The sequence below is a fragment of the Carcharodon carcharias genome, chromosome 9, assembly GCF_017639515.1.
Source record: "Carcharodon carcharias isolate sCarCar2 chromosome 9, sCarCar2.pri, whole genome shotgun sequence".
NCBI lineage: Eukaryota > Metazoa > Chordata > Chondrichthyes > Lamniformes > Lamnidae > Carcharodon > Carcharodon carcharias.
Genome location: NC_054475.1, coordinates 146599804 through 146743982, shown reverse-complemented (window position 1 = coordinate 146743982; position 144179 = coordinate 146599804). Strand labels below are relative to the sequence as shown.

The window sequence follows — 144179 nt, the reverse complement described above, 5'->3', positions numbered from 1 at the left end:
ATCTATCCTATTTGTTACCCCTAATATCCTGAAAACCTTGATCAAATTGCCCTTAAGCTTCTAAATACAACTCTAGTTTGTATAATCTCTGCCCATGATTAAACCTTTGAAAACGTGAATAATTCTAACAAATCTATGCTACACTCTCTCCAAGGTCAGAACATCCTTTCTAAGGTGTCATGCCCAGAACTGCTCACAATACTCCAGATGTGGTCTATCCAGGGCTTTGTTTAGCTGAAACATAACTTGTACCCCCTTATTTCCTAGCCCGCTTGATACATAGGCAAGCATTCCATTAGCCCTGTTGATTATTTTCTCTCTTCATGACATTTTAATGATCTATGTATCTGAATCCCCAAGTCTCTTTGGACCTCCACTGTTTCTAGCTTTTCACCATTTAGTACTATCTTTCTTAGGCCCAAAGTGGATGGCCTCATGTTGGAATCCATTTGCCACAGTTTTGCCCATTCACCTAACCTATCAATATCTCAGTGGTTCCCAAACTGGGGGTCACGATACTAATTGGGGTCACAGAAACAGCGGATGGGGTTGTGATCACTGGTCAGATTTGATAGAGATGTTCAAAATCATGAGGGGGCTGGACAGAGTAGATAGGGACAAGCTGTTCCCACTCACAAAAGGATCAAGAATGAGAGGGCACAGATTTAAAGTGATTTGCAAAAGAGGCATGTGTGATGTGAGAAAATCTTTCTCACACAATGAGTAGTTCAGATCTGGAATGCACTGCTTGGAAGTATGGTGGAGGCAGGTTCAATTGAGGCATTCAATAGGATATTAGATGATTATTTGAATAGGAACAATGTGCAAGGGTATGGGGAAAAGGCAGGGCAATGGCATTCGGTCATAATGCTCATTTGGAAAGACAGCGCAGACACAATGGGCAGAATAGCCTCCTTCTGTGCAGTGAAGATTCTGTCAGAAGAGAACACTAGCAGTGGAAGATTTCAGCCAGGAGACATGGAAGCAATCCCTGGCATCTGCAAAGCTCCAGGTCGTAATTGGGAGGCTGGGTAGGGTCAATAAGGCGAATCTGGGGCAGGCTGCTGGATTTTTTGAGGGGCTGGGAAGAGCACTCCTGATCCTCCTCCTGGCCCACAAGGAGTGCTAAAAGAGCCACTTACCTTGGAGAGCCAGCAGTTGCATTTCTGCAGTTCAGGTCTTCCTCTCACTCACTGTGAACTTGAAGTCACTGCACTGATGATGTCATCAGGCTATAACTCTGGCATAGAGATAAAAACAAAAAACTGCAAATGCTGGAAATCCAAAACAAAAACAGAATTACCTGGAAAAACTCAGCAGGTCTGGCAGCATCGGCAGAGAAGGGTCATGAGGACCCAAAAAGTCAACTTTTTCTTCTCCGCCGTGCTGCCTGACCTGCTGAGTTTTTCCAAGTAATTCTGTTTTTGTTTTATAACTTTGGCATGTTAATTAAATCCTGTCTACCTTTCGGTGGAGTGATTTCTGCATTTTAAAATTTTAAAGGGGGCAGAAATGTGGGTGGGTTGCCTGATCCTCATATTTTACAACCCCCCACCCCCCCAGTCACTCTGACTTTCTCCCGCCTGTCAATTGGGGTTTAAAATCGAGTTCCCAATCTCTACTGCTTTCATGAGTTACCAGAGGGATGGTTGCATCTGTGAAAGTTTTTGTCGAAAAGAATCAGTATCTTCAGAAGAGCAAGAATGAGGAAAGGCCAGAAATAAAGCTGGATGAAAATAAGAAACACAACCAAGAGCAGCCATTGAATTTAAGGTTAGAGTTCAGTTGTTGTTGCTGATGTCTGGGGTCACATTAATTTTCAAGTGTTAAAATGGGGTCAGTTTTGGGAAGGGCTGCTTTATCATGTTACACTTCCATTTACACTGCTTACAATATTTCCTAACTTTGTGTCATTGACAAATTTGAATAGATATCATCTAAGTAATTAATAAATACGGTGAATAGTTGAGGCCCAAACACAGATCACTTCTGGGCATCATTAGTCACATTCCGCCTATTAGAGTGCCTGGCCATTAATCCCTACTCTCTGCCCCCTGCTGCTCAGCCAACTTCCTAACCAATTCAATAATTTGTCTTCAGTTCCATGAGGTTCAAATTTAGCTAACAATCTCTTATGAGGGACTTTATAAAGTACCTTCTTGAAGTCAATATAAATAACATCAAGAGACATTTCCCAGTCCAATACTTTCAGATGCGTGTGTGTGTTTCTTAATTGATTCTTGCATGTGACATGCCCATCCCTAATTGCCTTGCCACACCATTTCAAAGGAGTCAATCACATTGCTGTGAATCTGGAGTCACATGCAGGCCAGATGAGTTAAAGGTGGCAGATTTCCTTTCCGAAAGGACATTGGTGAACTAGATGGGTTTCATGGTCAGCATTACTGATTATTTATTGAATGTAAATTCCACCATTTACCATGGTGGGATTTGAACTCGTGCCCCCAAAACATTAGCCTGGGCCTCTGAATTATTAGTCCGGTGATATTACCTGTACACCACCGTGTATTTCATTTGTGTGAAAGTGCCTTCATGTTTGTGTGTGCGTGTGTGCTTGTATGTACATGTTTTTGTTTTTGCATGTATGTGTGTTTGCCAGGATCATGTCATCCTTCACATCATCCAGTTTATCCTGAATTCTGGTCTGTTAGTGCCATCCATGAATGCAGCTTCCCAGGAAGAACACTGGCTTTTCATTCTGCTTCATTTAAAATGAAAATAATCCTGAAAATAAGGGGAGACTAATGTTATTCAAAGTTGACCATTGTTTTGGTGGCAGAATTTCAGATTAGTGCACCACCCTCACAGAGAAAAGCAAATGACGAATTACACACCATCAATATTTCACTTTAAGTTACACCCTCTCCTTGACTTTTCCACTATCTTTTACAACCCAGCAGCAACCAAGAGCAGTATCTTACCATCTTAGCCTCTGGCGAAAGATGAGACCACTTTCAGGTCCCAAATCTGACATCCTGATTGGCAGGCTTTTCAATTGCTTTTTGTCAAAACAAACCAATGAGAGCCTGCCTCTGGTCTCCTGGACCAATTAGGGTTGGTTGGGTGACACGGCCATTTTGTCAGAGCAAGGATTTATGTTTAAAAGGGTCACAGAATGTTTCAGAAAATTTCATCAGCACTTGGATTTTTGAGGGTGCAGCAAGCTGGGGAATGGGGACAGGGGAAGACCTGGGAAGGCTGCCTCTCAGGGCATTTCACTCTTACCGGGGGTCCTACTGTGGGGTTGTGAGTGAGGTGGCAGTGAGCAGAAGGAGGAGGACAACTTCTCCAACCAAGCAGGCATGGATGGAAGTAGCCAAGGAAGTGAGCAGCAAGAAAGGTTCCCTTCAACCTGTGACGGTACACCAGGACCTCAGAATTGCAGAAAAGATGAGTGAAATAACACTTTCAGGCACAAAGCTCCATACTCTGCCCAGTATTCACCTGAAAAGCACTCATCAGAACAACAGCTTTACAGCTCAACTTGTATTCCTCTCTGCAAAAACCCCATCTGAACAGCCAAAATTAACACTCATCCTATTGCTCTTTTCAACCTCTGCATCTCAGTCACCCTTCACAAATGTTGTCCTTCTCTTCTTTCCACACAAGTCATATTTTTATTTTGTATCTTCCCCTTTGGGGAATAGTGGGGAAGTGTTGGAAGGATTAGCAGGCTGATTATCAACCTGTTGAACCGCCTTGTGAACACTCCTTCCATGGCCAACAAATTCTGGAAAGAGGCATGAAACTGGAGCCTCTGGTTCAGAGGCATAGGCACTGCCTGCTGAGCCACAAGTGCTCCTATATAAGTCATTTTTACCACTCACACCTCCCTGCAGAAGAGAGCACACAACTTTGTAAAAGGCAGAGATTGGGGGGTTGTGGTGGGCGGGGTGGGGGGAGGCAAGGAGAGTGGGCCTCCAGTGACAGACACTTTGGCCACGGGCAATGAGTGGCCACAGTTCTACTGGGAAGGAGGTCTTGTTCTATGCTGTCAGCAACAACCTGAAAGCATAAGAGCTTGATTTTCCTGAGGCACTGATGCTCACACATGTTGGGAGAGCTGATCTTCTACCTCTAGATTCTTTGTTGGGGGAGTCTTACCTCTTTCCAGTTGGATCTTGGCGTCCATCCCCTCTACTCTGTGGAGGTTCATGTGGTTGAAGGGAAGGCAGCTGGTGCTGCTGCTGCTGCTGCTGCTGGTATAGCTCTGACCGCAGCTGGAGCAGTTAGCAGTGCAATCTCCTGTGGTGGGCAGTGGAGATGCGTAAGCTGCTCCCATGTCATGCAGAAGGCTGGCAGCCGGTATGTGAATCTGAAGGTGGGTAAGGGTCTGGTCAGGTGAAGTGCCTTCCAAGCTGTTGTCAATCACCTGTCAGCAGTGGGAGCACTAACTAACAGATGAAGTGCTTTGAACAACAGCCTCTCACCTGACCATAGGTGGAGCTCTTCAGTGTAACTGATTAAAGTCTTTCCAGCTTGTCAGTTTCACTGAGTTCTTTCCACTGTATATTTGCCATCTCCAACCTGTCAGTTTGGAGACACAGGTATGGGGCTGCTCTGCAATTGGAAAAGAGAGAAATCCCTCCTCATTACCTTCTTCACTGGCTTCCCCTCAGTTGCGGAGGTTTCCAACTTGTCTACCAGTCCACGCCTCGGAAAGATGGAAAGAAGTAGGAACAAGTTGGGATACTGGCCCAATGGCATTTTTTGCAATTTTCACGAATCTGCCTCCCCAGGCCTAGAAAAATTCCACCCCATATTTCAGGAAGTAAGAGCCATCTATTGGGTTTGTATAGAATTACAGGCATTTCAAAGTGGTACAGTGTAAATATAATTGCCTTTACTAGTAGAGTAAAAGTATTTGAGAGTTATATAGCCTTCTGCCAGTTATACTCTAAACCAAGCTGATTTTGAGGTGGCCTCATTGTCCCTAATGGCTGACTGTGGGTGGAGATTTGGATTGGTTTTGTGAGTAATATGGTGGTGACCAAACAAAATACAGCTTGATGACTTGATGAAATTAAGGTGAGCCAAATTATCTCTCAAGTTAGTTAACACATCATATTATAAAACTAGAGAATGCTAATATTGGAGAAGAATGTTTTCCAAAGAATTTAACATTGTCTTAAGGAATTATTTGACATAATAGTTCCTTGTATCAATCTACATCAACAACCCCCTTCCCTGTCTTAAACCTGCTTCCTTCTGTGCCTGCCCCGGGGAAAAACTCTCCTGCAATCCACTTACAACTGTACGTTCAAAATCCCAGCTAAATTTTGGCCCTCTGTTCAGTACAACATTCCTGCAGCTACTGAGCTGCTCAAGCACTCACTAGATAACACCTTTGCCATAGTCATCACTAAAACTATTACTCTATCTCATCCTGGCAGCTTCCCCTGGTATGACCCTCATCTTTGCTCACTTATAAATAAAAGGGACACAGACTGGAATGTATATGGTGGACAGGTAGCTTTGCCATTCACTGCCAGGTCTGGCTGGGCCACATAAAGTACTATCAGGTCCTTCAGTTGTCTGCCAAAACTGCTGACTATCCAGGATCATCCTGAAATGCAAAGATAAACTATGTCTCCTTTCTCCCCTTCCAGCCTCACCTCCAACAACAAAAGGAGAGGCTCATAGACTTTTTTGTCACTGAGATCAATAGCATCCAATTGGCTGCCTCTTCCACTTGGTACAACCCCTGTGGGGGAACTATTAACCAAAAATAACCAAATTTACAAAACAACCTCCAAATGAAGAAAGTAGCAGCAGGATTTCACTTTTTGTAACTTTTACTTTAACATAATCAGAACCAACACATATCAAACATGAATTAACAAGCAAATGATACTTCAGATAAAAAGGTAAATTTCACTTTAAATAATTAATAAAACACAACCACAAGCATTCATGTCATTCCCCACACAAATGTGGCACTATAGCAATACAGTTCCACAATATGCGATTCTTTATTCACACAAAGTAGGTCAGGAGTCAGATCTAACAACAGCTTTCACCTTTGATGTTTATGGGTACAATTATCATCAGTAAGGCACACTCCTACGAACCCTCTCTCCCTTGGGTCACAACAGTTCAGAGTTCCTTTTCAATCGACTAACTAATAATACTTCGGTTCATGGTTTGGCCAGTTCTAATAAATAACAAGGTCTTTAGCATAACCAAGCTATTCAAACAGCTTTCCAAGTTTTAGACCTTTACAGCCAGCTTGCCAAGTGCCTTCAGGAGCTCCTGTCTCCTTTATTTCCAAACAAAAAAACTGACCTCTTCCTGAGAACGATTTTCTTCTTCCCCTCACAAGAATTCTCTGTGTGCCTCTTTCAGTCTCTGTTTGCTTTCTTTTTGTGTCTGCATCTGTATATTGATCGCCTTCACCCTCCAGCTGCTCTGCTTGTATCTCTCCTTTGTGCCTGCCACTCTCCTTTGGGCCTGCCAGCCACATGGTTTCTTTCTTAATTTCTTTCCTGTTGGTACTGCTTCTAGGTCAAGGGTCAGCAAGTGACATGGGCCAGTATTTCTTATTATCCAATAAAACTACAATGGATCCTTTTATAATTGATGCAAATCCTTAAACGTCCTTTTCAATCATTCTTAAAAACAATTACAGATTCCACAGACCTTTTAAAGAAATTACAGATTTTCCTTACTGAACTGCTTCTGGGTCAAATGTTGTCACACACTTCTCTCCTTTCCCCCAGCCCTCTGTATCAAACGTCCTCTAAAAATCCCCCCCTACCCCAGCTCTGAACTCGCTTCACTCTCTAGTGTATCCGACACCCCACACCCATAAACTCTCTGTGCTCATTTTGTCTATGAGACATACCTTCTGGTCCATTGTCCCTATCCCCACTAAACTTCCCTTCCTGTCTCCTATGTTAGCTGGTATTGTTAATGGTTTTTCTTATCTGTAGGCACTGTTCCTTTCTTTCAAATCTGTCATCATTAACCCCTCCTCAAAACAAACCTTTAGCCACACCATCTTTGCAAACTACCATCTCACCTTCAACCTCCCTTTCCTCAAAGCCCTTAAGCATATTGTCAAAGTCTTAAATAACATCCTATGTGATTGTGACAAAGGTAAACTATCTTTCCTCATCCTTCTTGACCTGTCTGTGGTCTTTGACATGGTTGATCACAGACAGGTCCATTCTACAATCAATTCCCTAGCTGCTGATTCTATCCTTTACCTTGGCTACAATCTAAGGTGGAAGCAGATTTACAACTTTGGTGTCATGTTTAACCCTGAGATGAGATTTTGACCACATATCCACTCCAGCAGACAGACTGTCTATTTCCAACTCTATAATATTGCCCAACTCCATCCCAGTCTCATCTGATGTTGAAACCCTCATCCATGTCTATGTTACCACTGAACCTGATTATTACAGTGTGCCGAAAACAAAAAATGCTGGAAAAACTCAGCAGGTCTGACAGCATCAGTGAAAAGAGAGACAGAGATAACATTTCGAGTCTGTATGACCATTCTTCAGATCTAAAGGGAAGTAGAGATGTAGTGAAATATGTATTGATTAAGGGGGACTGAAACCGGTGATGCTGGATAGTAGGCCAGCAGCCAGACTGGCTGAGCTTTTCCAGCATTTTTTGTTTTTGTTTCAGCTTTCTAGCACCACAGTATTTTGCCTTTATTACAATGTACTCTTCGCCGGCTTCTACCTTGGCACACTCTGCTGCCTGTGTCCTTACTGCCACTAAGTCCAATTCTTCCAATGTCCTTGTGATTGCTGGCCTACATTGGTTCCTGGCTAGGCAATGCCTTGATTTTTAAATCCTCATCTTCATTTTCAAATCCCTCCTAACCTGGCCCCTCCCTATCTCATCTCCTCCAGACCCACAACCCTCTGAGATATCTGACCTCATCTAATTCTGGCCTCTTGAGCACCCCTGATTTTAATCACTCTACCATATGGGGGCATGCCTTCAGCTATCTAGGCCATAACCTCTGGAATTTCCTCCCCACACCTCTCCTCCTCTATATCTCTCTTTCCTTCTTTAAGACACTCCTTAAAACCTACTTCTAAAGATTTTGATCATCTGCCCTAATATTTCCTTACATGGCTTGGTGTCAGATCTTGCTTTATAAAGCTCCTGAGAAGTGCCTAGGGACAATATTAAAGGCATTATATGAATGCCAGTTGTTGCTATAACACATCCATTAATTCATTAATTTTAAAGTATATAAATTGGATTAGACCCTAATCACTGGGGCACATTGTAAGTTGGCAAGTAAATAGAATGTAAAATGATTAATCACCACAATGGTGGAAAGGAAATAACACTTGGGGGATGTATGGGGGATGTGCGTGAGGAAGTAAGGGTTGAAATATTAGAAGGGATGTGGAACCTCAGAAGACTCTTAGGGAACATCAGAAACCAAAGGACTAATGTGACGGGGAATCTGAGACAGAGAGGGAATTTCCAATCTTATGCCAAAAAGTATCAGGGAAAAGTTTAGGGTTAGAAGTGTAAAATTGTGTTGTATCTTCTTGGATGGGCTATCACAATCTTCCTCCCTTGGGTTTGATTAAGACTACATTCAAAAATATTCTAGCATCAAAATGCACATAGCAGCTTAGTGTTGCCTTTCCATGGTTCATAATTAAAGTTTAGTTTCCTACTATTTAATAAATTTGTTAATTATTTGCATTAACATGATTAGAGAACACAAAAATCAGTATTTAAACAATAGATTCCCTTGCGGATAGTCCAGGGCCATGTGTAAGTTTGCTAATTGTTCAGGGATTGTCTCTCCAGGAATTAAGGATAAATGTCCCAGAAAATGTTGGGAGAAACCTAAGATTGAAATCAAAGGGGCAATACAAAATGTGTGTGTTTTTTTTTTACATTTCCTTTGAACACTTACATTTGCCGGTTATAAAAATATTGAAGATGGAAGAAATGTTGTATGACTATTGGGGTGGTTAGAAGCGAGAGATCATGTGATTAAAACCTCCAGCAAGGTTTCACCCAGTGTTGACACCCTTTATGTATCATGGATTACAAAACCAATGAATTTTTTTTTGTACTTTAAATATAAATCAATCATCAGTAGTGACAGCATTCTTCCCAGATAAGAGTTGTAAAGAAGACTTTCTCTACTTCTAACAACAACTTACATTTATATTGCGTCTTTAACATTAACAGAGGAAATAGAACAAGAGGGGCATAGAGCTGTAGGGAGGGATTTCCAGAGTTTAAGTCCTAGGCAACTGAAGCTGAGGCCACCAATAGTGGAGTGCTTAAAATGAGGGATGCTCAAGAGGCCAATGTTAGAGAATTAAGTTACATTTAAATTAACAGAATTAAAGGGAAAGAGATGCCTTTATTCTCATGAATAAAATAACTTTTGTGTTAATGTGCATTTTCCACATGATGTTCCAAAGTTCTTTACAGTCAATGAAGGACTTTTGAGGTATAATCACTAATGCAATGTTAGAAGCACAGCAACCAACGTGCACATAGCAATCTCCCACTGTCACAACTGTGTAAAAGGCATTTCCTTAAAGTGATCCACAAGCTAAGAATTTGTGTGTGTGGATGTTTAATTTATGAGGGGTTCAATTTAAAAATAAATTAAAAATTAAAAAGCAGACAAGCTTTAGTCTTAAACAAGCTAAAGGTTAGTTTATTACTAAAAAGTACAGCTGAAAGTTATTTAAGTAAAAGTAATAAGGTTATTATCCAAAATACAGATACAAAGATTAAAATGGATAAAGGAAAAAGATTACAGATAAGATTTCAAATCAGTCCCTGTGAAATATCATTACAGGTCCATTGCTTGAGTTCCTTCTTTCTGAAGTGAAGCAGTTGAAACTTGAGGTTCAGATTCTGCAGTTGACTAGTTAGTGTTTGCCTTTTTCAGGTTGGCACAGCAGGCCAGTGGGTGTTTTGGGGAGAAGGTTTTCTATTGCTCACTAATTCTGTGGTTATGGCACTTATTGATTGCCCTTTGGCAGAACATCAGTTGATTTCTTAATACCTTCTTCCTTGTCCTCCCTTGGACAAGATGAAACCCCACTTTGAGTCACTGACACACTGGTGGGAAGCGATCAAGGGAAACATCAAGACGTTTTTCATCCTCAAAGGCACCTAGAAAGCTAGAAAGGAACAGAGGGAAATGTCCTGACTCCAGAAAAACATGCAGAATCTGCTCCAGCTGCAGTCGATGGGGGTCGATGTCAAGGAGGAATTCCAAGAGGTGAAGAGCCAGCAAGCCTCGCTCTTTGCCTCGGAGGCCTCCAAGATCCACTTCTGTTCCAGAGTCTGCTCCATGGAGCAGGACGAGACATGCTCACGTTTCTTCTTCCAAAAGGTACACAGAGAGAGCTCTGTGATCAGCAGCCTGAAGGAAGAAACAAAAACAAAACAAAAACAGAATTACCTGGAAAAACTCAGCAGGTCTGGCAGCATCGGCGGAGAAGAAAAGAGTTGACGTTTCGAGTCCTCATGACCCTTCGACAGAACTTGAGTTCGAGTCCAAGAAAGAGTTGAAATATAAGCTGGTTTAAGGTGTGTGTGTGGGGGGCGGAGAGAGAGAGAGACAGAGAGGTGGAGGGGGGGGGGGTGTGGTTGTAGGGACAAACAAGCAGTGATAGAAGCAGATCATCAAAAGATGTCAACGACAATAGTACAATAGAACACATAGGTGTTAAAGTTAAAGTTGGTGATATTATCTAAACGAATGTGCTAATTAAGAATGGATGGTAGGGCACTTAAGGTATAGCTCTAGTGGGGGTTTTTTTTTATATAATGGAAATAGGTGGGAAAAGGAAAATCTTTATAATTTATTGAAAAAAAAAGAAGTTTTTAAAGAAGTTAATTATGTTGACGTCCTTTGAAGTCTCTTCCTGTCTTCTGTTGACTCAGATGTAAAAAGGAGTTTTTCACACCTTATAGAATTCAATGGACATCCCTGGAGGGGTCATTGCATTTTTAATGACTCTTTGTAGCCAGCTCTAGAGGTATGAGTTTGACAAGGTTTGAATAAACACCAGGAGGAGCCCTGTGGTCTGTCCGTACTTGCATTTTGAAAAGAAGGCTTAAAAGCTTAAATTTAATGTAAATTCAATGTAAAAGTTTGAAAACAGAAATGTGCCTTTAAACAGTTACCCTTAAAGTTGTAATATCATTATTACATGCCTGCGTCACCCTCAAACAGCAATGTGATGATTGTCAGATGAAGTTGAGTAAATAGTATCCAGTGTTCCCCTGGAGAACATTGGAATAGCAACATTGGATCTTATACATCCATTTGAGAGAGCAAACCCCCAACATTCTAACTTAGAGGCATGAGTGCTACAATTTGAGCTGGAGATTTTAGAGCAAATAGATTTTTTTTGGTTAGGATAAAATGTACCACATGTAAGCATCAGGTACAGAGTTGTGCAGTAGTTTTTAAACTTTACTGGGGGATATGTGGGACTTTGTGGAAATATCAATAACTCCCCAAATTCCCTGCAAATACTGTCCAGGGCCCCCCTCCCCCCCGCCCTTGACGCAACTTGTAATGGGACTGTCAACTAGCCAATGCTTTCATAAAGTATTTTACATAGTAAAAAGCAAATGGGAATAATATGCAAGTACGCCAAAAAACAGATATAGATACAGAAATCGAATTATATGTTCAAGAAACTGATGACCTCATGTACTCCCTAGACATCAGGCACCTAGGTTTTAAAACAATGTTGCTTTGTAAATTGGCTCTTCCTATTCATTTCAAATCAAGAGCTGCTCCAAATGGCTTCCTTCTGTGCTGTGTCATGTTATGATTTTGTGGTTCTTTGGTTGGCCATGACAGTCAAAACCATATCATTGAAGTTAATTTGGTGCCTCAAGACATTCAAGTGTTTAAACCAGCTTAATGTTCCAGACAGTGAGCTGATTTGTATCAACTGGTTAAATAAGTTATGAATGGTTAAAAATTAATACTAACTTGCCCAAATGGTTAATTGTTAATAACATTTAGATTTCCTGTACCAGGTTATGTGCAAAATTATTCACCTCCACATGTATTCTTTTGGAGAACACGGGCGACAGAACTAAAATTAAATGCCATGGTAGGGTAACAAAAATATTGGCAACCTTTCGAAAATAGGTATCTCAATCCTGCAGCAGCCTTTGCCATGGCTGGGGTTAAAGGGCTGGTGATTAAAAGTGAAGGATAAGGAAACCCCATAGGCAGACATAACTCCAAGGGCAGAATTTTGTCCTTGGTGTGTGGGATCGACGGGGATGGTCAGGAAGCTGACTGCTGACTTTCCGCAATTTTACGCGGGCGGGCCAATTAAGGCCCGCCCAACATGATACATGAACGATAGGACTGAGCGCTGCCTGTGCGGGCGGACGGGGTTGGGGGTTAGTGTGAGCAGGCCTAGTGTGAACTTTGTGCATGCGCACAAGAGAACACAGAATGGTCTCCATGAGGCAGCTCTGTGCCTCAGGAAAACGAAGAATATATTGAACAAATTATTGAACATCAGAAAAATTTGATAAAACACGTTCCCCCATGTGACTCTGTCACATGAGCAGCGACATGTTTTTAATTAAAAAATAAAGACTTTATTTTATTTGTATTTGCTTTTGCAAACCTTATCCCGCCCGTGGATGAGGTTTCCAAAAAAATGCAAAGGCCGCTTGGCCTCTTCGCCTGCCCGTCAACCGTTAGGTTGAACGGCCAGTGAAAAATTAAACTCAGTGGATAGCTTAATGGCCTTAATGAGCCTTTTAAGTGTCGGCGGGTGTGCTGCCGACTCTGGTGCGCACCCACCAACCGAGCTCTCGCGCGACTTCACATTGCCGGCTTGGCCAATGTCATCGCACATCATTTCATGCTTGGTGGGGGGGGGGTGTCGGGCACACACTCACCTGCCAAGCTAAAAATTCTGGCCCATGGGTACAGGCAAGTGTTTGAGAATCCGCACCCCCCCTCCACACCCTCCTCCCCCACCCACCCCCCAACCCCTGAAGTGGGAGTGGTGTGGATGACATGGTTGTGAAGCTCATAATATCATAAGGAATAGGAGCAGGAGTAGGCCATTCAGCCCATCGAGCCTGCTCCACCTTTCAATAACATCATGGCTGATCTGACTGAGCCTTAACTCCAATTTCCTGCCTGGCATCTCCCCCACCACCACTCCTCCTCCAATCTCTCTAACTCAGCCTTGAATTTAATTAGTGACTCAGGAATCAGCCTACTTAACCTTTCTGTGAACTTTTTTTTTGAAAAATATACTTTATTCATAAAATATCTGGAAGAATGTTCCAAAACATTTCAAAATCATCATCACATAAGTACAATCAGATTCAACTTTTACACATGTATCACAAGGTGCATCAATACAATCAATGAATATTACAATCATTTCAACATGGTCAATGCAGACAATCAGACAATGGGATTGGAGTTATCAGCGGACATCATGTTGCACTCTGAAGTGCTTCAATACAATTATAATACAATTAGTATTCAATGCATACATTTATTTTGAGCTGTACAGCCCGAGGGGCTCTCAACAGTTCCCAGCCTCTCGGTGCACTGTGGCAGAAAGGTCTTAGACAGTGACCTTTCCCAACTGCGCCTCTGCGGCGGCTGCCCCAAGCTTTAGTGCGTCCCTCAGCACGTCATCCTGGACTTTGGAATGTGCCAGTCTGCAACACTCAGTCGGGGACAACTCTTTGCGCTGGAAGACCAACAAGTTTCGGGGAGACCAAAGAGCGTCTTTCACCGAGTTAATGATCCTCCAGCTGCAGTTGATGTTTGTCTCGGTGTGTGTCCCTGGAAACAGCCCATAGAGCACAGAGTCTTGTGTCACAGAACTGCTCGGGATGAACCTCGACAGAAACCACTGCATCTCTCTCCAGACCTTCTTTGCAAAGGTACAATCCACGAGAAGGTGAATAACGGTCTAGTCCCCTTTCTGTGAACTGCTCCCAATGCAAGGATATCCATCTTTAGGTAAGGAGACCAAAACCACACACACTGCTCTAGGTGTGTTCTCACCAATGCTCTGTACAGTTGTAATTAGACTTCCCTATTTTTATACTCCATTTCCCTTGCAATAAAGGCTAATACTACAATTGTCTTCCTAATTACTTGCAGGTCATCCATGCTAACATTTTGTGATTTATGTGCAAAGGTAGCCAGATCCCTCTGAATTGCAACTGTAGCATCTCCCCATTTGAATAATATGCTTTCTATTCCAAAATGGACAACCTCTCATTACAGTCCATCTGCCAATGGTTTGCCCACTCACTTAACCTATCTATATTCTTTGCAGATTCTTTGTATCCTTTTCATAACTTGCTTTCTTACCTCTTTGTATCAACAGTAAATTTGATTACAATAGTCGGTCCCTTCATCCAAATCGTTAATATAGATTGTAAATAATTGAAGCCCGAGTGCTGATCCCTGTAGCATTCCATTAGTTAGGGTTTGCCAACATGAAAATGATCCATTTATCCCAACTCTGTTTCTTGTTAGTTATCCAACCCTCTATCCATGCTAATATCACTGCCAACACCATGGGCTGAATTTTCTGGCGGGGAGGGGGGGGGGAGGCAGAGTGGGTGCGAGCGCAAGTGGGCGCAGAAACAATCACTGCTCGCGAATCAGGCCTGCACTGCCATTTTATATAGGTGGGCCAATTAAGGCCTGCCCAGCGTGAATCACAGCTCCTGAGGACAGCGGGAGTGGGCGGGCCTGGTCAGGACTGCGATGACCCCCGGGTCCAATGGCGACCCGGCGGCCTGTTTCAAAAAGCTGCTGCAGCCTTTCAAAGGCTGTGAATCACGGCCAGTGGAAGGGCTGCCCAGAGCTGCTGGTGAGCAGGCCAGGCAGGAGGGTGGGCAGGGGGGCCACTGTGCCCCTCGTTTTTGCAATGATTGCTTTGTGCCCTCCTCGAGGAGGTAACAGCGCGGCGGGAGGTCCTCGTACCCCAGGACGGGGGGAGGAGGCCCCCTCCACATAACCAAACGTACCTGGGAGGAGGTGGTGAGCTCCCGTGACATGCTGCAAAGTACCTGAATCCAGTGTTGCAAGCGCTTCGACGACCTGTTGCACTCAGGAAGGGTGAGGCCAATGTTGGCATTGGTCACTTAGCTCAGCAGGTTGGCTTTCCCCCTGGTGCCCACCCCCCCAAAGTTTGAGTGCAATGACAGCATTGAATCATTGATGACATGTGTCCTTCACTGGGTGGGCCAGCAGATATTGCCCGTACCATGGTCAGCCTGAGAGGGTGGTGAAGAGATGGGTTCTGCCCCCGCAGCATGTGGTACACTGAGACCCATATTACTGTTTTGGGGGCAAACTGGAGGAGCTGCACCTAGGCGCAGTGGTGAAACTCCAGGACATGTCAAGGTCAGGGTGATGACATGCTGGGAGGGGAGCTTCAAGGTGGCGTTGACACCGATTGATCTGCTGTCCTCTGCGCTTCATATGCTTGCGCCTCCTTATTATGGAAGGTTAGGCCTTGTGGTGCCTAATGTGATGTAGGCAGCATTTGGCCAAGGGGGTAATGGGGGGTGGGGGGCCTTATCATCTTTGTGTGAGTATTTGGCAGCAGCAGGGTAAGGAGGCACTGGAGCCCTGCAATGTCCCACTCTGATTGGGTTGGGCTGTCCACGAAAAGAGTCCAGGTATAATTAGCACTAATCAATGCTCTTCTCTCCTTTTCAGGAGAAGGATGCACATAATGCCGCCGAGCGGCCCAGCATAGTCAGCAATTCTCAGCCGCTTCGAGCAGGAGGCCCTAGATTTGGAGAGGCACCAAGCTCCCAGGTCCACTGGTGTTGGTGAGGCTGGGGTGCCACGGGCAGGTATATGCCCAGCAGTGAGGTCAGCATTGTTCACCTAGCAGCCATGGCAGTGCTGAATATTCAGTGATTTAATTTTGCAACGTGGCTTGACCATTGCTTATGAAAGGATGAGCCGGGGGACAGGGATGCACTTTGACGTTGTCTCCACATTAACTGGTCCAACGTCCTTGTTATTTCTTTCAGCCTCAGTGGAGCAGGGCCGGGAGAAGGGGAAGCAGATGCCCCCCTCACACCTGAGGGCCCTGAAGTCTCTCCAAAGTCACACCATCTCTGCCGGGCAGGCACCAGCGCAGATACTAGGACCTCGGTGGGAATTAGAACATTGGCTAGTGTCCCAAGGCATAACGGGGAGGGTACTTCACAGTTTCTGGAGGAGCTGGCAGAGACGGAGAGTGCCCATGGCACCAGCAGTTGGAGGACTTCAGGGGACCAGGCACATGCTCAGTCGGTGCCTGATGACGTGCCTCTGGAATTGTCAGGGCTTCCTGGGGATGTGGTCTGAGCAGCAAGCCCTCACATCGGCATTGACCTCAGCTGGTCAGTGCCAGTGTAGGGGATGGTCTGTTTCCCAGCTCACTGCCCATCCATCCACGGTGAGCAGGAAGGTCCAAAGCGACCTCATGTCAGCGCAGCAGCTGCCTGTTGTATCTGCCGGCTCCTCTCAGGGGTCTCTGGAGAGGGCAGAAGCTCCTCTGCCCCTCTGCCAGTGACCGTTGCTTCTGGTGAGGGTGCAACTACTGGGGAGATGCCAGCTGTGGAATGGGCAGATCCCACCCAGACAGGGCCAGCACAGGCTCCATGGGCCAGAGGACATCCGCCAAGGTCATCAAGGCCAACAGGACAGCAGAATCAGCAGCTGTCTCAGATGTCACTCCCAGCGATGGGGCAACACCAAAACATAGCACCCGGAAATGCAAACATAAGGCACATTGGGCACACCACGGGTTTATCACTGGTGCTTTGGTGTTGGCTCGAGATGAGGTCTTTACAAGTTGGTGTGATTTTTAACACCTTTTTCATTTTGTTTCATTAAGTTTCTTTGGTTGCAAAAATAAATTCAGACACATCACCATGGCTGAGGTTGCCCGTTTTTTTCTGTAGGTGGATGGTTTTAAATAATGTAATGAGTGCTTTGTGGGACATTCAGCTTTATTAACAAGGACCTTAAATAATGTTCCCAACCAGGCAGATATTGCACTTAGGTATCGAGTATGGAGCCGACAACCCAGGCTTGTCCTGGAGGTCCACCTGTGGTGAGCTAGCTGAAGGTTCATTGGATTAAAACCTCCCGGGTGTCTCTGCCTCCCTGCAGTATGCCCAGGTCAGCGTCTAGCCCCTCAGCATTTCCCTGTTCATGCTCATCCTCGGACTCACTGCTGGGCTCTTCGTGTGCAGCTGCAGCCACTGCGCGACGTCTTCATCGTCCACAGTGTCCCCCCTTTCCAGCGCAAGATTGTGGAGAGCGCAGCATGCAACCACTATCACTGAGACACAATCTGGGGGCTACTGGATTGTGCCCCCTGAGCAGTCCAGGCAACGGAAGCGCATCTTGAGAAGTCCAATGGTTCTCTCCACCACAGTCCTTGTGGAGGCGTAGTTCCTATTGTACTGCTGCTCAGCTTCTGTTCTTGTATGGTAGAGAGGTGTCATGAGCCACTTTCTGAGGGGATAGCCCTTGTCACCCAGCAGCCAACCATCCAGCCAAGCCAGAGTACCGAAGAGACCTGGCACCTGGGAGTGTCTGAGGATGTAGGCATCGTGGGAGCTGCCTGTGTACCTTGCACAGCCTTGTAGAATCAGCATCCTGTGATCACACACTATCTGCACGTTCATGGAGTGGAAGCCCTTCCTGTTGACAAAGGCACCGGGCTCACCTGCTGGTGCCTTGCTGGCCACATGTTTGCAGTCTATAGCACTCTGGACGCGGGGGAAGCCAGCAATGGCCGCGAAGCCTCTGGCTCTCTCAGCCTGGCTTGCCTGGTCCTGACGGTAGAGGATGAAGGTCAATGCACACCTGAACTGAGTGTCTGAAAGAAACCTGCTTGACACAAGTGTGGACAGCTGATTGGGAGACCCACAAAGATCACCCACCGAGCCCTGGAAAGAGCCAGAGGCATAGAAGTGGAGGGCAGCTGTGACCTTCAGAGCTGCTGGCATGGGGTGTCCACCCACACAGTAGCAGAGATCTCAAGCCCTATCACCTGATAGATATAGTTGACTGTCTCCCTTGAGAGATGGACCTTCCTTCAGCCCTGCACCTCAGACATAATGAAGTAGTTGCTTCACCGCCTGTATACCCTGGCAGCAGGAAAGTGGCGTCTTCTGCAGCCCCTTCCACCTTGGACTACCTCTTGGCCCTGTGCCCCTTGTGCCCCTTGTGTCCTCCCAAAGGTGGCTCCTCTGGAGGCTGAATGTGCACTCCTGGCCTCCTCCCCCTTCTAGCCCTCCCTTCCTTCTCAGAGGAGGTGCCTCCAGTGGAAAGTTCAGCTCCCATTCCCAGGCAATGGGAAGGCTTCCTGACATCTGCAGGCCCAAAAAAGATTCCTCACTGCAGAGTGCTGACCTGAAGTTCCTGAGTCCAGATCAAGCAGCTGGTTGTGCGTTTTGAAGTATCGCAGATCACACAGGCAAGTATCAGTAACTTTGAAACATCAATACTTGAGAGAGCACACTCGCAACCCCACTGAGCCCTCTCACCCCACTCTGCTTGCCCGTTGTGCCTGAAGATTGCACGGGCACCGAAAAATTGCGGTCAATTGGAGTGTCAGGGGCCTTAAGTGGCCCGTTAATTAATGGCGGGCACGCATCAGAGAGCATCGCGCACCCGCTTACCGAAATATCGCAATGGCACAAGGTGACGTCAGGACGCTTGCCTGATGTCACCAAGCGTCATTTTACACGGGCGCATGTGGGGCCCGCCCCCTTACGCCAACGGGAAAATTCTGCCCCATGTGTCTTGTGCAGTAACGTTTTATGTGGTATTTGATCGAATTCCTTTTGGAAATCTAAATACTCTACATCTACTGGGTACCCCTTAATCCAGCCTGCTTGTTATATCCGCAAAGAAATCTAATACATTTGTCAAACACAATTTCCTTTGCACAATACACTGTTGATTCTGCCTGATTGTATTATGATTTTCTAAATGTCCTGCTACTACCTACTTAATAATGGGTTCTAGCATTTTCACAATGACAGATATTAGGCTAACTGGCCCATAGTTTCCTGCTTTCTGTCTCCCTTTTTTCTTGAATAGAGGTGTTATGTTTGCAGTTTTCCAGTCCGCTGTGACCTTTACAGAATCTCGGGAATTTTGGAAGATTACATCCACTATCTCTGCAGACGCTTCTTTTAAGACCTTAGGAAATTGGCCATCAGGTCCAAGTGATCCTTGCTGTTTCACAAGCCACCCCCACAGTTCTGCACCTGTCTTTCCATTGGTCTGGTCCTGTGGAGGGTAATGATACGACTGAAGACCCATTGTCAAAATTGGTAGAGACAGTACTATGGGTAGAAGAATACAAATAGACAATTTAATGTTATTCTATGATCCCTCTTTTGAATCATTTAGTTATATGTGGGCACTTAGAATTACTTGCTACACAACAATCCAAGTTTCCACACTGTACATTTGACAGCCAGGATTTTCTTCAGTGCTCTTAATGTACCCAGGCAACACATATCATGACATTGCATATCCCCAGACTTAACAATTAATTTTAGTAGTCAGACAATAACAGGGTGTGTGGCTGCACAATTTCCCCATATGTGTTCACTGTTTGCACCAAGAAACCTAACGTGGAAGATCCCAACCTACAGTTCTAAAAAAAATGAATGAATAATCATTTAGTAGATTCATTTTGACTAGGACAAAAACATAAATAAATAGAACTTAACTAGTACCAGCAAATACCCTACTTCCAGCTTCAGTTCCTTGTTGGGCAGGTCAGGAAAGGTTTCTCCTTTCCCCCACACTGTGGTGAGCCCACAATATTAAAATACATTAACCTTGTGCAATTTTTACACTTCATGTGAGTCATGGTGCTGGAAATTTATCATAAATGTCATGTTTTTACTTGGAGGGGATGGCTTTAATGCAGCCACATTTCTTTCTTAAGCTTTGTATACATTTTCTATCCCAACCAGATTCTGGGACCTTCCTCTAACTTTCCCTCTCTTTTTGTGACAAAATGTCTGGTCTGCTCTTAACATTGTCACATGACTGGAAACTCCCCAAGATGGGAATCATGTAGAGTGGAGTCTACATCCTGAGATTATATCCCATTATATATTGAAGTGCAGTACTCTGAAGCATTGTACTGCTTGTCCTTCAGGCTCTAATTTCTGATTCCAGTTGTTTCTAAGGGAACTACTGAATGTTTCCAGAGAGATATGAAAGTCACTCCTTCGTATTTGACTCTGGTGATAGCGACATGATGTTTAAAGGAATACTGAGGTCTGGATGATCGCTTTGTATTCAAACCCCATACTCTATTTATCAATATAGAGTTCAGGAGGCCCCCCTCAGTTCTCCAACACAACAGCCCAGCTATCAACATCATTTAAAGGCCCCCTAAGCGCCACCCCCATGCCAGCCCTGCCACCTCACATTAACCCATGCTACCCCACAGCCCCTCACATTCCCCATGCCACTCATGGTCCTCCACATTCCCCATGCCAGCCCAAGCCCCTTTTATCCACTGAATGCCATACCCTCTCACGTTCCCCTATGCCACTCCATGGCTCTTCACATTCCCCATGTTATCTCTATGTCCCAATTGTCATACCATGCCATCTCAAGTTCCCCATGCCACCTCCATGCCCCATGTATCCTCTGTGGCCACTCATCAGGTATGCGCTATGTACAGTTTTCAGGAGCCATGTAGTAGGAATGGGAACTTTTTAAGGTCATTGAATAAACATTAAACCTCTAACAATCTAAGAAAAAATAGAATTCAAACTCACTATCATTGATACTGGATCAAAAAGCCCAAGAGAAAAAAAGTTGTAATCTTTTAAGTGCCTATTAAGTTCGCAAACAAATTAGAAACCACATCAAAGACACAATCTGTTATTAAAGGCTTGTAAAAGTTTCAATAATCCTTGGATCAATAAGACCACCTGCTGGGTTGAAGCTTTTGAAACACAACCAAACATTCATAATGGAAAAGTTGTCATAACAAAAACTTCTAGCTCCGCTGATAGAACAGATATCAATTTTCATTTCAAAGCAGAGTGCCTGTCAATCAATGGATGGGGCAGGTTCAGACTATGTTTTCTATCTTCAGAAGCAGGGTTTTTTTTAAACAGCCAGATCTGCCAGGCCAATTAAATCAGAGCACAAAAACATCATAGCAGAGGACTTTTAAAAAATATTTTTAATACATTATGGCAATTTTCCCATTGAAAAAGTACTGTAATGCATGTGAACAATGATACTGTGTTGGTCAATGTAAGGGTCAACTTACATTTGCAGAGAGATCCCTATAGACTTTAGCAATTTCCCAGCAACAGATGTTTTTCTCTAGTCTTTATTAACTAGCAGTGTGACATGTGTATTTTTCCAATCTAAAGGAATATTTCCTGAATCAAATGGAGTTTGGAAGATTAGTTAGTGCACTTGCAATATTCTCACCGACTACCTTTAAAACTAGAATGGGAATGATCTGGTCCTTGGAATCTGGCAATCTTTAGTTTCATTATTTTCTTTATTACTGATTTTTGATTCGATTAACTTTGGTGACGCCCTTTGGTTCTTGATTCAATAGTAATTTCCTTAAAATGTTTGGCATGCTGACCTTTTCCCATTGTTTTAAATAATGACACAAAACTATGATTCAGCAGGTCTGCTAGTTCCTCATTTTCATTAACAATATTACTGTTTTCAAGAGGCCAACATCCTCCTAACCACCTTCTTTTTCCCTAATTTAATTGCAAAAAAATGATTTCAATATCCCTTACACGCTTCTTCTCATTCTTCCTCTTTGTAGCTCTTATTGCCTGTTTTGTCACCCTTTGCTGCTCATCAGAGGAAAAAGGAGGCCCACATCTAGTTGGTATGAAAAATATATAACCTACAACTTAAAAGAAAGCCTATAGAAAGGATGTCACTAATCCATTAATGTTTAATCCTTGCTTTTTTTCCAGTGTGGTGTGTGGGTGTGGGGGAAAGATGGAAATTTGTAAATGAGAATAATCCCGGTTAAGTGGTTATTGGGTCCAAGTTTATGAAGTGTACACACAGCGGGTGGAATCAGCAGGAGGAAGTTTGGTGGGCAGCGGAACTTAATTTGGCCAGAGGCCAAAAATCGGTTTCCTGCGGGATGAAGTTTAGCAATTATGTTTTCGGGACTTTAAAGATGGGTCGAGCCTCCCGATGAACAATGTCGGGGTACCCCTTTGCATGCATTAGCATGTCATGCATGCTCATTAAAAGGCAACCTCGCCGGAATTAAGTTCCCCTTCAAATTAAGCTCTCCACCAGCAAGAATGTTCGCTTTGATAGCTACACGTAATTGGCGTGCACCTGGTGAGGAAGACTTTTTCGATGATTAACGGTGAGTTGCCGCTGCATTGTCCTCTTTGGGGAGCGTCTGTAAATGCCAGTCTAAGCTTGAGACCAGGTGGTGGCAGTGCAAGTTGCATGGAGGACGGCCAAGGGAGGGAGGGAGGGTTAGAGGGGAAGGGTGGACCAGTGACCAGCAAGATTGGAAGGGATAGTGCACGCTGTCCGGTTGCCCTTTCAATACATCGCCTGGACCTTCGACTCCCATGGCATAATGGCGGGGAAGGCAACTTACAACTTGCCTCCACTGTAAGAATCAGCAATCTCCTCGCAAATGCATATTTACTGAACTACCTGACTTCATTTACTAGCGCCATTGTTATGCTAGACTGTTAGAAGAGACAAGAAAACAAAAGGAAATAGTAATAGAGAGAAAGAGAGTTCACAGTCAGATTATTATCTTCTCAGAGTGATGTACTTTTCTAAGCAGCTCTAGGAACATACCTTTCACCATCTATTCTCAGCAAATGGGCCAAGAGTTAACTAAGATTTTTGAAACTAACAAGTTTCAAAGAATTAGATCTAAATTTTTGCTTACTTTTCCTGAACCAAGACGTTTAATCGAAATTTAATGGCACCCTTTCACTTTATTTGTATTATATATCTTGAAATGACTCCACTGTAAGGGTATATTCTTCAATCGTGCACTCCCAACAGAGCGCCATTGATGAAGAGAGCACAGATCTGTCCATTTGAATAGGGTTGTTTCATGGGGACACAGAATCAGTGAATTTACCCCATCGTCTTAATACTGCCTGACATGCATGTTATCCTTATCCCCGCCACTGGGTGGAGACTTTGTTCAAGCAAGTGAAGGAAAAATAAATTGTATTTTCCTCTTCATCAATTTGTGTAAGACGTATTGGACTTCATGTAGAAAATTTTAACTGTCTAACTGCCTGTGATTAGCACTGCTCTGAGGATTCCTGCCCTTAAAAATGGATTAATAAGCCTTTGAAAAAAGTTGCTTTTTCCCCCCAAAAAATATTCATATAACGTCTTGAACATAATAAAACGTCCCAAGGTGCTTCACAGGGACATTATAAAACAAAATATGACACTGAGTCACCAAAGGGGATATTGGGTCAGATGACTGAATGCTTGGTCAAAGAGGTAGGTTTTAAGGAGTGTCTTAAAGGAAGAAAGTCAGGTGGAGAGGTATAAGGAGGAGATTCCATGGAGGGAGCTGAGGCAACTGAAGGGGTGGAGCATTTAAAATTGCGGCTTCACAAGAGGCCAGAATTAAAGGAGTGCAGATATCTTGGAGGGTGGAGGAGATTACAGAGATAGAGAGAGATGAGACCATGGGAGGGATTTGAAAATAAGGATGAGAATTTTAAAATCAGGACATTGTTTGACTCGGAGACAATATGGGCCAGATTTTTTTTGCCACTGAGACAGGTAGCCAGAATCAGGAGATTTCGAGTTGGAAGACACACCTTGGCTTAAAGGGTCCCATTAGGGTCCCGCTCTGGGGGGTGATGGGGACAGTATTGAGTCAGGCCCGCTGACCTGGAAGCAGACCCTAGGTGGCCCTGGGGATAGGCGAGTGCCAAGGTGGGCTGCTTATGAGCCCTGTCTTGGTTCTCTGGGACTTTGTCCCACTTGCTTTAGATGTACTGAGGCCCTTGAGCCCTCGCCCCTCCCCACTCACCTCCATGGCCCCTGATACCCCCATGCCACCTCCATTCCAACTCATGCCCCTCCCACCCACTCCCACCTCAAATCCCCATGTCACCTCCATAACCACTCACAGTATCCACCGTGGTCAGACATAAGGAGCCATGTGGAGATGGAAAAAACTAGATACTTCTTACTCTCTAATACAGCTCTCACTCAAATACGCTTGATAGTTAAAAAGCTCCCATTCAAAAAACCCATCTAAAGCTTTTACATCTCCTCTGGTAGTTAATCCTTTAAACAAACAAACACATTTCTGTTCAGATCCTACAACAAAGGCAGCTAATTTTTTAATAACCTCTTTATACTGTCAATCAAACTGTGAACACAGAACACTTGCTGAGGAAGCCATAACTTTTGAAACTCAACCAGACATTCATAACAACATAATAATGGTCCATGGAGCCATGTCAAAAAAGAGCCCTCTTGAAACTGCATGGTTTGATGGCAATGTTTTTCCTATCCTACATCAGATGACCTGTTAATCAAAGCAGTCCTGCAGAAGTTTTTTTTTAAACTCTTAATGATAGCTTAAGCCTTTTTTTCTATACTTAAAGAGTGGCAAATTTAAAAAGCTTCAGATTCTGACAACTAAATAGACCTTATCTGCCCTTCAAGGGTTTTTGTGTCTAATCTATCAATTTGTGACTCCCACACTGTGGGCCCTTGCAAAAGCCAAAATTGGTTCTGTTTGAATTCAGCACTAAGTTCAAATGGCCATGCTGAATTTCAGTTTCAGTGTGAATCATGCCTCACCCTCTTCACTCACTGGCAAAAAATTGGACCTATTGGAAATGGGGGTGGGAAGTCCTCCCAATTCCACAAAAATTCAGCCCTCTGGGTCAGCAAGCACAGAAGTGATTGGGGAACTGGACTTTGTCTGAGTTAAAACACAAGCAGCAGAGTTTTGAATAGCATCAAGTTTAAGGTAGGCAGAATGTGACAGACCAACCAGCAATATGTTGGAACATTGTCAAGGTCTATAATGAACTGTTTGTGTGGAATCCTGTAGCCGTACATTTTTTAATGTCAGGTCAAATGAGTGGTTAGTGAAGATAGTGAAGGGAGTGACAGAAGTAAATAGTACAAACCCACACAGTCATGAGGTTTGGTTATCACAAACCTCCTTAAATTGGAAATTTGAGGTCTCAAAGCTATTCAATGTTGATATTCAGTTTAAGACTGACCTGCTGCAATATTGTGTGTTAGTGTATGTCATATTACTCAATTCAGGTTAGAAACCTGATTTACAATTTTATTTCCGTTTGTCTCTTGTGCCCTGTTCATCTTCATTGCTTTCCATTTCCTTCCTGGTGTTTGACAAGGCATTTACCAAAACTCGTTTTCACAGCCATATTTCCTTCCTCAGTGACTGTCTCCATCTCTGACTTACCCCATGTTGATTCCAATTGAAGTTCCATCCTTCATGTTTTGAATCCACCCAGGATTACAGGTATCTCCGAGACATACAACATTCCTTGGACTGCTGTTCTCGCTGCATCCTGAGACCCACACTCAGTGCCAAGCGCCGCCATATGAAAACACTCGACCTCTCCCTCCAGCAGCACCGATTCACCCTATCTCAAACTGTCCTTGCCCCCAGTTTCATTTTATTCTTTGTCTCATCCGACGCCTCAACAAGAGACTTTGTCTTTTCCTTTCAGGTGCTTAGGAACGCAAGCTCAACAACTTATTGATATCAACACTCATCCAGGAGCTTCCATCCCTTCCCATCACTCTGACTCCACCCCATCTTCTAATCTCGGCCCTTGCTGTGTATTCACCATACCCTCTGACCTTCCCCTCTCTGATGCTGAACATTCAGTGCTCAGCAAGGGACTCAGTTTCATACCCTTATGCCCTCACCTCAATGAATTCCGGTCTCGGCACGATGCTGAACTCTTCTTCTGCCGCCTTCATCTCTGTGCTCACTTCTTTGGGCAGGAGTCCTCCCTCCACCATGGATCCTTCCTCCCGCCTCCAGTGTTCTCTCTCCACCTGGACCTCTCCCTCTGGATTCTTACCTGCACTTGATCTTTTAATTGAGAACTGTCGGCATGACATCGGCCATCTCAATTTCCCTGCTCCTCTCACCCACTCTAACCATAGAAAAGTTACAGCACAGAAGGAGGCCATTCAGCCCATCTTGTCCATGTCAGCCCGAGGACACCCAAGTGCCCTTTCAAATCCCACCTGCCTGCACTCGGCCCATAGCCCTGCAGCTTACTGCACTTAAGGTGCAGATCCAGGTACTTTTTAAAAGAGTTTTGAGTTTCTGCCTCCATCACCAACTTGGGCAGTGAATTCCAGACACCCACTGCCCTCTGCATAAAAAAGTTCTTCCTCATGTCCCCCCTACACCTTCTGTCACTTATCTTGAATCTATGTCCCTTGGTTCTAGAATTCTCCACCAAGGGAAACAATTTTATCCTGTCCACTCTATCTATTCCCCTCATAATTTTGTACACCTCAATCAAGTCACCTGTCTCCTTCTGAACTTGCCGCATTCCATTTTCTCAGGTCCAACCCTGAATTTGTTATCAAACCTGCCGACAAGGGTGGTGCTTTTGTTGACTGGCGCACTGACCTCTACCTCACAGAGGCTGAGCGTCAACTCTCAGATACTTTCCTCCTACCTCCCCCTGGGTCATGACCCTACCACCGATCATCAAGCCATTGTTTCCAGGACTGTCACTCACCTCAAGTCCTCTGGAGATCTTCCCTCCACAGCTTCCAACCTCAGTCCCCAAACCCTGGACAGCCCGCTTCTACCTCCTTCCCAAAATCCACAAATAGGACTGTCCTGGTGGAACAATCCTGTCGGCCTGTTCCTGCCCCATGGAACTCATTTCTCCCTATCTTGACTCCATTCTCTCTCCCTTTGCCCAGTCTCTTCCCACCTACATCTGCAATTTCTCTCACGCCCTACATCATATCAACAATTTCCAGTTCCCTGGTCCTAACCGCCTCCTCTTCACCAAGGACGCCCAATCCCTCTACACCTCCATCCCCCACCAGGATGGTCTGAGGGCTCTTAGCTTCTTCCTCGAACAGAGGCCTGAACAATCCACATCCACCACCACTCTCCTCCGTCTGGCTGAACTTGTTCTCACACTGAACAATTTCTCCTTTAACTCCTCTCACTTCCTCCAAATAAAAGGTGTGGCTATGGGTACCCACATGGGCCCCAGTTATGCATGTCTCTTTATGGGGTATGTGGAACATTCCTACTCAGACCCCCCTGCACAACTCTTTCTCCGGTACATCAATGACTGTTTCGGTGCCGCTTCATGCTCTCGTCTGGACCTGGATAAATTTATCAATTTTGCTTCCAATTTCCACCCCTCCATCACCTTCACACGGTCCATCTCCAACACTTCCCTTCTCTTCCTTGACCTCTCTGTCTCAATTTCTGGTGATAGACTGTGCACCAATATTCATTACAAGCCCACTGACTCCCACAGCTACCTTGATTACAGCTCCTCACACCCTGCTTCCTCCCATCCCATTCTCTCAATTCCTTCGCCTCTGTCGCATCTGTTCTGATGATGCCACTTTCCAAAATGGCACTTCCTTCCCGCCCACTGTGGTTGACAGGGCCCTCAACTGTGTCCGTCCCATCTCCCGCACCTCTGCCCCCACACCTTCCTCTCCATTCCAGAACCGTGATAGGGTCCCCCTAGTCCTCACTTTTCACCTCACCAGCCTCCGCATTCAAAGGATCATCTTCCACCATTTCCGCCAACGTCAGCATGATGCCACCACCAAACACATCTGCCCTTCACCACTCCTGTTGGCATTCCATAGGGAGCGTTCCCTCCGGGACATATGGTCCACTCTTCCATCACCCCTAACACTTCATTCCCCTCCTACAGCACCTACCCATGCAAGCACAGAAGGTGCAACACCTGCCCCTTTGCCTCTTCCCTTCTCACCGTCCAAGGGCCCAAAGATTCCTTTCAGGTGAACCAATGCTTCACTTGCACCTCCTTCAATTTAGTCTACTGTATTCGCTGCTCCCAATGCGGTCTCCTCTATATTGGAGAGACCAAACGCAGACTGGGTGACCACTTTGCGGAACGCCCTTCGGTCTGTTTGCAAGCGTGACCCAGACCTTCCTGTCGCTTGCCATTTCAACACCCCATCCTGCTCTCATGTCCACATGTCCGTCTTTGGCCTGCTGCAATGTTCCAGTGAAGCCCAATGCAAACTGAAGGAACAGCACCTCATCTTCTGATTGGCACTTTACAACCTTCCGGACTTAACAGTGAGTTCAGCAACTTCAGACCATAAACTCTCTCCTTGATCCTCACCCCTTTTTTCAATATTCATTTTTATTTTTATCCACTTATTTTTATTTTCATTTTTATTCATTGTTTTATCCCCGTAATTTATCCTATTTTCAATCTTTTTTCCCACCACCATCCCCTGCCCCACCCCACCCCCACTAGGGCCATCTGTCACTTGTTCATGTTGCTCTTTCCAGAGTGCTTAGCCTTGTCCTGCTATTACCACATTCTGCTTTCTGACCTTAATGCCACCATCAGCACCTCCTTTAGCCAGTACCACTACCACTAACAGTCCCTTAGTCCTTTTGTTCATGACAGCTTTGTCAATCTCCCCTTTGCCTCCACCTATTGCTGGCCTTCTTTCCAGCTTCACTTGCTCCACCCCCCTTAAACAGTATAAATTTAATCACTTTTTTACTTCTCTTTATCTCTGAAGAAGAGTCATACATACTTGAAACATTCTCTGTCTTTCTCTCAACAGATGCTGTTAGACCTGTTGAGTTTTTCCAGCATTTTCCGTTTTTGTTTCAGAGTTCCAGCATCCACACTATTTTACTTTTACAATTTTGTAAATCGCCTAAGTCAATGAGACAGCAGACCTTAACAAATCCAAACCTGAAGATTGCAAATCTGTCATTTTACAAAGGGTTCAATCATAATTTTGGTTAGCTTCGAGCATATCATTCATTATTTAATGCATCTGCAAGACATATGATTAACATACTATTGAAGAATTCTGGGCTCTTTTGATATGGGCCCTTTGGATCTTGGATATAAACCTTAAGGAAGGTTAAGTGAGGTCTATCGAGCAAAAACATCAGTGACACTTACCTGGTAACCATGAGATGGAATGGACTTGAAACTCCAGATTAACAACATGGTAAAACAGTTAAATGTGTTAAAGCAAAGGAAGCCAAGGAGGGAATAGCTCACATACAATGCAATTGGAACAAAATTACAGGGAGGCAAGTTGGGAAGCAATGTCCTACTGACAGCATTAAGTAACCTCCAAGATCTGCTGGCAAAATTACAAACTATTCATGTGTATTTTTCATTTAATTTGTAATTTTCCTTTCAGCCTCAAAAGCTGCTACAACCACACCAGCCGAATGACAATTTGAGTTTTCAATTGTAGCTGCTGTGTCAAGTAAAGAGGTAGTCCAATCCTGACCTGTCCACCCAAGTGCTGGAGTCACTTGAAGGAACAGTGTGCACATTCAAGAAGAGCCGCAGTGGACAACAATGCTGCTCTACTGAGAGCATGAATCCAGAAATTCCAATGGAGGAAATTCAAACCATCTTCACACTGATACTGAAGCATAAACATGGGCAATGAAGATACCACGTCCAAACATGGATGCATGCGCATCTCTGCATTTAATGGTGAAACATTTAATTTTCATTTTGTATTATGAATCAACTACATATTCTTTTATCTGAATATACATCAATACAGGTACTTAATACATTAACAGGGTTCACAAAGAGGTTATTGGAACACTCAGGGCTTCACAAGGAACTGTGTATGTGTCCTGGAGGCCATCATTTATTTAAATGTTAGTGCTTTGGCTGAGACACTGATGTTCATGTATAATGACACTCTGTAGATTAGGAGAGGAGGCTCAGGTAAGCTGCCATGCTTTGTGAACTTTCAGACTTCTTCTGCTAACCGAGGATGCAGAGGTGTGTGCACATAAGAAAAGCTGTTTGATGATAGAGGATGGAGTTGCTGTGCTGAGGCAGGTTCAAACTGATGGCTCAGGCAATGCTATCAACACCTACAGTAAAACTACCTATAAATTTTTAAAACTCAGAAGGCAGAAAAACTATTTTATTTCTTTGTGGTAGAGAAAATCAAATACGATAAATTATATAAACTATTTAAAAGAAACATTTGTACATGAATTGTGTTATATTAAAGTTACTGATATGAGGCAATTCTTTGAAGTGTATTTCTCACACAAATGCTATAAAAAGCAGGTAGAAAACAGTTCATGTCAAGCTCAGATTGGCTTCAAGCTTCATTGCACTTTTTTCTAAAGAAGTTGTGATGAAATATTGTGAAATTAATAATGGCCATCAAGGCAATATCATTTACACATTAATTTAAAATACTTCCTCATGCAGACTGTTACTGTCCTTTGATAATTGGGTATATAGTATAAGTGGAAATAACAAAGGTGAGCATTCAGAAAGGGAAGGGAAATTGGTTTGGTCCTAAACTATTAACTGATAGCTTTAAAACTGTTATGTATAATTACCTGTACTAGATCATGTGTAATCTCAAATGAAGTTAGGTTAGAGCCCAGACCCTCACTGCTGAAATTCATTTTCTATTTTAAGTATATATATCTGTCCATATATCATGCACTGATTTGATATTATTTACAGTTAAATAGAAAACCTTAGGACAATTTGCAGAGTATAGGAGCTTCTCTGTCGAGGAGCTGGAAGATGCAAAGTAAAGCTGCTGCAGCACAATCACTGGCAGAGGGGGTAATGACAGAATAGTTTGTCAGGTTTGTAAACAGGATGCACAATGGGTTGGGTGACTTGGTGTTATCAATCAGCTTTGTGGGAACAATCAACACACACTGAAGTAAGGTTCCTTGGCTAGCCCTCTGGTATCTTACCTGAGTGTCTATTCAATCTATGTGAACCCAACCATGTTGATCACCATGTTACTTAGGTGGTTTCCATTATAAATGTCAACATTGAGATTTATAATGGAAATAAAGAACATCTAGACAGAATATTTTTCAATATATTATATAGAATGAATATTTCATATCTATATAAGGAACATTTATTCTATATATATATATATATATACACACATGCATATAGACATAGTTTAAAGTCATCAATAGACTGCGAAATACATGAAGACTTCACATTTTATTTACTTACTGTTGGTTTTTGATGTCAGTAACACAGTAACATAACTGAAAAATTGTCATCTAGGCTGAGTAGCATGATACAGAACACCAGTTGTAATTTATGAGGATGCAATGCACAATGTGGCAATAAACTGGTCAGCAGTAGGAGGGACAGGTTTGAAGGGCTAAATTGCCACTTCCTGGAGAAATAATGGTCTGCAAAGCAAGTATCTGGCCATATTTCCTGTCATAAATCTAGTGGGAGAACAATGAAACCCATAAACTGGTAGAACAATTGGTTGTTATCATCTGGAATAGGCAGTCTGAAAAGATGGTGGGAACAGATTCAATGTAATATTCAAAAGAGAATTAGACAAGTTCTTGAAGGGAAAACATCATAGGGTTATAGGGAAAGAGCAGAGGTATGAGACTAACTGAATATCTCTACCAAATTGCAGGCATAAACAATGGGCTGAATGGCCTTCTTATGAGTTGCATCATTCTACGATTCTAACCCAGCAGAAGTTCAGGGTTATATATTTATGGTTGACTTGGATTCCCTGTCCTCATTGTTACAGGATATATTGTTGCTGTATTACTAAGCATTCAGGCAGATTCAGTTCCTGGTTCATTGTAGTAGAGTTTACTTTGAAACCCATCTCATTGTATTGGGTGTGATAAGAGTGTTTAGACGCTACATTGCACACTGTTGCAGTCTTGGTTTTATAAATGTAATGTTTGTATGTGTGTGTGTGAATTGCCCTGTATTATTGAATAGCCTGCCTTCTTACACTCCCTATCTAGACTTTCATGTGAATATTGGCCACCTGAATGAGGTACCTGAAAATTAGAAAGCACATCAGCATGGTTGGGTTCACATAGAGTGAATAGACACTCAGGTAAGATACCAAAGGGCTAGTCAAGAAACCTTACTGCAGTACGTGTCGGTTGTTCCCACAAAGCTGATTGATAACAACAAGTCACCCAACCCATTGTGCATCCTGTTTACAAACCTGACAAACTATTCTGCCACCTCACGATGGCCCTTTGATGAAATTGCTAAGAAATACTTTTCCCTTTAGCAATGTATGATTAAATGTTGTCATTTTGATTTCCTAAACCTTAACACGGTAGAAAACTATTAAATGAGTAATGTTTTAACAGATGGGAGCACCTGGGTACATTAAAAAAACATGTACATAAAAGGATGGCAGATGGCTAGTGGAGAGGTAGAAGGATTAATCTAACAAAGTGATTCTGATGTCATTATAGACTGTGAGTGAAACACAACAGAATTTTATTAGAGCAATCAAGATCTTAAAATGGATATGTGCGTGTATTATTTACATTATCAGATCTGACTAAAGCAAAACTGAGCCACACAGGTCTACAAAGATTGGGGATCAATGCCCGGTATGTGATGATTTGACAGATCTTAACTGGAACTAGCAGGGTAATATACATAACCAGAAATTTAAACAGAAAATGCTGGAAACTTCAGCAGAGCAAGCAACACCTGGAGAATGAGAAACTGAGTCAATGTCACAGCTCGATGACTTTGTCAAAACTGGAAACTGTTAAAGGTGTAACACGATTTAAGCAAGAGACAGGGAAATGATGGGGGAGGGGCTGTGGGGTGAAACAAAAGGGAATGTGTGTGATAGGGTGCAAGGCAGGAGAGATTGAAAATGACAAAAGGGATGATGGTGAAAGTTGGTTTTAGTATATTTGTGTTAAGGAGGTGGGATTAGAAATAAAACATTATTCAGGGCTCTAGTTCCTAATGGCTATAAAATTACCCTATTGGATAGTACTGGTTGGCAAAGGGGAGGATCAGAGAAGCTGTGATGACCTGAGAATCCAATGGCCTGCTGACAGTCATTGCGAGGCTGGCATGTGAGCAAGGTAGTGGAGAGTGGAAGTCACCCAGTGACCTATATCCCAGTGAGTCAGTAACTTGAAAGCATGGGCAGAGTGGAAGGGTGAAAGGTTTGTGGAGAATGGAACTAATGCTTATAATTGATGTTTTTTTTAAAGGAACTATTATGTACCTTACAGATGAAACATAGTAGAGGTAACAGTGGGTATAATACCTGAAGAAGTGCAATGCCACAGGTGGTGGTGTAGTGATAATGCCACTGGACTAGTAATCCAGGGGCCCAGGTTAATGCTCAGGGAAAATGGGTGCAAATCCCACCATGGAAGCTGGTGGAATTTATATTCAATTAATAAACCTGGAATATAAAGTTAGTCCCAGTAATGATGACCATGACAATTATTATAAAAACCCATCTGGTTCACTAATATACTTTTAGGGAAGGATATTTACCATCCTTACCCAGTCTGGCCTATATGTGACTCCTGATCCACAGCAATGTTCTCTGAAATGGCCTAGCAAGCTGCTTAGTTCAAGGACATCAATTAGATACGGGCCACAAATGCTGGCCTTGTTAGCGAGGCCCATATCCCATGAAAGAATAAAGAAAAAAATCCCACAAAATACCACATACATTTAACATCTACACTGTAATGCAACATTTTTCTGGCTGTAGATGCCAGGGCAATATAAGTCATGGCATTTTAATTTTAAGTCGCATCATGTAACCTGAATCGTTACAGAAAGTTCTCTTCAATATATACTGGAGGAAGATTTCCCTTCTGTTTGCTATTCATAGTGGAATGGTATAGATGAGTATGAATAGGATGCTACCAATAGCAATTAAAGAAAACCTTCCTTCCATAGTTATAAAATGAGAACATAAGCATATCTGACAATCTTTCATTATATTTGTGTAGTTTTGTATATATTTAGGGGTTGATGCACTAATATAGTTTAGGATGTTTTTTTTTTCAGAGGTAAATGCCACTTCTAATGAAGTACAGTGCAACGGCCTTGAGAAAAGCAACATTTTATTTTAGTTGGTGTTTGAACAACTTCCTAACAGATAAAGCTTGACCCCATGTGTTGAAAGTAGTCTTAGGTCTTCTGAAGTCTTGAGAACCAAGCTCAAATGTCTCTGCCATATGTTTGCTATTTTCTCATTTTTTTCATGGGGTAAGATCAAAAGCCCTTTACTCCAGCAATATTCAGCAACTAAGGGCAGAATTTTCTGCCTGTCGGGCAGGCGGGCTCGATCCAATCTCCGGCAGGCGGGGAACCGATCCCTACTGGAGAAGCAGGGTCTGCCACCATTTTATGTGGGTGGGCCAATTAAGGCCCGCCCAGCGTGACATCCGGCGGGAAGCGCTGTGCGCTCCCCGTGCGGGTGGAGGGCGGGGGGTGGGGTGGGGATGAGATTCACAAAAGAGCACACATCTCCCTGAGGCTAAGTGCTGCCTCAGGGAGATCGCTGCTACTTTAAAAAATATTAAAAATAGAAAAAAAAAATTCTTAACGTGTCCCCCTCACACATGAGATAGGATATGTTCATAATTTACATAATAAGTTTATTAAACTTTTTAAATCCCCGCATGAAACCTCATCCCGCCGGTGGATGAGGTTTCTCTATTGCCCGCCGGGGCTCCTGGCCTGCCCGCCAACCTTAAGGTTGGACGGGCAGGTCCTTTAATTGTATAATTGATCCTGTCAATGGCCTCAATTGGCCATTGACAGGTCGACGGGCCCGCAGCTGATTTTGCTGCGCCCCCACCTTCCTGAAAATTTAAGCATTGACGAGCGGACCACGCCCCCCTGCTTGCCGACGGCAAAATTCTGTCCTAAGTTTCTAAATGTCACTGATATGGTGGATGAGCATCAACTTGAGTTATAAATTTTCCTCCAAGATTACTTTTAATAATCTACCTCTGGTTTATCTGCTGCAATGGTCCTAATGCCACTAAGAATAACCTTTTGCAATGTCCTTGTTAATCAGATGATAGCCTCTTAATCAGTGGATGAGGATTAAGGTTGCCATCTGTGATGCTATCATTGTCTCCCTTGCTGTGGGAGCTGTGCTGCCACATGATTGTCTTCCCCATGAATGGATCTTTGTCCTTTGGGTTGTCAATGCTGCAAGTAAAAGTAAAAACATGGGTTAACAGTGAAATTTACAGTCTACTACTATTCCTTCAACCAATGTTCTGTTCTAACTGGTTCTATTTGCCTTCTAAAGTTTGGCATCTGACTTTTCCCAAGAATGCTGAGAGCCTTGCAGTTTGTTCTGCGTGCTTAATGTATACCGAAACAATAGTAAGAAGGAACTCGCATCCTTTTGCAACCTCAGGATGTTCCAGTTGCTTTACAATCAGCGAAGCACTTTTTCAGTGTTGTGGTGTAGAAAGTATGCAAGCCAATTTATGCACAGCAAGATCCCCCAAAAAAAGAAATGACATAAAACATAAAATCTGTTTTAGGTTTTGGCTGAGGAAAAAGCTTTGGCCAGAACATGGGAGAACTCTCTTCTCTTCGAAGAGTGGCATGGGAACTTCTACATTCGCCTGATAGGACAAATGGGGTATCTATTCATCATCTCATCTGAACGATAACACCTCAACTGTGCAGTACTCCCTCAGCACTGCACTGAAGTGTCACTTGGGACTATGTGTTCAAATTTCTAGATTGGGACTTGAATCCTATATCTTCTTATTCAGGTGCAAGGGCCACAGTGTATGGGAGCATTGCATAAAAATGCTATGAGGTAGAAACTGGACCTCACAATAAGTGTTTTATGAGCGTAAACCAGGCACAATGCAGGTTCAATTTGGGGAGCAACATCCTGTGCCCAATTTACAATGATACTATTCACAAAGTTTATTTCAGGTGGGCAACTGGTCAGTGGGTGATAAAACAAACAGTCTGGACTACAAATTGTAAAATAGATTGGGACACAAATTGATAAAACAAATTGGGAGACAAATTGATAAAATAGTCTGGGCCACAAATTAAATACAAAGGGGCTTGAGTTCTTCCTGCCCCTGCAGCCCACCCCATCTACCTAAAACTCACAGCGGAATTTTCCCTGAATTGCACTAAGTGCGGAGGCGGGCATGAAAAAAGATATTTTTCTCATTGGCTATAATGGTGGGTTTTTGTGCTGTATCATCTGCTTCCTGGCGTGTCCTAGCTCATTAATAATGCATGCACGGGAAACACACCAGATCGTTGGCAGGCAGGCTCGGATTTGCCCGCCATGCCACGACCTCAGCACTTCCTCGCTCCGGGCACCATATTTGAAGCGCACCAGTGCGCAGCCGACTTCGTCTCTTCAGACCAGAGGATTTCTCCAGGCGACAGATGGCCCCGAAAGCAAAGAAGACAGCAGCTCCTAAATTTAATGACGACTCTCTGGGGCGCCTGTTGGATGGAATCTTCCAGCCCCACTTTGGATGAAGATCAGCTACCAAACTGACTAACCCAGCATGAGAGGAGGTGGCGGCAGTGGTGAGCACCAATGGCCTCCAAAGAGGACAGCCACCCAGTGCCACAAGAGGATGAATGATCTCCTCCATTCTGCTAGGGTAAGTCAATCTTCTCAACACACTCAACTCTCACACACACACACACACACACACACACACACACACACACACACACACACACACACACACACACACACACACACACACTCATCCACAGTGTTTGCACTCACTGCCAGCACAAGGGACATCATCACTCACTCTCTCACAAACATCCCCATCTCCCCTGCCCATCATGTCCTCATGCCATCCATGGCATCATTCACACTCCACACATGCTAGGCATCCTTCTCATCTGGCCTGACAGGTACCTTGCTTACCCTCGCTCCATCTGTCTCCATGCAGGATAAGCTAGCCCACAAAAACAGGGAGACGTCCCAGACTGGGGGAGGCATGCCCAAGCCGAAGGTCCTCCCAGCCTTTGAAAGTAGAGCCATCCAGCTGGCTGGTGAGGATCTGGACCGTTCCTAGTGCAGACAGTGAGATCAGTGGCACTCAACCAAGTGAGGATCCTGCACTGCAACATCCGTCAGACAACCAGACTGTGAGTGATGTCCCCTGTTTCACCGTCCCCTGCCGTGCACTAATTGTCTCTCTTTTTTCTCACAGGCACATCCAGGAAGCAGCCAAGGGCAGCCCCAAGTCAGGTCATCGACTCCAGCCCCGAGGACACCTCGGAAGAGGAATCTGTAGACAGACCAATGGAAGACCCATCACAGCGCTCACCACACCCTCCACCCCAGCGCAGAAACACACACATTGGAAAGACCTAATCCTAGATTAGCCTCGGGGTCACAATCTGGTGTGCACACTGCACTGTCTGATCCACAGCAGACAGAAGCAAGGAAATCCAAGGATGCTGGCAGTCGGAGGACAGTTGGAGGCCAGGAATCTGCTGAGTCTGAGTCAGATGACAAGAATCTGGACTCGGCTCTACCTCAGTTGCTTGAGCTGCAAAGCCAAGCTCTGGGAGGAGTCAGCAAGGGGCCCTCCAGCACCCATAGGGAGGAGGGTAAACAGGTGCACACCCCGGGGCCATCCACCTAGGTGACTCCAGGAGTGTCCATCCGATCTGATTCTCCTCTTCCTGTGACCCCCGTATTTCCAGCTCCGCAGCCCAAGGAGTGTGCCACTGCCACACCGCAGTAGCCCAAAAGCTGAACAGGGCCCTCCAGGTCTCGCTCCTGCAGAGGACACGCGCCAAGGTCATCACAGGGTGTAGCAGTTAACAGGCTGCCTCCACCTCTGTTGTGGATGTGGGGAGAGCACCAAGACGTAGCAGCAGGGTTAGGAAGGTTCAGAAGATGTAGTTGTACAGCCTGGGCATGGGTGTTAATCACTTGTACATAATGTTCACTGTTGTAAACAAACTCCCAAAGATGTCTCCCTGCCTATGGCTCCTTGTTCTGATGAGCAGTGTTCGTGTCACTCAGATGCGAAACCATGGTTCCTGCACAAGCTAAAGGCAGGTGTCTCAGTCCAGGGCCTCTTCCCTGTGCTGTGTGTAAGAGTAAGTGATTGTCCGGCTTCAGAGTCACTCGACATTTCAGTGAAGCCTGCACCTCGACAGTGCTGGTCAATGCTGCCAGGATGTTTTGGGCAGGCAGCACAGAGTTCTGTGATTTTCTGTGTGCTGTCAGCACTTTTGAGGTGTGGCTGGCCCCCTATCTCTTCAGCATCTGTGTCTGGTGACAGTGTGGTCCTGAAGGGGTCAGGTGATAAAGGCTGTCAAAGGATCAGGTGGTGTTAAAGTATCACGGCTGCGTCTCCACGATATGACCCTGATCACAGAGTGCAGTGAGCTGCCCTCGGCCAGACAGGAGTCAGACATTCAGATGCAATATGAGATCTATGGATTGTCCGCACTGCATGTCGCCATCATCCTCTTGGAATCTTGTGACTATTAGGGCCCCCGCTGCGTCTCCATGACATGAGCCTGGTCACAGAGGGTATGTGTGCTGCCATCAGCCAGACAGGTATCAGACATTCACAGATACAATGTGAGGGGGTCAGGAGTGTCCTCACTGTATGTTGTCATTATCCTCCACGAATCTTGTGGCTATCAGGGCCTCATGAGCATGCCTACTTCAACTGGCCACTGCGATGGCCTCAAAGCCAGCATCCTTGCCATCCAAGGCCTCATCTGTTTAGATGGCCTCCTCATCGAAGGAGATGTGTAGCTGTTCCATCTCCTCCTCAGCCAGGCCTTCCTGCCGTTGCAGCACCAGGTTGTGTTGCGCACTCTGGGGACTGTACTGCAGGGCTCCACCAAACCTGCCGAGGCACCGGAACCTCATTTTTAAGATGCCAATCGTGTGCTCCACCAAAGTCCGAGTTGTGGCATGAGCATCGTTGTACCGTCGCTCAACTGCAGTTTGAAGCCGCCACACGGGCACCTTCAGCCACGTCCTCTGTGGGTAGCATTTGTACCCAAGAAGCCAACCCTGCAGCCTATGTGGGCCCTGGAAGATTTCAGGGATCTGAGACCTGCTGAGATGTCGGAATCATCGATGCTCCCTGAGAATCTTGTGCAAAACTGTAGGATGTTTGTGGTTGTCGCACAGTAGCTGAACATTCAATGAGTGGAAGCCCTTGTGGTTCACATACTAGACTACTTGTTGCCACAGAGACCTAAGATCCACATGCGTGCAGTTGATGGCACCCTGCACCTGTGGAAAACCAAAGATTGCCGGAAATCCTTGCTTCCTGGCTTCCCAGTCAAAACGCACCGAATTCTGTGCCTTCGCAAAGATGACGTCCGTGACCTCCTGGATGCACTTGTGGGTGGAGGCTTGAGAGATCCCACAGGTTACCTGTGGAGTACTGGAAGGAGCCACTGGCGTAAAAATTGAGCGTCGCAGTCACTTTCACTGCCACTGGCAGTGGATGCCCACCAAGTCCCCATGGCACCAAATCCTGCAGAAGGTGGCATATATGAGTTACCAGTTCCCTAGACATGTGCAGTCTTCAGTGACACCGGTTCTTACTCATCTGTAGAAATGACAGGCGCTGTCTATCGACCCTGGGTCTAGCAAGGTGCCTACGAGCAATGGTTCTCTGTGGATCTGCAGCTATGTCCGGAGGAGGCCCTGCCACCCCTTCATCTTGCTCCTACCTTTGTTGATCCAGGCACCTATGTTACAATCTTCTTCTCTACTCCCTGTGAGCCATGAGGCATACCGCTAGATCACCAGTCTCCATGATCCTGATGTTCTCCTCTTGCAGTATCAGACAGACACGAGGGTTAGCATATGTATCCTAAGGCCTTCTCTTGGTTAAGTCTCTGGCTCTGGCTGCATCAAAACCCCTTCGTGCATGCTGGAGAGTGCTGGCCACCACATGGATGGCTGGAGATTAGTGCGCTGCATGGCTCCTTGAAACCCTATCCACCTCTGCCCCACTCCACCTGGCCGATTGGTGGCAGCTTCACTCATTGGACTCCATGCCGTGCTCTCAGCTCAGGCACAGGCATTCTCCTAACCCACTCTGCAAGGCTGTGCTGTTAGCTTGGACCATGGGGGACACTGGTCCAAACCTGAATAAATACATTGCAAGTGGGTTTGAGCATCTCCATCAGTGACTGTTCCATGCCCACCTTTCGCAAGGAGACCCTACAACTTGCCCAGTTATCCAATTGTTCCACAGCCCCCTAAAATTCACATTAATTTGCAGTCTGCACCCAAGGGGTGAAAAGTTCTGGAACATTTGCTGGCACATTCATGCTTTTGTATTGCTTGAGTGGGCAGAAAAGCTTCAGAGGCCCAACCCCAGGCATGTCAATGGAGTTGAACGGTCTCAACTACGGAAGAATGCTCACTTTTGACAAGATTTTCCAAGTGCGTGGCCGCTTCCCTCACCCTCTCCCCACTCTCCCCCACCCTAGCATGTGCTTGTGTACTTCCATCAGCCTGTGCTGCCTCGCACCCCCGCCTGCACTGGAGCCCTTGCCCAGGCACCGCACTGAAAGCTAGCCGGGATAATGCGACTTGCTAAATGCGAAGCCCCTCTTCCCTGACGTCCTACGGGCGATCATCGTGAGCACTGCACAAGGTTGTGTGCACTCACCTCCGAGTTCCCCTTGAGGTTCAGCTCGCCAGGTGCACACCTTTTAAAGACAGTTGTGAATCATGCCATTCTGAAGTCGCACTGAATTAAAATTTAACGTGGGAGGGGATGATTCCGGTGTGCGGGCACAATAATGAGATGTAAATGCAGTAAAATTAAGTTCCCGACGTTGGACAGCGGGAACGTGGCCCGTCACTGATGGGTGGTGGGGGTGGGGGTGGGGTAGGTGGAGGGGACCTGGAGTTACATCGCCGGGAGAAGCGACTCGGGCCATCTTGCGATATTTTCTGCTCACGCCCGCCGCAAACAGGAACGGAAAATTTCAGCTAAGTCTCAACTAAAATGGACCTTCCCTCTGCCCTCACCCACCACCCCCTCCAACCCCATCCCAAATTACAACCAACAGAAAGTGCTTTTGGTGAATGAATAAAAACCATAATAGGAAATTCTTTGTTTTTTTTAAGGTAATCATATTCAAAAATGTTTAAGTAAACAGGAAAGCACAAAGAAATAGAACATTATACATATGGATGCACAGCATTACCTGGACACTTATTTTTGCAGTTTTTGTGCTTTCATTTTTTTGTATCTTGCCATTTCTTCCATTTGCAAACCATGGGTACTTTGTCTGTGGGAGAAAACACAGTGAATGAGAACATTTTTGGATGAGGTGAGGTAGTGTCAGCCACAATTGACAACAATACTTTGTAAAGGTTTGATTACTTTGCTTACCCTGGCTTCAATTCTGGAGGTTTTGGTAATGGCTTGGTAAAACCTTCTTTTCCTACCAGCCAATAGGTCTGCTCAAAGCCTTGGCCCTTTTAAAATAAGGAGGATAACACCATAGCAATTTTATTTTCAGTAGCACTGAATACAAAACTGGGGAAATTCTAACTAATGAGACTACAGCAGGAGAAGTGAACAAGCGCATACCATCAGTTCAGTCCTTTCTCTGGGCTCCACCTTATAACCTTCATTCAGACTTAGAAGAATTTTAACAGTGGTGTGGTTGACATGAATGCGATAAGCTGCAAACAGATTTAAAAAAAAATCAAAATCATGTGACGCTGATTTGCTACATTACAATCAGCTGTGGTACCCTATCACCTACTCTATGCCATCTCACTGGCCAGAACTGCATTCAGCAGACCCATCACATAACATCACACAGGCACCACTGTAAGCCATGTAGGTGGAAGCATGAAATTATAAAATGGGGTTAATAGATTAAGTGACTGGGCAAAACCAGCAAATGGATTTCAATGTAGGCAAATGTGAGGTCAACCTGTTTGGACATATAAAAGAATAGAATAGGGAACTTTCCAAAGCATGAAAAACCAGAAAGGGTGGAGGACCAAAGGGATTTGGGGGTTTAGGTACACTGATCATTAAAGTGTCATGAACAGGTACAAAAAATAATTTTAAAAAAGCTCACGGAACGCTTGCTTTTAGATCTAGAGGGCTAGAGTACAAGGGCTAGGAGTCAAGCTACAGCAAAGCCCTGGTTAGACTACATCTGGAGTATGGTGAGCAGTTAGGCTCAGCACATCTTTAGGAAGGATACGTTGGTCTTGAAGGGAGTGCGGTGCAGATTGACTATACCTGCACTCCAAGGATTAAATAGTGAGGAGAATGTACTCAAGCTGGGCTGTACTTCCTGCAGTTTAGAAAGTTAATGATCCCAGTTTTCAAGATATTAAGAGGAACATATGTAGGTTAGATAGAAAGAGAAACAATTTTCACTGGTTGGGGAGTCTAGGACTAGAGAACATAATCTAAAAATTAGAGCCAAGATTGAATTTAGGAAACATTTCTACATTCAAAGGGTGATAATTAATGGAGGCGACTGGATCACACTGCAGGCTGGGGAGCAGGCAGGAGCCCTGCGTCACCACTTGTAGAGAAGGCCCACTGCACTAAGTACCAATAGAGGTGGGCCTTGCCTTGGATCAAGGGCCCTGGTGGCCACAGGGTGGAGTGGGAAGGTGGGGGGGGGCAATGCGGAAAAAGCACCTGCTATCTATTGCTCAGCTACGCCACCAGGGGCACTGCTGCTGGTACTATACCCACTCGACTCCCAGGATCATCATGGACCCAGGCATAGGTGAATGATGGTGGGAGGGGGTGTCTTAGATTAGGGGTTGCAGGGAAATGAAGAGGGCATAGGCAGAAAAGACAAGGGTGGCTCTCAGCAGCCCCGCACCCAAATGCTGGGTCCCTTGATTGGGCACAGAATGAGAATCTTCCAATCCCCACCCCCACCACCCCCCACCCCTCTCCCAAGTTGCCTGCAAGCAAACATGTGAGGGTTTGCTTTTTGGGTTTCCTGCATAGGGAGTTCCCCAGCCACTGGTGAATACTAGCAGTGACAGGATGAAGCCTGCCCGCCTAAGGGCCTCGATTAGCAGTCAGCCGGGAGACCATCTATGGGTCTTTCTGCCACAGATTTTATCAGGGCAGTGATGGGAAGTTGGAGGGGATCCCACCTGCCGTCCTCCCATCTGATTAAATGCCTCTGCCACCAAACTCTCCATGAAAGGGGGGGGGGGGCGGTGGTTGCGGGGGGGAGGCATTACATTCTGCCCACAGGGTAATAAATGTTTGACACTTTCATCCACAAACAACAATTGATGCTGGATCCATTGTTAATTTTAAATCTGAGACTGATAATTAACCAAAAGTATTAAGGGATGTGGGGTAAAGGTGGGTAAAAGAGTTATGTCACAGACCAGCCATGATCTCACTGAACTAACTCACTAACCTTAGGAGGTTAAATGGGGCTAAATGGAACTCCTGTTTTTACGATCCATTAGTAAACAAGGAAACTTGAAAAGGAATTGTTATTTTGTCCCTTTTTTCTCTCTCTCATGAATGCCGTAACTCATCATGAGGTGCAGCTTCTTGGTTCGATAGCCCTGTAGTGTCTCATCCAATTGGTCTTTGCACTTGTGTGAGTCAGTTAGTGTTGTGAGGCTATTCAACCAACTAAAGCACCACAACCAAGCCCAATTTCTATCCTTATCCAACATCCATTTTCCAGCAGAGGTCACTGGATGATAATCAGGCGCTGGAAATACACAATGATTCTTCCAATTTCTGGCCAAGAGACGGAGACAACATTCGATGCTACCAAGCTGAGATCGATTAACTCAGCAAGTGAAATTTAATGCTCCCCCACCCCCAGAATTGGACTGGGAGGCACCAGAGCTGGACTGGAAGGCAGGGGATGCCCATATAATCAGATGGAAAGGAGGTGGGTGAAGGAAGGGTCAAAGTGGCATTCCCGCCTAGAAACCAGTTGAGGGTCTTGTGGCCTTTTAAGGGCCTTAATCAGCTGCTGCTGGTATTCAATTAGCAGCGGGTGGGGAACATGCCATGTGGGCAAACTGCCAGGTGAACCCTGGCAGGAATGCCAGCAGCCTGGTGTGGTTGGGGGTCATCTCTCCTACTTGGGCAGCCTATGCCCAAAGAAGAGACCTGCCAGAGATGAGGACTGCCTTTAAAATTTACCTCTGACCCTGGGGCCTCCCAGGCTGGCCCCAGTGGTCCTACCTTACCTACCTTCACTCCAGCATCCAGTGATGATCATCAGCCAGGGCCAACTGAAGTATCAGCAGTGGGCACCACTTCTGATGGCGGGCTCTCACAGGCGGGCTACCTACCTTGGCCACAAGGTAAGTGTCAAGCAGGTAAGTGCCCAATTGATGTTAAATTGAGTTGGGGCTCAGAATGGCCACAGTGGCTTTCTAGCCAGTAGATGGGCCCATCACCATGAGCATTAAATTCTCCCAACCTCTGCTGGGGTTTGAGCCTGGGAACTTCTTGTTGCTCACTCACACACCAGGCAGTGTGGTTACACAGTTCAATAATTCAAATGATTTTATATCAGTGAACATATATGCACCCCAGGCAGCCATTTGGCACTTCAGAGCATGAAAGATCATACCTAAAAGGGCAATCTATCTTTAATGAACTCTGCCCACTCTTTGTGTCTGCATCTTCCCGAGGAAGACAACATTGCTTCTTCTCCTTCCCATTGTTTCAGGGGAGAGCAAAAGAAAGCAGTAGAATAAGGAGGAGACAGGCATCGAGCATGGAACAATTCAGATTATAGGGAAAGCAAGACAGATGATTTGAATTACCAGGACAATCACATCTCAGTCCACAAAAGTGTCTAAGATTAACTTCGAGACAGCAGATTCCACCTAGATGAGGGAGCCGCCAGGACATGTTCCACAGTAACATTTGGGATTAAGGTTGTCGGGGAATATTGATAAGATATTACTATTTTATAGGTTATCATATAATCCGGTATGTATCTTGTGTCTAACAAAAGTTTTTAAACAAACTGTGGGGGTGATTGACACTCTGGGGCATGATGACTGTCTTTTCAACCAGCATTAAAACCAGAGATTTGATTTTTGCACAACAGCAACCAACACGCCGGCTTTCACAGTATATAATATCTCTCACACAGAGGCATGAAACTGAAGTCTAATCACATTTATTGGATGTACCTAGAGGCAGTGTGCAATATACAGCACTGCATTTGAACCTACTGTAACAATCTCAAACTTCCCCTTTTATTTGCATCTTACCTGTCCTAACTATGAAATGTCACTGCACAGTAGGGGGTCAAACAGGTGGTTTCTGTACATCCAATATTGCCTGAATTACACTGAATCATTTCTAGTCAATGATCTGAAGTTGGCTACTCACGTTGCCCTGTGGATTCCATGCGTGAGGCTGTAGTGACAGTATCTCCAAATAGACAATACCGTGGCATGGTCAGACCCACAACTCCCGCAACAGATGGTCCTACAAAAGTTAACATATCTTATCTTCTGTAGAAGTGATGAAAGTGAAATATACGATTTGAAGTTGTGATATCAATGAATGGCCATGGAAGTAGACAAGGTCTTGAGAACATATGCCAGTTATCCCCCTCCTTAACAGTAAGCTCTGATTCATCTTCTGGGATCATGCCAGGATATCATCAGCCCTTTGCTACCCCAGCCAGGTTAACTATCTTCATGCACTTAATGGCGAATATTGGCAAACCATTCAATCATGGAGAGTATCACAAGGAATCCAAATGTAATATCTATATGTAATATCCAAATACACACACACGCGTGCGCGCGCACACACACACACACACACATGCATTTTCCAGCAGGGGCTCCTGGATACCAATCAGGAGTGGGAGCTGTGGCTGATTCCCCTCTGCCTCCCTTCCCTCCAGACTAGGAGTAGTGTAGCTAATATTGCTCTCGCAACTACTGCCTTAGTTAAGATGAGTTATCTCAGCCTATAGACCAAGGATCAAAAATTGACCAAGTTCCCCACTTCTAGTTCAATGACAGATGAAGCCTCAGTTCAATGTCTCATTCAAAAGATGGAGGTTTTTCTTATTCATTCAGGGGATGTGGGCATCACTGGTTAGGCCAGCATTTATTGACCATCCCTAATTGCCCTTGAGATGGTAATGGTAAGCTTCCTACTTGAACAGCTGCAGTCCATATGGTGTAGGTACACCCACGGTGCTGTTAGGGAGGGAGTTCCAGGGTTTTGACCAAGCAACAGTGAAGGAATGGTGATATATTTCCAAGTCAGGATGGTGAGTGGCTTGGAGGGAACTTGGAGGAGTCTTTGTAATGTCACTGGAGCTTAGAAAGTACCAACAGGTCTGGCCTCTTCTGCAGGCCAATTCCACACAATCCGCAAGTACAGATCAACTGGAATCTACTAATATAAACCCATACCTAACTTATCCCACATTCTGAAAAAACCTGTCTTCTCGACTGAGGCTCCTGCCAGGAATGACTATAGCTCTTTCAGTGTATAGTATTAGCAAACTAAAAAATCCTCAGTGTATTATGTAGTTTGCGGGAGGCAATGGTGTAGTGGTATTGTCGCTAGACTAGTCATCCAAAGACCCAGGGTAATGCTCTGGGGACCCAGGTTCGAATCCTGCCACAGCAGATGGTGGAATTTGAATTCAATAAAAATCTAGAATTAAAAGTCTAATTGTCGATTGTTGTAAAAATCTATCTGGTTCACTAATGTCCTTTAGGGAAGGAAATCTGCTGTCCTTATCTGACTCCAGACCAACAGCAATGTGGTTGACTCTTAAATGCCCTCTGAACAAGGGCAATTAGGGATGGGCAATAAATGCTACTCTAGCCAGCGATGCCCACATCCCATGAATTAATAAAAAAAGCTATACCATGTAATCATGTATTATGGGACGTATCACAACCACAGGAAATTTACAAAGTTAAATGAAATCCAAAGAATTGCAGCAAGAAATCATTTCTAAAAACAGCATTTGCCACACATTTATTTTGGCCATACACAAAAATACCATGTCACTTATGCTTGACATCGTGTTGAGGAAAATGACAGGGATATGCACTGTCATTCTCCTTTCCAGGTAAAAACACTGTTCCTCCTTCTAAAACGTCAGCTTAACTCAATTACTCCAAATAATAAGGTCAGCATCAGCTGATGTAAATGACCTTCTGCATTGCCATAAAGAGTCAGACTGGATGTCACTATTTTTACGCTTTCATAGAACCACTTGGATTAGAAGGGAGTAAATGTCCTGTGACATAACTGATTTCTTCCTTTACTTTCCTGGAAGTGCTGATACGTACAAGGTTCTTGTTCCACATCAGCTGGCTTCATGTAGTATCTCACTTCACTAGAAGTAAGCAGGACTTAGAAAATTGGGGCATGATTTTGTGGGTCTATCCCCATAATTACGTTTAGTGAGACTCCATCATAAAATTGTCCTCAACATTTCAATTCAAATTGTTAGTGCTTCCTCTTTGCTAATCAGCCTTTCTGTACTTTCAATATTGCTTGCTAATGACTTAGTTATATAAACTGATTACTGCATCTTGCAACACAGGACATGTGAAATACACAAAGCTATCTTACAGTTTTTACTTTAAGTCTTTACCAGACACAACATGATTCAACAGTGAAGGCCTTACCTGAGTGCAGACCTATCCTTATTCTAACCGGCACATCTGGCATATGTCTCATTTTAAAGGTGCCTACTGCACTCAGGATATCGAGAGACATACTTGCAATCTCAGCTGCATGCCTGTTACCATTTCTTGCCGGGAGGCCAGAGACAACCATGTAAGCATCTCCGATTGTCTCCACCTGTGTGCCAAGCGGACACAAACACATTAATATTTTTCAGATTTATCTCTCACACATCCTCCAGTTGTGGTCTTCACAGTGAAATGTTTGCAGGTAAGTGACAAAGTTGAAAGAAAAAAAGACTTGCATTTATATAGCGTTTCTCATGACCTCTGGATGTCTTGAAGCACTTTACAGGCAATTAAATACTTTCTGAAGCAAAGACACTTTTGTAATGTACAAAACACAGCAGCTAATTTGCACTCAGCAAACTCCCACAAACAGCAATGTGATAATGACCAGATTATCTGTTTAATGTGATGTTGATTGAGGGATAAATGTTGGCCAGGTGGGGATAACTTGCCTGTTCTTCGAAATAGTGCCATGAGATCTTTTACATCCACCAGAACAGGTAGCTGGGGCATCGGTTCAATGTCTCATTCGAAAGTCGAACAGACATTTCACTCAACCATTAATAATGCAATTCAATTTCACCTAATTTTCCCAAGTTGATAGGGGACATGTTTGTGCTCCCAAATGTTGCTAAAACTGCTCTGAAAATAGCAACCAGTAAATGGGGTGATTTTTTTTTACCTTTGCAACATTTTGGCTGATGACCTGACTGAGAACAGGTACTAACTGTATTTTACACTCAAAAAAACTCTCCCAACTCCTATCTCTTTCTAAAAGGCTTTCTCCTTGATGATAATGATGTCTGTCTCCGCAGTAGAATTTTTCAAAAGTTTGCTCAGTTTCTTTGCAAGCCACCATTTCTAGCTGAGATCAGCAGTTCTATTATACAAATGAGCCAGCTAAGAAATGGATAAAAAACCATAAAGCCTCTCAATGGGGAGAGGGAGTTTACACATAAGTTAAGGGCCGTCTTCAGGATCTCTACACATGAGAGCATAAGAAAGAACATAAAAGATAGGAGCTGCAGTAGGCCATTTAGCCCTTTGAGCCTCCATTTTTAATTAGAAGCATCCATTGTTGAACTCAAGTTCCTGCACTATTCTTTAACTTCTACACATTATTCCAGGTGGTCTTTCAAGTCAAACAGCTTCCGTGAACTGAAAAAGATAGATTTGAGGAAAATAGCAATTGTTGTTTTTGGTTTTATATGGTTTTGAAATAGCCGAGTTTAAAATAGAAAATGTCCACTCTTTATCAGATATAAAATGGGAGCCAAACACACACGAAAAGAATTCACTTTGCTGGCAAGGGCGACAGGTTTAAGATTGTGAATGTATATTGGAGGCACAATTACTGGAATGCTTCCGTGACTATGATTTGGATTTCGGAAACAGATGGCATTTTGTTGTAGGGTTGCTAAACAAATGGCGATCAATTGGTTGTTATGCTTTAGGATTGATGTCATTGTCACAAGCTAAGAAACCATTATTGCTTTGATGCTATGGATGTCAAGAGCATGGGGACCATGCAACAGAGATTCACTAAGATGGTACTGGGTATAAGAGGCTTTGGATGCAAAAATTGGCTCCACAGTGCCTGTTTCCTCAGCACTACAACCTGATGTGGTCTGCTGCATATTGCACAACCTCACTGTTAATGAGGGCAGAGCCTTTCCCACCAGGTATACAGTGAGTAAATGACGAGGAGGAGGGAGAAAAGGACAAGGAGGAAAAGGAGCAGGATTAAAGGGAGGAGGAGGAGGAAGAGGAAGGGAGGATGCAACCAACACAGCCCTTTTCCAGCTGGACTGTCCATGATCAGGGTCATCTGACTGCACCACCAGTGAACTCAACCCCAATTCCGCATTTAGCTTCAGTTCCTCACTTCTTTTGATTACTGACCCTCACAGAGTCCTCTTGGCCACAATGTTAAAATAAAAGCCACCACAAAACAAACACTCCAAGCCAAAATTAGAAAGCAAACACTACGATATTGGATACAAAAAATCAACCAATTACTCTTGTGCATTCCTTGAGTGGCGTTTTCCAACGTACCTTAGCCTCTAGTGCTCCAAAACAGCGCTATCCCAATGGCTGCAGCATAGCTGATGGAAGGCTGCTAACTAACAATGACAGAAACTGCAGATGGCCTCGCAAGATGCCCTCAATCAACTCAGGCCTTAGAAGGACCAGTTTCAGATGTAATGAAGTAGGCCACTGCTTCTTTGCTAGAAAAATGAATTCCAAGCTCTGCATAAAGCCATGTGCCAAGTTGATGCCAGACACCTACATGTTCCTTGACTATGGCAGCAGACTTTCAGGCAAACCTGCCAATGCATCAAGCATTTATGTGCAAACCCATCAGTCTTTTCCTATTTTCTACAGTTGTAAAGGGCATTGGTGAGACCACACCTAGATAACTGTGTACGGTTTTGGTCTCCTTATTTAACAAAGGATATAAATGCATTAGAAGCAGTTCAGAGAAGGTTCACTCGACTGACACCTGGGATGGGGTTGTCATCTTACAAAGTGGGACAGACTGGGCATGTATCCATTGGAATTTAGAAGTTTGGGAGGTGATCTTATTGAAACATATAGGGGAGAATTTTCTCCCCATTGGGGGTCCTGAGCAGGAGTGGGCATGGGCGGGCGTGCAACCAATCACCACCCGCAATCGGCTCTGTGCCACCATTTTACGTGGACGGGCCAATTAAGGCCTGCCCAGCGTGATGCACACCTGGAAGCGCTGAGCGCTCCCTGTGCGGGCGGGGGGAGTAGGCTGAGTCGGGGCCTGGGCTCTTTCACACATGCGCATGAAAGAGCGCAGAAATCTCCCTGAGGCACAGAGCTGCCTCAGGGAGTTTAATTACATTCTCGATAATTTAAATGAAGAGAAAAAGAAATTTCAGACATGTCACATGAGCTGGGGCATGTCAATGAATTTTAAAAAAGAAACTTATTTGAATTATAAATCCTTCATGAAACTTCATCCTGCCCATGGATGAGGTTTCGTGATAAATGCAAAGGCCGCCTGGGCTCTTCGTCTGCCCGCCAACCTTAAGGTTGGACGGGCAGCTCCATTAGTTATTTTAATTAGTGTTTAAATGGCCTCAATAGGCCTTTGACAGTTCGGCGGGTGCGCAGCCAACTCTGGTGCGCACCTGCCGAACTGAAGATCTGAATGACGCGCAGTGACATCGGGACGCACGCCCGACTTCACCGCGTGTCATTTTACACGTCGGCGAGCGGGACCCGCCCCCGCATGCCGACCCGAAGATTCGGGCCATAAGATCCTGAGGGGACTTGACAGTGTGGATGCTGTAAGGAGGTCTCCCCTTGTAGAAGAGTCTAGAACTAGGGGACACAATTTAAAAATAAGGGGCCTCCCATTTAAGATGGAGAAGGGAAGAAATATTTTCTTTCAGCGGGTCATAAATCTTTAGAACCCTCTTCCCCAAGAGCACTGGGAGAAGGATAAATGCATATTTTTAAGGCAGAGGTATATAGATTCTTGACTAACAAGGGAGTCATAGGTCATCAGGGGTAGGCAGAATGTTGAGTTGAGGCCACAATCAGATCAGCCATGATCTTATTGAATAATGGAGCAGGCTTAAGGGGCCAAATGGCCTACTCCTGCTTCTAATTCATACGTTCAGATGTTCTTATGTTCATGTGTTCTATACATCACCCCATCGAAGTTCTCATCTGAGTTCCATGAAGTAAAACTCGTCTGCAACCTCACCCTCCGGGGAGCTGGCACCTGCATTACCCATTGCTCCTAACCTCGCTGCGGCCCACTCCTGCCTCGTAACACTCTGTGCTACCTACTAAAGTAAGCACAGTGCTCATATCTGAATTGGTGACTATGAATACGAGATTAAGTGACAGTGTTTCATTATCATCTGTCTCTTCTTTCTCTTTCACTTCACGTTCCTGCACTCCTGCCTGGTCAGGTTGCAGTTCTTGTGCATCTGGAAGGAGAAAGGCACAAGGGTGGGGTTACAGTGAAGGGAGGTGGGTAAAGTAAGAGCAGCAGACTTACACTAAGGTCAACTTGGAATCAGAAGTGATTGTGGGATAACGGATAAGTGGTATGTGAGTCAGAACATAAGGTCAACTTAGATGGTTTCAGCCCCATCACTGGCCACAGCCTCAGTCATGGCCATTCCAACGATGGAGAGCACCATCTCATCTATTGGGGCCAAGACATGCAGTCATGCCTGTTCCCCATCATTAGATGCTGCCGTGTCACCTTATCCTGCAAGAGACAGGGAAGTGCGACACTAAGTTTTATGCACTGTGTTTGGATGATGGGCTTGTCACTGTCAAATAGCTGGCAGATTGTGCAAGCTGTGAGATGAGGGCATGAGACTTGTAGCACTGCTTGTGTGAGGTCATAAAACCACTTTGGTCACTTCTTCCAGGTGTTTGGCATTGATCTGTACGGCTAATTGCTTCCATTAATGTCTCTGAGCCTGTCTGGAGAGCATCCTGGCTTCCTGTGGATATAGGACATCTCCTGCAACGAGACCTCCAGTACTTTGTCAGAGACCCCTGGAACCCACTCCCATACACCTTGTGCTGATTATGTCTTTTCCAGAACAAAGCCACTTTTGCAATGAATTCCTAGCTGCTCCAGTCCCCTTTAAGATCCGCTATTTTGTTTGAAAAAGTTAGCCTCTCACAATTTTGTACCCTCTGCACAGACATCCAGCCATCCAGTAGTACACTTTGCACTGGCTGCACATTGCAGCCATGTAAACGAGAAGGAAGCACAAAGTATGCTCACTTTTGGGTCTTATCCAATATTTTGCCCTTTAGTTATAGAGAGAGAGAATAAAGAGGCTAGGAATCCTGCAGCGAGTAACTCACCTCCTGACTCCCCAAAGCCTGTCCACCAAATACAAGGCACAAGTCAGGAGTGTGATGGAATACTCCCCACTTGCCTGGATGAGTGCAGCTCCATCAACACTTAAGAAGCTTGACACCATCCGGGACAAATGAGCTCACTTGATCGGCACCCCTTCCACAAACATTCACTCCCTCCACCACCAATGAACAGTGGTAGCAGTGTGTACCATCTACAAGATGCATTGCAGAAACTCACCAAGGCTCCTTAGGCAGCACCTTCCAAACCCATGACCACTACCATCTAGAAGGACAAGGGCAGCAGGTACATGGGAACACCACTGCCTGAGAGTTGCCTTCCAAGCCCCTCACCATGCTGACTTGGAAATATATCGCCGCTCCTTCACTGTCGCTGGGTCAAAATCCTGGAACGTCCTCCCTAACAGCACTGTGGGTGTACCTACACCACATGGACTGCAGTGGTTCAAGAAGGCAGCTCATCACCACCTTCTCAAGGGCAATTAGGGGTGGGCAATAAATGCTGGCCTAGCTAGCAAAGCACGTATCCCATGAATGAATAAAAAACAAACTGGGATTACTTTCATTAGAATTTCTAAGTTTAAGTGGAGACCTGATAGAGGTGTTCAAAATTATGTGGGGTACTGATAACATTAATTATACAAAAACAATTTCCACTGGTTGATGAATACTAACTAGATGACATTAATTTAAAATCATCACCAAAGGAATGATGGGAGAGGTTAGGAGAGAAAAAGGGCAGAAAGTTGATTTTTGTCACAGTCCGTCTTGTTTGTAAGGTTATCGTTGAATTATTAAAATTCAGAAACAAATTGAACAGTGATGTAGAATTAGTCAATAAATTGGTCAACATGTGTAAATGAAATAGTGTAATGAGTAGTTCATATTTACTAACTGGTCTTAATGTCTTTTTATAAATAAGGGTAATGTGAGTGATTGTGCTATCTCTGGAAAATTTCATTATTTTTCATTAAACTATTTCTTCCTGTCCATTGGTTCATCTACACCCTAATATAGATCTACTGTATTGTAAACTCCCCACTTATGCCACATGATGCATAGGAAATATGTGAAATTTAGGAACAGCATCAGGCCTGTCAACCCATCGAACCTGTTGCACCATTCAATTAGATCAAGGCTGAGTTGTCCCTTAACTCCCTTTACTTTGCTCCTTGTCCTTTGATACCCACACCAAACAATAATCCATTAATCTCAATCTTAAACAGCCTTTTGGAATAAAGAGTTTTAAAATTTGCAGGCTTGCATGATAAATGTTTACCAGCTGTACTATCAGTGAGGAGAGAAAGCCAGGCAGATGGTCCAATCATGGTGAACTTTATCATACAATAGTTTAATGTTATGGAGCTGGGACAGACAAAGGTTGAATCCTGCATCCTTTCAATTCCTGGTCCAATTTTCAATGAACAGTGAAGTGCCGAGTAGAGAATAAGGCACGTTCCAGTGCGAAAGGGGAAATCCGAGGAGACAGTCACACCTTCCAGACAAACTGCTGGCAATGGCTCCATTACATTGTTGTGGCTTATGAAGTCATATAGGCTTCATATGTGTGTTATATATTTGTGTATCACAGTCCCAATAACTTGTTAATTTGTCTCACTGGTTGGTGTCTAACACATGTGCACTTGTCTGATATCCTTACCAAATGCCAGATTTGTGCAACAGATTTGAGGATTTGGGTAAATTCAGTTTTAAGGTTTGGTCCACAGCTTGGAATGTTAAGGTGCTGGCTTGTTCTGGAGGTTTCCTACACAATTGCCGCTCTTAAGGAAGGTGGAAGCCATGAGTCAAGTCTCTTAGAGTAAGGCAGAGAAAATTAAAGATGAATAAACCTGAGCAACTTTCCTGCATTTGCTAGTGGCTGAATGAGAACCAACATTAGCTGGGGTGTGGAAACAGGGAATCCGCCAGCTCTTCTAGTGAGGAAACAGGATGCAGGAGATGGTGGTTCTTGTTGGAGATGGGACAGGTACCTTATCTTTCAGTCAACTCATACTGTCAATCTTGAACCCCTTACTTCTTCTCACATGGTGCAAAACTACATTTGTTAATGGCCTACTCCTGCTCCTAGTTTCTATGGGCAGAATTTTCTGGACCTGACCCAATCTCCAGCGGGCGCAGAACTGATCCCCACCAGTGAAACGGCCGCACCGGCATTTTACGTGGGTAGGCCAATTAAGGCCCGCCCAGCATGACGTCCGGCGGGAAGCGCTATGCACTTGGGGGGGGGGGGGTATTCCCTAAAAGCGAGGGTCCGCTCTTTCACGCATGCGCACGAAAGAGCGCACATCTCCCTGAGGCTAAGTGCTGCCTCAGGAAGATCGCTTACATTTTTAAAAAGATTAAAAATAGAAAAAAAATTTCCCTAACAAGTCCCCCTCATGTGACAATGTCACACGAGATGGGACATGTTCATAAATTACAGTAAAACATGATTAAACTTTTTAAAACAGTGCATGAAATCTCATTCCGCCGGTGGAGGAGGTTTCATGTTTTCTCTAGTTGCCGCCGGGGCTCCTGGCCTGCCCACCAACCTTAAGGTTGGGCGGGCAGGTCCTTTAATTGTTTAAATTATCCTGTCAATGGCTTCAATTTTGCTGTGCCCCCACCTTCCTGAAAATTTGAATGGGGTGAGATGACATCAGGGGTTCTGCCCGACAACATCCCGTGTCATTTTACGTGTCGGCGAGCGGGCCCCGCCCCTGCTCGCCGACGGCAAAGTTCTGCCCTATGTTTCTATAGCGGGAGTAGGCTACTGAGTTGGATGATCAGCCATGATCATAATGAATGGCGGAGCAGGCTCAAAGGGCCAAATGGCCTACTCCTGCTCTTAGTTTCTACACAGATTGTATATTGGTGGTAGAAAGGGAAAATTGGGCAGTAGTAATGGAATCATTGCAGGTTTGCGAATCCGTAACTAAAACTAGTAACATGAAACGACAATTGCTACTGTTATTTAGTTACCTTGTAGACATCATGATTTTCTAACACAGCATCAAAAAGAGTGTAGAGATCATTCAGGAGGTCGACCACTTCGATGGGTTCACTCATTGCTGATATTGTTGTAAAACCAACGATGTCACTGAAGTACAGGGTCACCTGGTCAAAGTACTCAGGCTCAACGGTACAGCCTGTTTTCAGGGACTCTGAAACTGATCTAAAATTCAAGCATTATCATCCTACAAAATTTTCCATTTGCAAGCTGTCAACAATTTTTGTTCACTGTAAGTAATCAGCATGTTGTTGGGCTTTAAGTCTGGGCTTAACTAGGCTTTATCACACTACAGAACTCTGAAGGGTTTATAAAGAAGAAATAACATAATAATTTAGGTTTATATATTTCACAATAATTGATAGTTTCCTGTGGCGCTGTTTGTGTCAGCATGTTGTAAGCAATTGCAAGCAAACCTAGGGTTTCAGAGGGAAATAAATGCCTTTCTGTCATTTTCTGAGCATAAAAGTTAACTCAAAAACAATAAAAACACAAAAACAGTATGTTATTCAGATCGCATATACTGCTTTTGTATTTTTCCTGCTTGGGTGAAATTTTAAGCTCATCATTGCAACATTATCCCATTTCAGGCTCCCAGTATTAGCATCAACCTCTCCCTTGTAAGAAACAGTAATATTTTAATCGAAAACTTGTCAGGCTATCCAACCTCAAGGATGATTGATAGTTTAAATGAAATACAGAATGCTGTTTGATGTAGACAGTTGTATGGAAATTGATTGCATCTACCAGTATACATTGCGAAGGCAAATAAAATTACTGCTAAAAACTGCAGAGCTGCTTTATCACAGATATACAAGGTCACTGGACTGTGATGAAAAACTGCACTTTCAGTCCATGATGTATGTGGCTGAGAGGCTCAGGGGTCATAAAATCGGGTTGAAACCAACAAACAGTCATAATTCAAAGCTGTGTGTTACTTTGATACAATTAGAAGTTTAGTGAACCTTCGTGTTTCGGTACGTTTGATAACAAAGAACATAGAGGCACAATGTCTGTTCTGGGGTTTATGAAACCCAAACACAGAGATCCAGCTAATTCAAGTGGCATGAACTTTGTTTGGAGATGTAATGAGTGGAGGTCCACAGGGAACAGGACTGGGGTCTGAGCCTATTTACAATCTAGTTCAGTGACTTGGATGAAGAAACTGAATGTATGGTCGTTAAATTTGCTGATGACACAAAGATAGGTAGGAGAGTAAATTGTGAAGAGGACATAAGGAGTCTGCAAAGTGTGGGAATGTAAGTTGTGAGGAGGATGCAAGGAGTCTTCAAGAGGGCTTGGGCAGGCTAAGTGAATGGCTAGAACATGGCAGATGGAATATAATGTTAATTAATGTGTAGTTATTCACTTTGGTAGAAAAAACAGAAAGACAGGATAGTTCTTAAATGGTGAGAGATTAGGAAGTATGGGTATCCAAAGGGACTTGGGTGTCCTTGATCATGAGTCACTAAAAGTTAGCATGCAGGTGTAGCAAACAATTAGAAAAGCAAATGGTATGTCGATCTTCATCGAAAGGAGATTTGAGTACAGGAGTAAAACTGTCTTGATGCAATTATATAGAGTCTTGGTGAGACCTAACCTGGAGTATTGTGTACAGTTTTGGTACCCTTATCCAAGGAGGGATATACTTGCTATAGAGGGAGTGCAATGGAGGTTCACCAGATTAATCCCTGGGATGGCAGGATTGTCTTATGAGGAGAGATTGAGGAGGCTGGGTCTGTTTTACCCAGAGTTTCGAAGTATGAGGGGTGATCTCAATACAAAATTCTTACATGGCTGGATGTAGATAAAATGTTTCCCCTTGCTGGTGAATCTAAAACCAAGTGACATAATCTCAGAATAAGGGATAGGCTATTTAAGACTGAGATGGGGAGGAAATTCTTCACTCAGAGGATGGTGAATTTTTGGAATTCTCTTTCCCAGTGGGCTGTGAAAGCTCAATCATTGAGCACTTTCAAGACTGAAATTGATAGATTTCTGGAGACTAATGATATCAAGGATATGGAGATAGTGCAGGAAAGCGGCATTGAAGTAAATGTGGGAAAGTGGCATTGAGGTAGATGATCAGTCTGATTCAATTGAAGAGCGGAGCAACGCAATGGGCTGAATGGACTACTCCTGTTCCTATGTTCCTATATAGATAGGTTAGGTGAATGGGCAAAAATGTGGCAGATGGAGTATAATGTGGGAAAAGTGAACTTGTCCACTTTTGCAGGAAGAATAGAAAATGGAGAGAGATTGCAGAACACGAGGTACAGAGGGATCTGGGTGTCCTGGAATATGAATCACAAAATGTTAGTGTGCAGGTACAGCGAGTGATTAAGAAGATAAATGAAATGTTGTCATAAAAACAAAAAAACTGCGGATGCTGGAAATCCAAAACAAAAACAGAATTACCTGGAAAAACTCAGCAGGTCTGGCAGCATCGGCGGAGAAGAAAAGAGTTGACGTTTCGAGTCCTCATGACCCTTCGACAGAACTTGAGTTCGAGTCCAGGAAAGAGCTGAAATATAAGCTGGTTTAAGGTGTGTGTGTGGGGGGCGGAGAGATAGAGAGACAACCCCCTCCACCTCTCTGTCTCTCTATCTCTCCGCCCCCCACACACACACCTTAAACCAGCTTATATTTCAGCTCTTTCCTGGACTCGAACTCAAGTTCTGTCGAAGGGTCATGAGGACTCGAAACGTCAACTCTTTTCTTCTCCGCCGATGCTGCCAGACCTGCTGAGTTTTTCCAATGAAATGTTGTCATTTATCGCAAGGGGAATTGAATATAAAAGTAGGGAAGTTTTCTACTCCATAGTTGGGAAGTTTGCTGCAGGGCATCGGTGGGACCACATCTAAAGTACTGTGTATAGTTTTGGTTTCCCTATTTAACAAAGGATATATTAATACATTGGAAGCAGTGCAGAGAAAGCTTACTCAACTGATTCCTGGGATGAAGGGGTTGTCTTATGAAGAAAAATCAGACAGATTGGAGTTTAGAAATTGAGAGGTCATATTGGAACATATAAAATCCTGAGGGGATTTGACAGGTGGATGCTGAAAGGATGTTTTACCATGTGGGAGAGACTAGGGTGCATAGTTTAAAAATAAGGGATGTCCCATTTAAGACAGTGGAATTCTCTTCCTCAGAGAGCAGTGGGAGTATGGTCATTGAATATTTTTAAGGTTGGTTTTGATAGATTCTTCACCAACAAGGGACCCAAAGGGTATAGAAGGTAAGCAGGAAAGTAGGGGCCACAATCAGATCAGCCATGATTTTACCAAATGGCAGAGCAGGCTCGATGGGCCAAATGGCCTACTCTTGCTCCTAATTTGTATATTCATATGGTATCTGTGAGAATGTGACACCAGATGACATTAATTGATGATGTCAGAGTTTGTCTTCATTTGAAATGTGGAGCTGCTAATTCCATAAGCAAGCTTCACTGAAAAAAAAACATGGGGCTGAATTTTCCGTTTGTCAGGTGGGAGGAGCTGACCCAATCGCGGGCGGGGGCGGACCTGATCGCCACTGGCGATTGGGGCCGCACCGCCATTTTACGTGGACGGGCCAATTAAGGCCTGCCTGGCGTGACATCCACAAGGAAGCGCTTTGCACTCCCTGTGCGGGCGGGGTGGGGGAAGCCCTAAAATCAAGAGTGCGCTCTTTCGCACCAGCACACCAAAGAGCACACTCATCTCCCTGAGGCTAAGTGCAGCCTCAGGGAGATCGCCTTGACTTTTAAAAATATTAAAAATAGAGAAAAAAAATCCTTTACATGTCCCCTCATGTGACAAAGTCACATGAGTTGGGACATGTTCATAATTTCCATAACAACTTTATTACAATTTTTAGAACCCTACATGAAATCTCATCCCGCCACTGGATGAGGTTTCATGTTTTTTCTAGTTGCCGCCAGGGCTCCTGGTCGACCCGCCAACCTTAAGGCTGGATGGGCAGGTCCTTTCATTGCTTAATTGATCCTGTCAATGGCCTCAAGTGGCCATTGACAGGTCGGCGGGCTGGCAGCTGATTTTGCTGCGCCCCCACCTTGCTGAAAATTTAAATGGGGCAGGGTGACATCGGGGGTTCTGCCCAATGTCATCCCGTGTCATTTTACGCGTCGGCGAGCGGGCCCCTGCCCCTGCTCGCCAACGGTAAAATCCTGCCCATGGAATCTGTCAAGGCATGATTTAACCTCATAGTTTAAACAAAGAGCCCAACATTTCCTTTGGATGTTGTAGCTTAAGATGGATCTTATTGTACGGGATGACTTTGTCAACAGAACGTCCATGTCCACCTTGGAAAGAAAGGTATAAAGATCATTGTAAGGAATTATTTGGTAGTACAGTTGAGTAACTTGGTCAATTGCTGAGGAGTACAGTCAATGGGAGGTGACTGCTCACTGGGTGATCGTGGGCTGGATTTAAGGTGTCTGAGCTAAAATGTCGGTGGGGTGGGAGGGGGAACTCACCCACGATCTTGACAGCTGTCCTGCCACAATTTAATGTTGGGAGCAGTGTTGATTGCTTTCAGTTAAGACTTTGCCTCTTTCTCAGGAGGAAATTGTGCCTTACAAAGCCGCTGGCCAATCAGATGTCTGGCAGTTCTGTAGTCACAGCAGCGCCGAGGAGTCCAGGTAAGTCCGGGGTTGGGGATCTCAGAGAGAGAGGCCAGGTTCAAGAGGCCATGGAGAGGGTTAAACGAGGAGATGACCTGGGGGGGTTGCTTCCGATGGGTCGATGGGACCCGCAAAAAAGATCCCCCTTGCCCAACTTCAGGCCGAGCAGCTAAAGCTGTGGCCTTCCCGCATGGCATAGGCCTCCCCACCCTATCAAGCCATTCATGTGTTTAAGTGTAATTGTGTTTTATTTGTTTTTCTTTATTCTTTTAATAAATGTTTACTTTACTATAAGTTTATCACAAGTAGTCAGAGACATCATTTCCTGATTTTCAGAATTGCTCTTCATACTACACAAATTGCAAAAACCATTTTGGCAGCTGTTTCAAGTTTCCCTCTGGGATTTCAGCAGCTCGGCATTTACCATCAGTCGTGCCATAACACCCCGCACTGTGGGTAAAATATTGACGGGGTGGGATGAGGCCTTTAAGTAGCATTAATTGACTACTTAAGGGCCTCAATGGACCCAAGGGCAGGTGGGCCTCCAGACAGTTGGGGGTGGGTGGGTAGGCTCAACAAGGCCACCCGCTGGATTTTACATGCCCCCATGCATTCAAACCACCAGCAGGGAAATGTATATGTAACGTATTTGTGACTACTGGCTGTACTTATGACTAACAGATGTATTTATTGATAGCTACTACAGGTCCCAGGCCCCTTATCCAGCGTCTCAAATTCCAAAGGACCCAAAAATTGGGTCCTGCCCTGGGAACTATAGTCCCCATCAGGCATTGCTCTCCATCATATCCAGGTTGTGGCACACTGATCCCCTGCTCTTTGGGCCTGGGTTTAATGGCAGAAGCTGGCCTAGTCCACCCTTCATCCCTTCCTTTCCCCATCCCAGCTAGCTCCAGCTTGGCGGAGAAATCAGCCTGGCTTTAAGTTATCCTATTCTTCCCACCCTCCAGCCCAGGACCCAAAATCTAGAAAATCCCCATATTCGGTACACACCCAGTCCCGAGCTTCCCAGATATGGGGTCTGGTACCTAGTATCCCTACCAAAACCTAATAAAGACGTTAGTGCTTAATTTGAGCTTTGAGTGTTGTCTCCTTATTTCTTATAATTCTCACATTCAAACCTTAGAGTAACCTGTCAAGGGTAGAAGGTTATGGTTTACACTCTAGTCAGGTACAGTGTAGCGCCAACAATGTTTCTTAGCTGTACACTCAGAAAAGTGTTATGTGGTTACCCAGTGTGTATCTTTCTATTTGCCACACCTTGCTGATGTACCTGCAGTCCTTTACTACCTTACCCAAATGGCCATTAATTTATGAATGAACCAAGGCAGTGAAGGCTGGCAGGCTAATTAAGCATGAGGATTTATGACAGCTATTCCCAATCTTCTGTTTACCCATACGTGTGTGCCCACTAGCAGGATTCCATGAATCATCAACAGATGTAAGAACCTTGGCTCATTTCTCTCCTCCTTAACTCAGGTATACTAAAGCCAATTGAGCTGCTCTAGTTTATATGGGATGAGTTAACTTAATACCAGGGATAAAAACTAGGATCACCTGTACCACATCATATTGTGAACTTATTTCTTGAGCAATTTATAGAAAGTCTAAAGGAAAAATGACCAGGATGAAATTAGTATAGAAATCTCCAACAAGATTTGGGGCAAATACATTGTAATTTGAAAACACACACAATCAAAGAATATACTCACGGAGGTAACATCTGTGTCAGAAGTTTCTCTGTTTTCTGTTTTTCTATTTCTAACTCTTCAGTTCGCTCCCTTATCAGATCTTCTAAGTTACTGGAATATTGTTCAAGCATTCTCAGCATAGAGTCGATAATATTGGTCTTTCTACCTTTGTTAATATTTCTGAACTGTAGAAGCAGAAAGAGATGTATGTATGTATGTACCTAATATAAACCGAGCATATCAAATGTGATTAGCATCCAAAGAAAGGTGGAAGGTGAGGATATGTAGCTGGATTGTTATGGTTGCAATAAAGCTAGCTAAATGCACAGAACATATGACTAGGTCAATTGATAAAATCTCACGTTATCGAAGACTTCATCAAAGGATGGTCTTCTTTCAGGTATTTCATTCCAGCATTGCTTCATTAACTGGATACACTCCATTGGGGCATGATCTGAGGTTACAATGGGCCTGAGCAAAGGAGAAGGCTTTTTTATATTCTGGATAATGTCTGGAAAAGATCAGTATATACAATTAGTATAATTTCAAAATCTTTTACTAACTTTTTTTTGGTTTAAATATGTTCACCCGCATTGTTTTTCCCCTCTTCTATACTGAAGACATTGACTCATCCTGTGTACAGTTTCACAGGATACAAAGGGAAAGAAAACAAATTTACAAATGCTGGAATCGTGACGCACAAAAGAAATCCCTGATAACACATAAAGTATACAGCAGATCATTCAGTGTCTATAAAAAGAAAAGAAAAGCTAATTGTTCAAGCGTAACTTTGGTCAGAATGGAAAAGCGAAAAATAATTGCAGGGTTTAGTAGGGTTGAAAATAGAGAAAGATTCTTCCTGTTCTAAAGCACACATTTTAGATTTGCCCTTTTAAGGAGAAAGGAAGACTTGCTTTTGTCTAGTGCTTTCCAAAGCACTCTGTAGCCAATTGAAGTGTAGGAAAAGTGGCAGCAAGGCCCAACACACAGCAATATGATAATGAGCTTTTTTTGGGAGATGGTTGAGGAATAAATATTAACTAGGACAACTCTCCTGCTCTTCTTCGAAATAATGTCACGGAATCTTTTATACCCACTTGAGAGGGCGCACATTGGTGGAATGGCTTAATCGGGAGACAGCATCTCTGACAGTGCAGCATTCATACAGCACTGCACTGGAATGTCAGCCTAGATTTTGTGCCCAAATCTCCAGAGTGGGGCTGAAACCCATAACCTTCTTAGAATTTCGAAGTGAAAGTGCAATGCACCCTACCATGGCTGACTAAGCTGCATTGTATTTCCAGTGTTTTCTGTTTTTGTTGCAGTTTCACAGTGCTGCTTGCCCTCCTCTCCTTCAGTCAAGTACATGTGTCATTCTAAAGAGAGAGTGTTGGCAGACTGGTTAACCATGAGTGAACATTAAAGCTGATTCTGATCCTATCTTCACCAGAGGTCACATACATGTCACTGGAAAGGAGCGAGGAGTGAAAACCTTGGCTGATTTTAACCTTCCCTTTCCTGGAGGAGTTATGGCATATTGTAGCATATTACTGCTGCCTGATTGAGAAGAGCCTAGGGATTAAGCCAGTTCCTTGATATCTCATTTCTATTCCAGGCAATGCATTACCAAATAAGGTACTGGGGGGAACCTGCACTTTAATTTCACACAGGAGCTGCTTACCTTCTGCAGACAGATCAAACATGCAATACGGTGGGCCTCGTATAACCACCTCTTGCGTTATGATTGAGAAACTATAAACATCACCTTTGAAGGTACCATTCATTAAAGGATTAGGCTTTCGTAGTATCTCAGGAGCTGTCCAAAAGGATTCTGAAATAAAATAAACATTTGTTACTTTGAAAATGCAACATCAAAGTAACAAATACACAATATATCTACAAATCAAAACAGGCTATATTAGCATCATGTGCAGCTCTAATCACCTAATCACAGCAAGGATAGTTTACCACTAAAAAGGCATAGCACCTAGTGACAAGATTTTTCCAACTATTCAGAATTTAAGTTATTAGGGTGGTTCTCTTTGGAACAAAGGACACTTTGAGTTGCCTTCATTGAAGTTTTAAAGTTTACCAGGGGAATTGATGAAGTTCGTTCAGATAATTTGATTATTAGGATGAAGAGTTCAAATAGAGTGTCCTCTTAATTTAAGTTACGTGAGCATTTATTTTTATCACCAAGTTCAGATTTTCTGAAAAGCTTACATTGTTTACTTCAAATTCCTTGATAAAATATTCCGCTGCAAACAACACCTTTGACTGAGCCATGCAGCACAAGTTAAAAATTAGGAGGTTATTGGTGCAAGAAGTAAGGAAGAGCTTTTTTTTATGCAAAGTGTCATAAACAGAAGACAGGATGGCTGGACTGATAAAATGGCTACAGCTTACCACATGATGGTAGTTCTGGAAGTTTCTGAGCAATTTAAAAATAGATAAAGGTTAATTCATCAAACTCCTGGAATATAACATTCCTTGCATTGTATAAACATTCCAGTCAAGCCAACACGAAGGACTAATAGACGAGGCATCTGCACCAGCCAGCGCTGGACAAAGGCAGAGCTATTGAGACGCCTCATCTCCAATGTTGTGCGAACGGTTCTACAATTACCTGCTCAAAACACAATGTGCTTACAAGACTGATTCATCCCCATGTGCTTTCTTCCGTTGTGGAAGTTATCACTCCTGGAAAAGCGGATCACCCTGCAACAGCTTCAAGCTGCTAACCTCTGAAGGAATACACCATTGGGCTTTTTGATTCTGGACTCACGTGGAACCATAACTCTTATTTTTTGGTCTGTGGTCTTTGCCCTGAACCCCTTACTTTCCCTTATCCTTCTTTTATTGTATGAATGCAAAGTGTGGGGGGGAACATTGCAAACCCTTCTTCCCATGTTTTTAATGTGTGTAAAATAAACTAATCCCTCTGATTTTACCCCATCTCGAGTTTGCTGTGGGGGTTATTAACAGAGGATTGAATCACTCCAAAACTGAAGTGTTAGGGAAAATATGCCACCACTTATAAAGATGGAAATCAAAAATCAAAAAACACCTTTCTGTTTACGGATGGGTAGTGAATGGAGAAATCAGAGCTGTTCTAAATTAAACTCCCTCCTGTCCATAACAAAAGCATATTAAACATGTGGAATACATTACTCGGGATGGCCATTAAAGCATACAGTATAAATAGGATCCAAGGTGAAATCAGTTGACCTTTGGAATGAGATGTGATTGAAGAGAAATGGCGAGAAGGTGATAGATAGACTTTTGGACAGTGAAAGGGACAGGCTTGTTGTTAACAGCCTCCTTCTATTCTTTGAAATTTTCTTGCTCTTATATCTATCTTTGCCTAATATTTCAGTAGTCACACAGTCTTATTCCCTTTTCCATTATTGCCTCTCTTTCTAATTTTGTTTTTTCCATTATTTTGCTGCATCTTGTTTCTTTGCACTTTGAGAGGCTAAGCTTGTTAAGAGACTGCAAGAGAAGCAGGGAGGCCAAAATACCTCTTTAACAATTGTAAAATCAAACCCAGAAAGTGCAGGAATTAAAGGACCAAAGGAAAATGCACATATCTGTATATAGGACGATTTCTTCACCACACTTCCACACAGACTGTATTTGTCAGATCCTAATGGAGAGTGCGAGAGGAGGACTCTGGGCCAGGCAGTCAGCAGCACCTAGAGGAGTCGGGAGTTGAAAAGGAGTACGAGAGGAGCTGGGAGATGAAAAAGAGCGCAAGAGGTGTCAGGGGTTGAAGAGACGTGCGAGAGGAGTCGGGAGTTGAAGAGGAGCATGATAGGAGTCAGGAACTGAAGAAAAGCTGGGAGAGCAGGGGTGACTGAGGGAGTTCAATGATGAGGGAACGAGGTGATCCTTTGAGTATCATGGTAAGCAATTACTACTTTTATTGCTTATAGTTTTTAAGGTCTTATTTTGTGGTTCATCGTTTGTAAGGGCTATATTCTGTAACAGCAAGAAGCAGGGAAGAAGGGCCCAAGAGTAATTGATATTAAGTATCTTCCAAAAGGTTTAATTTAAATTAAAGGGGTAAGTCATGACAGGAGAGCTCAAAGCCATGGTGTGCTCCTCCTGCTCTATGTGGCACATTTCCAGTGCCCAGCGCCAGCATGTGTGCGGGAAGTGTCTCCAGCTGCAGCTCCTGGAAGCCCAGGTTTTGGAGCTGGAGCAGCAGCTGGGGACACTGTGGACCATCTGCGAGGCAGAGAGTATCGTGGATAGCACGTATAGAGAGGTGGTCACACCACAGGCTAAGAGTCCACAGGCAGGAAGGGAATGGGTGACCACCAGGCAAAGCAAGAGAACTAGGTAGGCAGTGCAGGAATCTCCTGTGCATATTGCCCTGCAAAACAGATATACCGCTTGGGGGGGAATGGCGTCTCAGGAGAAAGCAGCAACAGCCAAATACATTGCACCACGGTTGGCTCTGCTGCACAGGGGAAGAGTAAAAGTGTGGGAATGCAATAGCTTTAGGGGATTCAATTGCAAGGGGAATAGATAGGCATTTCTGTTTCTGCAAATGAGACTCCAGGATGGTACGTTGCCTCCCTGGTGCTAGGATCAAGGATGTCTCAGACCGGCTAGAGGACACTCTGAAGGGGTAGGGTGAACAGCCAGTGATCGTGGCACACATTGGTACAAACAACAGAGGTAAAAAAGGGATGAGGTCCTAAAAGCAGAATATAGGGATTTAGGAAATAAGTTGAAAAGTAGGACCTCAAAGGCAGTGATCTCAGGATTACTACCAGTGCCACATGTCAGAGTAGAAATAGCAGGATATATCGGATGTATACATGGCTGACGAGTTGGTGTGATGGGGAGGGTTTCAGATTCTTGGGGCATTGGGACTGGTTCTGGGGGAGGTGGGACCAGTACAAACTGGACGGGTTACACCTGGGCAGGATCAGGACTGATGTCCTAGGGGGAATATTTGCTAGAGTGGTTGGGGAGGGCTTGAACTAAAATGGCAGGGGGATGGGAACCTATGCAAGGAGTCAGAGGAAGGGGAATCAAAGACAAGAACAAAAGACAGAAAGCGGAATAAGAAAAGTGATAGAGAAATCAAGGGCAAGAATCAAACAGGGCCTCAGTGAAAAATAGTGGGAATGGGACAAGTAATGTTAAAAAGACAAGCCTTAAGGCTTTGTGCCTTAACATGAGGAGCATTCGCAATAAAGTGGATGAATTAACCACGCAAATAGATGTAAACAGGTATGATATAGTCGGGATTACGGAGACATGGCTGCAGGGTGACCAGGGATGAGAACTGAACATCCAGGGGTATTCAGTATTTAGGAAGGACAGACAGAAAGGAAAAGGTGTGAAGTTGCATGGCTGGTTAAACAGCACATTAATGCAATAGTGAGGAAAGATATTAGTTCCGACGATGTGGAACCTTTATGGATAGAGCTGAGAAACACTAAGAGGCAAAAAACATTAGTGGGGGTTGTATATAGACCTCCAAACTGTAGTGATGATGTTGAGAAAGGCATTAAACAGGGAATTAGAGATGCATGTAATAACGGAACATCTGTAATTAGGGGTGACTTTAATATGCATATAGATTGGGCAAATCAAATTAGTAACAATACTGTAGAGGAGGAATTCCTGGAGTGTATACGGGATGGTTTTCTGGACCAATACGTTGAGGAACCAATGAGAGAACAGGCCATCCTCAACTGGGTATTGTGTAATGAGAAAGGAATAATTGGCAATCTAGTTGTGCAAGGCCCCTTGGGATGAGCAACCATAATATGATAGAATTCTGCATCAAGATGGAGAGTGATGTAGTTGATTCTGAGACTTGGGTCCTGAATCTTAATAAAGGAAACTACGATGGTATGAGGCGCGAGTTGGCTATGATGGATCGGGAAACGTTACTTAAAGGGATGACGGTGGATAGGCAATGGCAAATAGTCAAAGAGCACATGGGTGAACTGCAACAATTGTTTATTCCTGTAAAACAGGAAAGGTGGCCAAACCATGGCTTACAAGGGAAATTAGAGATAGTATTAGAAGCAAGGAAGAGGCATACAAATTGGCCAGAAAAAACAACAGACCTGAGGATTGGGAGCAGTTTAGAATTCAGCAAAGGAGGACCAAGGGATTGATTAAGACCGGGAAAATAGAGTACGACAGTAAGCTTGCGGGGAACATAAAAGCTGACTGTAAAAGTTTCTATAGGTATGTGAAGATAAAAAGATTGGTGAAGACAAATGTAGGTGCCTTACAGTCAGAAATAGGGGAATTTATAATGGGGAACAAAGAATGGCTGACCAACTAAATACATACTTTGGTTCTGTCTTCACAAAGGAGGACACTAATAACATACCAGAAATGTTGGGGAACACAGGGTTTCGTGAAAGGGAGGAACTGAAAGAAATCAGTATTAGAAGGGAAATTGATGAGGTTGAAGGCCGATAAATCCCCGGGGCCTGATAATCTACATCCCAGAGTACTTAAGGAAGTGGCCCTAAAAATAATGGATGCATTGTTGGTCATCTTCCGAGATTCTATAGACTCTGGAACAGTTCCTATAGATTGGAGGGTAGCGAATGTAACCCCACTATTTAAAAAGGGAGGCAGAGAGAAAACAGGGAGTTATAGACCAGTCAGCCTGACGTCAGTAGTGTGGAAAATTCTAGAGTCCATTATAAAAGATTTAATAGCTGAGCACGTGGAAAACAGTGGCAGAATCGGACAGAGTCAGCATGGATTTATGAAAGGGAATTTTTCGAGGATGTAACTAGTAGAGTTGATGAGGGGGAGCCAGTGGATGTGGTTTATTTGGACTTTCAGAAGGCTTTTGACAAAGTCCCACATAAGAGATAGGCGTGTAAAATTAAAGCACATGGGATTTGGGGTAGTGTATTGAGATGGATAGAAAACTAGTTGGCAGACAGGAAACAAAGAGTAGGAATAAACGGGTCTTTTTCCGAATGGCAGGCAGTGACTAGTGAGGTACTGCAGGGATAGGTGCTGGGACCCCAGTTATTCACAATATATATTAATGATTTAGATGAAGGAATTAAATGTACTATCTCCAAATTTGCAGATGACACAAAGCTGGGTGGGAGGGTGAGCTGTGAGGAGGATGCAGAGATGCTTCAGTGTGATCTGGACAAGCTGAGTGAGTGGGCAAATGCATGGCAGATGCAGTATAATGTGGATAAATGTGAGGTTATCCATTTTGCTAGCAAAAACAGGAAGGCAGATTATTATCTGAATGGCTATAAATTGAGAGAGGGGAATGTGCTACGAGACCTGGGTGTCCTTGTACACCAGCCGCTGAAGGTAAGCATGCAGGTGCAGCAGGCGGTAAAGAAGGCAGATGGTATGTTGGCCTTCGTAGCCAGAGGATTTGAGTACAGGAACAGGGATGTCTTGCTGCAATTGTACAGGGCTTTGGTGAGACCACACCTGGAATATTGTGTGCAGTTTTGGTCTCCTTTTCTGAGGAAGGATGTACTTGCGATAGAGGAGTGCAGCAAAGGTTTACCCTACTGATTCCTGGGATGGTGGGACTGACATATGAGGAGAGATTGAGTCGATTAGGATTATATTCGCTGGAGTTCAGAAGAATGAGGGGGGACCTCATAGAAACCTGTAAAATTCCAACAGGACTAGACAGAGTAGATGCAGGAAGGATGTTCCCGATGGTGGGGGAGTCTAGAACCAGGGGTCACAGTCTGAGGATTATGGGGTAGACTATTTAGGACTGAGATGAGGAGAAATTTCTTCACCCAGAGAGTGGTGAGCCTGTGGAATTCGTTAACACAGAAAGTAGTTGAGACCAAAACATTGTATGTTTTCAAAAAGGAGTTAGATGTAGCTCTTGGGGCGAAAGGGATGAAAGGGTATGGGGAGAAAGCGGGAGCAGGCTACTGAGTTGGATGATCATAATGAATGGCGGAGCAGGCTCGAAGGGCCGAATGGCCTACTCCTGCTCCTAGTTTCTATGTTTCTAGGTAGCAGTGTATGTGAACTATACATGAATACTTCATACAATTCTGTCGTTAGTAGGAATGAGTATTCAAATATCTAGAGACATTACCGCATAGCCGTTATGGTAAAATGCTGTAAAGGAAGATAACAACTCAGTGCAAATGTTGCCAAAACAAATTATTACATTCACCCGTCACGTACATTGGTTCTTATCTGTTTTAGGTGCATGATTAATAAATAAATAATGCATTCATATGTTGGATGCAATCATTTGTTTTGACAACATTAAAGCCTCATTATTTTCCGTTACAGCGTTTTACTGTGATGACTAATGTTTTTGCATAACAAAATATGGCCTCAATGGAAATAACCTTTACAAAGAAAACTATAATTAATTTTATTGAAGTTGGTTATTTATTAGTTTGTAGCCATGTTTCATAGTGTCTGTGTGTCTTGAAGTTTGTGAATATTTGTTCCTCCTAACGATAGATGTTTGTGAACACAGACTTTTCCACCTTCATTATATCGTGGCATTAATTTAAGTGTGCATTGTAACCTTGTTTGTGTGGTATATTGTAAAAGAGCTGCATAATGTACGGGGGCTTCTTAACGGCTTCTTGAAGAAAGCATTTGGTAAGTATTTTCCATTTGTGTAGTAACACATTAAACAATGGCCTGGCATAAATGATCCTAAATGAAATGTATTGTATCACATGTTCATTGTGTCATATTGATGAGAATAACATATGGTTCCTCTGGCTTCCTGTTATCCTCACCAGAAATTACTTGATAAGCACCACAACTTTGGCATTTTAAAATGATAGCATTGCTCAGGAAGAAAGAAGCAACATCTAACATCTCAGGGTAATCCAAGTTATTTTACATCTGGTTAACTATCTTTGATGGGCAGTTCACTGTTTTGATGAAGCAGTTTTTCAGCAGTTTTATAAGTTTTTATATAATTAAAATATAGATGACTGCGTTATGATGCTTTGTGATGTGAGTTCTGACTCCAAATGCTTGCTTTTGCAATATAAAGAAAGAGTGAAAAAAAGGATGAAGAAAACAACAGATTTGTCAGCAACAGCTTGTATTTTTGAAAAAAAGCATGAGAGCCAATAATGTGCATGTGGATATCGGGTGAGAACCAGGACTGGCTTGACTTTTATGGCAACCCAAAGTCTAAATATTCGACCAGCGTTGGTTAGATAGAATCTTTTACAAATAGTAGCTGTTTGGAGGAAGCACCAGATTGCTGCTAGGACCAACACAGCCTTTCTTCACTATGGCCTGAATCATCGGGTCGGCATGCAGGGGCAGGCCCTGCTCACTGACGCGTAAAATGACATGTGGTGATATCGGGCGTGCGCCCCAAGATCACCGCGCGTCATTCCGATCTTCAGCTCAGCGGACGCGCACTGGAGTTGGCTGCGCACCCACCGAACTGTCAAAGGCCTATTAAGGCCATTTAAAAACTAATTGAAATAATTAACAGTGCTGCCGTCCAACCGTCCAAGGTTGGTGAAGAGCCCAGGCGGCCTTCACGTTTTAAATTTTCGCGGTTTATAAATGTAATAAAAAATTTGCACGAAATTCATTGACATGTCCCAGCTCATATGACGCTGTCACATGTGGGGACATGTCCGAATAATTTTTAAAAATCCTTCTTCCAGTTTTTCACAATGAAATTAAACTCCCTGAGGCAGCTCTGTGCCTCAGGGAGATTTCTGCGCTCTTTCGCACGCATACGTGACATGCACCTGGACGCGCTCAGCGCTACCTGTGCGGGCGGGGGTAGGAGGGAGAGTCACGTGCGCGAAAGAGCGCAGGCTCTGACTCTCCCTCCTCCCGCACAGGTAACGCTGAACGCTTCCGGGTGCGCCTTAATTGGCCCACCCTCGTAAAATGGCGGCACGCAGCCGATCGCGGGCAATGATCAGCTGCGCGCCCACCCGCACCCGCTCCTGCTCAGCCGGCATGTTGGGGAGAAAATTCTCCCCTATAATTTGCTGCCCCTAATTATGGTATAAACTCTACATAGTCATTTCTGAAATCAAATTGTAGAAGCAATTCATCTGAAGTTTCCAAAATGTATTTTTGCAACCCAAATATCTGTAAGACAGAAAGGCTTTAAAATAGCATTCTATGAGGATTAGGATATGGACACTTAATGATTTTGTGCAATGTTATTTAACAGAGGCATGAACCTATTTATGATGGATAATCTTATGCCACTGTTGAAAAAGTGAAAGAGGGAATATGTTAAGTAGTCTTCACATGGTGTAATTTCAAGGCTCCAAATATTTAAATACACTATAGACACTACAGCTAAAAAAAAAACAATTGCAGATTGTCCAGCTCCCAGCTCAATAGGAAAAGTTGACATGGGCCAGGATTTTCCATACCTGCCGGTGTCGGGTGTGTTTGGTGGCGTGAGTGGACAATATGGCGAGAAGGCCAAAAATCGGTTCCACGGTGTCTTCAAACCAGTTTGCAATCATCTGCTCCACCTGCCAATGGCAGGCCGCGTTTCCCACCATTGGATGTCAGGAACCTCATTGTAATATATCAGCATACCATTATAAAGCCAGCCCGCTGGACTCATCCCCCACCTCACGGGATCATCCGTCCACGTGGGCGGGAAAACACTCCAAGGTGTTTCACAACAGCATATATAAATATATAAAGAGTGCACTTGGCGGGCTGCACTTCACTCGGGACTTCAAGGTTTGTTTGCCTACCTTGCTTCGGGCAGCACTCGCAGTCATCAGCGCCAAGCAGCTCACGGGAGGTCTTTACCTACAAGATCAGCCATATGTGGGTGGCTTTTCAATGGCTGCAGTACGAGGGTTTGCTTGGGGAAGAGGCAGAAGTGGCCCCAGGCAAGGGAAGAGGCTGCAGGACGAGAGCTATGCTGGGGAAGGAGGGTATCCCAGGGTGTGTGTGGGGGCACATGTTGATCTGTGCAAGTGGCCTCAAGGTGGTGAGGGCTGAGGAGGAGGTCTCCAGGGGAGATGAGACCAGATGGATATGGGAGGGTATGTGTGTGAGAATGGGTGGTGATGTCCCTTGAGCTGGCAGTGAGTGAGATGCCAATGAATGTGTGATGGTCTTGAGTGTGAGGGTTTAGAGTGATGAGATTATTGCCATACCCTGGTTGCACGGATGAGATAATTCATCCTCTATCTGCATTGGATGGCCAATCTCTTCTGTGCAACATTAGCACTGATCGCCACTGGCACTGCCTACCAAGCCGGCGTGGCAATGTAGCTGCCCCTCCTGCGGTCAGAGTGTGGATAGAGGATATCACAGCGGGCCTCCACAGCGTCCAAAAGGCACTCAAGGGCTGTAGTTTTCTTGCTTTTTGGGGCCATTTCTTCTTTGCTGCAGTCCTGGGCTGGAAGCACTGAGCGTGGCTGTACCTTAAATGTGGTGCCTGGCGTGAGGAAGCAGCGAGGTGAGGCATGGCAGGCGAATCAGAGCCACCCACCATCGAAACAGCGTGTATGCCAGGAATGCATAATTAATGCAGTGGGTTTGAAATGATACAGCATGAATAGCCACCATCACAGCCAGTGGGTGAAACGTCATTTTACCCACCCACTACTGCACTTAGTGTAAATCTGGGACGATTCTGCCCATGGATTGCATATGGAAGGCTTATTACAATAAAAGTACATCAAGGTGTGAAGTAAACACATTGAAATCAATCTGCTCTGCCTGTTTTACCTTCTGCTGGATGTTCCATCAACGGAATGTTCTGGGCTTTGGCCACATCGATATATCCATAATCTGTTACTTTAAGGACAAAGCGTCCATCTACCACACAGTTTCGTGATTTCAGGTTTCCATGTATAAATTCGCGATGGTGTAAATACCTCATGCCCTGTGGGAGTAGATGAATGGAAAATTGTCCTGCTGCTTGTGTAGAATTTTGCTTACCATTTTCAGACAGAATAACACTAAAAGCATTCTTACTTGTTCCAAGATATAGTCCTCAAAGCTCCACATTCTACATAATACCACACTAAACGGCAATGATGGGTGCTTTATTATGGTTAGGTGACAACTGGATGTCAGCTAGAGCTTTGTGTGAACATGATGGCATATCACCCTTCACATCCAACTAAATAATAAAATACATTATTTCAATACTAACTTATATTCTGTAGTTTCTCCCGTATAAGCTATATTTTACAGAGCAAAGATAATAATGGGTTTAGATTATTTTTTAACAATTATCTCCCTTTGAGCACTAAAAATATTGATTCTTTCATGTCGTAATTCCTTAAATAATTATCACTTATTACTAGCAGCCTATTTGCCCATTCGGGCACTACAGCCAATCCTGATCCACTCTTTGCAAAATGGCCACACACGTAAGTGCTTTACAGCAGGATCGGGGGTAAGAAACTCTGGCTGCTTTCCCTCCTCCCTACTCAGAGAGCAGCAAAGTGATTTGCAACATCTGTACATTTTCTGGGGTCGAAATCACCCACCTCGGTACACACCTGGGCATAAAAGCATAGTAAAGTATTTTGGAACCCATTGCTATTTGTGGCAGCTTGCCCTGTTTCCTATAATATGACAGTGACTACAGTTTAATTGGCTGTAAAGCACTTTGTGACAGCCTGTGGTTGTGACAGGTGCTATAGATAGAAATGCTCGTCTTTCTTTTTTGACTCTTTTGTATTTGTTTGTTAAAAAACTCAGACACTATTAAGCAATTTGCACCACAATGCATCAATGTGCCAGGCAGTCTTTGTATACAGCATTGATTCCCTTCCATGTAAAATCTCTTGGTGAATAATGCAATAAAGATTGGCCCAGGTTCCCCCGTTGCAATGTAAAATTCACCATCCCCCCCCCATCCCTGGACAGTAAGATTATATTGCACGGTTTAACAGTAACAATCTCCGCAATGTTGACAGAAGCAGGAAGTCATGCCAATAATATCAGGAATATAATCAACCTTGATCAGATCCAGCAGAAGTGATGACTTGAACATCCAGTCTAATTTCACATCTTCATTTCTCATCAGATCGAGCAGACTTCCACGGGTGCAGAACTCTGTCACAATAGCAAGCATTCCACAGTCAAAGAAGAATCCAAGGAAAACGTTTATGTTTTCATGCCGAAAGTCCTTCATCTAAAGCAATGAAAATCAATCAAAAGGTGTGACCATAGGGAAGGCAGATTTAGATAAATAAAAGGTAATATGAAATAATCTTTCTGATGTGTGTTTATGAATATCAGCTCACCAAAGAGAAAACTAGGGGCGAAATTGTCCCAGATTTGCACTAAGTGAAGTAGCAGGCGGGTAAACGACATTTTACCTGCTGGCCACGATGTTGGGTTTTCACGCAGTGTCGTCCCAAACCTGCTACATTATTCATGCATCCCCAGGAAACACACCGTTTCCATGGTGGGCAGGCTCTCATTCAAATGCCCCGCCATCACCTCACCACTCCAACACACCAGGCACCACATTTAAAATACAGCCACGCTCAGGGCTTGCAGCCCAGGACTGCAACATTGAAGACATGGCCCCGAAGGGCTGGAAGATTGCAGACCTTGAGCGCCTTTTGGACACCATGGAGGCTGGCTATGATGTCCTCTACCCCCGCTCTGGCAGCAGGAGGGGCAGCTACATTACCACTCTGGCTTGGTAGGTGATGACAGTGGCAATCAGTGCCAATGTTGCACAGAACAGGTTGGCCATCCAATGCAGATAGAGGATGAATGATCTCATCTGTGCACCCAGGGTATGGCAACCATATCATCACTCTATACTCACACACTCAAGCCCATCACATATTCATTGGCATCTCACTCATTGCCAACTCAAGGGACATCACTACCCAGTCTCACACACATACCCTCACATGTCCATCTGGTCTCATCTCCTCTGGAGACTGCCTCCTCAGCCCTCACCATCTTAAGGCCACTTACACAGATCAACATGTGCCCCACACACACCCGGGGTTGCCCTCCTTCCCCAGTACAGCCCTTGTCCTGCAGCCTCTTCCCTTGCCTGAGGCCATTTCTCTCCCTTCCCCAAGCAAGACCTAGCCCCACAGCCATTGAAAAGCCACCCGCATATGGCTGATCCGGTGGTTAGAGACCTACCCGTGAGACCCCTTAAAAGTGATGTGGTGCTTCTGTGAAGCCTGGCGCTAGTGACTGCAACTGCTGACCGAAGTAAAGTAGGCAAACAAACCTTGAAGGCCCGAGCAAAGTGCAGCCCGCCAAGAGCACACCTTATATGCTTTGTCAAACATGTTGGCGTGTTTTCCTGCCAATGTGGGTGGATGGTCTGGCGGGGGATGGGGGGGGTGTGAGTCCGGTGGACTGGCCTTATAATGATCTGCTGATGTATTACAATGAGGTTCCCGTTGTCCGATGACGGGGAACGCGGTCCACCATCAGCGGGTGGAGTGGACGATCGCAAACTGGTTTCCCGATGTCGTCATACCAATTTTTGGCCTTCTTGCCATATTGTTTGAACAGGCCTGACACCAGTGTGCACAGAAAATCCATGCCTACGTGTCTAGATCATTGCCCTTTCATGGCCCTTCAACAAAAACATTCATCCACCACAACAGAAAAATATGTATACTTCCCACTCCATTTTTGTTCTCTATGATTATTGAGTAGTCATATCCTGGGCTGCCCAACATGTTCCAATGGAGTTAACTCTTAACCAGCTACAATGACTCACCACCCTGTAAAAAATTCCAGCAGATGTGCATTGACTGCACAAGCTGACTTGCCTTTAGTTTTCTCCTTTTTCTTTATGAGGAAGCAGTCCATTTGCATTTGGAAGAACTGGACCAAGATTGGAAAATCTCATTGATAGAAACAGCAAGCATGGGGCTATGTAATCCTGCTCTTTTGCCAAGTGCATGACATGTTATGCTGAGCAGCTGCTCCATCAGGCAATAGAGTTTCAATTTCTCATTTCATCTTAAAATGCTCATTTAGCCTTTTCAGTTGTATTAGTTTAATTCAGATATCATGGCGAGTTCTGAAAAGTGTTTGGAAAGCCTATTGTCTGGAAACATATGACCAATCCCAAGTCATTTGCACAGGATTCCATCCTGTACCCATATAAAAATAAATTTTGCCAAACATTTTTCAGTGAAAACAGTGACCCCTAACCAGATTGACAGCTAGTGGGTAGAATGGCAATGTCCTGCCTTGTACTATTTTACTGTATCTCTCTCATGGTGTACACATGCCTGCAGAGGAGATTTGATAGATGTATTCAAAATCATGAGGAGTCTGGACACAGTAGATAGGGAGAAACTGTTCCCATTAGTGGAAGGGTCAAGAACCAGGGGGCGATTTAAGGTTATTGGCAAAAGAAGCAATGATGACATGAGGAAAAACTTTTTCAGGCAGTGAGTGGTTAGGATCTGGAATGCACTGTCTGAGATTGTGTTGGAGGCAGGGTCAGTTGAGGATTTCAAAGGGGAATTGGATGATTATCTGAAAATGAAGAATTTGCAGGCTACAGGGAAATGGTGGGGAATGGCAGTAGGTGAATTGTTCCATCAGAGGGTCAGCACAGACATGACGGACTGAATGGCCTCCTCCTGTGCTGTAACCATTCTTTGATTCCATGATTCGATTTTAATATCCAATATGTGGCATCTTGCATTTGGCTGTGTTGAAATTCATTATGCCCCCTAGGAATTCACAAGAAGATTTCAAGGGGTCTGCCAAATTTTTAGAGTTTCTAAAATGATTCCATGTTGAATTCCTATTGCTTTATATTCAATGATGCCTGACAAAAACATAGTTCCCTGGAACTGATTATCTTTCTGTGGACAGATATGGGGTTTAAAAGAATTGACAACTTCCCCTGTCAAGAATAGAGACATCAGACAGATTTTAGTGTGTGTATATAGAAGAGACAAAGAGGTCTGTTTGTGCAGAGGCAGCCTGCTCCCGGGTGGGTGAAGGATGAGCCACACCTTTGTCTTTCAGCAGCCCATGAAGCTGTGACACAAACAATGGGGAGCAGTGAATGTCTCTTGCAATGTGTCAGAACGATGCAAATGTAATCACTGAGTATCTTACTCTGGACCATGCTGCAATGATTCTTTTGTGTGTGTTTTTGGATTGTTTTTCATTTTAATTCTGCTCACTTGTCTAATACCCATGATATGATTTGCTAGTCAGCCAACAGGCTGCTTGGCTTTACAGTAGGATAGTTTGACAGACATTGAAGGACAATCTGTTTGATCTCAGGATAATTATCCAATGAAAGTCATCTGAAAGAATAGCATCACATTTCTTGATGAATATTTTATTGAATGTTTTTTTATATTCATTCTTGGGATGTGGGCATCGCTGGCTAGGCCAGCATTTATTGCCCTTGTTTAGATGGCATTTAAGAGTCAAGTACATTGCTGTTGAACTGGAGTCACATGTAGGCCAGATTTCCTTCCCTAAAGGACATTAGTGAACCAGATGGGTTTTTATGACAATTGGCAATGGTTTCATGGTCATCATTAGACTTTTAATTCCACCATCTGCCATTTTGGGATTCGGACCCAGGGGAAGAATTTCCCCCCTGTTGGGGGGGGGGCGGGGGGATGTTCAGGATTGGGCGCGCCTCTGATCGGGGGCGCGCCGCCATTTTACGTGGGCGGGCCAATTAAGGTCCACCCAGCGTGACATCCGCCAGGAAGCGCTATGCGCTCCCTGTGTGGGCGGGGGGGGGGGTGGATTCCGTCAGCCAAGAGTGCACTCTTTCACACACACGCGCAAAAGAGCACACTCATCTCCCTGAGGTTACTTGTTGCCTCAGGGAGATCGGCACCAAATTTAAAAACGGTGCAGGTGGAAAAATAAAATTTCCCTGACATGTCCCCTTATGTGACACTGTCACATAAGTTGGGACATGTCCATCACTTTTAAATAAACTTTTATTAAATTTTTTAAACCCTCATGAAACCTACGCCACCAATTAAGTGACAGGTTGAAAACGTTAAACTATCATATTCTGCTTTAAAGCTGTAAACTACCTCCATGAATGGTCAGTCCAACTGTTAAGTGGAATTCCAATTTATTGTTTTGAAACTACTGCAAATCATGGCGTTTTAAATATCCAGTTAATTGAGAAAGAAGATTTGATAGTCATATGGTAGCTCTCAAACATTTTAATTTTGCAGATTACTGACACACAAAGTGTGCCTGTTTTATCTTAATAATAGTGATGCAGCTGAGTTAAAAAGCTGAGTGAATTTATTAAACACATTAGTTTCTTGCCATTTTATCAGTAAGTAAACACAACCATTAAGAATCCTGCCAATCATTTTAACACAACATTGTTTCTTACACAAACTGCAAGTAAAACTTTTGCAATTTAAGAATTTGAAACCATACATATTTGAAACCATACATAAGTATCATTAAATGACCAATCAATTAATCCTCCTGAATGTGTACATCCTGAGTTTAACATGCCAGAATTCATCAAATCGTTGCATAAATTATATATTATGTGGAAATCAACTCTAAAAAATAAAGTCAGTTGTTTAGATCTAATGTTACCAGAGATGTTGGCTGGTATTATCACTAAATAATGCTTATATACTGGTTGAGTTTCTGGGTCACATGTTCCTCTTTTAGTGAGCTATCTGGTGGGCTGGAGTGGGGTTTCTGTGCCCAGTTGTACCCAAATCATATCCTGCCCTTTGTAAATGGATTCAAGATACTGTTACATGAAGAACTGAGGGAGTCTTTCTTCCAAGTGAGCTCCGTGACGGATGATACCTTTTGTACTCAGATCAATGGATCATCTTTCATAGAGCACAGAAGGAGGCCAATCGGCCCATCATGTGTGTGCCAGCGCTTGGTTTAATTGTGTAACTTATTTCTATGCGAGGAAAATAATTATTACAGGGGTCCACAGATCTTTTATAACATAGGATGGGATGTGTCAGAAGTAAAATGAAAACCCTGGACTGTGAGACCATAAGGTAGAAATTACTATTGATGGTGTTATCATAATGGTAATGGTAATGGTAGTGAAAGAAATTTGGTACAAGCATGTTAAGCATTCACATAATTTAGCTGACAGTAAGCTCACCCCTGTGACTTGAATTGCAGTGTTGGCTGACATTTCCATGCAGGCTTTCTCTCTATTGCTGACCCTGAATGGATCACCAGATGCACTGTTGACTAAAGGTACCTGTCCAAAGGGAAATCAGAAGAATTCTCCATCCCTGTTCTTCTGCTCCTTTAGTACCCACTACCGACTGGTCAAAAGTGCCATTGGCAGGACCTGAACCCCATAATCATCAACTTATGTGGCTAAACCTTACAATGTTTTTTTCTTCTTCTTTTAAACCTACCATTTCAAACACAGCACTTGTACCTGGCTTAATATTTCCACATTCTTCACAAGGAAACTTTTTCAACCAAACCCAGTCACCCTGTAAAGAGGAAATTATTTCATTTAGAACGTGTGATATCCTATTGATGAATCGTCTTATTGGGGCCACAGTTACAAAATCTCATGGCATCCAGAAGCATGTTAAAGGGACGCTGCTTTTAAACAAAAATATTGGCAAGCACTTTGCATTTGTTTGTGAAATACCCGTAACGAAATAAAAGGCAAAAATATGTTGCTAACATGTGACATTCATGAGATAATGGTGAGTTTGGCAATTTTCTGCTTTTGCCATCTGATAATTTTCACCAGCTCCTTCTCTTGCGTTTTTAAATCTGGTTATAAGTTTTCAGTTATTTACCTCATGATTTACACATAGAAGTTTTACCAACTGAAACAGATCCTCTTCAGAGAGACCCCCACAGTGCTTATTAAGGCGGCATGGGTAACCCTACTGAACAGATGATGTAATGTATAGCTAGCCCTGCTGGATTCAGTCGGTAGTAGCACAAAACAGGGCTGTTGCATGGTAGCAGGGGCAGAAGGTGGGTTGAGGGGTGGTAGGGGGAAGGTTGGACCTGGTAATTGGAAGGGAGGGAAAGATCGCGGGGCTGAATGCAGTAAGGGGAGGGAGGTGTGGGTGAGGGTGGTGGTGGAGAAAGGGAGAGGCTGCAGTCGGCAGGGGTTTGGTTGAGGGGGTCATGTTAGGGAGCAATCCTGCTCCTTCTGGCCCATAAGAATTGCTTTACCTCATGAAGCCAGCAGGTCCCATCTCCAGTTAGCTGTCTGGTTTCTCGAACCCTTAAATCAAGCTCCTAACTGCACTGTGGAAGCCTGATTTAATAACTATAATGACGTTTCCCGCCTCTCCAGGATGGGAGACAGACACGCTAGGGCATCCCTCCACTGTAAAAATGGAGGCAGGTGCAAATGCAATTTTTAATTTTTATCCTTGTTCCCCTGATCCTTTCTCACCCAGCACAGGAGATTTAATTGTGATCAGGCTGATGTCAATTTTTTTTTACTGTTAAAAATTAGAATTGTAAATGCTACAACTAAAAGGTTGTGTATGTATATATGATACAAAAATTACCTCATAAACTGCCACATTTGAGTTTTCATGGGTGGCAGGAGTAAGACTTCTCATTGAGTGTGACCACAAGGGAGATTTCCTATCTCTGGTCTCAGAAATGCTTTGTACCCCTTCACTAAGTTGACTATCTTCACCACTGAGTTTCTTAAAACCAAACATGCAAAAGTTAGAGTCAAACACAATAATAACATGCATAATTATGAAGAGTACTGATTTTACTCACTATTTTTTAAGATTCAGATTAAAAGTTAAGATTTAATATAAATTAATATAATTAGTAATATAATTAATATTCAGCTAATTTACCAACCTTTTTACTGAGTTGTGGGTTTATAAAAGTTACGTCATTGAGTGTCAGTAAAATCTTATCTGGACCCTTCAGTAATTTTATTTGAATTATTCTCCGCCTGAAAATGAGAAATTAGAAATCAGACCATGGGAAAATTAGAAGTAAGAGAAAGAAAATCAGCATCAAATGAATCACAATACTTAATGCTTTGTTAGTGACATTCCATTTCACTGTTAGTTGTCCTCAATGTGTCAATCTTGGTGCAGTGGTAAAAGTCAGTAGGCTAAGCATTCATACTCCACTCCAAAGATTTGAGCACATAATCCAGTGACACTGCAATGCATTACTGAGAAAATGCTGCACTGTTGGAGGTGCTGTCCTTTGGATGGGATGGTAAAACAAGGCCCACTCAGGTGAATGTAAGAATTCCCATGGTACTTTTCAAAGAGGAGTTGGGAATTTCTCCCAGTACTCTGATCAATATTTATCACTCAACATCATTAGCAAAATGAATAGTCACTTGGTAGAACAGAACTTGAGTATTGCTCAAAAAAGAGACATGCTGTCAAAGCTTTTTGTCTTGCACTCATCAGGACAGTTCACAAGAATCCCAATAGTAAAGGCAGTTAACTATTCCCTGGTGCATTCTCCATGGCAACATCTCTACCAATCAAAGTTCATTTGCCAACCAATCAGCACTCTCCTGTGAACAAATTGATGTTCCATTTTTATTGGTATTCTTGCAAACTATCCTGATATGTGCAAGATGAAAAGCTTTGACAGATGTCTCTTTTTTCAGCAATTAGCAAAACAAATTACCTGGTCATTTATCTCATTGCTCTTTGTGGGATCTTACTGTGTGCAAATTAGCTGTCATATTTCCCTATATTACAACAGTGAAAACATTTCGGGAGTACTTAATTGGCTATAAAGCATTTTGGGATGTCCTAAGGTTATGAAAAATGCTGCATTAATGCAACTCCTTTCCTTTCCTTTTTATTTTGCACTCTGTTAGCTTCTTGTTCAATTAGGAGCATTCTGTTTTAGAACTAGTATCACTCAATTTCTGTGTCAGATTTATTCTGTCTCACTCTTAGTATCACTCTGATTCATTAGTTACTCCGCACTATTCCATGGTTATTTGAATATGGGTGGGTTAAAAAGATATGGGTCGATTTTCTAGTTCCACCCAGAAAGGGGTTTGCAGTTGGTGAAGCAAACTTACCACCTGCCCAAAGCCAGCGTCAGGCAGTCTGAATTGCTCCTGGGTTTGCACCACATTTGAGTGTCATCAGACAGCTGAAGGCACCAAGCAGGCAGCAACCTGTTATGGGAAATGATCCGGCTCCCATGCTGAGCCAGGGGGCCAATTGGGCCATGTTTATTTTCACGCACACTTTTTTCCCCTTTGGAGAATAGTGGGGAAGTGTTGGAAGGATTAGCAGGCTGATTATCAGCCTGATGAATGTTCCTTCCATGGCCAACAAATCCTGGGGTAAGACTCGAACCCGGAGTTCCTGCCTCAGAGAGAGGGGCACTACCTATTGAGTCACAAGTCCATTTAATTGGGCCTTATGTCGGGTTGTGAAACTAATCCCAGCATTAAAGTTTTGGCAGCTTACTAGCTCAAGTCCTGGATGAAACTGTATTGAAGCCCCAGTCACCTGATAATACCAAGTTGTGTATAAATTTATGAGGGTCCTGCCTGCTCATCTGCCAGAGAACCCGTGCACATTAATAACAGGATCTGAGCGGGAAGTAACCTGCTTTACCAGCCCAGTTTCTGCTATTGATTCACAATTAGGTGAGGCCAAAAATGTGCATATGATAGAAGAATAGATTTCGACTTAACCCTTAGACCTGAAACTTTTTACTATTAAGGGTAATTTTCTAAAGCTGTACCTTATACAATAGACAAGACCCATGCTGAAAAACACAGCAAAGATGATCATCAGTGGCACTGTTACAGCAAAGAAAGGTTCAATTCCTAAAATAAGAAGTAAATAGAACAACATGACAATAGAACAAAGTTAAAGAGAAAAGAAAGTGCCAGAAAATTCTGGCAGTTTATATTATCACTCCACATTCAACTTCCATAGTCCTACACATAGGTGCCCAATATAGCTTCAACACAGGATCACAGGCAGATGGCAGGGTTTTCCTCCCTGCCACTCAAAAAGTCAGTGGGGAACACATCCCTGCTATTTAATGCCCTGGCTGGAGATGGGACTTTTGCCCCTCACTCGGGTGGAAGTCCCACCTCAGCTGGCTGTCAGCCAATGAGATTGACCGGCAGCGGTGTAGTCCCAGCAGCGCCAGTGACACTAGTGGCCAGGGCTGGGACTACAAGCAGTCCCCAGATTCTAAGCCCCAAAGTCGAGGACAAAGGAAGGTGGCAGGAATTTTACAGCACCCTACCCCCACCTCACCAGTGGGGGACTGTGAAATTCTCCCTGTACTTCAAAACAGGGATTGAACAAAGGAACCCTGGCATCTCATTAAATTTTTTGTGAGGTTATGTTTCAAAGTTAAGGTGGGCGCATTGTCCTCTCATCTGTGGGACCAGTGTTTGAGTCTAGGCCCAGCCTGAGTAAGGGAAATATTCCTCATTGCCAGTTGCAAAGGTGTGATACAACTCAATCCAATTCCTGTTATGTTGAGGCTCACAGAACAAAACTGGCAGCAATTTAGCACCAATTTACAATAAATTGTTCCCCTCATTCAAGAGTTATAAAGGCAGCCAGTGTTCAAAACAAAAAAGCTTCACACTCATCATCTCTTTAGCGCACTCACACTGGCAATCAATGTGCTCACTTACACTGCACACTCACACTGGCAGTCAATGTGCTCACTTACACTGCACACTCACACTGGCAATCAATGTGCTCACTTACACTGCACACTCACACTGGCAGTCAATGCACACTTGCACTGCCACTGCACACTCACACTGGCAGTCAATGTGCACGTTTGCACTGCACACTCACACTGGCAGTCAAAATGCACACTTACACTGCCACTGCACACTCACACTGGCAGTCAATGTGCACAATTACACTGACGCTCACACTGGCAACCAATGTGCACACTTACACTGAATACTTACACTGGCAGTCAACGTGCACACTTACATTGGCAATCAATGTGCACACTTACACTGGCATTCAATGTGCACAGTTACACTGCACACTCACACTGGCAGTCAATGTGCACACTTACACTGCACACTTACACTGGCAGTCAATATGCACACTTACACTGCCACTGCACACTCACATTGGCAATGTGTACATTTACACTGACGCTCACACTGGCACTCCATGTGCACACTTACACTGCACACTTACACTGGCAATCAATGTGCACACTTACACTGGCAATCAATTTGCACAATTACACTGACAATCAATGTGTACACTTACACTGCACATTCACACTGGCAGTCAATGTGCACACTTACACTGCACATTCACACTGGCAGTCAATGTGCACACTTACATTGCATACTCACACTGGTAGTCAATATGCACACTTACACTACACACTTACACTGGCAATCAAAATGCGCACTTACACTGCACACTCACACTGGCAGTCAATGTGCACACTTACACTGGCAGTCAATATGCACACTTACACTGCCACTGCACACTCACATTGGCAATGTGCACATTTACATTGACGCTCACACTGGCACTCCAGGTGCACACTTACACTGCACACTCACACTGGCAGTCAACGTGCACACTTACACTGGCAATCAATTTGCACAATTACACTGACAATCAATGTGTACACTTACACTGCACATTCACACTGGCAGTCAATGTGCACACTTACACTGCACACTTACACTGGCAGTCAATATGCATACTTCCACTGCCACTGCACACTCTCACTGGCAATCAGTGTGCATACTTACACTGCACACTCACACTAGCAGTTAATGTGCACACTTACACTGGCAATCAATGTGCACACTTACACTGGCAATCAATGTGCACACTTACACTGCACACTCACAATGGCAGTCAGTGTGCACACTCATGCTGCACACTCACACTGGCAGTCAAAATGCACACTTCGTTGCACACTTACACTGGCAGTCAATGTGCACACTTACACTGACGCTCATACTGGCACTCAATGTGCACACTTACACTGTCACTGCACACTGGCAATCAATGTGCACACTTACACTGCACACTCATACTGGCAGTCAAAATGCACACTTACACTGCCACTGCACACTCACACTGGCAGTCAATGTGCACAATTACACTGACGCTCACACTGGCAACAAATGTGCACACTTACACTGCATACTTACACTGGCAGTCAATGTGCACACTTACATTGGCAATCAATGTGCACACTTACACTGGCATTCAATGTGCACACTTACACTGCACATTCACACTGGCATTCAATGTGCACTCTTACATTGCATACTCACACTGGTAGTCAATATGCACACTTACACTATACACTTACACTGGCAATCAAAATACGCACTTACACTGCACACTCACACTGGCAGTCAATGTGCACACTTACACTGCACACTTACACTGGCAGTCAATATGCATACTTACACTGCCACTGCACACTCACATTGGCAATGTGCACATTTACATTGACGCTCACACTGGCACTCCATGTGCACACTTACACTGCACACTTACACTGGCAATCAATGTGCACACTTACACTGGCAATCAATTTGCACAATTACACTGACAATCAATGTGTACACTTACACTGCACATTCACACTGGCAGTCAATGTGCACACTTACACTGCACACTTACACTGGAAGTCAATATGCATACTTCCACTGCCACTGCACACTCTCACTGGCAATCATTGTGCATACTTACACTGCACACTCACACTAGCAGTTAATGTGCACACTTACACTGGCAATCAATGTGCACACTTACACTGCACATTCACAATGGCAGTCAGTGTGCACACTCATGCTGCACACTCACACTGGCAGTCAAAATGCACACTTCGTTGCACACTTACACTGCACACTTACACTGGCAGTCAATGTGCACACTTACACTGACGCTCATACTGGCACTCAATGTGCACACTTACACTGTCACTGCACACTCACACTGGCAGTCAATGTGCACACTTACACTGACGCTCACACTAGCAATGTGCACACTTACACTGCACACTCACACTGGCAATCAATGTGCACACTTACACTGCACACTCACACTGGCAATCAATGTGCACACTTACACTGCATACTCAAACTGGCAGTCAATGTACACTTATACTGCCACTGCACACTCACACTGGCAATCATTGTACACACTTACACTTTCAATGGCAATCAATGTGCACACTTACACTGGCAATCAATGTGCACACTTACACTGCACAGTCACACTGGCAGTCAATGTGCACTTACACTGCCACTGCACACTCACACTGGCAATCATTGTACACACTTACACTTTCATTGGCAATCAATGTGCACACTTACACTGCACACTTACACTGGCAATCAATGTGCACACTTACACTGCACAATCACACTGGCAGTCAATGTGCAGACTTACACTGGCAATCAATGTGCACACTTACACTGGTAGTCAATGTGAGCATTTACCCTGCAGCCAATATTAAATTTGATTGAGAGAAAAAGGGAGAGAAAGAAAAATAAAAAAAAATTAAAATTGCCATTTTCTTCAACAGTTATTAAAACCTGAAGGAATGAGACTCCGTATTTTCTGTTATGAGTGCAAGGTTTTATAAGATGATTATGTCTTGGGACCGTCTCTTTCATTCCAGGTAAAATGGAGTAGCAAAGAGAGTCATGTGATCTACTTCGTATACTGTCTAACAACAAGCCTAAGCAGTTTGTTTACTACTTCTGATGAAGAGTCATATAGACCCGAAATGTTAACTGTATTCCTTGCTGCAGATGCTGTCAGACCTGCTGAGTTTTTCCAGCTATTTTTGTTTTTGTTTCAGATTTCCAGCATCTGCTGTATTTTGCTTTTATCTTAGTTGTTTACTACATTGATAGGTTGAGGCTTAACTGGGAGAAAAGTGTAAAATGTTCACACCTGAAAACAAAGGCAAAAGCGGCTGGGCTAACTGTGCATAGACTCAATCTCCAAGCCTCTGGACAGAAAAAGGAGAGAGAGACAAAGGGGAAGCTGGTGTGAAACAGAGAACTGTATTATGGCGTAGATAGTGTATTATTGGGGTCAATTGTCTTGTTAACAAGCTCAATTGACCCTTGATTATTTATTTAAATATGGTGGGCAGGCTGCCTATTTTGGTGCCCGCCCACCTACCGCCTTATGGAGGTGAGCTCAGGAGTGGGAGGGAGGGTGGTGGGGTTCCCTCCCTATTTTACATGCCCTTCACGCCTCCCCGCCCCACTCATCGAAAACATGCCCGATGGGAACACATAAAATCCAACCCATGATCTTTGACATCTATGAAATATTAAATATCACATTTTTGCCCAAAGAACAAACTCCCAACTGGAACTAAAGAATTCTAAAAAAAAGTGTAAGATTTTCCAAATGTCACTTTACCTGCTGTGCAAATTTTCCCACGTGTAAACCAACAGGCAGATTCTGTTTTCGGTAAGATTCCATTGGGAAAATGAATTGTTTTCCCTGTCAATCGTATTAGATCTTCTTCCATGTCTACGGAATAAGTGCGATACAGTTCCGTGCCTTTGCCATCAGTGTCCAGGATTACATAATCGGTGAAGCTATCCCCATTTTTATTTGTCCAGATCTTCTGATTAAAGCCATCAAATTTTATGTTCTTGGAAAATTTTGCTATGTTGCTACCAGAGACCCAGGCTTGGTGTTTTCTATTGTTATTCATAGCTTTGGCAAGAAAATAGATTGAGTTATAGATTGTTCCAAACAGCGGTGACACCTGGCGACCAAAAAGAAACTGATTCACGACCTACCCTGGTAGCGCCATTGCTGGCAGAAGGATTTAATTACATTGTTTACATAAGCAGTTTTAAATAGTCATTTGGTAGTACAGAACTTGAGTATTGCTGAAAAAAGAGACATATCAAAGTTTTTCATCTTGCATTCATCAGGATACTTCACAACAATACCAATATAAGGGGAAAACAACAATTTATACTGTATGCGGAGAGATTGCTGATTGGTTAGCAAGTGGACTCTGATTGGTAGAGGCATTGCTGTGTAGAAGGTACCAGTGATGGTGACTGACAGTTAACTGCCAAGCATTGTTTGAAATTTAAAGTAGCTGCTCGACCCTAATTGGTCAAGGCATTGCCCTAAGGAACAAGTCAGCAAATGGCTATTACTTATTTTGTTTAGCTGAAATAGGCACAATATATGTACATGTTCTTTCTGTCAGCAAAGAACAGGGCCAAGTGAATTTTTACAACCAGTTTTGACCAAGTTTTCCACATACATGGTGAAGGACTCCTTCACATTTGCAAAGGCCATACAGGATTTGCATATTGATAGCAACTCTGTGTCCATGTGCTCAGTTGACCTTGGTAGCCTATTCACCAATGTTCCACTTCAGGAAGCCAGAGATAGAAGCCGGCGAAGAGCAGTGGGAAACTAGGGGATTGGGAAGCCTACAAAGACCAACAGAGGACAACTTAAAAAAAAGGAGGGAGAAGATTAAATATGAGGGTAAACTAGCCAGTAATATAAAAGAAGATTGCAAGAGTTTTTTTAGATATATAAAGGGTAAGAGAGAGGCAAAATTGGACATTGGGCTGCTGGAAAATGACGCTGGAGAAGTACTGGTGGGGAACAAAGAAATGGCGGAGGAACTGAATAGGTACTTTGCGTCAGTCTTCACGGTGGAAGACACGAGTAACATCCCCAAGTTCAAGAGAGTCGGGGGCAGAGGTGAGTATGGTGGCCATTACCAAGGAGAAGGTGCTAGGAAAACTGAAAGGTCTGAAGGTGGATAAATCACCTGGACCAGAAGGATTACACCCCAGAGTTCTGAAGGAGATAGCTGAAGAGATAGTGGAGGCATTAGTGGTGATCTTTCAGGAATCACTGGAGTCAGGGAAGGTCCCAGAGGACTGGAAAATCGCTAATGTAACCCCCCTGTTTAAGGAGGGAGTGAGGCAAAAGATGGGAAATTACAGGCCAATTATCTGACTTCGGTCGTTGATAAGATTTTAGAGTCCATTATTAAGGATGAGATTTCAGAATACTTGGAAGTGCATGGTAAAATCGGGCAAAGTCAGCATGGTTTCATCAAGGGGAGGTCATGCCTGACAAATCTGTTAGATTTCTTTGAGGAGGTAACGAGTAGGTTAGACAAAGGAGAGCCAATGGATGTTATCTACCTGGACTTCCAAAAGGCCTTTGACGAGGTGCCGCACAGGAGGCTACTCAGTAAGATAACAGCCCACGGTGTTAGAGGCAAGGTATTAGCATGGATAGAAGATTAGCTGTCTGGCAGGAGGCAGAAAGTAAGGATAAGGGTATCCTTCTCAGGATGGCAGCCAGTGACTAGTGGAGTTCCACAGGGGTCAGTGTTGGGACCACAACTTTTCACTTTATACATTAATAATCTAGATGAAGGAACTGAAGGTATCCTGGCTAAGTTTGCAGATGATACAAAGATAGGTGGAGGATAGGTAGTATTGAGGAGGCGGGGAGGCTGCAGAAGGATTTGGACAGGTTAGGAGAATGGGCAAAGAAGTGGCAGATGGAATACAACGTGGGGAAGTGTGACGTAATGCACTTTGGTAGGAAGAATAGAGGCATGGATTATTTTCTAAATGGGGAGAGAATTCAGAAATCGAGTGCAAAGGGACTTGGGAGTCCTAGTCCAGGATTCTCTTAAGGTTAACTTGCAGGTTGAGTCAGTAGTTAGGAAGGCAAATGCAATGTCGGCATTTACTTCGAGAGGACTAGAATATAAAAGCAGAGATGTGCTGCTGAGGCTTTATAAGGCTCTGGCCAGACCAGATTTAGAATATTGTGAGCAATTTTGGGCCCCGTATCTCAGGAAGGATGTGCTGGCCCTGGAGAGGGTCCAGAGGAGGTTCACGAGAATGATCGCAGGAATGAAAAGCTTTACATATGAGGAACTTTTGAGGACTCTGGGTCTATACTCGATGAAGTTTAGAAGGATGAGGGGGGATCTGATTGAAACTTACAGAATACTGAAAGGCCTGGATAGAGTGGACGTGGGGAAGATGTTTCCATTAGTAGGAGAGACTAGGATCTGAGGGCACAGCCTTAGAGTAAAGGGAAGACCTTTTAGAACAGAGATGAGGAGAAACTTCTTTAGCCAGAGAGTGGTGAATCTATGGAATTCATTGCCACAGAAGGCTGTGGAGGCCAGGTCATTGAGTGTATTTAAGACCGAGATAGATAGGTTCTTGATTGGTAAGGAGAACAAAGGTTACGGGGAGAAGGCGGGAGAATGGGGTTGAGAAACTTATCAGCCATGACTGAATGGCAGAGCAGACTCGATGGGCCGATTGGCCTAATTTCTGCTCCTAGGTCTTATGGTCTTATATTGCGCTGGTGATGTGGATCTGTCACCATTGCGTGAATCAGCAGTCATTGAGCTTATGAACTCAGCAACGCATGCAGTTGAGTTCAGTTTTAATCATACCATGCATGCCTAAATAGATATTGTTGCCATGGGATCCGTTCCAGGCCCAGCTCTCACAAACATCTTTGTTGGGTTCCATGAGAAATGTGTCTTTGATGGAATGACAGCTAACCTCCTACCCTTCACATATTTCCTATATGTGGATGATAATTTTGCTATATTTCTTACATGTCTTAATGGGCTCCATCCTGTGCTCAAATTCACCTTTGAATGTATCAGCCAAGTGAACTCCCTTTCCTTGATGTACTAGTTGAGAAATCTGCCAGGGGTTCTCTACCACTGTCTACCGCAAGCCTAACTTCACTGGTCAATATTAGATAATTACAGTTCCACACTCTGTTAAGGTTGGTCTTAACAGCAAACTTGTAAATAAAGCCCAAGGCATTACTCACCATGCAAGCTTGATACTGAAATAGGGAACATCAAAGACATCCTGCAGGATAATGGCTACCCTGGTCAGATCATTTTGCACTGTATATCACGCAAACTCATGAATGGGCCCAAGGCTGTCACTTTTTGGCTCTCAAAAGTGCCCAGTCTACCTCAAATTACCCTGGAAGAGCAAAGTAGCTCAAAAATTTGAGCAACAGGTGAAGCTAGCAGTTTCACGCTGCTACTATGCAGTAGCAACACGAGTGGTATTCACCACTAACAGGATGCTGCTGTCAAGCCAAAAAGATGTTCTGCCTATCACGCAAATGAGTCATGTGGTACATGAATTTCAGTGCCAGTGTGATGCTAGGTATGGAGGCTGTATGTCCCAAATACTGGTGGATCATATCAAACAGCATATCCCAGCCGCTGTTCACAATGGGCAAGTTACAGACCGTACCCAACCAGCCAGTGCTTGCAAAACTCAAAACACAGTGTCCAACATTAGATGTGATTCCGCAATTGGACAACATTTGCTAAATAATCCTCAGTGTGCTAAGAATTATGCTGACAGCTACCTTAAGATTTTCAGTTGGGCTCGCAGTGTGGCACATTTGCGTGTACTGGAAGCTACATATATTAACACACAAGGCCCTTTTCCTCACAGGCCGGAAGGACATGTACACACATTGCACCTGTTTCAGGGTCAAGCTGCCTGGTTTAAATTTCAATCAATGCTTGGCAGTTAGCTTTCAGTTACCATCACTGGTGCATTCTTCATGGCAATGCCTCTCCCAATCAGAGTCCACTTGCCAATCAATCAGCACTCTCTTCACATACACCATAAATTGTTATTTTCTCCTTATATTGGTATTCTTGTGAAGTATCCTGATGAGTACAAGATCAAAGCTTTGACATGTCTCATTTTCAACAATACATAAGCAGTTCCCTTTATAATTGTGAACACAGGGATTTATAAATGTAATATAGAGAAAGGACAGAAGGAATCACTTTAAAATGGAGCCTGAAATATGTCTGCCCTGGTGCTGTTATGTGCTAGCTTCTAATCATGCTTCACTTGATGAATGAACTTGGCCTTGACTCCTCGGCGTAATGACACAGAAGATTGATCAGTATGGAACAAATGGGTGAAGGGAATGTAGCTTAGTGGATAAATGCAACATGTACTGTGGTTACTGAGCTACACAGGCCAAAAAAGGTGTGCTGGAGTTAGTTGATTTCAACTGGCCTTAACACCTTCGGAATAAGGATCATCCTCAGTTGGGGTATTGCATCCATTTCTGGACCACACACTTTAGGAAGGACTGAGGGCATTAGAGAGGGTGTAGAAAAAATTTACAGAGCAGATAAGGAGAAACTCTTGGTGGAATGACTGAGAACCAGCAGACACCAACTTAAGGTGATTGGCAAAAGAAACAATGGTAACATGAAGAAAATCTTTTTTACGCAGCAACTGGTTAGGAAATGGAATGCACTGCCTGGGAATGTGGTGGAGGCAGATTCTATTGTGGCTTTCAAAACAGAATTGGAAAGTTATCTTAAGAGGAAAATTTTGCAGGATTACGGGAAGAGGGGGGGGCAGTAGGACCAGGTGAGTTGCTTTTGCACAGAGCCAGCAGAGACACGACAGGCTGATTGGCCTCCTTCTGTGCCGTATCCATTCTATTTCAAAAATAAAATAGCTAAAACTGTATTACCCCAAGTGACCACTTCCCAGTGCTGGCATGTATGCATGGTGAGTTTTGGGCTTGGTTGTGATGGTATAATTCTTTTCCAACATATATGCCCAACTCATCCATAATAAATGGTCACTTGGCAAGGAACCTGGAGGATTTGTACTCCAGCACACATCCCTGTCTTCATCAGAAATGAGGAGATAGCTGAAAAATAAAGAAATGACAAATAAAAGGTACCTGATTAGGCTTCAAGTGCGTTACAATTTCTTGGCTCTGCACGTGTTCTTGAAATGCCTGATGGAATGACATTTTTGCAGAATCCACAGTGATTGTCAGCACTGAATCATATGCCTTCTGTAGCTTGGAGTTATTCACCAGCACTGGGTAAGGAGTGTTTTGGTATGGGAGACTGTAAAGAAGAGCATCATATGGTATAAACACGTAGTCGCCATCAGTCATCTGCAAGTCATGGGCAACTTCCAAAAGGTGTTTCTGTTCCTCACCTCCAATAAGAACTGAGTGCATACACATGATTATCACTGAAAAACATACAGAAGGATTTTGTTATCAAACTGTTATTGTAGTATCAAAATTCATAATTCTGGCTTTTTATTGAAAAAAATGGTATTACATAAGAACATAAGAAATAGGCACTGGGGTGGGTCATTTGGCCCATACAGCCGGCTCCAACATTCAATACAAAAATGGCTGATCTGCCTCAGCTCCACTTTCCAGCACTATCTCCTTTTTCCTTCATTTCCTTCGCATCCAAAAATCTACCAATCTCTGGCTTGTATATACTCATAAACAAGTTTTATAGCCTATTGTGTATTTATGAGATAAGGCTCCATGCCGATTAAAACTGAAATGCAGGTTTTTTGGTAAGAATTCATCACATCTTGTTGCTCATCTGTGCAAGATTTGTTAGTGCAGTTTATTCAATCTCACAGCATTTTACTGCAGTCATTAACTTGTTCATTTTAAACACATTAATGGCTGCATTAAATTGGCATAGATAGAAATTTAATGACAGACATGGAACTGGGTTTTGCAATGATAATAATGGTGAGACTATCAGCACTTACTGTTATTAAGGAGTAAATTGGACAACAACTTCCAGCGACTGCATATTTGCAGTTACACAAGGAAATCGAAAAGCTGCTGTTTGAGTTATCTTGTTCCCCCAGAAGCATTGTTATACTGATTATCTCGTCGAAGGACTCAGCATTACAACACAGGTGAGGGCATGAATTTGTGGCAGTTACGTGATAAGTACCTGATAAACATACCAGAAAAGTACAGGTTTGTCAGTTCAAGTGTAAATGTATTTTTAACTGTGTGATAACCTTAATTACTGCCAAACAATCTCTTTGGCACTGAGAAGTAAGTTATTCAATTGTGGAGTCTCATTCCTTCCAATTTTAATTATTTTTTGAGATCATAAAGGGATTGAAACTATTTTTTAAACTTTTTATCTCTGCTTCTTATCTCTCTCATTCCCATTTTTCTTTCCCTCTATTTATTTTGCTTTCAGTACATGATTTGACATTAAATTCAGATACTATGTCCTATACTTCCTGGTTTAAACTCTGCAGGTCCAGATTTAGGCTTGATAGTGTCTGTTTTTTGGAGCTACGGGTGCTGCTCATGGACCAAAATGGTGTCCACAAATCACGCTGGTTGAGTAGGCCATAAAGCCTCTTAAGCCTGCTTTGCCATTCAGTGTGATCATGGCTGATCTTGGGCTTCAACTCCACTTTCTCACCCACTACCCATATTCCTTGATTCCTTGAGAGACCAAAAAGTTGTCTATCCCAGTCTTAAATATATTCAACGATGGAGCATCCACAACCCCCTGGGCCAGGATTTCCTGGTCAGTGAGCAGGGGGTGGGATGACCTCGGGCAGAACTCTCAACGTCACCCCGGATCATTTCAATTTTCAGGTCGGCGGGGGCTCAGCTGAATCAGCTGTGCGCCCGCCAACCTGTCAATGGCCAATTGAGGCCATTGACAAAGTAAATGAAGTAATTAGTGGACCTGCCGGTCCAACCTTAAGGCTGGACAGGCAGGCCAGGAGACCTCGTGGGCATTGGGAAGAGCGTGAAACTTCATCCAAGGGAGGGATGAGGCTTCATGCAGGTTTTTAAAAATTTAATAAAAGTGTTACTAAAAGTGATGGACATGTCCCAACACATGTGACAGTGTCACATCAGAGGACATGTCAGGGAACTTTTTATTTTCTGTTTTTACCATTTTTTAATGTGGATCCGATCTCCCTAAGGCAGCACTTAGCCTCAGGGAGATCAGTGTGCACCTTCGCACGCATGTGCGAAAGAGCACGCTCTCGGCTCAGGGAATCCCCACCCTGCCCACACAGGGAGCACATAGCACTTCCTTGCGGATGTCATGCTGGGCGGGCCTTAATTGGCCCGTCCATGTATAATGGCGGCACGCCTCCGATTGGGGGTGCCGATCAGAGGCGCGCCCGCTCCTGAACTTCCCCCACAATGGGGGGGAAAATTCTGCCCCTGGGGTATCGAATTCCAAAGATTTACAAACCTTTGAGTGAAGAAATTTCCCCTAATCTCAGTCCTAAATGATCATCCCCCTTATCCTGAGATTGTTATCCCGTGTTTTAGATTCGCCAACCAGCGGAAACAATCTCTCAGTGTCTACCCTGTCAAGCTCCTTCAGAATCCTGTATGTTTCGATGAGATCACTTCTCATTCTTCTAAACTCCAGAGAATATAAGCCCAATTTACTCAGCATCTCATCAAAAGGCAAACCTCTTTGTTCCTTGACCAATTAATGACCCTTTACTGTACTACCTCCAATGTGAGTACGGCCTTCCTTAAATATGGAGACCAAAATTGCACAAAATATTCCAGGGGCAGAATATTATGCTCGCCTAAGCATAAAATGACACATGATGACATCGGACGATATTTCGTTCAGTGGGTGCACGCCAGAGTCGGCTGCGCACCCGCCAATAATTAAAAGGCCTACAAAGGCCATTTACAATCTAATTAAATTCAAATTTACACTGCCCGTCCAACCTAACGGTTGGCGGGCAGGCGAAAAGGCCAACTGGCCTTTACAATTTTTAGGAAGTCTCATCCACGAGCAGGATGAGGTTTCCTAAAGCTAATATACATTAAATAAAAACTTTATTTTTGAATTAAAAACATGTCCCAGCTCATGTGACAGAGTCACATGAATTGGGACATGTTTTATTAAATTTTTATTCTTCCATTTTTTATTTACACTGCGCCTCAATCTCCCTGAGCCCCGTGCCTCAGGTAAATTGAAGCGCTCTTTCTTGCACATGCGCAAACTAAGCGCTAGGCCCAGCTCTCCCTCCTCCTCCTGCCCGCACTGGCCGCGCTCAGCGCTGCCGCTCGCGATCCACGCAGGGCGGGCCTTAATTATTGCAGTATGGATCATGGGCGACAGTCGGCTTCCCAACCACCCCCGCCCGCCCCCACCGAGCACCCCCAACAATGGCAAAATCCTGCCCCAGGTGTGGTCTCACCAAAGCCCTGTACAATTATAGCAAGACTTCTTTACTCCTGTACTCCAATCCCTTTGCAATAAAGGCCAACATGCCACTTGCCTTCCTGATTGCTTTCTTTACCTGCATGCTAATTTTCTATTGTTTCTTGTACAAATACACCCAAGTCCCTCTGAACATCAACATTTACAAGTTTCACACCTTTTAAAAAATATTCTACTTTTCTATTCTTACAAAGTGAATAACTTTACACTTCTCCACATTATATTCCACCTGCCATCTTGTTGCCCACTCATTTAAGCTGTCTAGATCCCTTTGTAGCCTCTCTGCATCCTCTTCATAGCATACATTTCCATCTAGCTTTGCATCATCAGCAAAATTAGATACATTACGCTCTGTCTCTTCATCACATCATTAATATAGATTCTAGAAAGCTGAGACCCCAGCATTGTTCCTTGCAGAACTCCACTAGTCACAGCATGCCAACTTGAAAATGCTCCATTTATGCCTATCCTTTATTTCCTGTCATTAACCAATCCTCTATCCATGCTGATAAATACCCTGACTCCATGAGCCCTTATCTTGTCCTTTCATCTACCCCACTAATTACATCCGCAAAAAAGCTCTAGTAAATTTGTCAAACATGATTTCCCTTTCGTTAAACCAGGTCAACTTCTCTCATCATACTATGAATTTCTAAGTGTTTTGTTAAGACTGCCTTAATAATAGATTCCAATATTTTCCCAACGACTGGTGTCAGGCTAACTGGCCTGTACCTCACTGTTTTTCGCCCCTTCCTATCTTGAAAAGCAGCGTTATATTGCTAACTTCCAATCTGGTGGCATCACTCCAACTCACGGAATCCCCCTCCCCGCCTGCACAGGGAGTGCATAGCGCTTCCTTGTGGATGCCACGCTGGGCGGGCCTTAATTGGCCCATCCACTTAAAATGCCCCCCCCACGATCGGCGGTGCCGATCGGAAGTGCGCCCACTCCAAAACAAAAAACAAGGCTGATACTTCAGTGCAGCACTGAGGGAGTACTACACTGCCAGGGGTGCCATCTTTTGGATGAGACATAAAACTGAGGACCTTTTTAAATCATTTGCCCTTTCAGTGGACGTAAATGTTTCTGTGGCACTATTTTGAAGAAGAGCAGGAGAGCTATTCCCAGTGTCTTGGCCAATATTTATCCCTCAATTGACTTCACAAAAACAGATTAGTTGATCATTATCACAATAATGTGATAATGAGGCTGGCTGTGTGCAGATTGGTTGTGTGCTTCCTACATTACAACAGTGTTTTAATTGTTTTGTTGACAGCAAAATGCTTTGAGGTGTCCGATAGACATGAAAGGCACTATATAAATGCAAATCTTTCTTATTATTCACCCACCAGTCTCATCTACTGCACACTTCATTATTGATACAGTGATAAACTGAGTAATGCTAAAAGATCTGCACAATCTTCTAATGTTAAGGTTCCCTAGAGCTCTCAAACATCAGCAATATTCCAAGGGGCTACAGATTGCAGCCTCCATGGATTATTTTAATTCCATATTTTAAAAAAATGCATACATACTGTGAAGTTTGTCGATAGTTTTTATTTTCTTTAGAACGTTTCTGACATTCCCTGGTTCATTATTCGTTGGCGACACAACTCCCACTGGCAAGCCTTGTTTCCTGAGGGCACTAGCCACTTTGGCAGCTGTGTCCACCCAAAGGTCTTCAGTTGATGAGATGATGGCTACATGGGCCCACCGAAAATATTTCATTACAGTGAAGAGAACTCTGGTTGGGGGTGGTAAAGTTCTTGCAAACGTTGGGTAGTTCATAGCATCGTCCAGTTCATAGTTTATACAAGCCCATGAAAATACGATTCTATTCCAATTCTTTCCGAGAAGAGAAGCAGCGTCACAGTAGCCTGGATTTGTTGGGCCAATGAATCCAGATGCCAGTTCTGAATACTGAAGAAAAGCAGCCAAAGCTTTGGAGGTCTGACAGTCTTCATCTAGTATCACGTAATCAAAGTGATTGCCAAGGTTTAAAGATGAATCCTTGTTGATTCGGTCAATAGCTAATTTAGCAGCAATATGTGGAAGAGCTTTGGCAAAAATAGGGTCACAGCTCCAGGGTCCTATGACCCCCACCTTGTATGTTGCACAATGTACTGAACATGGAAGTGTTAACACTACCAGAATGATAAAAAACAATAGGAAGGGCGACAATAAATCTGACACAAACCGTTGATTTTTGGTGTCAATCCAGATTGGATGGTTTGATAATTTCAATGTATAGAAACGAGAGGAGTGAAATGGCATGGCTTACAGCAATTCAGTAAGAAAGATGCATTTAAAACTTAATCCAATTTTTTTCTGAAGTATTTGCAGAGGTAAGTCCTGCAAAAAAAAACCAATAAGCTTATTTTTCCTGTGAATGCCTACACATTCTTACTCACTTTCAAAGTCTTCCTTGGCTGTGTTTTGTTGATAACTATTATGGTCCTGCTCCCCTTAATCTTTCTAGATCCAAATACACCATCCTACATCCCATATGCCCTTCTTAATTCTTTATCTTCACTATGCTGAAATCGATGGTAAATTTAGTACTGCCATGCTCCCAGTAAAGAGAAGCTCCCAGAAGAAGTATCCTAAATGTGGGGATCATTCACTAATTTTAATAGGTTGTAAATCTTGGGCTGTGCATCTGCGGCTCCTTAAATGCACTTTCTAGGAGTAAAGCACCATGATGGATTAGCTCAATATTCACTGCACCATTTCTTACATTTATCTATTCTTTTCTAAGATCTCAAAACTATGAAAGTTCGTATTTCCCTCAGATTTTGTTTCCCCTTTTAATCCTTAAAATTAAAGGAGAGACATCACCAAACAACTGCCATTTGATTTATCCCACCTACTTTCCTACATTTTTTGACTTTTGTGGCATTCTGCACCGTTGACCATTCACCTAGTTATCTTACTGCAATAAAATCCAGCATTTTAAGTATAGCCCAGCGCAGTGCACTACATAGACTTCTGCTATATCTGTGTGGGATCAAACATCATTCTTTGTCATATTCTTTGATAATTCCTCTAAATTAAATTGGCTAGATAAATTTAAATTGGCATAACTTTGACCAATTTTGAAATCAGAGCGAAGCAGCTACAATTTGAATATAATCATAAAATGACCGTTCAGTACAAAGATGAATTCCAATTGATCCTTATTTACTAATTGTATAAGAAGCCCGGTGCAAAATCATTCTGCCTAATCTCTCACATATTAAACAATTCAATACACCTCACAAGTTGTACAATTGAATACTGTGTGACTGAATGTACCTTGAACTCTGTACAATTAAATACATTAAAATGATCCCAAGAGGTTAGAGAAAGAAACAGATGGAAGGGCATTTGTATATCTTAATAAGACAAGTTGAACTGAATTGACAACTCAGGCTTATTGGGATTCTGTTCAATTCTGTACTAACATCTCTCAGCTATTATTATTTTCTTTGCTGAAGCTAAACTGCAACCCCCTTGTAAATTTCATTAAGTAAAGCTTGTTGTAACCATACTAAAGCCAGATTATTTCACCAATCTTACAATCTAAAATATTTTCCATTTGAATTTTATTCATGTTGCTATAAGTGGCTTTTAAAATAAAATAAAAATCTAAACTTACCAATTTTTAGGCTGAAGAAATGAGAGGGTTACTTTCTCTTATTCTCAGTTTAACGAGGTCTAAAGCTTTAGCGACTGATCTGATTAAATCCTATTGCATCAGCCTGCTCAGCACTTTGCACGTTCAACATTAATGTCATACATTGTTCATTCCTTCCCTTTGCATTATGCCAATCTTGACTTAATGTGTCAAAAACCTTGACTCAGAATATGCGTTTACTTTCCTACAAACTGTGAGGACAAACAGTTGTGACGTGAAAGGCTGGTGCTTTGGATAGTACAGACTGCAGCTTACAGGCAGAATTGTGACCAAGGGATAGTAAATCCTTTAAACTGATAGGTAACAGAGCTGTGTATTTCAATGACCTATATACAATGATCTTAAGATTGTGTTTCAATTGTCCAGAAATGCTAAATCCCAGTGCAAGTTTTACTGCAGGAGATTTCAAAGGAAAATGAGGAGGAAATGAATCAGGGTCACAAATTGATATGAGTAGAAAAACAGTGAATGAAAAAAATTAAAAAGTAATTAAATAGGTTGTTCATTTTATGCTGTGCACACACATTTCCTGTGAACTTAACATAATTTACTGATAGAAATGGAATTAAAAAAAAACACAATATGGTTGCAGATTTCTCCCTGATACTTATAACATTGACTATTCAATTTTGCTGGATCAACAGCAAAAATCCCAGGCCCTGGCCTCTATCGAATTATTCTTAAATTTCTTTCCCAATTTCATGTCCACCTTGTGTCTAAAGAAATTATAGTCATCAACTGACCATGGGAGACTTCTTCTTTAGTTGTCTGCCCAAAGGCAGCTCTGACCCACAGTGCAACGACCTCCACCACAGGTCAAGGAGGCAGGTCCTGAATCCACCCCAGCAAGAACAGGGATCAAACCCCGTGCTGTTGGCACCAATCTGATCCATGTCAGCCATCCAGCCAATTAAGCCAACCAGCCCCCACAAGCTGTCCGAGTTGATATAGGCAACATACGCTTTAACATGCATTTTCTAATATCCTTTCATGGGATGTGAGCGTCGCTGGCTAAGCCAATATTTATTGCCCATCCCTATTTGCCCTTGAGAAGATGGCAGTGAGCTGCCTTCTTGAACCATTGCAGTCCCTGTGCTGTTAGGGAGTTCCAGGATTTTGACACAGCGACAGTGAAAGAATGGCAATATAGTTCCAAGTCAGGATGGTGAGTGACTTGGAGGAGAATTTGCCAGTGGCGGTGTTCCAATGCATCCGCTACCCTTATCCTTCTAGGTGGTAGAGGTCACGGGTTTGGAAGGTGCAGTCGAAGGAGCCTTGGTAAGTTCCTGCAGTGCATCTTGTAAATGGTAAACACTGCTGCCACTGTGCATCAGTGGTGGAGGGATTCAATGTTGAATGTAGTGAATGGGGTGCCAATCAAGTGGGCTGCTTTGTCCTGGATGGTGTTGAGCTTCTTGCGTGTTGTTGAAGCTGTACTCATCCAGGCAAGTGGAAAGTATTCCATCACACTCCTGACTCATGCCTTGTAGATAGTGGATATGCTTTGGGGAGTCAGGAGATGAGTTGCGCTCCGCAGAATTTCCAGCCTCTGACCTGCTCTTGTAGCCATAGTATTTATACGGCTGGTCCTGTTCAGTCATGTTGTAGTCTGAAGTAATAAGTCCAATCTTCTTTGCATCATATGGCTGATCAATAATCTCTCCCACTCTTACCAACTGCCATTGGAGTATGATAGAAGGATTTACAAATTTATACCCAACCTGTTTGGCCAGGTTATAAATGCACTTTCCTTGACCATTAAGTCCAGGAGTGGGACTTGATCCCAGAGCTTCTGGCTCAGAAGCAGGGAGTGTATACACTGTGGCACAAGACCACCACCATGAGAGACACCATTGGTATTATAAAAGAGTCAACATTATTTCAACCAGTAAAATCGCTATAAATATTGTACAATTTATAAATAATACACTTTTTAAAATTTAATCAACACCTACACAAAGCTACAAAATAAGTTCATCAAACTTACAGGAGGACATAAAAGAAATACTGAATATCTTACAAGCATCCTTAAATAGAGATGCACAAGTTTATGTTTCATAAGCAGCGGAAATCCCGTCAGTTGCTATCTGCACTTCTGCATCTTGGGCCAAATGTCCACCTACAATCCATATGTTTGAATGTACAGTTCAACGAGAAAACAAGCAAATTTAATGCGTTTTCTGAGAAATCACTCTTTCTAGAGAGAAGCAACAGATCATACACATGGGCTTTGCCAGGACAGCCGGCTTCCTCGTGGTGCAGGGTGCCACTGACTGCACACATACTGCTTTACAGGCGTCACATGTAAATTGTGAGATGAACTGCAATCACAAAGTTCCATTCCCTCACTGTGCAGCTGGTGTGTGCAACCATGCTCAATGTATGATGTAGGTATATGCCCGATATCCTGGCAACAGTCACCAAGGCCTTCATTCTGCAGCAATCGGCCATCTGGCTCATGATTCTGGTGCGCAAACCACACACGTATCCAGCTTGCATATACTGCATGCAATGTTGCCACAGGAAATATCATTAAGCAGGTCATTATGCTGCTTAAGAAATGCTTCCGCTGCCTGGACCACTGTGGAGGAATCCTGCACCTCTCACTGTGGCGCATGTATGTTTGTCTTGGCCTGCTGTATCCTGTACAACCTCATTATCAAGAGGCCACCGCTTTTGCCATCAGGTACAGGGCAAAAGGTGTTGGAGGAACAGTGAGCACAACCTCAACCATTCAACAATCGTCCCATACCTTACTCGCCCTCTGTTACACACCTTCACAATATCCTCTTGGCCACAATCCTGAAACAAAAGCCAAAACTGTAGCAAACTAACCAAACTATACTCAATTACAGAAGTCAACTAGTCACCCTTGTGCACTGCCTTAATGTCTGTCTGTCCTAGTGCTCCCACCCAGTGCTAAGTCAGTAGCTGCAGCATGGATGGTGTAAGGCTGCTGGCTTCCAGTGGGGAAGACTGTGGATGGCCTTACAGGGTGATCTCATGCAGCTCCGGTCCTAGAGGGCCTGACTTCGGACTGCACCACTTCGGCATGGGCTGATAGAACTGCTTGGTGCTTTAATAGGCCTACCAGAAAGCCTGTGATCAAGGAGCAGAGAGGGGCCTGGCAGCAACCCTGGATAGAGGTTTGCACAGAGCTTGGAGCCCATCCTTTCCGATGTGGAACTGGTGGTCAACTCTTATAAGAACACTTACAGACACGCCATGCTGCAGCATCCGCGGATTACTAGGATTGCTGAATTGTTCCCCCCCGGGCAGTGTTACTCTGTGGAATGTGAACCTGCTATCCTCTCCCAGGATGACAGCAGTCATTCATCTACCCGGTGCCGCTTCACTAATGCCCTTGCTGTTGCCTTGCTTCTAACGCAGCACTCAGGCAATGTGTAGCTGCTGCTGGTGCTTCAATGGAAGCTGAGACGTCAGTCATCAGATGCTGCAGCATGGCGTGTCTGTAAGTGTTCTCATAAGAGTTGACCACCAGTTCCACATTGGAAAGGATGGGCTCCAAGCTCTGTGCAAACCTCTGTCCAGGGTTGCTGCCAGGCTCCTCTCTGCTCCTTGATCACAGGCTTTCTGGTAGGCCTATTAAAGCGCCAAGCAGTTCTGTGTGCATATCCATCAGCCTTTTGCCGCACACCGCCCCATCACACACCTCATTTGATTCCTCTGCTGTAGAACTCATATGTGACTCACCCTCCAACAATGGTCACTCCGCTACCCTCTTTCCCTGCCCTAGCTGCAGGCCGCTCATGCCTGGTGACTCACCATGTGCAGATCGCACCTCTAAGCTACCCTCTAAGGAATGTGCAATGCCAGTATCTGAGCTGGCAGCCTTAAGTGTCAGAGTGAATGACTGAGTTTCTTCATCAGTAATCTGTTCTTTATCTTCTTGCATCACTGCCTGACCAGTTTTTGGGTATCTGAAAGGAGAAAGGCACAAGGGTAGGGTTACGAGGAAGTTGGCAGGTGGGAGTGGAAACTAAGGGTAAACCATCTGCAGCTTGTATATCGGAAGAGATTGTGGGATGGCGTGGAAGTGGGATTTGAGAAGGAGGATTAGGTATGAGCATATTCTTCAATTGTTTCAGCCCTGCTGGTAGCTATCGCCCCAGCAATGGCAGCTCCAATGATGGTGAGCACTATTTCCTCCATAGGGGTATAAACAAGCAACCGCGCTTGTCCCCTCTGGTTAGCTCCCGCTGCCTCTGGTTATGCACCATCTTGTCCTACAAGAGAGAGGGGAGTGTGGGGGAAGGTTGGCAGGCAGAGGAAGCCCTTAAAATTAGGCGCCATTCCTAGTGCCTACCCACGCCCCCATCACAATTTTACCGGCGGCGCAGGAGGCATTGGGAGACACGGCTGCAAATTAATAGCCACTTAAAGGTTGCCTCCTTTCACGGTTGTGATATTACCTGCAGCGGAAGGAAGCCAGGAGCAAGTCTCCAGCCCAGTAGGTTTCACCAGGTGAGCTGGTGGGCAGACAAGGGCAGGGGATGCTTTCCCTGCAGATTCCCTGTGCATATTGGAAGTCCCCCCAAAGGTATTCCCACTCCTGTTTCCTCTCCCACCACCCTGGCCATGACCTGTCCACCCTGGCCCCCTCCACCCCTTGCTCCCTTTACTGGGTCTGCTAGACTGGCCCCATCAAGACTCCAGACTTACCTTAAAGTCCAGGCTTCATCGCTGAACAGTCGTGCTGCTGAGACCAGGGTGCTGCTGGCCCTCTGATTGGTCAGCAGGACATCCTCTCCGATGGGGCAGAAAGCCCGCCTCAAGCTAATTAATGGTTCGACAGCCATTAAATGGCTGCAGGGTAAGTCGGCCAAGCAGGTATGGGCTTTCCCCTGACAGTTACCCTGGAGGTGGCAGAGACCCTGACATGGCTGTCATGGTTGAGTAGCTAACAATGTGTACAGGCTGTGAGATGTGGGTATTGCAGCAGTGCTAAGTGCATGAGGGTAAGGTAAAGTGAGGAACGTTAAATATCAACTATGGATGATAGAGATTGTTGGTAGTTGAGCGATGGGGGTGGATTGAGCAATGTGTGAGGCTTGTGGTGCAGTTAGTGGGATATGATTATTAAAAATGATTTCGCTAACCTTAACTACTTGTGTGAGGTCATTAAACTTATTTCTGCACTGTATCCAGGCCTTTGGGGCTGTACTGAATTGCATTGACCATGATGGCTATCTCGCTCCTCCTGTCCACCTTCTGCTCCAAAGCCTTGAGTGCTGCGTTGGAGTCCCTTGCACCATGCCCTCTGCCTCTGTTGTGCCCTATTCATTCTCACTGCAGGTCAGACCATCTTCTCCAATCAATTCCAACATCTGCTTCAGCCAGATTGCAGCTCCCCTTTAAAAGGTGCAGGCTATATTTAACTATGCAGGCTAGCATTAAGGGGTACCAACCTCTCACAATCTTGTGTCTCCAGCTGAGGTGAGCAGTCACTCAACATTGTGCTTAGCACTGTTTGCAAGCGACAATCATTTAAATTGGAGGGCAGCATGAAGTATGCATGTCTGCATCAGAAGAAATGCGTGTGGGCCGCTACACCACTGGAGTCTGCCTTCAGCTGTCAAGGCCCCAAACACTGTATTCCCTTCCTAAACCCCTCCGCTTCTCTACCTCCCTTCCCTCTTTAAAGACACTCCTTAAAACCTACCTCTTTGACCAAGCTTTCAGCCCTAAACATTTTTTTATGTGCCTTGATTCCTCATTTAGTTTCATAATACTCCTGCGAAATGCATTGGGATGTTTTAGTATGTTAAAGGTGCTATGTAAATAGAAGTTGTTGCTGTATATTTAAAATATGTAACTGATTTTTTAGGATTAAAAGTGACAATCTCGAAACGGTGCAGTTGTAGAATGTTTCCTCTATCCAGTGTAGCGGTTGTCTTGTTTTTTGTTTCAATGATGCATAAAGGCCGTCGATATTGTAGCTGAGCTAACTTTATTGGTAACACATTTTCCCAACATAAACACATATCTTCAGTTTCTGAATTCTATCAAGACAGGTTCCAACATGTGCTATCTGACCTTCAACCCCCAAGACAGGTGACCCCCCTATCCAGTACAGAGTACCGTATAGTATCTAATACTGGAGTGCACTACCACAATCAACTATGATCATGACATTTCCCTTTTTTAAAAAAAAAACCTTTATACAACTCAAGTACATAAAGTCTTGATACACTTTCTGGTTCAGAGCAAGGTTGTGTTTCATTTGTTTTTCTATAAGAATTTCTGGTTTCTCATGTACTGTTGTCCCTTGGGAACCTGCATTATGTAAGACCTTGGTTCTCCAGTGATTCCTGTGACAACAGCAGGATTCCAGATCCCTTCATGAAGTATCCTCACTGTGTTCCCCATGTTCAGGTCAGGCAAAGGTTGGGTGCCTCCATCAAAGTGCTGTTTCTGCTTCTGCTGTCTCAGTTTGAGCAGGTCCTGCAGGCTGTAGCTCACTGGCTGTGGAAGTAACAGTTGGGGCACAGTTGGAAGCTTAGTTCTTAGTCTTCCCCTCACCAGCAGCTGTGCTGGAGATGATCCACTGCCCTCTAATGGGGTATTCCTGACAGCCAGCAGAGCCAGGGGTTTCTTTCGGTAACTTTTGTCTTCTTCAACAGGTGTTTTAAGGTCTGTACGGCATGTTCCACCATTTCGTTGGATTGTGGATATTTGGAACTTGATGTAATGTGGGAAAACTCTCAGGCCTGTGCAAATTTGCGAAACTCAGTGCCTGAGAATTGTAGACTGTTATCTGAGATGAGCACTTCAGGTATGCCATGGTGAGCAAAAACCGATTTTAAATGATTTATTACAGTGATGATCTTACTGTCATTTCTCAGCAGCACAGACCCAATAAACTTTGAGTATTAAGCTGCTGCTAGTGTGTACTCACTGTTGTCAAATGTAAACAAGTCCACTCCAATTTTCTGCCAGGGCCTCTTTGGGACACTGCGTGGTTGAAGTGGTTCTTTTTGTTGCGATTAACTGTACTTTTGACATACTGCACACACGATCACCATTTCATCAATTTGTGCTTCCATTCCAGGACAATACATTACATCTTGATAAAAGCAAAAAACTGCAGATGCTGGAAATCCAAAACAAAAATAATACCTGGAAAAACTCAGCAGGTCTGACAGCATCTGCGGAGAGGAACACAGTTAACGTTTCGAGTCCGTATGACTCTTCAACAGAACTAAGGAAAAATAAAAAAAATAGACCTCTTTTCCACACCTCTTTTCTACATTACATCTCGACCTCTTCTCCTGCATGTTTCTATGCCGAGGTGACTTTCATGTATGCGCTGCAGCATTTCTCTCCTCAGTGTTGCAGGAATTATGATCTTTTCTCCCTTGAAAAGTATCCCTTCTGCTACATGAAGTTCCTCTCGAAAGTTCCAGTACAGCAGAAGGGGCTCCAGTCCGATGTGCAAACTGGCTGGCCCACACAATCTGCTGCAGTTTTCTTAGGCTGGTGTCATTCTTGGTCACTTCCCTGATCTCATCCAGTTTGGTTACAGCCACAGGTAAGTTCTTTCTCAGCATGTGAACCTGTGCTTCTGCTTCTTTATCCTCTTCCTCCAAAATGGGTAGATATGTACGTGACAGAGTGTCTGTGATGTACATTTCCTTGCCCGGTTTGTATTTAACTCTGACCTGATACTTCTGCACATGCATTAGTAATCCTTGGATTCTTGGTGGTGCACAGTTCAGGGACTTTTTAAGCATAGCTTCCAAAGGCTTATGATCAGCCTCTACCTCCATGTCTTTGCCAGAAACTGGTAGGAGCATTCTAGGCCAAGCACAATTGCTAGTATTTCTTTCTCTGTTGGGCATACTGCTGCTGTGTTTCAGTCATTGCCTCTGAAGCGTATGCCACTGGTGCCTTGTTTTGCAAGAGGACAGCTCCCAGGCCAGTCTTTGAAGCATCCACTGAGATCTTGACTGGCTGACTGACATCGTAACACTTTAACACTGGTGCCTGGGTCAGTGTTCTCTTCCAACTGGTCAAAGTTTCCTGGTGATTTTGTTCTCAGTGCCATTCCACATCATTTTGTAGAAGTTATCTGAGAGGTGCTGTCAGGTCTGACGTGTTTGGGAATGAATTTCCCAAGATGGTCACCATTCCCAATAACCTCTCCAAGTCTTTCTTACATTCTGGGGATGGCATGTTCATGACTGTTTCAATTTTACTCGGGTCCGGCTTCAGTCCCTCAATCGTTAGCACATGCCCCAAGCACTTGATTTCATAAAGGCCAATTTTGCACTCTTCCTTCTTCAACTTGAGGTTCCTTTCTCTAGCTCTGGTTAGCGCCTGCCTCAATCTGTGGTTGTGTGTTTCTCGTGAGGCTCCCCAGGCCAGCACATCGTCGATATAGGTTTCCGCACCCTCTAACCCTTCAAACAGCTGCTTCACTGTTCTATGGAACACCTCCAGAGCTGAATTAATACCAAAAGGTAAGTGTAAAAACCTGCATTGCCCATATGGTGTGTTAAAGGTACAGAGATAGGAGCTGCATTCATTCAGCTTGACCTGCACGAAGACTTAACTTGCATTCAAGATTGAATAGTGTTTAGCATCAGCTAGCTTACACATGATCTCTTCAGCTGTTGCCAGCTGGTAATGCTCTCTTTGTACTGTCCGCTTTAGGTCTCTGGGATCCACAGACTCGCAGATTCCCATAGAATTTTCCTACAATTTAATTGGATTAACCCACTTTGTCGGTTCTTCAATTTTCTTGATGATGTGAAGTTTCTCCATTCTGTCTAACTCTGCTTCCAGTCAGTCTCAGCATTACTGGTATTTTCCTGGGCGGGTGTGTTTTGGGTGTCACAGTTTCATCAATCTTGATGGTGTGTTCTCCTTCTAAGTAGCCAATTCCCTGGAACACATCTTTATACTCGCTCAGGATGTCATCAGTGGTGACAGTCGTTATTCTCTTGATTGGCTTCAGATTTTCACAAGCTTTGATTCCAAGAATGGGTTTTGCATCAGTTTTCATCACTATGAATGGAAGTGCTTGAGGTTGTTTTTCATAATTCACTTTCAAGTGTGCACTTGCCTTCTACAGTAATTTTCCACTTGTATAAGCAGAAAGCTTCATGTTTGTTTTAGTTAGCTGTTTTTCTTTGCTTATCTTATGATACAGGCTTATGGGAATGACATTTGCTTGTGCACCTGTGTCATGCTTGAAATTCACCATCATGTTGCCAATTTTTAAATCAACCTTCCATTCCTCTTCTTTGGAATTTGTTGTTACTGCACCAATGAAAAGTTCCATTCCAGTGTTTGTAACAATTGTGTGCACTTTCTTCGATTTACACATCTTAACGAAGTAGGCTGGACAACTACGTCATAAATGCTCTGTTCTACATCAGTTGCATTTAAATGTTTTAATAGCAATTTTGTTCTCTTTGCAGTTCAGACTGTCTATTTGTTCTTTCCCGGGGCTGTTTCTGTTTAACTGCTTGATCGTGTTCGGCTTAGCATCTCCTGTCATCTGTTTAATCTGGCATTTCGCTGTCTCTGTTGCTCTGTAGATATCTCTTGCTTTCTGCAGCGTAAGATCAACTTCTCTCAAAAGCTGTTCTCTTAGCGAGTCATTTGCAATTCTGCAAATTATTCCATCTTGAGTGATTCTTCAAGCTCTCCAAATTTAGCTCGTTTTCTCAGCTCAGTTATGTACTGACTAATGATGTCACTGTCTTGCATGTATGAAAAAAAAGTACCTTTCATACGCAATGTTTTTCTTAGGGCTGCAGTAGGCTTTGAAGTTTTCCAATATTTCTTTCAAGTCATATCATTTCTTATCACTTTCAAACGTGAACGTGTTATAGATTTTGAGGGCTTCTTCCCCTGTTACATGAAGAAAGATGGAAGACTGTACCTGAGGGTCTTTTTTATCACTGCCCATCGTTATGAGGTACAGCTCGAATCACTGCTGGAACCTCCTCCAGCTTTCAGCAAGATTGCCCTCTGAACCAAGCTCTGGCAGTAGTTTCAGAATCTCTATTGTTGCATTTAGTTTACTTCTGACACCATGTCTTATTTTTTGTTTCAGCAAAGCACACAGGCCGTCGACATTGTAACTTTATTGATAATAGATCTTCCTAACATAAACACATATCTGCAGTAACTGAATTCTATCAAGACAGATTCCATCATGTCTTATCCGACCTTCAACACCCAGGTCAGGTGACCTGCAACCTAGTACAGTGTACCGTATAGTATCTAATACTGGAGTCTACTACCTCCATCAGCTATGATGACAGTGGTCAAGGTGGGCCAAACAGGCAGGTACCAGCGGTTGCAGGGCTGGTGAACCATTCGGATGACCCTATGTGCCATGAATTCCCTTGAAATCAGAGCATTCCTCCGGTGGGCTCTGGCTAAGCCTTCCTATGTGGAAAAGCAAAATACCGTGGATGCTAGAAAGCTGACATAAAAACAGAAAATGCTGAAGTGCACAACAGGTGCAGGCAGCATTTCTGGAGAGAGAAAGAGTTAACATTTCAGGTCCATTACCCTCCATCTGAAACCTTCCCTGGATGGCCTCCACCAGATTGAAGCAGTAAGTAAAAAGGAAAAAACTGCAAGTGCAGGAAGTGCACAAAACATCAGTCAGCATCTGTAAAGAAAGAAGAATGGTCTAGGCCAGTGGCTGGAAGTAAACAAACCCTATGTTAGCAGAAGACACTATTCATTAAATTACAACATCCAACTCACTTCTAAAGAGCTTCCTACAGCCAAATAAGAAACTTGTGATTTGCTAAAAGCACCTGGTTTTCACTCATTTATTCAACGGTGCTTTTAAAACCCCCGAGTCTTCTGTCCCCATCATTTCCATCGTCACCTTGATCAGGTGTCGTTACCAGGGCGGAACTGAAGCTGCCGGGACGGGGTTTTCCAGGAAACGGGTCGGATCCAGGGGCGCCGCACACCACACCGGAAGCGGAAAGGGCGGGCTGTTGGTGAGGGGAACAGACGCTGCAATTGGAGGGGAAGTGACGACGACGAAGACGGTGACGGCAGCGGCGTGGGGGCGCTCGTTCTTTGGTTGTTGGTCATGGCCGGATGTCTGGTGAGAGCGGAAAACCCGGGGGGGGGTAAATTCACTCGGGGACCCGCAATCCGTTCCTGAAAAGCCGGCCAGGCTCCTACTACCCCCCCCCCCCCACCCCCACCCCTACTCCCACTCCCCTCCAACCCCATGAAGTCAACAACCGGGGATAAGAGTTTCAGCGCATTGCTCCTTTTTTATATAATATTATCTTCGGGACTACAGGGAGTGACACTAACGAGGCAACCGTTCTAAAGGCAAATTTGAAAAAAAAACCCTGCGGTTGCTGGAAACCTGGAAACAAAAAGAGAAAATGCTGGAAATACTCAGCAGGTCTGGCAGCATCTGTGGAGAGAGCAACGGATTTAACCATTCGGGTCGACCCCCTTGTGTCCTTCTCCCCACGGATGTTGCCAGGACCTCAGCATTTCCAGCATGCTCTGTTTCCATTTTAGCTCTTTCAAAGAGCTGGCATAGGCGGGATGGGCTGAATGGTCTGTGCTGTATCATTCTTTTATTCCTTTTCCCATTGCACGCAGCATTCACTTGCCAGTTGGGTGACAGTGGACAACCTGCTCCCGGTCATCCAGATTCTCCTCTGCAACTTATTGCAAGAAAGTAAACCTTCTCCCCCCCTGCCCCGACATTGCGATTCTTCAACGCTAATTCATTAACTGCAGCTTGTTCTGTAACTGAACTGTGATTATAATGGTTTTAGAGTTGAGTTTGCATTTTATAAATATCGGTATTTCACTTTCAGAACATTGTGTGTAAAAAAAAATGAATCTTCTAACTTTCAGGACTTCAAAACACATGCGGACCAGGCATGCAGGGCAGCAGATGAATTTGTCAACATTTATTATGACACCATGAACAAAAGGAGAAGAGTAAGGACCTTCTGGGAACTACATTTCCGTAACTGTGCATGGCTTCCCTTTTCTTGCTAATTCTGCAATTCAAGCTATTTTAACTGGGTTATTGGAAGGGGAAGAGACAGGAGAGAAGTGACCAAGGAAAACCCAGAGAGAAAATATAAGAACGGGCATTTGAAAGTTCAATTCCAATAAAATGTCATGACCATTTTTATTAGTTATAGCTAGATGTGGGTTAAAAAATATTCTGTTTTTTATTGGATTGTTTATTCTGACTCCAGTATTGGTGCAGTAAATATGATTATGTATGGGAGGCTGTTTGAGGTTGTTTCATGTGCAGTTCCTCCAGGCCTATCTTACCTCCTCAGATGTCCAACAAATCCAAGGAGTTCTATGATTCCTGAACTGCTAATTTTTAAGATATGACCTTGTGTAACACCTGGAAAATCTAACCAATATGTTATAAACAGTCCTGCTACTGTAATCCTGGAAGTAATTTCACCAATGCGTGGAACTTTTGTTAAAATGCACACGCTAAAAAAGGTTGGCACTCGTTTTTACCTCCCTGATTTTGTCCTCTTTATTTATTCTCATACTATTTTTCAGTTTAATTTTACATAAAATTTTAACTTATTTTTAAGCTCATTTTAACCTTGTTTTCCAGAGCTTATTATTTAAATCTGCCAGTTTGCTGCCTTTTCAATGTCCCACAGTCCTTTCTGGAGCTGGGACCCATGTCTTTTTAAAGATAGGCACTTAAACTGGCTGCAAACTGATCAAGTCATTCTTATTTTTTATGGTTTGTGCATTGTAGTTTCATCTCTTCTAGCCAGTAAAATGCTATGCTAGATCTCACCTTACAGATGCTGCATCTCAATGAATTTTGTTTTTATTAATTCATGGGATGTGTGCATCGCTGGCTAGGCTAGCATTTATTGCCCATCACTAATTGTCCTTGTTCAGAGGGCATTTAAGAGTCAATTACCTTGCTCTGGGTCTGGAGTCACATATAGGCCAGACCAAGTAAGGACGGCAGATTCCCTCCCCTAAATGACACTAGTGAACTAGATGGGTTTTTACAACAATCAACAATGGTTTCGTGGTCCAGATTTTTATCAAATTCAAATGTCACCATCTGCCATGGCAGGATTCGAACCCGAGTCCCTAGAGCCTTTCCCTGGGTCTCTGGATTACCACTAAGCAATCGCCACCGCCTGACCCTCATTGGTCACCTCAATGAAGAGGGAGTTGGTAAAATGAGTATCTGGTCAGCAGCACCCAAATGTTTGACATGTATTTAAATTGCCATTTGTCACATTCCGTTATGTCTTTGTCTTCAGCTTTTGCGTTTTGATCATCTTTTCTTCATCCATTTTATTTTTCACAGGTACTGACCAGATTGTACCTGGATACAGCGACCTTAGTATGGAACGGTAACGCAATATCGGGCCATCAAGCACTTGCTGAATTTTTTGAAATGTTGCCTTCTAGTGATTTCCAAGTAAACATGTTGGATTGTCAGCCAGTTCATGGTATGCTTCAGTTACACCTGAATTGAATCAAATATGACCTGTTTTGAATTGTTAAAACCTTAATAACTGCATCTGTATCAGTATTCATACAGTAGGTCGCAGGTTTGGATCTTTTTGTTATCTTTAATAAAAAAGACAATAGATAAATAGATGTGTTAGATTTCCCATGAATTGTGTGTGATCTTTCCTGCTCCATTTCTTAAGCAATTTTCCCCTTCATCTGCAGAAGAAAACAATGGAAATTGGATTTCTTAGAAAAAAATTGTATTTGGAAAGCATGAAACAAACTTTTTTTCCATTTTATCCATGCTCTATTTTGTTATCGAACTTAGTTTCTGTTTAGTTTATCATATTTGGCTAATTTAAGAAAATACTTTTTTTCTCCCCTCTGCCGCCTAGATTCAATCATCCCTTTAGGAGATGATATTGAAAACATTGTTCTTTGAATGACTAGTTTATGACTTTGTAGTCAATCATCGACTGAACTAGTTTCAGATACTTGAGTGCTAGCGTTTGTTACTTTGTAACAGCAAAGGCTGCTTCACCAGTGAACTCTTTGTTTGCAGTGCAGCAATGATTAAGCACAAATGAGCGATGTGTATATATTTGACTAGTTTTCTTGTTTGTTGTAACAGGATGATTGCAGACCATTTGGTCTCCACAGCACACTTCTAAGGTCTCGGCAAAACGCACTTTGTCGAGGGGGTGGTGTTATCAAGATAAAATGCCCAAGCCAGTTTATCATGTTTGTGCACAAGGGAACAAAAGCTGTCATGTCCGACCCCTTAATATTTTCTTTTACAAATGATGGAGAAGCTTTTTCTCTGGATTTGAAACTGGTTGTAAAGATGAAAGGGACTGTTGCATTTTTCTATTTCCATCCTTGCACACTGCCCTGAATATTTTCAGCTGTTACGTATGAATTTGCCGTTGTTCCATAAAGCATGCTAGGATGCCAGCTTAATGATTTGTCGTCTTTATTTTGCAATGTGCTCTTCTAATGTGACAGAAGTTATCAATGTATCCAAGATCAGGTATCAAACACTGGGCCTGCAAGGGAGGCTTAGCTTGCATTAAGAATAAAAAGGGAAAATGAGTTTAAAGCAAGGAATTAAAATGAAAGCAAAACATTATGTAAAATTCTTCTGTTCCAGCTATTGCTTTGAAGAAAGATACATTCCATCCCATTTTGAAAATTTGTGTATCTGGTCATTGTGTTAGCTTTGTGATTCTTCTAAAGTTATTGGATGTTTTATTGATTCACCTATGTTTGTACTGAAGCTTTTTTGTTTGTCTCCATCTAGAGCAAGCTACTCAAGGACAGACCACTGTGCTCGTGGTCACCTGTGGAACAGTGAAATTTGAAGGAAATAAACAGCGATACTTCAATCAGAATTTCTTACTCACAGCACAAGTAACCCCACAAAATACAGTGTGGAAAATTGCAAGTGATTGCTTCCGCTTTCAGGACTGGGCCAGTTAACTCACAGCTTTAATCAGAAGAGTAATTGAATTGCCACTGCAAAGGTGAAGGAATGAACAGTGTAGGAACTGTGTGAAACATTGTGACCGGAGTAACAGAAAGAAGGGAAAAGAAAACTTGGATCATCCTCTTGTAGAGAAACATGTAGCCAGCACACCTAATACTGATATTCGGTGTTAGTTTTATAGATGGTACTTGGCAAAGGCACACCCTGAGCTCTATAGGCCATGGTTTCAATCTGAAATCTGGCACTCATTACTGTTTTTACTTTGTATACCGTGCTGTTTGAAACGGACTTCAGTAAACAATATAATCGGACCATGTTCTTATGTTGCTCATACTTCGTGCGTTTTTCCCAATTTTTCCTCCCACTCTGGTTTTCCCCCTGTCTATACTTGGACCAGGAGTAGGCTGTTCAGCAACTTGAGCCTTCTCTGCATATGGTTGCATTGTTGCTGGTCACCCATGGCACTATGTCCCAATGGGCATTCCTTGTATATGTGTGTGTGTGTTGCTAGTCGTCTTGATCCTGATATTGTTCTCACTTGAATTAGGGGTGCACTTTTTAGCAAGGTTTCACTGGATAGCAAGCAGGGGCAGAACCTTCACTTATTTTTGGAGCTGCCTAGCTTACAGCACTGAGGTCAGTTGTAGTACGCATGTCATCCAAGATGAGATCAGAACTCAACAGGGAATTAAACCTAAGATGGATTTGCTTTGATTACACCAGCAAATGCTTTTCCACTGTTGTCTAGCTGGTTGGGATTGCTCTCACCTGGTTCCATTCTTGGCTATCTAATGGTAGCCGGAGAATCACTTGCAATGGCTTCTTTTCCTTCCCTCAAATTACCTCTGGCTTCCCCCAAAGATCACAGATGTCAGTCTTCAGCCAATTCAATTCACTCCAAGTGATATCAAGAAACCGCTAAAGGCACTGGATACTGCAAAGGCTATGGGCCCTGACAATATTCCGTCAACAGCACTGAAGACATGCTTCAGAACTTGCCACACCCCTCGCCAAGCTTTTCCAGTACAGCTACAACACTGGCATCTAATTGGCTATGTGGAAAATTGCCCAGGTATATCCTGTACACAAAAAAGCAGGACAAATACAATTCGGCCAATTGCGCCCCCATCAGTCTACTCTCGATCATCAGTAAAGTAATGGAAGGGGTCATCAACAGTGCTATCAAGCAGCACTTGCTTATCAATAACCTGCTCACTGACGTCCAATTTGGGTTCCGCCAGGGCCACTCAGCTTCTGACCTCATTACAGCCTTGGTTCAAACATGGACAAAAGGGCTGAACTCGTGAGGTGAGAGTGACTGCCCTTGACACCAAAGCTGCATTTGACAGAGTGTAGCATCAAGGAGCCCTGGCAAAACTGGAGTCAATGGGAATCAGGAGGAAAACTCTCAGCTGGTTGGAGTCATGCCCAGCACAAAGGAAAATGGTTGTGATTGTTGGAGATCAATCATCTCAGCTCCAGGAGTTCCTCAGGGTAGTGTCCTCGGCCCAACCATTTTCAATGGCTTCATCAACAACCTTCCTTGTCAGGAAGGTCAGAAGTGGAGATGTTTGATGATGATTGCACAATGTTCAACACCATTCACGACAACTCATACTGAAGCAGTCCATGTCCAAATGCAGCAAGACCTGGACAATATCCAGGCTTGGGCTGACAAGTGGCAAGTAACATTCAAGCCACACCAGTGTCGGGCAATGACCATTTCAAACAAGGCAGAATCCAACCATCACCCCTTGATGTTCAATGGCATTACCATCACTGAACCCACACTATCAACATCCTGGGGGTTACCTTTGACCAGAAACTGAACTGAACTAGCCATATAAATAATGTGGCTACAAGAACAGGTTGGAGGCTAGAAATCGTACAACAAGTAACCCACCTCCTGACTCCCCAAAGCCTGTCCACCATCTACAAGGCACAAGTCAGGAGTGTGATGGAATACTTCCCACTCGCCTGGATGAGTGCAGCTCCTTAAGACTTGTTTTTATTCATTCATGGGATGTGGGCATCACTGGCTAGGCCAGCATTTATTGCCCTTGTTCAGAGGGCATTTAAGAGTCAACCACATTACTTTGGGTCTGGAGTCACATGTAGGCCAGACCAGGTAAGGGCAGCAGATTTGCTTCCCTAAAGGGGCATTAATGACCAGGTGGGTCTGTACATCAACGACATCGTTAGACATTTTATTCCAGATTTTTTTTTAAATTGAGCTCAAATTTCACTATCTGCTGTGGTGGGATTCAAACCCGGGTCCCCAGAGCGTTACCCTGGGTCTCTGGATTACTAGTCTAGCGACAATACCACTACGCCATTGCCTTCACCCTTGACGCCATCCAGGACAAAGCAGCCCGCTTGATTGGCACCACATCCACAAACATTCACTCCCTCTACCATCGACACACAGTAGCAGCATAGCGTACCACCTGCAAGATGCACTCAAGGAATTCATCAAGGTGCCTTCGACAGCAGCTTCCAAACCTACGACCACTACCATCTAGAAGGACGAGGGCAGCAGATAGATGGGAAAACCACCACCTGGAAGTTCCCCTCCAAGTTACTTGCCATCCTGGCTTAGAAACATATCGCCATTCCTTCACTGTTGCTGGGTCAAAATTCTGAAACTCCCTTGCTAACAGCACTGTGGGTGTACTTACACCACATGGACTGCAACAGTTCAAAAAGGCAGCTCACCACCACCTTATCAAGGGCAATTAGTGATGGACAATAAAGGCTGGCCCAGCCAGTGAAGCCCGCATCCCATGAATGAAGAAAAGTAATCCTTGGCCCCCTCCTATTTCTTATCTACATGCTGCCTTTGATGACATCATCTGAAGACATGGCATTAGTCTTCACATGTAAGCTGATGACAACCAGCTTTACCTCACCACCACCTCTCTCGACTCATTCACTTTTGCTAAAATATCAGACTGCTTATGCAGCATCTAGTACTGATGAGCAAAAAAATCCTCCAATTAAATATCAGGATATTTGAGATCATTGCTTTTAGTCCTGACGCTAAACTCTTTCCCTAACCACTCTCTCCATGCCTCTCTCTGGCAACAGTCTGAAATGAAGACAGTCTGTTCACAATCTTGGTGTTACATTTGATCCTGGGATGAACTTCCGACCTCATATTCGTACCATCTCTAAAATTGCCTATCATCACCTTAACGTCACTCAACTTCTCCCCTGTCTCAGCTCATCTGCTGCTGAAATCCTTATCCATACCTTGGCTTACCTCTAAACTTGACTATTCAACACATTCCTGGCTGGCTTCCCACATTCCACCCTCTGCAAACTTGAGGTCATCCAAAACTCTACTGTCCATATCTTAACTTGCAGCAAGTCCCGTCCCCCTGTCACCCCTGTGCTCGCTGACCTACATTGGCTCCAGTTCAAGCAATGTCTTGATTTTAAGATTCTCATTCTTGTTTTCAAATCCCTTCAGGGCCTTTCCCCTCCCTATCTCTAATCTTCTCTAATCCCACCCCCCCACACTTCCTGAGTTATCTGCACTCTAATTCAGGCCTCTTGTGCATGCCAAATTGCAATTTCTACACCACTGGTCACTATGCCTTCAGTTGTCCAGGCCCCAAGCTCTGGTATTACCTTCCTACGCCTCTCCATCTCATCTGCCTCCCTTTAAGACACCTTAAAATTTTCCTCTTTGACCAAGATTTTTGTTATCTGATCTAATATCTATGTGGCTCGGTGTCATGCTTCATTTTATTATACTTCTGTGAAGCGCCTTGGAACATTTCATTGCATTAAAGGTGCTATATAAGTATAACTTGTTTGATGAATGGATTGGGCCCACACTGAACGCTGAGGCTTCAGGGACTCCATCTAAGCTAAATGTGCATAGAGAGGTGGGAGGGGCATAATAACTATGGCTAGTTTTGCTTTGGTAGAATATGGCAATTACTTGGTAATTACAGAAAAAAATTATTGAATAACAAGAGCTGAAAAGAAATGTAGAAGAAGAGACAGCCACTTAACCAATGAGGAATAAAACATCGGACTTCAGTCACAATGTAAAAAATAACTCTGAACGCCATGGACAAAATAGATGAGATAAAGATTATTACTCGACCGAGTGGCATTATTTTCACATGGCCTTCATTGTTTTCCTATTATGGCGCTTTTTATCCTTTTGGCTAGTGTTACTACAGTCTAGGCACAACAAAAGAAAGGGGATTCTTTTGAGCCTGCAGAAGTTAACTAAATTTATGGTGCCTGAGATTTATATTGTTCTGAGTACTTACCTCTGCACTGATATGTTTTATCTAATATACTGCAACACTAAATTTGGGATCCTGAACAGATTGGGATCTTGAGCATTTCTGAAAAATGAGAATTTTTCTGCTGAAACTTCTCATCTTGCACTGATCAAGACAATTCTCAAGAATACCAAAAGTAAAGGGAACAATTTATACAATATGAGACAATTCAAGACAAAAAGCCTCAACAAAAAGAAATGTATCTTTTTTTCAGCAATACTCAAGTTCTGTGCTACTAAACAACTATTAGTTTGTGAGCTTTTCAGCTGTGATGTTAGTGTCCACTGCTTATAGTAGGAACGTTCATGCAAATACAATTTGTCCGCTTTGTGCAGCGACTGGTATAATGGTATTGCTTTAAAAATCATTTCAATTTACAGTTGTCAGAGAGAGGACAGTAGATTGGTGATGCTTAGTTTAGTTTAAAAATGACAACATTTCTTAATAGGAGGTTTGACTGTACAAAAATGTTGAGAGAATGAAAGACATGAACAGGATTGCTGAGGGTGCCAGACAGCTTAGTCCAATTTCATTGAAACAATGGACTTAAAAGTGTACTGCTGCTTTTAAAAATCCATTCATGGGAATGGCCACCGAGCCTTCATTATCCATTGACCATGCAAGGAAAAGAAACAAATATGAAAAAGATACCAATGATGTGCAAATATGCCATATTTGTTTCTTTCCCTTTAGTGGCCAATTTTTCTTGTCTCTGTGACCATATAATGTTTTTGATAACATTGAAATTTCTTGCATGCACTTCATGTGCATGCCTTCTTAAAAAGGAAATAGATAGATTTCTAGACTCTAAAGGCATCAAGGGATTTGGAGAGAGAGCGGGAGTACGACGTTGAAATAGAGGATCATCCATGAGCATATTGAATGGCGGAGCAGGGTTGAAGGGCCGAATGACCTGCCGCTGCTTCTATGTTTTTATAAGGTTTCCGTGTCAGCAATTTATCATGATTGATAACTCCTGGTTGAAGTTATGTTATTATTGCTAAACTATTTTTAAAGCACTTATAACATTATTTATGACATAACCACTTTTAGGACACAAATTGCCAGTTTCACAATGACAACATGGGAGGGCAGGCTGGTTTGTGTGGCCAAGGGATTGTGATGGTGGCCAAAGGCCTGAAGCTGTGGAGCTGTTTGTGGATGTGGTGCCAATCAAGCGGGCTGCTTTGTCCTGGATGTTGTTGTTGGTGCTGCACCCTTCCAAGCATGTGGAGAGTATTCCATCACACTCCTGCCTTGTGCCTTGTAAATTCTTCCTTCTCTTCTGTAACCATTCTATGATTCTATCTAGCTGCTCTATGTTGTACCTGATCTGAAAGTTCTTGATGCTGACACTAATGAAATACAGTTCATTTCCCAGCACCAATATCTCTTGGATGAATTCTAGACCCTGCACGATATGCAAGAAATATTGTATCTGAAACTTCAACATATAATCTATAAATTGAGGGAAGATTATCAGAGAGATCTCATCTCTCTGCTTTTCTAACATGCAATTATTAAAAAATTGGATTGGAATGCCCCATTCAGATCTAAGTTATATAATTGATTTAAATTAGCTTACCGTTGAATGTTCGCTGCATAACCCAGTACACATCACATTGAGACTTATTAAAATTAGTTTAGTCACAACAGAATGACTTTCATTTATGCAGCACCTTTAATAATATCTGTACCAAAATCCAAACAACTAATGATGTACTTTTGCAGTGTAGTCACTGTCATAAGGTAGGAAACAAGGAAGCCAGTTTCCACACAGCAATATCTCACAAATATGATAAAGGCCAGATAATCTGGTTTTAGTGATGTTAGTTGAGGAATAAATATTGACCTGGATACTGGGGAGAACTCTTTGCTCTTCAGTAGTGCCATGGGATATCTTATGTCCACCTGAGAGGGAAGGCAGTGCAAACAGAACAGCAATACAGCACCAAAAAGAACTTTCACTTGCCAGAATCAAAGATGAGTCCAGATATAAAGATCCATAAACTCTATTTAACAATTATGATGACACAATTAATAGCATTACAAGGTTAGGCAGAGGATTATATACAGTATCTGGATATGTATGATTGACAGTCTAAAATAATTTAAATATATTGTAATGGTTTAGCATTAGCTGGGTTTGGCTTCATAACAGTATGCCAGAGGTATATTCAATGTCCAAGATTACAGTACCATTTAAGACTAAATTTAACATTTGAACTTAACATATTACAGCTAAGTTTCCAATATTTCAGTTCCACCATGATCTGTGAGGAGGTTGGTTTCTGTGGCGCTGCCTTCCTTTGAGATGCTCAGGCTCTTATCTATTGGGATATCTGTGGCAAGTTGATGTCTGTGGTCATTGTCTTTTCTCTTTGGTTATCTCATCCTGGTTTATCCAACCCTGTGTATATGCTGTTTTCCTGTTTTATGCTTTACTTTCCTTGCTCAAAGACTTAGAAGTTGCATTTTGTAGTTTCTGTTCAATTCCGCACTTAACCTTCTAACTTTAATTTTTAATACCTGCTTGGCTTCTAAAAATCTCCACAACTTCCTTTTAATCATCTAACCTGCCTGAAAACATGTTCTCAAATTCCACTAAACCTTCTGATTTGGATGGCTGAAGTACTTTAGTTACCTCAGCTTAGTGCCATAGAGATAATCCTTAATTTTGCAAGCCATTATTTTGCAAGCAAGACTATAAATACAGTCATAGCAATCATTTTTCAAATTGTTATTCAATTGGGACAGGGTTGTGTCTAAAACAATTAGGACCAGATTTTAATTAATCTGAAGAATAGACTTTTCATTAAATACATAATTCCTTTCCAGTTGACTGATTTTGAAATCAGGTGAGGAAAACCTGTTTCAGTGATATCAAGTCTGCTCAAGGTTGTATTTCTTAGTCCTAACCTTTTAAGGACAAAACACATTGGGCTGAATTTTATGTGCCTCTGGCAGGTGTGTTTACCAGGGAGGGGGTTGGGGGGGGGGGAACAGATAAAATAGGGCATGTGCCCACCCCACCACCTTCCCATCCACCCCTGAGCACTCACCCATATTACAGCAGCAAATTATCCAAACAGCCGAGACAATAAACAACAATATTTTGAAAGGTCTCCCACGACCTGAGAACCAACCTCCTAGAAATTCAACTACAAGAAGCCTCTCAGCTTACTGAGAATCCTCTACAAGACCTTCACCAGCTAAAGCATCAATTTCATCAAAGAAACTACAGGCCTGCCACCAAAGGGACTGAAATAATTATAAATTACAACCATGTTTTTACCTTCATCTGTATCTAATCTGTGTGGGTGTGAAGCGAGTGGGTAAGATGTGTTTTAAATTCTGAGGCAAGTGTGTACTAATAAATAACTTTAAACTCACAAAAAGCTTGAGCTGGAAATAATTAAATGGAATTCTCACTGGGAGGGTAAGAAAACATACAAGAAAAACTGATCAGAGGCAGTAAAAGGGAACACACAAATTCTGACCATGACAACTGATTGTGGTGGGGGCAGGAGATTTTGGTGTGACAAAAATAGAATTTCCATCTGTTGAGTTTGTATATCTTGCACATTTATCTTTAAAAATTGTGGTAACTTGATTCTAAGATCCCACAAGTTCTTTTGAAAACCGTAATGATCGCTTGGAGATTACTTAAAAACAGAAAGTGTTGGAAATACTCAGCAGGGCTGGCAGCATCTGTGCAGAGAGAAACAGAGTTAACATTTTGAGTTGAATATGATTCTTCTTCAGAACTGAAGGAATGTAGAAATGTAATGGGTTTTATGCCGTTGAAAGAGGGGAAGGGGAGGAAGAACAAAAGGAAAGGTCTGGGATAGGGTAGAGGAGGGAGAGATTGAAAAACGCAGATGCTATGGAACAAAAGGCAAAGGGAGTGATAATGATTGTAGTAAAAATTTCTTTACTAGTTAAAAAGTTTCTCAATGTTAATGTTGTTTCTCTCTCCACAGATACTGCCAGACCTGCTGAATATTTCCAATACTTTCCGATTTTATCACAGATTTCCAGCACCTGCAGTATTTTGCTTTTATTTGAGCTTGGAGATGTCTTCTCTGTCTCAGACATAAATATCTTTGATCAAAGAGTTAGTGAAGATAAATATGACTGATGGCTGGAATTTTACATCTTGTGCACACACCATCCCACAGTTTCCTCCTCATTAATTTTAATGGACAAGAACAGCACATTATGCCTATAATCCCTTTGATTCCTTAAGGGAGAAAGGTAAAGCTTTTATTTCAAATCACAGATATCTTAAGCACTTTAAAAAATTAATTCTCAGCATCATTGGAAAGGCTGGCATTTATTGCCTACTCCTAGCTATCCTGAGAAAATCGTGGGTCTCCTTCTTGAACTGTTACATGTAGCTGACTAGGCCATATCAGAGTGAACCACATGGTGGTGAAGATGAGTACTGGGTAGTATGTTTCAATACTATTTGAATTTGCAAACTTTCAGCAGCTTGTTAAATTTAAGTAGTTCTACTAAGTTATGTCAATGTATTAAATAAGGATCATTGGGCTATCTCCAGTTTAGTTCCTGTGCTACTGCATTTCAATCTCAGTGAAACTTTGATTTCTGGTACAGACAGGAGAGAGACAGAAAAACTGTATTTCTTTCTGTCCATAAGCAGAAGGTGTTTTGAATTATTTTTAAAGTATGCTGTGGTGTGTTTTCCCAAACCCTCAGTTTATGTGATCCAATTTACTAATAAGTAGCAGCAAACTCATTATGATTAACTCAGAAGGTTACTTTATTTGACATTCAAAACCCAGGGGAGTATTCACAACTTCACACACACACACACATATACACACAGTAAAAGAGGGGGATAGAAAAAAGAGTTTTACTGGATAGTAATAGTATAAGAACCACAGAAATGAGTATCAATTCACATGATTTCCAGAGTCCAGAATCAAGAGTCCAATGAGGTGTTCTTCCATGTAAGAGGAGCTCAAGCTCAGCTGGCAGAAGACCAGGGGTTGTAGAACTCTTTTCACAGTCAGTGCTGATACTGCGAGATAAAGTTATTATGCAGGGACTGAGTTAGTTCTACAGCTGATGGTAGGAAATCTTGTAGCAGAGACAGGCTTTGAGGAGCAGGCTGATGTTCAGCCTGGAGTTCTGCTTCTTGCTGGTTCACTGGTTGGATGTTAAATAGCAGGCTGAGGATTTCTCAGTTCTCAAATGCATATAGAGATTTCAAAAGAGTCACTCGAGTCACTTGACTTTCTTTCTCCATAATGACTTCAAAGGGGATGTTTATCCCATGTCTGGAACTGGCTCTGATTTCAGGACTGATAATGTCCCAGTCATTAGCTGTTTAAGTTACCATCCATATTGAGGTTCTTGTGTTGGGAAGCCATTGTCTAGGCAGACACTCTGACTCTGCTGGATTACATCCCTTTGCCCCCCTCACTGGTCCCCTTTTGAAATGGACCCGGACAATCCCAGGTGTGAGATGAGTCCATTAGCTGCTCTGCAGGCATAATAAGTTTTTTTGTGTGAGTCCCTGGTTTTGTGATTACAAGGGCTCTGTACAATGAGATATGAGATTCCTCAGGCTGAGAGAGGAATTATTTTGTTCTTGTAATTGATGTTGGTAGCTTCCAGAACAAAGGGCCAATCCTGTGGTCATGTGACTTGTAGCAGCTATCTTTTCTGGTTCAGCAGAAAGTCAATTTTAAAGATAGCAAGAAGAATAAAGTTTTAATACTCACTGTAGTGGATTTCTTTTCATGTCATGGGGACCCAACAATGTCTGATCATTGTCAAAACAGTCTGGTTGAAGATGGATGTGGCAATCCCATGCTGTCAACCCATTGTTTACCAATACATTACAATTACCAGTAGATTCAATTGAGGCATTCAAGAGGGAATTAGATGATTATTTGAAAAGAAACAATCTGCAGGGTTACGGGGCGAAGGCAGGAGAAGGGCACTAGGTGAGTTGCTTATTCAGAGAGCCACAATAGGTCAAATGGCCTCCTTCTGTGCTGTAATTAATAGGATTACATTTTATTTAAAACAAACCAGGCAAAGGGTATTAGAAATACAGTATCTTTTCCTTAAAAAACAACACATCCAGACGGAATTGCTCGCCCTGGAGACTAAGTGCAATGGCAGGCAGGAAAGTTGATGCAATTCTCGCCAGCAGGCAGGGCAGGTTGCCGCGCCAGATCATCCATATTTCACCTCATTATGGATGAGCAAACAAGCAGAATGCCATATCTCGTGATGGGGCGGACTGGGATTCGACCATCCTGCCATTACCTCATTGGGTCAGATTTCTGGGCACCATATTTAAACAGCACCCGCACGTACATTTACGCTCTAGACCCAGGGCTTGTCGTGACAAACAATAGAATGGCCCCGAAAAGAACCAAAGCATCTGCCCACAGGCTCAAGGATAAGTGCCTTGCATCACTCTTCCAGGCAGTCAAGGACCAGCGGGAGGGCCTTTACCCCCGTGATGGAAGCCGGAGGTCCACCAAGGCTTGGCAGGAGGTTGCCAGGGTAGTCAACGCCTGTGGTCCTCAAAAGAGGTCTGCTCTCCGATGCAGGAAGAGGATGAATGATCTCATCCGCTGCGCCAGGGTAAGTCAACCTTTCCCTCACTCTTAGCTCACACTCTCACAAGGCCATCAGACATTTGCAGGGCTACAGTCCACAGGGATCTCACACACTGCTAGCACAACAGACATCATCACTGATTCTCTCACACACACTTTCACATCTTCATCTCTCATCACATCCCGTACAAGTTGTATTTCCAGCCCTTAGCACGCAGCACATACAGCAGCAGGCATGTTTATCATCCGGTTTGGCATCCATCCTGCTCACAGTCTGTCCATCTGTCTTTATGCAGGAAAATATCACCCGCAACAAGAGGGAGGGATCCCAGACTGGAGGGGGAGGGGGGTGGGGGGGGGGGGGGTTGTGGGGTGGGGTTGCTGGATCTCAGGCCACCCACCCGCTTTGAGGAGAAGGTGGCTAAGGACAGAGACCTGAACCGAAGGCGAGATCGGCATCTCCCAGCAGGTCTAGTGAGGCTCATCCTCCGAAACAGTGTGTGCTCTTTAATGTAGATGACTGTCCAGCCAACCACTAATCACCTTTTCTCTCTACTACAGCCACCAGCAAGAAAAGGAGGAGGCACACCACCAGCCAGCCCATCAGCCCCAACTCCCAGACCACCTCGGACGAGGATCCTGAGGACCCACTAGATGTAGAGCCAGCACTGCATTCACCTGCACTCTCTACCAGTGCAGAGAGATCCATCCTGGTCGGACTTAGTCTTAGAGCAGGCTCGGGGTCACCATCTAGTGAGCACAGCACAGATTTGGGTCCACAGCAGATAGGAGGGAGTGACAGCCAAGGTCACCAATACTTGAAGGACTGCTGGAGGTCAGGCTCCGGCTGAGTCCAATCCGATGATGAACCTCTAGAGTCGGCCACCAGAAAAATGTTGGAACTCCAAAGGGGAACAGCAGTCAAGGGGTCATCAGCAGATTAGAATGGAGGATGGAGGAGTCCATCCACGTTCTGTCTGATGTCATTGAACTCGCATGTCGGTGCTTCGAGGTCATCATTGGAAGGGTGACGCCCTTCATAGAGACCCTGGTCCAGCAGTTTGTGCTGGATATGCGCTCGGACCTGCACACTCTGGCTCTAGCTGTGAGTGGGATCCATCAGTGGCTATGTGAGAGGGGGTCAGGGCACCTTGATCTCCTTCCAGGATCCCCTTGACCTCAAGGAATCAGGGAGAAGCCCTCAGACACCCACAGGGAGGAGGAGCATCAGCCAGATACCCCAGGGGCCATTCACACAGGGAGTTTCCTGAGCGAATGCTGCTCGCACAAACCTCGAAGTTGCGATTTGCCAGGTGTACGTCACCTATGTGCGGTCATGAATCAAACCAGTCTAATTAATTACCAGCGTGGCGATTAGATTTGGACTGTGAACATGATTCTGGTGAGCTGGGTTCCTGACATGGTGCGGCAGGCAACCCAACTCACCATGAAAGTTGGGAAGGGAAAATTGCAATCTGTTATTACGCTGGCGGAAAACTGACTTTTGGCCACACTCCAAATTTTCCGTCCTGCCCTCCACAATGTCAACCACTGGCGGGACCAGAAAATCTCACCCATCCTTGTGCAACGTATATCTTTGTTTCAAAGCACTTCATTTGAAAATGAATCTAACCAGCACCAAGTGGTCAGGTAGTATTTTTCCCTTCTGTATTGACAGGAGACATAGTGGAGATTCTACATGCTGTAAACAATCTACTGTGAAGCCGTATGCACTAAAATTCCCCACCTAAGTCCCTTTCCCACTCTACCTCCTTCTTTTCCTTTAACACTCCATAAAACCAATTTCTTTGATAATCTTTTGGCCAACCCCACCCCCAACATCTCTTCCTTTGATTCAGCATCTGTTTATTTCTGATTACTCTGTGAAGGGCCTTGAGACATTTTTCTATTTTGAAGGCATGATGTAAATGCAAGTTATGAACTTAAGAACATATGAAATAGGAGCAGATGTAGGCCATTCGGCCCCTCAAGCCTGCTCCGCTATTCAATAAGACCATGGCTGATCTGTTTGTGTTTCGAATTCCACATTTCCACCTACCCCCGATAACCTTTGATCCCTGTGCCTAACAAGAATCTATCTACCTCTGTCTTAAAAATATTCAATGACCTTGCCTTCACTGCCTTCAGAGGCAGAGAGTTCCAAAGTTGAATAACCCTCTCAGAGAAAAAAATTCTCCTCATCTCCATCCTAAAAGGGCAACTTTTAATTTTAAAACAGTGCCCCCTAGTTCTGGACTTACCCACAAGATATGTGTTTATGTTAGGAAAATGGGTTATCAATAAAGTTAGCTCAGCAACAACGTCAACAGCCTGTGCATCACTGAAACAAAAAACATAGTGTCAGAAGTATAATAAACACAAAAGTGGAGGTTCTGAAACCACCGACTGAGTTCAGTTTGGAGGGCAACCTCGCCAAGGTTCCAGCAGCGATTCGATCTGTACCTCACAACGACGGGCAGTGATAAAAAAGACTTTCAGGTACAGCCTTCCATCTTTCTTCATGCAGCAGGGGAAGAAGCCCTCGAAGTCTATAACACATTCACGTTTGAAAGTGATGAGAAATGAAATGACTTGAAAGAAATAATGGAAAAATTCAAAGCCTACTGCAGCCCTAAGAAAAACATCACGTATGAAAGTTACTGTTTTTTAACATTTACGCAAGGCAGTGACAGCATTAGTCAGTACGTAACTGAGATGAGAAAACGAGCTAAATCATGTGAATTTGGTGAGCTTGAAGAATCACACATCTGAGATAGAATAATTCGTGGGATCGCAAATGACACTCTGAGGGAACAGCTTTTGAGCGAAGTTGATCTCATGCTAGAGAAAGCAATAAATACCTGCAGAGTGACAGAGATGATGAAATGCCGAAGTAAACAGATGACAGAAGATGTTAAGCCACACATGGTCAAGCAGTTGGATGCAGTCAAACAGAGACAGCCCCAGGAAAGAACAAATAGACAGTCTGAATGTAAAAAGAACAAAACTGCTATTAAAACATTTAAATGCAGCCAATGCAGAACAGAGCATTTAACACATAGTTGTCCAGCCTACAGAACGCACGTAAGAACTGTGATAAACCAAATCACTTCGCTAAGATGTGTAAATCGAAGAAAGTGCATACAATTACAGGTGATGACACACACTGAAACTGAACTTTTTGTTGGTGCAGTAACAACAAATTCCAAAGGAGACAAATAGAAGGTTGATTTAAAAATTGGCAACATGATGGTGAATTTCAAGTGTGACACAGGTGCTCAAGCAAATGTCATTTCCATAAGCCTGTATCATAAGATAAGCAAAGAAAAACAGCTAACTAAAACAAACTTGAAGCTGTCTGCTTATACAAGTGGAAAATGACTGTAGAAGGCAAGTGCATACTTGAAAGTGAATTACGATAAACAGCCTCAAGCACTTCCATTCATAGTGATGAAAACTGATGCAAAACCCATTCTTGGAATCAAAGCTTGTGAAGATCTGAAGCTAATCAAGAGAATAATGATTGTCACCACTGATGACATCCTGAGCGAGTATAAAGATGTGTTCCAGGGAATTGGCTACCTAGAAGGAGAACACACCATCAAGATTGATGAAACTGTGACACCCAAAACACACCCGCCCAGAAAAATACCAGTAATGCTGAGACTGACTGGAAGCAGAGTTGGAGAAACAGAATGGAGAAACTTCACATCATCAAGAAAATTGAAGAACCAACAAAGTGGGTTAATCCAATTACAATTGTGGAAAAATCCTATGAGAATCTGCGAGTCCGTCTGGATCCCAGAGACCTAAACCAGACAGTACAAAGAGAGCATTACCAGCTGGCGACAGCTGAAGAGATCATGTGTAAGCTAGCTGATGCTAAACACTATTCTGTCTTGAACGCAAGTTCAGTCTTCGTGCAGGTCAAGCTGAATGATCGCAGCTCCTACCTCTGTACCTTCAACACACCGTACATGCAGGATTCACGCTTATCTTTTGGTATTAATTCAGCTCCAGAGGTGTTCCGCAGAACAGTGAAGCAGCTGTTTGAAGGGTTTGAGGGCACGGAAACCTCTATCGACGATGTTCTTGTCTGGGGAGCCTCAGAGAAGAACACAACCACAGATTGTGACAGGTGCTGGCCAGAGCTAGAGAAAGGAACCTCAAGTTGAAGGAGAAAAAGTGCAAAATAGGTCTTCTTGAAATCAAGTACTTGGCACATGTGCTAAAAATTGAGGGACTGAAGCCTGGCCCGAGTAAAATCAAAGCAGTCGTGAACATGCCACCCCCAAGATGTAAGAAAGGCTTGGAGAGGTTATTGGAAATGGTGACCTATCTTGGGAAATTCATTCCGAACATGTCAGACCTGACAGCACCTCTTAGAAAACTTCTACAAAATGATGTGGAATGGCACTGGGAACGAAGTCACCAAGAAGCTTTGACCAGTCTGAAGAGAACACTGACCCAGGCACCAGTGTTAAAGTGTTACGATGTCAGTCAGCAATTATGGTCTCAGTGGATGCTCCAAAGACTGGGCTGGGAGCTGTCCTCTTGCAAAATGAGGCACCAGTGGCATATGCTTCAAAGACAATGACTGAAACACAGCAGCAGTATGCCCAAATAGGGAGAGAAATGCTAGCAATTGTGTCTGGCCTAAAACGCTTCCACCAGTTTGTCTGTGGCAAAGACATGGAGATAGAGTCTGATCATAAGCCATTGGAAGCTATCCTTAAAAAGCCCTTGGACTGTGCACCACAAAGAATCCAAAGATTACTAATGCATTTGCAGAAGTATCAGGACAGAGTCAAATACAAACCGGGCAAGGAAATGTACATAGAGATAAAAACAAAAAAACTGCGGATGCTGGAAATCCAAAACAAAAACAGAATTACCTGGAAAAACTCAGCAGGTCTGGCAGCATCGGCGGAGAAGAAAAGAGCCGATGCTGCCAGACCTGCTGAGTTTTTCCAGGTAATTCTGTTTTTGTTAAGGAAATGTACATCACAGGCAAACCTACCCATCACAGAGGAAGAGGATAAAGAAATGGAAGCACAGGTTCACATGCTGAGAAAGAACTTACCTGTGGCTGTAACCAAACTGGATGAGATCAGGGAAGTGACCAAGAATGACATCAGCCTGAGAAAACTGCAGCAGATTGTGTGGGCCAGCCAGTTTGCACATCGGAGTGGAGCCCCTTCTGCTGTCCTGGAACTTTCGAGAGGAACCTCATGTAGCAGAAGGGATACTTTTCAAGGGAGAAAAGATCATAATTCTTGCAACACTGAGGAGAGAAATGCTGCAGTGCATACATGAACGTCACTTTGGCATAGAAACATGCAGGAGAAGAGGTTGAGATGTAATGTATTGTCCTAAAATGGGAGCACAAATCAGGGAAATGGTGAATGCGTGAGCAGTGTGCCAAAAGTACAGTAAGTCGCAACAAAAAGAACCACTTCAAACATACAGTGTTCCAGAGAGGCCCTGGCAGAAAATTGGAGTGGACTTGTTCACATTTGACAACAGTAACTTCCTAATAGCAGTAGATTATTACTCAAGGTTTTTGAGCTGGAGGATCATCAACTCAGTGAAAGACACTATTTGGTCTGCCCTAAACTTGTTGGTTTTCCAGTGCAAAGAGTTGTCCCTGACCGAGTGTTGCAGACTGGCACATTCCAAGGTCCAGGACTACGTGCTGAGGGACGCAGTTAAGCTTGGGGCAGCCGCCACAAAGGCGCAATGGGGAAAGGTCGCTGCCTAAGACCTTTCTGCCACAGTGCACCAAGGGGCTGGGAACGGTTTAGAGCCCCTCGGGCTGTACAGTTCAAAATGAATGTCTGCCAATGATTGTAATATTCATTGTTTGTTCTGATACACCTTGTGATACATGTTGTAAAAGTTGAACCTGATTGTATTTTTGTAATGGTGATTTTGAAATGGTTCGAAATGTTTTTGAAGATTTATGAATAGAGTATATTTTTGCAAAAAAAAAAAATTACTCAAGGTTTTTGAGCCTGTGCTGCTGAGAAATGATAGTAAGAGCATCACGGTAATAAATCATTTAAGATCAGTTTTTGCTCGACATGGCATACCTGAAGTGCTCATCTCAGATAATGCTCCACAATTCTCAGGCACTGAGTTTCACAAATTTGCAGAGGACTGAGAGTTTTGCCACACTACATCATGTCCCAAATTTCCACAATCCAAGGGAATTGTGGAACGTGCCATGCAGACCTTAAAACATCTGTTGAAGAAGGCAAAGGTGAATGGAAGAGACCCCTACCTGGGTCTGCTGGATTTCAGGAATACCCCATTAGAGAGCATTGGATCATCTCCAGCACAGCTCCTGGCGGGGAAAAGACTAAGAACTAAGCTTCCAACTGCGCCCCCAACTGTTATTTCCACAGCCAGTGAGCTACAGCGTGCAGGACCTGCTCAAACTGAGACAGCAGAAGCAGAAACAGTAAAAAACAAAACAAAAATAAAAATACCTGGAAAACTCAGCAGGTCTGACAGCATCTGCGGAGAGGAATACAGTTAATGTTTCGAATCCGTGTGACTCTTCAACAGAACTGAGGAAAAATAGAAAAGAGGTGAAATATAAGCTGGTTTAAGGGGGGGGGGGGTGGGACAGGTAGAGCTGGATAGAGGGCCAGTGATAGGTGGAGATAGCCAAAAGATGTCAAAGACAAAAGGACAAAGAGGTGTTGAAGGTTAGGGTTAGGTGATATTATCTAAGGAATGTGCTAATAGGTGACATTAAGGGTAGAAAGCAGGACAAGCAAGGTACAGATAGCCCTAGTGGGGGTGGGATGGTGGGAAGGGATCGAAATAGGCTAAAAGGTAGAGATAAAACAATGGATGGAAATACATTTAAAAATAATGGAAATAGGTAGAAAAAGAAAAATCTATATAAATTATTGGAAAAAAGGGATCGGAAAGGGGGTGGGGATGGAGGAGAGAGTTCATGATCTAAAATTGTTGAACTCAATATTCAGTCCGGAAGGCTGTAAAGTGCCTAGTCGGAAGATGAGGTGCTGTTCCTCCAGTTTGTGTTGAGCTTAACTGGAACAATGCAGCAGGCCAAGGGTGGACAAGTGGGCATGAGAGCAGGGTGGAGTGTTGAAATGGTAAGCGACAGGGAGGTCTGGGTCATGCTTGTGGACAGACCGAAGGTGTTCCACAAAGCGGTCACCAAGTCTGCATTTGGTCTCTCCAATGTAGAGGAAACCGCATTGGGAGCAGCCAATTCAGTAGACTAAATTGAGGAAAGTGCAAGTGAAATGCTGCTTCACTTGAAAGGACTGTTTGGGCCCTTGGACGGTGAGGAGAGGGGAAGTAAAGGGGCAGGTGTTGCACCTTCTGCGGTTGCATGGGAAGGTGCTGTGGGAGGGGGTTGAGTTGTAGGGGGTGATGGAGGAGTGGACCAGGGTGTCCCGGAAGGAACGATCCCTGCGGAATGCTGCCAGGGGGGTGAAGGGAAGATGTGTTTGATGGTGGCATCATGCTGGAGTTGGCAGAAATGGCGGAGGATGATCCTTTGAATGCGGAGGCTGGTGGGGTAATAAGTGAGGACAAGGGGGACCCTGTCATGGTCTGGGAGGGAGAGGAAGGTGTGAGGGTGGATGTACGGGAGATGGGCTGAACACGGTTGAGGGCCCTGTCAACCACCGTGGGTGAAAAACCTCAGTTAAGGAAAAAGGAAGACATGTCAGAGGAACTGTTTTTGAAAGTGGCATCATCAGAACAGATGCGATGGAGGCAAAGGAACTGAGAGAATGGGATAGAGTCCTTACAGGAAGCGGGGTGTGAGGACCTGTAGTCGAGGTAGCTGTGGGAGTCGGTAGGCTTGTAATGAATATTGGTGGACAGTCTATCACCAGAAATTGAGACAGAGAAGTCAAGGAAGGGAAGGGAAGTGTCAGAGATGGACCATGTGAAAATGATGGAGGGGTGGAAATTGGAAGCAAAATTAATAAATTTTTCCAGATCTAGAAGAGAGCATGAAGCAGCACCAAAGCAATCATCGATGTACCGGAGAAAGAGTTGTGGGAGGGGGCTTTTGTAGGACTGGAACAAGGAATGTTCCACATACCCCATAAAGAGACAGGCATAACTGGGGCCCATGCAAAACAGTACTTTGGATGAGGCACCTGACCTCTGCCTGACCTGAACATGGGAAACACAGTGAGGATTCTTCATGAAGGGATCTGGAATCCTGCTGTTGTCACAGGAATCACAGGAGAACCAAGGTCTTACATAGTGCAGACTCCAAATGGACCACAGTACAAGAGAAACTGGAAATTCTTACAGATAAAAAATGAAATGAAACCCTGCTCTGAACCAGAAAGTGTAGCTGAAGATCAAAAACCAGACTGCACCAGTGAAGCAACAGATAACCAGACAAAGCCTGAGAGTCCTGAAAACTATCCAAGGGGTAATAGTGACACAGAGCTGGCGAAGGCCCCTTGTCCTTCAAAATCACCTCTATCACCATTCAGAATATCCAGTGGAAGAATTGTGAAAAAAACAGAGATACAGAGATGAGTAAAAGACAAAACAGGCTGATCAAAACAGAGTGAGAAAAAATTGATAAGAGACCTTGTGTAATTGAGTTGTATAAAAGTATTTTTTGAAAAAGGGAAATGTCATGATAATAGCCAATTGGCAAGAGTGTCATCCGCAGTCACTGTCACCGGGAAGCAGTCTGGGAAGAGTATCCTCTGCAGCCTCTGTTGCCGATTAAAAAAAAACAAAGAGTGACATCACAGGAAAACTGTTGACAAATGTGAACAAGTCCATTCCAATTTTCTGCCAGGGCCTGTACATTGGTTGGTAACTGCTAGTTTGAACTACCTATTCTAAGTTGATTTCAGATTAAAGAGGACTACTGGGGCCCAGGATCGGAGGCCTAACACTTCAGCTTCAGCTCAGCCGAGAGAACAAGTTCTAGTTGATTTTAAAAAGTGTATTTTGAATCTCTATTCTAACTTGCTTTCAGTTTAAAGGTAAATAGGAGAAATATATGACAGATTGATAAACTAAAGACCAGTAGGAAATTTAAAAAACAAATTGAAAAACAAATTAAAATAGAGATGCAGGGCTAGGTGATGTGTTGTAGCTGCATGATGTGGGAGCTGGTGGACCCCATTGTGGTTCCTAGTGACCATATCTGTAGCAAATGTTGGTTGCTCGAGGAACTCCGGCTCAGAGTTGATGAGCTGGAGTCTGCGCTTCGGGCACTGCAACACATCAGGGAGGGGGAGAGTTACCTGGATGCTGTGTTTCAGGAGACAGTCACACCCCTTAGATTAACTACCTTAAATTCCACCAATGGGCAGGGACAGGAGGGTGTGACTATAAGTGAGGCAGGTAGAGGGATCCAGGAAGTAGCACTGCAGGAGCTTCAGCCCTTGCCTTTATCCAACAGGTTCGCGATTCTTGCTCCCTGTGTGGACAAGAGCCAGGACTGTAGGGAGGATGAGCAAACTGACCATAGCACCGTGGTACAGGGAGCCATTCAAGTTGGGGGAGAAAAGAGCAATGTAGTTGTAATCGGGGATGGTATAGTTAGGGGAATGGATACTGTTCTTTGTAGCCAGGATCGAGAGTCCCGAAGGCTATGTTGCCTACCTGGTGCCAGGGTTAAGCATATCTCATCTGGGCTGCAGAGGAACTTGGAGTGGGAGGGGAAAGATCCAGTTGTCGTGGATCACGTACCAACGATATAGGTAGAACAAGGAAAGAGGTTCTGCTGAGGGAATATGAGCAGCTAGGGGCTAAATTAAAAGCAGAACCAAGAAGGTAATAATCTCTGGATTGCTACTGAGCCACGAGCTAATTGATACAGGGTCAATAAGATTAAAGAGGTAAATGCGTGGCTCAAAGATTGGTGTGGGAGAATGGGTTCGAATTCATGGGACATTGGCACCAGTACTGGGGAAAGAGGGAGCTATTCTGTTCAGACGGGCTACACTTGAATCAGGCTGGGACCAGCGTCCTGGCGAATCGCCTAACTCGGGCTGTAGATAGGGCTTTAAACTAAATAGTGGGAGGGAAGGTTCAGTTTCCCATGGAAATATAACAAATCATAGTTTAAGTAGAAGGTAAGAGTGCAGGTTAGTGATGAGGCTGATTGTTACCAAAAAGTGAAAGGGAGGCATGGAGTGTGTGAATGCCATATTGCACCAAAGAATCATATAAGACCAGGGAAAATTGACAATAGGGCAAACTTAAAGGCTTTGTATCTGAATGCGTGTAGCATTTGAACTAAAACTAAAGAGTTAACAGCGCAAATAGAGATAAATACGTATGATTTGGTGGCGATTCCTGAGATGTGGTTACAGGGAGAACAGGTTTGGGAGTTGGATATCCAAGGGTACTCAGTGTTTCGGAAGGATAAGCAAGAAGGAAAAGGAGGTGGTGTAGCTTTGTGAGTAAAGGAAGAGATCAGTGCTATAGTGAGGAATGATATAGGCACTGGAGAGTAAGATGTAGAGTCAGTCTGGATAGAAATAAGAAATAGCAAGGGAAAGAAATCCCTGGTGGGAGTAATCTGTAGGTTCCCAAACAGTAGTTCAGCAGTAGGGCATAGTATAAACCAGGAAATACTGGGAGCATGTAAGAAAGGCATGGCAATAATCATGGGTGATTTTAATATGCATATAGACTGGGCTAATGAAATTGGCAAGGGTAGCCTCAAGGGAGAGTTCAGAGAGTGTTTTAGAGATTGTTTCTTGGAGCAATATGTTGTGGAACCAACCAGGGAGGAGACTATTCTGGATTTGGTTTTGTGTGATGAGATGGGATTAATTAATGATCTCAGAGTAAAGGATCCTCTAAGGAAGACTGATCATAGCATGCTAGAATTTCAAGTTCAGTTTGAGAGCGAGAAACTTGAATCCCACACTAGTGTTCTGGAGTTAAACAAAGGTAACTACATAGGCATGAGGGCAGATTTGGTCCTAGTAGACTGGGCAGGAAGACAACAAGGTAGGACAGTTGATGAACAGTGGCAGATGTTTAAGGAGATATTCAATTCCTCCCAAGTAAAATATATTCCAAAGAGGAAGAAAGATGATGAGAGGGGGAAAAAGCATCATGGCTAAGTAAGGAAGTTAAAGATAACATAAAGGCAAAAACTAAGGCATACCAAATTGCAAAGGTCAGTGGCAGGCTGGAAGATTGGGAAACTTTTAAAAATCAACAAAGGGTTACTATAAACATAATAAAAAGTGCAAAGGTAAATTATGAAAGAAAACTAACGCAAAATGTAAAAACTGATAGTAAAAGCTTCTACAAGAATATAAAAGGAAAGAGTAGCTAAAGTGAATGTTGGCCCCTTGGAGGATGAGACTAGGGAGTTAATAGTGGGGAACGCAGAAATGGCAGAGATACTTAATCAATCTTTTGCCTTTGTTTTCACGGTGGAGAACACTAGTACCACCCCAATAGTAACAGGTAGTGCAGAGGGTATAGAGAAGGAGGAACTTAGAACAATCACCATCACTAGAGAAAAAGTACTGAGCAAACTATTGGGATTAAAAGGCAACGAGTCCCCAGGACCTGATGGCCTACATCCCAGAGTCTTAAAGGAAGTGGCAGCAGAGATAGTGGATGCACTGACTATAATATTCCAAAATTCCCTGGATTCTGAAAAGGTTCTATTGGATAGGAAAAATGCTAATATAACATCCTTATTCAAGAAGGGGGGGAGGCAGAAAGTAGGAAGCTTTGACCAGTTAGTTTAATGTCTGTCATTGGGAAATTGTTGGAATCCATTATTAAGGAAGTAGTAATGGAGTATTTGGAAAGTCAAAATGCAATCCATCAGAGTCAGCATGGTTTTATGAAAAGTAAATCATGTTTGACTAATTTGCTAATTCTTTGAAGATGTGACAAGCAAAGTGGATAATGGGGATCCTGTAGATGTAGTATAACTGGACTTCCAGAAGGCCTTTGATAAGGTGCTGCACAAAAGATTAATACACAAGATAAGATCACATGGAGTTAGGGGTAATATATTAGCTTGGATAGAGAATTGGCTAACCAACAAAAAGAAGGGAGTCGGGATAAATGGGTCTTTTTCTGGATGGCAAGCTGTAACTAGTGGGGTGCCACAGGGTTCTGTCCAGCCCTAACTATTTATAATCTATATTAATGACTTGGATTCAGGGATAGAAGGTACTATAGCTAAATTTGCAGATGACACCAAAATAGGTGGGAAAGTAAGTTGCATTGAAGAAATAAGAAATTTTCAAATGGATATGGACAGTTTAGGTGAATGGGCCAAAATTTGGCAGGAAGAGTTTAACATGGTTAAGTGTGAGGTTATCCATTTTGGTAGGAAGAATAAAAAGGCGACCTATTATTTAAATGGAGAGAAACTTCAGAATGCTTCATTGCAGAGGGATCTGGGTGTCCTCATTCATGAATCGCTGAAAGCTAGCATGCAGGTACAGCAGGTAATAAGGAAGGCAAATGGAATTTTGGCATTTTTTGCTAAAGGAATAGAGTATAAAAATAGGGAAGTGTTGTTGCAACTGTACAAGGCATTGGTGAGACTGCACCTGGAGTACTGTGCTCAGTTTTGGTCCCCTTACTTAAGGAAGGATGTAGTTACATTGGAGGCAGTTCAGACAAGGTTCACTAGATTGATTCCAGAGATGCGGGCCTTGTCTTATGAGGAGAGATTGAGCGGTTTAGGCCTATACTCGCTAGAGTTTAGAAGGATGAGAGGAGATCTAATTGAGGTACATAAGACAAAGTAGACGTGGAGCAGATGTTTCCCCTTGTGGGGCATTCTAGAACTTAGAGGCCATAGTTTTAGGCTAAAGTGGTAGATTTAAATCAGAGATAAGGAGGAATAACTTTTGTCAAAGGGTCGTGAATCTGTGGAATTCACTACCTCAGAGTGCAGTGGATGCCGGGACGCTGAATAAATTTAAGGAGGAGATAGATTTTTAATTAGTAACGGGTTGAAAGATTATGGGGAGAGAGTGGGAACTTGGAGTTGAGGCCGAAATGAGATCAGCCACGATCATATTGAAAGGCAAGGCAGGCTCGAGGGCCTGAATTGCCTACTCCAGCTCCTAGTTCTTAATTGTGGTAGTGCCCTCCAGTATTAAATACTATATGGTACTCTGTACTAGAGAGTGGAGTCACCTGACCTGTGGGTTGATGATCAGATAGCACATGTTGGAACCAGTCTTGATAGAATTCAGTTACTGCAGATATGTGTTTATGTTAGGCAAATGTGTTAACAATAAAGTAAAAGCAAAAAACTGCGGATGTTGGAAATCCAAATCAAAAACAAATATAACTGGAAAAACTCAGCAGGTCTGGCAGCATCTGCGGAGAGGAACACAGTTAACATTTCAAATCCGAATGACCCTTCAACAGAACTAAGTAAAAATAAAAGAGAGGTGAAATACAAGCTGGTTTAAGGGGGGGTGGGACAAGTAGAGCTGGATAGTGGGCCAGTGATAGGTGGAGATAACCAAAAGATGTCATAGACAAAAGGACAAAGAATGTTGAAGGTGGTGATATTATCTAAGGGATGTGCTAATTAAGGATAGAAAGCAGGTCAAGCAAGGTACAGATGGCTCTAATGGGGGTGGGCTGGGGTGAAGGAATTAAAAAAGGCTAAAAGGTAGAGTTAAAACAATGGATGGAAATACATTTAAAAATAATGGAAATAGGTGGGAAAAGAAAAAATCTATATAAATTATTGGTAGAAAAAAGGGTGGATCGGAAAGGGGGTGGGGATGGAGGTGAGAGTTCATGATCTAAAATTGTTGAACTCAATATTCAGTCCGGAAGGCTGTAAAGTGCCTAGTCGGAAGATGAGATGCTGTTCCTCCAGTTTGCGTTGAGCTTCACCGGAACAATACAGCAAGCCAAGGACAGACATGTGAGCATAAGAGCAGGGTGAAGTGTTAAAATGCCAAGTGACAGGGAGGTCTGGGTAATGCTGAAGGTGTTCTGCAAAGCGGTCACCCAGTCTGCGTTTGCTCTCTCCAATGTAGAGGAAATTGCATTAGGAGCAGCAAATGCATTAGACTAAATTGAGGGAAGTGCAAGTGAAATGCTGCTTCACTTGAAAGGAGTGTTTGGGCCCTTGGACGGTGAGGAGAGGGGAAATAAAGGGGCAGGTGTTGCACCTTCTTCAGTTGCATGGGAAAGTGCTGTGGGAGGGAGTTGAAGTGTAAGGGGTGATGGAGGAGTCGACCAGGGTGTCCCAGAGGGAACGATCCCTGTGGAATGCCGCCAGGGGAGGTGAAGGGAAGTTGTGTTTGGCAACTCAAGCATGATGCCACCACCAAACACATCTTCCCTTCACCCCACTGGCAGCATTCCACAGGGATCGTTCCCTCCAGGACACCTTGGTCCACTCCTCCATCACCCCCTATACCTCAACCCCCTCCCACAGCACCTTCCCATGCAACCGCAGAAGGTGCAGCACCTGCCCCTTTACTTCCCCTCTCCTCACCGTCCAAGGGCCCAAACACTCCTTTCAAGTGAAGCAGCATTTCACTTGCACTTCCCTCAATTTAATCTACTGCATTCGTTGCTCCCAATGCGGTTTCCTCTGCATTGGAGAGACCAAACGCAGACTGGGTGACCACTTTGTGGAACACCTTCAGTCTGTCCGCAAGCACTACCCAGACCTCCCTGTCACTTGCCATTTCAACACTCCACCCTGGTCTCATGCCCACATGTCCGTCCTTGGCTTGCTGCATTGTTCCAGTGAAGCTCAATGCAAACTGGAGAAACAGCACCTCATCTTCCGACTAGGCACTTTACAGCCTTCCGGACTGAATACTGAGTTCAACAATTTTAGATTATGAACTCTCTCCCCCATCCCCACTCCCTTTCCGATCCCCCCTTTTTTCCAATAATTTATATAGATTTTTCTTTTCCCACCTATTTCCATTATTTTTAAATGTATTTCCATCCATTGTTTTATCTCTACCATTTAGCCTTTTTTAATTCCTTCACCCCACCCCACCCCCACTAGGGCTATCTGTACCTTGCTTGTCCTGCTTTCTACCCTTAATTAGCACATCCCTTAGATAATATCACCACCTTCAATATCTCTTTGTCCTTTTGTCTATGACGTCTTTTGGTTATCTCCACCTATCACTGGCCCTCTATCCAGCTCTACTTGTCCCACCCCCCCCCCTCCACCTATCACTGGCCTTCTATCCAGCTCTACTTGTTGTCGCGCCCACCCCCCACCCCCCCACCCCCCCCCCCCCCCCCCCACCCCACCCCCCCCCACCCCCCACTAAACCAGCTTATATTTCACCTTTCTTCTATTTTTACTTAGTTCTGTTGAAGGGTTATTCGGACTCGAAACATTAACTGTGTTCCTCTCCGCAGATGCTGCCAGACCTGTTGAGTTTTCACAGGAATTTTTGTTGTTGTTGTTGTTGTTTGTGTTATCAATAAAGTTAGCTCAGCTACAATGTTGACAGCCTGTGTGCATCATTGAAACAAAAAACAAGACACCTGTATACTAACTTTTGTGACACCTAGATCCCTCTGCAACTTGGAATTCTGCAGCCATTTTCTATTTAAGTAATACTCTGTTTTTTTATCCTTCCTGCCAAAGTGAACAGCTTCACATTTCCCTACATTATACCCCATCTGCCAGATTTTTGCCCACTCACTCAAACTATCTATATCCTTATGTCCTCTTAACAACATTCCTACCTATCTTTGTGTCATCTGCAAATTTAGCTACCATACCTTTACTCCCCTCATCTAAGTCATTGAAATAAATTGTAAGTTGAGACTCCAGCATAGATCACTGCGGGACTCCACATCTCATGTCAATCAGAAAAAGACCCATTTATGCATACTCTGTTTTCTACCAGCCAGCCAGCTAATCTTCTATCCATGCTAATATGTTACCCCCTACACCATGAGCTTTTATATTCTGCAATAACCTTTGATGTGGCACCTTATCAAATGCCATCTGGAACTCCAAATACAGAATGCCTACAGGCTCCCATTTATCCTCAGTGCCTATTACTCCTTCAAAGAACTCCCATAAATTGGTTAAACATGATTTTCCTTTCACAAAACCAAGCTGACTTTTCCCGACTCCCTTGAGTTTCTCTAAGTGCCCAGCTATAACTTCCTTAATGATTGATTCTAACACCTTCCCCATGACAGTCGGTATTTGGTTTCCTGTTTTCTGCCTCCCTCCCTTGTTGAGTAGAGGGGTTATCGTTTGTTATTAAGTTGTTATTGTTTGAAGGGCAGCTAAGAGAGTGGTACACTGGAAAGAAAGGTGGAACAGCTGGGCTGGTGTTAAATGTTTTCATTATTGCCTCAGATTCTTCTATGGAACATATCAGTAATTTGGTGACATGAACTCTAATTTTATAATATCAGAAATAAGTAAAATCCACCTAGCCTGACATTTCTAAACTACTTATAATTATAGAAACAAAACATTATCAATCAACACTATCAATTATCAAAGAAGGAAGAATAGTCTTTTTCCCAACAAAGGAATTTAATTGGTATCACTATGATGATAGTGAAAGCTGAAAGCTCTTAAACCAATATTTATTTTATGTCATGGTTACATGCTGGTAATTTATACCAGCCTTATATGTGGTCCTCTTCCAGACACAAAGCTGCTGTGTTACTATTATTAACTCTTCGATTCCTTAAGGGAGAATAGTGGAGTTTTATTTCAAATCACAGTTAATTTAGGAGCTTTTAAAAATTCATTCTCAGCATCGTTGGAAAGGCTTCCATTTATTGCCCATTCCTAATTGCCCTGAGAAGATGGTGGTATGTAGCTGACTAGACCATATCAGAATGAACCACCTTTGACTGGAGTTACACATTGGCTAGACATTCCATAAAAAAATGAACTATTTGGATTTTTAACAACAACCTGATAGTCACATTTTTTCCCCTAGAGTTTTAAAACTGAATTCAAATTCGCAGACTGCTCATTGGGTTTTAAACCCATATTTTCTTGATTACTAATCCAGTAACATGACCATTACACCATCATACTGAAGCTGGTGTTTGCGAAGCTTCCCAGGAGTTTCACAATTCCCATTTTAGTGTGTTTAGGCAACTTCTAAGTCATACTGCGCTGCTTCTTTTGGTCTGCATGCAAAACCACTTTGCACTAATGCAAAATATAAATGCAGCCCTTAATATTATCTTTATTTTACGCAATGTAGCATACATTTATTAGAGGAACAGGACATAATTTTAGATAGCAAACCTAACATTCTGTATGCATGTTGGTAGCTTTCTCTTCCTAGTTATTTCTGTGCAGAGACTTCCAAAATAACGAGTGAAGTTTCACGACAGGTACCAACACCCACACCATAATTGAACATTACCATCAAAAGCACAGTAAAGCATATTTAGCAGCTTAAGGAATTAACATTTTTCAATACAAGTAATTTTTTCAGTTTTAAGTAAAAGAACCGAAGGGGGAATGAGAATTGATTTCCAGCAGCACATTGTGAAAGTTGTTGGGAAATT

The 144179-nt window shown here is 43.5% G+C and overlaps 2 protein-coding genes across 3 annotated transcripts; one reads left to right on the top strand and one right to left on the bottom strand.

The window, feature by feature from the left end:
• Positions 1-34978: 34978 nt before the first annotated feature.
• On the bottom strand, positions 34979-111659 carry LOC121281878 (retinal guanylyl cyclase 2-like). Its single transcript, XM_041194980.1, has 19 exons — positions 111517-111659; positions 93770-94071; positions 88406-88760; positions 83736-83820; positions 81855-81951; positions 81545-81688; positions 80414-80494; positions 75019-75195; positions 73776-73932; positions 63748-63897; positions 62429-62577; positions 62088-62251; positions 55703-55895; positions 47768-47942; positions 45486-45584; positions 41700-41794; positions 41499-41584; positions 41311-41394; positions 34979-35295 (listed from the first exon to the last, which is right to left on the bottom strand). Coding segments are annotated over exons 1-18 (2586 nt in total). The 5' UTR covers positions 111518-111659; the 3' UTR covers positions 34979-35295; positions 41311-41318.
• Positions 111660-111790: 131 nt separating this feature from the next.
• nxt2 (nuclear transport factor 2-like export factor 2) lies at positions 111791-116060 on the top strand. 2 transcript variants are annotated; one of them, XM_041194981.1, is made up of 4 exons: positions 111791-111871; positions 112651-112737; positions 114110-114254; positions 115559-116060. In XM_041194981.1, the coding sequence occupies exons 1-4, from the start codon at positions 111857-111859 to the stop codon at positions 115735-115737; spliced, it is 426 nt and encodes a 141-aa protein (XP_041050915.1). In that variant the 5' UTR covers positions 111791-111856; the 3' UTR covers positions 115738-116060. The 2 variants fall into 2 exon arrangements, with proteins under 2 accessions (XP_041050915.1, XP_041050917.1); XM_041194983.1 differs by lacking the exon at positions 111791-111871 and adding an exon at positions 111983-112107.
• Positions 116061-144179: the final 28119 nt, after the last annotated feature.

Excerpts from the sequence above, each read along its gene's own strand:
- nxt2 (XM_041194981.1), top strand. Across the intron at positions 112,738-114,109 it reads CCATGAACAAAAGGAGAAGA|GTACTGACCAGATTGTACCT; the intron begins GTAAGGACCTTC and ends TATTTTTCACAG. Across the intron at positions 114,255-115,558 it reads GGATTGTCAGCCAGTTCATG|AGCAAGCTACTCAAGGACAG; the intron begins GTATGCTTCAGT and ends GTCTCCATCTAG.
- LOC121281878 (XM_041194980.1), bottom strand. Across the intron at positions 81,689-81,854 it reads ACCCACAACTCAGTAAAAAG|AAACTCAGTGGTGAAGATAG; the intron begins GTTGGTAAATTA and ends TTTGGTTTTAAG. Across the intron at positions 45,585-47,767 it reads AAGGATAGGTCTGCACTCAG|GACCATCTGTTGCGGGAGTT; the intron begins GTAAGGCCTTCA and ends TAACTTTTGTAG.